Source organism: Molossus molossus, unplaced genomic scaffold (genome assembly GCF_014108415.1).
Source record: "Molossus molossus isolate mMolMol1 unplaced genomic scaffold, mMolMol1.p scaffold_m16_p_6, whole genome shotgun sequence".
Taxonomy (NCBI): Eukaryota; Metazoa; Chordata; class Mammalia; order Chiroptera; family Molossidae; genus Molossus; species Molossus molossus.
The window spans coordinates 70,404,025-70,548,203 of record NW_023425399.1 but is presented as its reverse complement, the minus strand read 5'-3'; the positions used below and the strand labels follow the sequence as shown (position 1 = coordinate 70,548,203).

Below are 144,179 nucleotides of genomic sequence, written 5' to 3'. Positions count from 1 at the left end.
TTAACAAGGAAACATGGTCTCTAAATGAAGCATAAGATCAGGTGGATTTAATGGATATCTACAGAGAAGTACACCCCAAAACTATAGAATTCACATTCTTCTCAAGTGCATATGGAACATTCTCAAAGACAGACCACATGTTACGGCACAAACTAAGTCTCTATAAGTCAAGAAGACTGAAATCATATCAAACATCTTCTCAGATCACAATGGCATGCAACTAGAATTCAATTGCAACAAGACATGCAAAGACATTTGAAAACTGAAGGATAAAGAGCATGTTATAAAACAATGAATGGATAACCCTGGAGATCAAGGAAAAATTTGAAAACTTCCTGGAAACCAATGAAAATAAACACACAACAACACAAATCCTATGGGATGCAGCAAAAGCAGTTCTGATAGGGAAGTTCATAGCATTACAGACCTACCTCAAGAAGAAAGAAAATTTTCTAATAGACTATCTAACCTCACAACGTAAAGAACTAGAAAGCAAACAAAAAGAAAACCCCAGAGCAAGTAGAAGGAAGGAAATAGTAAAGATCAGAGCAGAAATAAATGACATGGAGACCAAAAAAACAATTCAAAGGATCAATGAAACAAAGAGCTGGTTCTTTAAAAAGATAAACAAGATTGATGGACCCTTAGCTAGACTCACCAAGAAACAAAGAGAAAGAACCCAAATACACAAAATCAGAAATTAAAGAGGACAAATAATAACTGATGCCACAGAAATACAAAAGATCATTAACAACTACAATGAACAATTATATGGCAACAAATTCGACAATCTAAGCAAAATAAACAAATTTCTAGGAACACATAGTCTGCTGAAACTAGACCGGGAAGAGATAAAAAACATGAACATACCAATAAAAACAAAAGAAATTGAAGATGTAATTAAGACTCTCCCAGCAAACAAAAGCCCAGGCCTGAATGTCTTCATGGGGGAGTTTTACCGGATATTCAAAAAAGAACTAACACCTATTCTCCTCAAACTATTTTTAAAAATTCAAGAAGAAGGAAGACTTCCAAACTCGTTTTATGAAGCCAGCACAATTCTAATTCCAAAACCAGAAAAAGACATTACACAGGAAGAAAACTACAGACCAATATGCCTGATGAACATAGAGGCCAAAATATGGAAAAAAATACTAGCAAATCAGATCCAGCAATGCAAAAAATTATTCAACATGACCAAGTGGGATTCATTCCAGGGATGCAAGGCTGGTACAATACTCACAAATCAATAAATGTGATACACCATATAAGTAAAATGGAGAATAAAAACTACAAGATCATATTAATAGATGCCAAAAAAAGCCTTTGACAAAATCCAGCATCCATTTCTGATAAAAACACTCAGCATTGTGTTAATCAAGGGATCATATCTTGACATAATAAAGGCCATATATGAAAGACCTATAGCAAACATCATACTCAATGGGCAAAAACTAACAGCATTTTCCTTAAGAACAGGAACAAGGCAAGGATGCCCACTTTTGCCACTCTTATTTAGCATAGTACTGGAAGTCTAAGCCACAGCAATCAGACAGGAAAAAAAAAAATAACAGGGATCCAAATTGGAAAGGAGAAAGTGAAACTGTCATTATTTGCAGATGACATGATACTATACCTAGAAAACCCAAAGACTCCATCAAAAATCTACTAGACTTAATAAATGAATTTGGCAAAGTAGCAGGATACAAAATTAACGTCAAGAAATCAATGGAATAATTATACATCAATGATGAATTCACAGAAAGAGAAACTAAGAAAACAATCTTATTTACCATCGGGGCAAAAAAATTAAGATAACTATTAATAAACTTAACAAAGAAGTAAAGTAACTATTTGCAGATAACTACAGGTCATTGAAAAAAGAAATAGAGGAAGATATCAAAAAGTGGAAGCACATACCTTGTTCATGGATTGGAAGAATTAACATCATTAAAATGTCCCTACTACCCAGAGCAATCTATAGATTCAATGCAATCCCCATCAAAATACCGATGACATATTTCACAGAACTAGAACAAATACTTCAAAAGTCCATATGGAACCAAAAAGACCCTGAATAGCCACAGCAATCTCAAAAAAGAAGAACAAAGTAGGAGGGATCACATTATCAAATTTCAGGTTATAGTACGAAGCCACTGTAATCAAAACAGCCTGGTACTGGCACAAGAATAGGCATATAGACCAGTGGAACAGAACAGAGAACCCAGAAATGGACCCAAGGCAATATGCTCAATTAATATTTGACAAAGGTGGCAAGAGAATACAGAGGAGTAAAGACAGCCTCTTTAATAAATGGTGTTGGGAAAACTGGACAGCTACATGCAAAAAAATGAAACTAGACCATCAACTTACACCCTATACAAGAATAAACGCAAAATGGATAAAAGACTTCAATGCACTCATGAATCCATGAAAATCCTAGAAGAAACTGTACGCGATATAATTTCAGACATCATATGCAGCAGAATTTTCACTGATAAATCAACTAAGGCAACAAAAACAAAGGAGAAAATGAACACATGGGACTACATCAAGCTCAAAAGTTTCTGCACAGTAAAAGAAACAGCCGCCAAAATGGAAAGGCTACTCACTGTATGGGAGAGCATAATTGCCAATAATATGTCAGATAAAAGGGTTAATTTCCAATATATATAGAGTGCTCATACCACTCAACAAAAGGAAGACAAAAAAAACAATTAAAAAATGGGCAGAGGAACTAAATAGACACCTCTCCAAACAGGACATACAAATGGCCAAGACACATGTGAAGAAATGCTCAACATCACTAATCATCAGAGAGATGCAAATTAAAACAACAATGAGGTATCACCTCACACCTGTCAGAATGGCCGCCATCAACAAATCATCAAACAACAAGTCTTGGCGAGGGTGTGGAGAAAAGGGCACTCTAGTACACTGCTGGTGGAAATGCAGACTGGTGCAGCCACTATGGAAAACAATATGGTGTTACCTCAAAAAAATAAAAATTGAACTTCCATTTGACCCAGTGATCCCACTTCTAGGAATATATCCTAAGAAGCCTGAAACACCAATCAGAAAGAATATATGTACCCCCATGTTCATAGGAGTACCATTTACAATAGCTAAGATCTGGAAACAGCCCAAATGTCCATCAGTAGACGAATGGATACAAAAGCAGTGGTACACATGATCTCACTTATATACGGAATATAATGAACATAACAGTCTGAGGAATACAGTAGACCCAGACACATGGAAGTAGGGCACAGACTGACATCCCTCAGAAGAGGGGATGGGGGGTGGGGAGGGTGGGAAGAGATAAACCACAGAACTTATATGCATGTATGCATGACCAATGGACATGGACAACTAAGCCGGGGACAGGGTGGAGGGGGGGTGGGGTGGGGGTGCCAATGGGGTAAAAAGGTAAAATATCTGTAACAATAAAATAAATAAAAATTCATTATAAAAAAAAAAAAAAAAGCAGTGGTACTTATACACAATGGAGTAGTATGAAGCTGTAAGAAAGAAAGATCTCTTATCTTTGAGATGACATGGAGGGACCTGGAAAGTGTCATCCTAAGCGAAACAAGCCAAACAGAAAAAGACAAATATCATATGATGTCACTTATTTGTGGAATATAATGAACATAACAGTCAGAGGAATGGGGTAGTCCCAGAGACGTGGAAGTGGGGTACAGAATGACAATTATCTGAAGAGGGGGTGGTGGGGGAGAGATAAACCACAGAACTTATATGCATGTATGTATGAACAATGGACATGGACAACAAAGCTGAGGACAGGGTGGGGAGGGGAGGGGTGGAGGGTATCAGTGGGTGGGGGAGGAGAAACATCTGTAACAAAAATAAATTAATTACTTAAATAGAAAAATTTTATTAAATAAAAATAAAAACTAAAATCTCCAGTAATAAATATGAACATTTAGTAAAGGTAGTGGATCAACCTATTATAAAACTAGTATGAAGGTTAAAAGACAAAAGTAGTAAGAGCATGTAAAACTACAGCAATAAATTAAGGAATATACACAAAAATATATATAAAATACGATGTAAAAAAGCACAGAAAATATGTAGTTCTTTTAGAATGCATTTGAACTTAAGTGATCATCAACTTCAAATTGACTGCTATAAACATAGCTTACTATATATGAATATTATGGTAACCACAAACCAAAACCTATAGTAGATACCAAAAAAAAAATAGTAAAGAAAAGGGAACCCTGCCCAGCCAGTGTGACACAGTGGCTGAGCATAGACCCTTGCACCAAGAGGCTGCCAGTTCAATTCCCAGTCAGAGCACATACCCAGGTTGTGGACATGATCCCCATGGGCGGCATGCAGGAGGCGGCCAATCGATGTTCTATTAATGTTTCTATGTCTTTCTCCCTCTTCCTTCTCTCTCTAAAAGCAATAAAGAACAAAAATGTTTTTAAAAGAAAAGAAAAAGGAACCCAAACAAATCACTAAGAAAAGCCATCAGCCCTGACCAGTTTGGCTCAGTGGTTAGAGTGTCAGCCCATGAACCAATGACTTACACGTTCAATTTCGGTCAAGAGCATATACTTCAGTTGCAATTTGTCCCAGGCCCTGGTCAGGGTCATGCGGGACGCAACCAGTTGATATGTCCCTGTCATGTCTCTCTTTCTCTCTCTCTCTCTCTCTTCCCTCTCTTCCACTTTCCCACTCTATCTGAAGATAAATGGAAAAATATCCTCAGGTGAGGATTAAAAAGAAAAGCCATCAATGTACAAGAAAAGAGAGTAAGAAAAGAAGAAACTACAGAAACAACCAGAAAACAATAAAATGGCAATAAGTACATACCTATCCATAATTACTTTAAATGTAAATGGACCAAATGTTTCAATCAAAAGACATAGGATGACTGAATGAATAAAGAAAAATCAAGACCCATGAATGTACTGCTTATAAAAGATTCACTTCAGGTAGAAAGACACATACACACTGAAATTAGTAATAAAAAAAACTCCCAAGAAACAACAACCCAGGATCAAACAGCTTCATAGGTGAATCCTGCCAAACGTTCAAAGAATTAATACCTGTCCTTTTCAAACAGTTCCAAAAAATTGAAGAGGGAAAGCTTCCAATCTTTTTCTACAAGGTCAGCATTACCCTAACACCAAAATCAGATGAAAACATTACAAAAAAAAAAAGGAAAGTTATAAGTCTATATGCCTGATGAACAAAGATGCAAAACTCAACAAAATGTTAACAAACCGAGTTCAGCAATACATTAAAAATATCATACACTATGATCAAGTGAAATTTATTCCAGGGATACAAGGATGGTCCAATATATGCAAATTAATCAACATGGTATACCACATAAACTAAATAAAGAACTGTCATATGATCATCTTAGTAAATACAGATAAAAACATTTGACAAAAATTAACATCCATTTATGACAAAAACTCTCAACCAAGTGGGTATAGAAAGAACATGCTCAACATAATAAAGGCCATGTATGACAAACCCACAGCTAATATCATATTTAACAGTGAAGAACTAAAGCTTTTTTTCTAAGATCAGGGACAAGGACATCCATTCTCACACTCTTATTCAGCATAGTATTGAAAGTCCTCACCACAGCAGCCAGACAATAAATAGAACTAAAAGGAAGGAGTAAAAATGTCACTATTTGTCATTTTAAAAGCAGGAGAGAGTTTCTAGATGGCAGTACAAGAAGTCAGAGTCAAATGGCCAAATGGACTCATTGTGCTATTGTGACATTGAAGATGAAGGAAGGACAGGATGTGCAAGGACAGGAGAGCAGCTTCCAGAAGTCAAGAGTTGACTCTTAGCTGACCCTCAGCAAAGAAACAAAACTGAATTCTGCTATGGACCTGAATGATCTTGATTGAAAATGAACTCTTCCTATAAGCTGACGATCAAAATAGATCCAGAGACATGGAAGTAGGGAACAGGCTGACAAATCTCAGAGGGAAGGGGATAGGGGGAGTGGGAAGAGATAAACCAAAAAACTTCTATGCATATATGCATAACCAATGGACACAGACAGTAGTGTGGGGAATAAAGGAAGGGGGTAGAAATGGGGAGGAGGAGGTGGGGGGACCTCTTTAATACTTTCAACAACAAAGATTAAAATAATAATAATAAGTAAATGGACTCTTCCTTCCCTAGAGCCTCCAGAGCTCAGCAGCCCCAACATCTTATTTTTGGTCTTGTGAGATCATCCTAAGCAGTGAACCCAGCTGAGACTGCCCAGACTTCAGACCTACAGAACTTTAAACTAATAATGGATGTTGCTTTAAAGCTGTTATGATTGTGATAATTTGTTATGGCAGTAATAGAAAACTAATACATGAGTAGGTATGATGTGGTAGGTCTATAAAATTGAGCATTACTCAGCAATAAAAGAGATAATTGATACACACCAAAAAAATGAAAGACTTTCAAAATAATTATTCTGAGTGAAGGAAGCTAGACAAAAAATAATAATAATAATAAGAGTGCATGCTCTATGACTTCATCTATGTACAATTCTAGAAAATGCATAAGACTCTACAATACAAAAAGTAGACCAGTAATTGTCTAGAGATAGGATGAGGAGGGGTGATTAAGGAAAATATAAAAGCAATGAGAAAATCTTGGGAGATGATGATTGTTTATTATCTTGTTTGATGATAGAGTCACAGGTATACACATAAGTCAAGCTCATCAAACTGCACATTATAAATATGTGAAATTTATTTGCATCCATTACACTTTAATAGTGCAATAAAAATTAGCCTCCTAAATAACTGAAGAAAAGATGTCCAAATAACCTTTTCATTCAAAAAATGGAGAACACAGAGAAGCAGGTAAAAAGTTCTGTTAATTTATCTTCTAGTTCAATTAAATTGAAAAAAATAAATTGTGTGTACTGCATTATATATTTCTATAAAAAGTAATTTATAAAAGCTTAAAATCTAGAATAAACAAAATGCTTCTTTTGTAACACCTGAACTAGTACAATTTAACTGCCTACTGTCTAGTAACATCTTTACAAGCCACTACCTAGAGTTAGAAAATAAACCAATATTTAATCAGGACATGGTTCCTGCCCTCCAGTTGTCATATTGCTTAGTGATCTTTAAGTAATATGCTTCTCTAAACATCTGCATCACTTTCTGTTTCACAACTTAGTGTTTGATTGTATACTGTGGTTTATTATGATCTAATGGTTTCTTGCAAGAGTCTTGTCTACTCATTTAATTCAAAGATACTTGAAGGTCAAGAGTCAGGTCATTCACATTTATTCATTATTGATAGTTCCAGGTGTGAGGACATAAATAAAAATTTGTCCTACCTCCCATAATCTATGGAGAGAGAGAAAAACAGCCACCTATAGAATAAACCAGTGTTTGCTTACATGACAAATGTAAAGAAAAACATATCTGGATAATCTATTTATGTCTAAAGTGGCTCTAAAGGCAAGAATAAAAACTTTATTTTTTTTAAAAAAAATGGATCACAAAATAAGAAGTGCTGCCAGGAAAATGATAAATAAAGAGAAATGAGCATATAATATTAAATACCTTCTAGGTACCAGGCCCTAATGCTATGTACCTTCACGTGTATTATTTCACTTCATGCTCATAATCTATAAGGCCCTAAGATTAGTCTTCTTACTTCTCAGAAGACTAGATAATATCATTTAAGTAATTATTCAAAGTCACTAAAAAGCTAAATATCAAGATTGAAAATAGATTCAGCTGATCCAAAGCCTTGATTTTTCCTGACAAAGGAATGTCCATGAGCAAAAGCAGAGAATCCTAAATTCAGGTAGAGCAAAAGTTCAGTTTGACTAACATTCATAGTACATGTAATGTTGGGTGAAACTAAAAATCTAGCTGGGTATCACATGTTTTCCTTAAAGATATTGACCAAAAATAATTTTAATACTGCAAACAACCGCTCATTTGCCTTAGCTATCATCCAAAGATATCCCATATTAGTATCACAGTTATTTCATAATTAGGCCAAAGCCTAATCAGAAAAAGTGGATGAAAAAAGTTGTCCTCGTGCTCTCTACCCCTAGAGATCAATTTGTGTTTATATGGTCCCAAAGATTTGGACTGATACTGAAAAACTCCAAGAGGTTCCACTCAAATTTACGGAAGCTGCAGAAGATCTAGGAATATTTTCTCCCTAAGACTATTTAGGGAGAAAATGCTGGTTATGGTATTCTGACTCACTTTCAGGCTGGAGCAGACTGGTCGACAGAGTCATGAATTTCATTAAGACCCTCTACCCAGTTTTGAGTTCATCCATACATCCAAACACTAATAACACATCACCATGGTGCATAAAATAATTTGCACCTGTGCTTACTTTAATCTCTCCTCTCTAACCACTTAAACAGCCTCCTTTAAATCTAAATCTATATTTTGCAGAAGAGCTTCTCTAAAATACAAACTTAAAATGGCTAATCTAAATGAAAAAAATATAATGGCATGACTTATCTCAAAGGCTTAAGCAAACCATCTGATTCTGAGTGATCCTGAGTTGCAACAGGCTGCCAGCTCCAAATAATGTCACTAAAATCTCTAATAAAAAATATTGTGTTAATAACCCAAGACTGGTTATATTACGTATTGAGAAAGGTATGTTTGGATGATTATACATGAACCATTCTAAATTTCCTTCAGGCCACACAGTGGATCCTCTGATTAGTAGCTAATGAGTCTATTGTTAAGATCTCAGGTTTATTAGTAAACATGGTACAACAGAAAGTCCTTAATTTAAGAATCAGAATAGAATTCTAGTCTTGGTTATCACTTATTAGCCATGTCGGCTAGCCTCTATGAACCTGATCCTTCATTATAACTACAACTTCATAAAATTGCTTGAGGATAAAGTAATATAATTGAAGTAAAAGAACTCTGGTAATCAGAGAACTATGCCAACAATGCTATGGTGTTTCTGGGGTTTGGTGGGCCAGTAGTACATAATATGAGACAAAAGAGGTGAATTGCACAGCATCTCCAGGGAAGGGAAGGCCCTTTAAGGTGATAATCATCCTCTGAAAACCCAATGCTTCACTGAAGCTGAAAAGAGTAACAATTCACTAATGATATGTCTCTAGGGTACCAAGCCTGAAAGGTAATATTGGGGAACCTATGATTATTTGGTAAGACAAATATCATATGATTTCACATATATGTGAAATCTAATAAATAGAATGAACTAACAAGCAAAGTAGAAACAGAGACCAGACTGACAACTTTTAGAGAGGAGGAGGATCGGGATACTTGGGTGAAAAAGGTGAAAGGATTAAGAAAAAAAAACTCATAGGCACAGACCACAGTATGATGATTACCAGAAAGTAAGGGGGTGGGGGTAGGTAGAATAGGATAAAGGGAAAATAAATAGTGATGGAAGAAGACTTCACTTCAGGTGGTGAATACACAATACAATATAGATAATGTATTATAGAATTGTACACCTGAAAAATATAATTTCATTAAGCAATGTCACCCCAATAGATTCAATAAATATTATTTTAGAAAGTATAAGTTTGAGCCCAGCCAGTGTGGCTCAGTGGATGAGCATCAACCCATGCATCAAGAGGTCTCCAGTTTGATTCCCAATCAGGGCACATGCCCAGGTTGTGGGCCCAATCCCCAGTGGGGGGCATGCTGGAGGTGGCCAATCGATGTTCTCTTTCATCAATGTTTCTATCTGTCTCTCCCTCTCCCTTCCTTTCTCTCTAAAATCAATAAAGGAACAACCTGCACTCCACCGAGAGAAGCTGCCTGCTCAAGGAGCTGCACGGCTTTGAGTCCACCACCATCACCCAAGCATGCAGAGATCCCAAACGTGAGATTGTCATTGAGAAGCCAGCAAAGAAGTATTACACAGTATATGAAAAGGAATCAAAAATATTTTATAAGAGAATTCCAAAATGGCAGCAAAGTGAATGGAAGCTACACAGACCGTCACCCAGGACCAAACTGGAATTACAACTAAAACACAGACAAATCGACGGGAAAGAGCAACAGAAAAGCAGCTTGCGAGGACCATATAACCAGGGACACTGACTCCATCCTGGTAGGCTTGCAAAGGCGCGAGACGGGGGCTGGGAGGCCACAGTCAGCAGCTTGGCAGCGGCCTTAGCTGGGAGCAGCGCCCTCGGGTCACACTCCCAGGCGGCTCCACAGCGCAGAGCCAGGACAGAGGCTAAAACAGCCACAGCCACTCACCTTGGGCTCCGGCAGAGGGAGGGCAGACTGGACTGGAACTGTGTGGGGACACTCGGAATTTGAAGGAAACTCAGAGCTTTTGCTGAGTTGCAGCCATGCAGAACCGTGGCCATATTGCTCCTTCCCAGGGCTCTGGGGAGAGGCAGCAGCACTTCCCTCAGAGATTCAACCCCACACTGTAGGCCATTGAATGCAAATTGAGGCTTACTAACAACCAGCACCTGCCCCACCCTCCAAAATTCCCTTATGCTGAGCACCTGAGGGAGTTTTTCCATCAACACAAAACCCAAAACTCTTCAAGTAACCTGGACTGCTAGCCTCCAGGCAAAAAGCTAGAGGATAACAGTACCATTCCTGGGCTAGCAACTCTTACCAGGAAAGTAAGACTTGACAGTGGTGTTTAACATGGGCCCTCCCTCGCTCATCTAAACCCAGGAGAAGGAGCCACAAACAGCAGAACACCAATACCCACAGGGAAAACTTGGCCAGCTCCAAAGCCCACTGTGACAGGCAAAATGGTGAAACACAGAAACAAAAGCCAAATGAAAGAACAAGAGACCTCCACCGAAGATGATATCAGTGTGGAGCAGTTAGGCAAGTTAACAGAGCTAGAATTCAAAGCCATGATCTTCAGGAAGCTAAACAGCATGAGTAAGGACATAGAAATGCTAAAAATAAACCAATCGGAAATTAAAAACCACCAAGAAGAGATCAAGAGTGACATATCAGAAATAACACATTGGAAGGTCTAAACAGCAGGGTAAAGAAAGCTGAGGACCAGATCAGCAAATTAGAAGACAGGGTAGAAAAAAATCAACCAATCAAAAAAAACAAAAGGAAAAAATGAATAAAAAATGGGAAGACAGCTTAAGAGAACTGTGGGACAACTGGAAACGTAATAATATTCGCATCATAGAAATCCCCGAAGAAGAAGAAAATGAGCACGGGTTAGAGAATATATTCAAAGAAATAGTGAGAGAAAACTTCCCTAATTTGGTGAAGGAAGAAGGCATTCAAGTTCAAGAAGCACAGAAAGCCCCAAGTAAGAACAACCAAAACAGGCCCAAACCAAGACACATAGAAATTAAAATGCCAAAAATTAAAGACAAAGAGAGAATCCTAAAAGCAGCAAGAAATAAGCAACAGGTTACCTACAAAGGAAACCACATAAGGCTCTCAGCTGACTTCTCACAAAAAAACACTACATGCCAGAAGGGAATGGCATGAATTAATCAAGGTCATGAAAAACAAGGATCTGAATCCAAGACTACTCTACCCAGCAAGGATGTCATTCAAAATAGAAAGTCACATAAATAGCTTCCTAGACAAAAGAAAAGGCTAAGGGAATACATTAGCACCAAATCAGCACTACAAGAAATTTTAAAAAGACTACTGTAATTAGTAGAAGAAATACAAAAAATATATAACCAAACTAAACAAAAATGGCAATAAATAAGTAAATATCAATACTCACCTTAAATGTAAATGGACTGAATGCTCTGATAAAAAGACACAGAGTAGCTGATTGGATAAGAAAGCATGACTCATCTATATGTTGTTTACAAGAGACCCACCTCAGAACAAGACTCACATAGGTTGAAAGTGAAGGGATGGAAAAAATTTTTCCAAGCTAATGGAAAGTTAAAAAAAAAAAAATGGAGTAGCAATACTCAAATCTGATAAAATAGATTTGAAAATGAAGGCCATAACTAGAGACAAAGAAGGCCACTACATAATATTGAAAGGATCCATCCAACAGAAAGATATAATATTGCTAAACATATATGCATCCAATATAGGAACACCAAAATATATTACAAATTTTCTGGAGAACTTCAAAAAAGAAATTTATAGAAATACAATCATAGCAGGGGACTTCAACATCCCGTTGACATCACTGGATAGATCCTCTAGACAAAAAAATTAGCAAGGAAACAGAGACTCTAAATGAAGCACTAGACCAAATGGATTTAATAGATATGTACAGAGAATTACACCCCAAAACTACAGAATTCACATTCTTCCAAAGTGCACATGGGACATTCTCAAAGATAGACTACATGATATGACACAAACTAAATCTCTACAAGTTCAAGAAGATTGAAATCATATCAAGCATCTTCTCAGATCACAAGGGCATGAAACTAGAAATCAATGGCAACAAAAATATGCAAAGACATTTGAACACATGGATGCTAAAAAGCATGTTATTAAATAGTGAATGAGTACCAAGAAGATCAAGATAAAAATTAAAAACTTCCTAGAAACCAGTGAAAATGAACACACAACACCACAAAATCTATGGGATGCAACCAACGCAGTTCTGACAGGGAAGTTCATAACACTACAGGCCTACCTCAAGAACCAAAAAAAATTTCTAATTGACTGTCTAACCTCACAACTTAAAGTACTAAAAAGCAAACAAAAAGAAAACCCCAGAGCAAGTAGAATGAAGGAACTAGTAAAGATCATAGTAGAAATAAATGACATACAGACCAAAAAAAACAATTAAAAGGATCAATGAAACAAAGAGCTGGTTTTTTGAAAAGATAAACAAGACTGATGGACCCTTAGCTAGACTCACCAAGAAACAAAGAGAGAGAACCCCAATGCACAAAATCAGAAATGAAAGAGAAGTAACAACTGACACCACAGAAATACAAAAGTTCGTTAACGCCTACTATAAACAATTATATGGCAACAAATTCGACAATAGTAGCAAAATACACAAGTTTCTAGAAACACACAGTCTCCCAAAACTGGACCAGGAAGAGATAGAAAACTTGAACAGACCAATAAAAACAAAAGAAATTGAAGATATAATCTAGACTTTCCCAGCAAACAAAAGCTCAGGCCCATATGGCTTCACAGGGGAGATTTACCAAACATTCAAAAAAGAACTAACACCCATTCTCCTCAAACTATTTTTCAAAATTCAAGAAGAAGGAAGACTTCCAAACTCATTTTATGAGGCCAGCATAATTCTAATTCCAAAACCAGAAAAAGACACAACAAAGAAAGTAAACTACAGGCCAATATCCCTGATGAACATAGACGCCAAAATCCTGAACAAAATACTAGCAAATTGGATCCAGCAATACATCAAAAAAAGTATTCACCATGACCACGTGGGATTCATTCCAAGGATGCAAGGCTGGTACAATATTTGCAAATCAATAAATGTGATACACCACATAAACAAAATAAAGAATAAAAACGACATGATCATATTAATAGACGCTGAAAAAGCATTCGACAAAATCCAGCATCCACTTCCAATAAAAACTCTCAGCAATGTGGGAATAGAGGGATTATATCTCGACATAATAAAGGCCATATATGAAAGACCTACAGCCAACATCATACTCAATGGGCAAAAACTAAAAACATTTCCTTAAGAACAGGAATAAGACAGGGATGTCCACTTTTGCTACTCTTCTTTAACATTGTACTGAAAGTCTTAGCCACAGAAATCAGACAGGAAGAAAAAATAAAAGGGATCCAAGTTAGAAAGAAGTAAGTGAAACTGTCATTATTTGCAGATGACATGATATTATACATAGAAAACCCTAAGGACTTCATCAAAAATCTACTAGATTTAGTAAATGAATTTGGCAAAGTAGCAAGATACAAAATTAACATCAAGAAATCGACGACATTTTTATACACCAATGATGAACTCACAGAAAGAGAAACTGAAAAAACAATACCATTTACCATCGCGGCAAAAAATTAAGATACCTAGGAACAAACTTAACCAAAGAAGTAAAGAACCTATTTGCAGAAAACTACAGGACATTGAAAAAAGGAATAGAGGAAGATATAAAAAAAGTGGAAGCACATACCTTTCTCATGGATTGGAAGAATTAACATCATTAAAATATTCATACTACCCAAAGCAATCTATAGATTCGATGCAATTCCCATCAAAATACCAATGACATATTTCACAGAACTGGAACAAATACTTCAAAAGTTCATATGAAACCAAAAAAGACCCTGAATAGCCACAGCAATTTTGAAAAAGAACTACAAAGCAAGTGGGAATCACAATACCAGATATCAGGTTATACTACAAAGCGACTGTAATCAAAACAGCCTGGTACTGGCACAAGAACAGGCATGTAGACCAGTGGAACAGAACAGAGAACCCAGAAATGGACCCAAGGCAGTATGCTCAATTAATATTTGACAAAGGTGGCAATAGCCTACAGAAGAGTAAAGACAGCCTCTTTAATAAATGGTGTTCGGAATATTGGACAGCTACATGCAAAGAAAATGAAACTAGACCAGCGACTTACACCATACACAATAATAAACTCAAAATGTATAAAAGACTTAAATGTGACCCGTGAATCCATAAAAATTCTAGAAGAAAATATAGGCAACAAAATTTCGGACATCATATGCAGCAGAATTTTCACCAATACATCACCTAAGGCAACAGAAACAAAGGACAAAATGAACACATGGGACTACATCAAACTCAAAAGCTTCTGCACAGCAAAAGAAACAACTGCCAAAATGGAAAGGCATCCCACTGTGTGGGAGAGCATAATTGCCAATAATATATCAGATAAAAGCGTTAATTTCCAATATATATAGAGTGCTCATACAACTCAACAAAAAGAAGACAAAAAACCCAATTAAAAAATGGGCAGAGTAAATAGACACCTCTCCAAACAGGACATACAAATGGCCAAGAGACATGTGAAGAAATGCTCAACATCACTAATCATCAGAGAGATGCAAATTAAAACAACAATGAGGTATCACCTCACACCTGTCAGAATGGCCGCCATCAACAAATCATCAAACAATTATTGGCAAGGGTGTGGAGAAAAGGGGACTCTAGGGCACTGCTGGTGGGAATGCAGACTGGTACAGCCACTATGAAAAACAATATGGTGTTACCTCAAAAAATTAAAAATTGAACTTCCATTTGACCCTGTGATCCCACTTCTAGGAATATACCCTAAGAAGCCTGAAACACCAATCAGAAAGAATATATGTACCCCCATGTTCATAGCAGCTCTATTTACAATAGCTAAGATCTGGAAACAGCCCAAGTGTCCATCAGTAGACAAATGGATAAAAAAGCAGTGGTACATATACACAACGGAGTACTATGCAGCTGTAAGAAAGAAAGATCTCTTATCCTTTGAGATGATATGGAGGGACCTGGAAAGTATTATCCTAAGTGAAACAAGCCAAGCAGAAAAAGACAAATACCACATGACCTCACTTATATATGGAATATAATGAATATAACAGTCTGAGGAATAGGGTAGACCCAGAAACACTGAAGTAGGGTACAGACTGACAACCCTCTGAAGAGGGGGTGGTGGGGGGATTGGAAGAGATAAACCACAGAACTTATATGCATGTATGCATAACCAATGGACATGGACAACAAAGCCGGCGACGGGGCTGAGGGGATGGGGAGGAGAGTGTTAATGGGGTAAAAAAGGAGAAACATCTGTAATAAAAATTAAATTAAAAATAAAAATAAAATAAAGAAATGTCTGTTTTAAATAAATAAACAATAAAATCAATAAAAGGAAAAAAATATTTTTTTAAGTAGCAAGTAAGAGTTTGAAAGACAATTTGAAGGACCAGAACAGCACAAGGTAGATAGAGTCTACAACAAAGACTGAGCAAAGGCAGCAATTAAAGCTAGGCCTGGACCTGGGTCATAGATTAGCCTATCTGTCCTCTCCTCCAAGATCACCTGGTCATAGCAATGTTGGCCTCCCTCAAATGTTGACATCTAAGAGGAGAAACCTATTGTCCACCACTGCCTTTCAGACCATCTGAAGGTCTTATTATTTGGTCTGTACCTAATCAACTGGAAAATCCCTTGGGTGTCTGTCTAAATTAGTTCCAGGCTACTATAACAAATTACAGGTTAGTGGCTAAAACATTTGTTTCTCACAGTTCTGGAGGTTGGAAGTCCAAGATCAGAAATCCAACATGGTCAGGCTCTTGGTGAGAGTACCTATTTATGGTTATGTCCTCAGGTGGCCTTTTCTTGGTTCTTTTATGTAAAGAGCATGAGATCCCATGTTTCTTCCTTTTATAAAGGCATTAATCCCAAGGGCCCCACATTAATGACCTAATCCAATTCTGATTACCTCCCACATCCAAATACCATCCTTCACATTGGGGTTCAGTATATGCATTTCAGAGGGACACAAACATTTAGTCCATAGCTGTTGTACATACAGATCAAGTCTATTATATCTCCAAGCAAAGTGTAACATCTATTTTGAACCAAAATTAATGTGGCATGAGCCTAACATCTCTGAATACAATAATACACCCATAACAATGTTTCAGTCAGCAATGGACTGCATATGCAATGGTGATCCTATAGATTACAATGGAGCTGAGAAATTCTTTTCCACTAGTGATGCCATAGCCATCATGACATCATAGAATAATGCAGTACTCACTTGTTTGTGGTGATGTTTGTGTAAACAAAACTGAAGTGCCAGCAGTTGTATAAAAGTATAGCACATAAAATTATGTATAGTACATAATACTTAATAATCATAACAGCTGTTACTGGTTTATGTATTTAATATACTATATGTTTTATTGTCACTTTAGAATGCACTCTTTCTATTTATAAAAAATAGTTTGCTATAAAACAGTATGCTGTGTTATACCAATAGCAGCCTCATATAGTTCATGTTTTCTGCATCTCTTAATTGAATCATTTTCTCTTGTGCCTGATTTAATTTCATGTTGTTATTTTTTTCATCATGGCTCCTAAGCATATGAAATCCACTGGTAATGTTGCTAGTAAGAGACCACATAGAGTGACTGAGCAGAAGGAAAATTAAACATGATTAAGGACTACAAAAGTTGAAAATGAGTGATGGTTATAGCTCATCAGTCAGGCATGTCCCATTCCATGATAGCTACAATATATTTTAATTATTTTTATTTTATCTTTACTGTTGAGAGTATTACAGATGTTCCCATTTGTTTTCCCCCACACTGGCTCCTCTACTCAGTTCCCACCCCACCCCAGGCCTTCACCACCCTATTGTCTGTGCCTATGGACAATGCATATACGCATTTATTTCTTTGGTTAATCTCTTCCAACCTCCCCACTTCCCTCTGGGATTTATCAGTTTGTTCCATGTTTCCATGCTTCTGATTGTATTTTATTCATCAGTTTATTTTTTTCATTAGATTCCACATCTAAGTGAAATCATGTGATATTTGTCTTTCTCTGACTGGCTTATTTTGCTTAGCATAATAATCTTCAGATCCCTCAATGCTATATCAAAGGGTAAGATCTCCTTCTTTTTTAGAGCTGCATAGTATTCTATCATGTAAATGTACCACACTTTTTTTCTTTCTAAATTTTTTTGTTTTTAATTTTTTAATTTTTTTATATTTATTTTTGTTACAGATGTTTCTCCTTTTTTTTTTCCCACTAACACCCCCCTCCCCATCCACCCAGACTCTGTCCCCAGCTTTGTTGTCCATGTCCATCGGTTATACGTATATGCATATCAGTTGTGTGGTTTATTTCTTCCCTCCCCGACCCCACACCCTCTTCTGAGGGTTGTCAGTCTACTTCCACATCTCTGGGTCTACCCTGTTCCTCAGACTATTATGTTCATTATATTTCACAAATAAGTGAGATCATGTGATATTTGTCTTTCTCTGCTTCACTTGTTTCACTTAGGATAATACTCTCCAGGTCCCTCCAGGTCTTCTCAAAGGATAAGAGATCTTTCTTTCTTACAGTTGCATAGTACTCCATTGTGTATATGTACCACAGCTTTTTTATTCATTCGTCTACTGATGGACACTTGCGCTGTTTCCAGATCTTAGCAATTCTAAATAGTACTACTATGAACATAGCGGTACGTATATTTTTTCTAATTGGTATTTTAGGCTTCTTAGGGTATATTCCTAGAAGCGGGATCACTGAGTCAAATGGCAATTCAATTTTTAATTTTTTGAAGAAACACCATATTGTTTTCCATAGTGGCTGCACCAGTCTGCATTCCCACCAGCAGTGTACTAGAGCCCTTTTGTCTCCACACCCTCGCCAACACTTGTTGTTTGATGATTTGTTGATGGCGACCATTCTGACAGGTGTGAGGTGATACCTCATTGTTATTTTAATTTGCATCTCTCTAATTATTAGTGATGTTGAACATTTTTTCATATATCTCTTGGCCATTTGTATGTCCTATTTGGAAAGGTGTCTATTTACCTCCTCTGCTCATTTTTTTTTTTTTTAATCCTCACCTGAGGACATTTTTCCATTTTTTTGTTCAGATAGAGTGGGAGGGAGAGAGAGGAAGACAGAGAGAAACATCGATGTGAAAGGAACACATCGAGTGGCTGCCACCCTCACGACCAACCAGGGCCGGGGACAAACTGCAACCGAGGTACGCGCCCTTAGCAGGAACCGAACCCGGGTCTCTCTGGACCGCAGGCCGACACTCTAACCGCTGAGCCAAACCGGCCAGGGCCTCTGCCCATTTTTTAAATGGGTTCTTTTTCTTTCTTTTGTTGAATTGTGTGAGTACATTATATATTTTGGAAATTAACCCACTTATCTGATGTATTATTGGCAATGATGCTCTTCCATACAGTGGGTTCTCTTTCCATTTTGATGATTGTTTCTTTTGCTTTGCAGAAGTATATTAGTTTGGTTTAGTCCCATGTGTTCATTTTTTCCTTTGTTTCTGTTGCCTTTGGTGATGTATCAGTGAAAATTCTGCAGCGTATAATGTTTGAAATTTTGTTGCCTACATTGTCTTCTAGGATTTTTATGGATTCACGAGTCACATTTAAGTCTTTTATCCATTTTGAGTTTATTCTTGGGTATGGTGTAAGTTGCTGGTCTAGTTTCATTTTCTTTGCATGTAGCTATCCAATTTTTCCAAGACATTGAAGAGACCATTACTTAAAGAGGCTGTCTTGACTCCATTGTATGTTCTTGCCATCTTTGTCAAATATTAATTGAGCATAATGTCTTGGGTTCATTTCTGGGTTCTGTATTTTGATCCACTGGTCTATATGCCTGTTCTTGTGCCACTACCAGGTTGTTTTGATTACAGTAGCTTTGTAGTATAACCAGATATCTGGTGTTGTGATCCCACCTACTTTCTCCTTCTTTTTCAAGATTGCTGTGGCTATTCAGGGTCTTTCTTGTTTCCATATGAACTTCTGAAGTATTTGTTCTAGTTCTGTGAAATATGTCGATGGTATTTTGATGGGGATTGTATTGAATCTATAGATTGCTTTGGGTAATATGGACATTTTAATGTTAATTCTTCCAATCCATGAACAAGGTATGTGCTTCCACTTTTTGATATCTTCTTCTATTTTTTTTTCAATGACCTGTAGTTTTCTACAAAGAGGTCCTTTACTTCTTTGGTTAAGTTTATTCCTAGGTATTTTAAATTTTTTGCCCCGATGGTAAATGGGATTATTTTCTTAGTTTCTCTTTCTGTGAGTTCATCATTGGTGTATAAGAATGCTGTCGATTTCTTGACATTAATTTTGTATCCTGCTACTTTGCAAAATTCATTTAAGTCTAGTAAATTTTTGATGGAGTCTTTAGGGTTTTCTATGTATAATATCATGTCATCTGCGAATAATGACAGTTTTACTCCCTCCTTTCCAATTTGGATCCTTTTTATTTTTTCTTCATGTCTGATTGCTGTGGCTAAGACTTTCAACACTATGTTAAATAAGACTGGCAAAAGTGGGCATTTCTGCCTTGTCCCTGTTCTTAAGGGAAATACTTTTAGTTTATTCCCATTGAGTATGATGTTGGCTGTAGGTCTTTCATATATGGCCTTTATTATGTTTAATATGATCCCTCTATTCCCACATTGCTGAGCATTTTTATCAGAAATGGATGCTGGATTATGTCGAATGCTTTTTCAGCACCTATTGATATGATCATGTTTTGTTTTTGTTTTTTATTTTGTTTATGGTGTATCACATTTATCGATTTGTAAATATTGTACCAGCCTTGCATCCCTGGGATTAATCCCACTTTGTACCACATTTTTATCCACTCATCTACTGCTGGACACCTGGGCTGTTTCCGGGTCTTAGCTATTATAAATAGTGCTGCTATGAACACAGGGGTACATATATTCTTTCTGATTTTAAGGATTCTTAGGATGATACATTCCTAGCATTGGGATCACTGGCCTCTTGAATTTTTTGAGGAAACTTTATACTGTTTTCCACAGTGGCTGCACTATTATGCATTTTTACCAGTGGTATACTAGGGTTCCCTTTTCTCCATGTCCTCACCAGCACTTGCTGTTTGAGGATTTGTTGATGGCCACCATTCTGGCAGGTGTAAGGCGATACCTCATGGTTGTTTTAATCTGCATCACTCTGATGGTTAGTGATGCTGAGCATTTTTTCATATGTCTCTTAGGCATTTGTGTGTCCTCTTTGGAGAAGTGTCTATTCAGGTCCTCTGCTTATTTTTAATTGGATTCTTTGTCTTCCTTTTGTTGAGTTATCTGAATACTTTATATTTTGTGAATTAACCCCCTATTAAGATGTATCATTGGCAAATATACTCATATACTCTCCCATACAGTGGCTTTCCTTTTCATCTTGATACCTGTTGCTTTTGCTGTGCAGCTTTTTAGTTTGATGTAGTCCCATTTATTTATTTTTTTCCCTTTGTTTCTCTTGCAATAGGCAATGTATCAGTGAAAATTCTATTAAGTGAGATGCCTGAGATTTTGTTGTATATGTTTGCTTCTAGGTTTCTTAAGGTGTCACAACTTCCATTTAAATCTTTTTTCCATTCTGAGTTTATTCTTGTGTAAGGTATAAGTTGTGGTCTAGTTTCTTTCTTTTTTTTTTCTTTTTTTTTCTTGTCCCTGTCCAATTTTCTCAACACCATTTATTGAAGAGACTGTATTTACTGCATTGTATGCTCTTGCTCCTTTGTCAAATATTAATTGACCATAATGGCATGGGTCATTTCTGAAGTTTCTTGAGTGGTATCAGCCATTAACCATGTGGAGGTGAAATAGCTGAAAGGCTTTTTATGTGGATTGCCCAGGATGCCCAATATGATTGCATGGACTCTCGTTAATTCTTGGGCTGGAGGGAACAGGCTAGAATACAGTAATACACTTTAGAAATCCATAGTCTTTTGCTCAGTTTTCCATATTCTAATCTAGAATACAGAATGAGCTTCAGAGTCAAGGAGCTGTAAATTCTAATCCTAGTTTCAATACCTATTAAATGTTTTTGGAGAAAATAGTCTCCTTAGCCTCAGTTTTCTTGACTATTAAATGGAGCTAATACCTCTCAGGGCTGTGCAAGGATTAAATGCAATAAAATACGTAAAAAGTGTAGCAAAGAATAACATGTACTACTTAACAAAAGTTAGCTCTATCCCTTTACCTGGGTATTTCCAAGAGTCCCAAAAGCCTTAAGCCTGTAAAAAGAATATGATTGTAAAAAAATCCTCACAAGTTTTAAAATTAATATAAAATGCTGTGAGTGAAATATCTTATAATATTAAACAGAGTGAATAATAAATTCATTTGGTCAGGGTTGGCTAAAACTCAATGGTAAAGTCAAAGTTCAGTGCTCTGAGCCTTAACCTTTTTGTTCTCACAAGATGTGCTCTTATTTTATTTTTCAGAATCATCCTTTGTTTTAAAACAAAAAAAGAGCACAATTAAATAAGTGTTATAAACAAGGTCCAGAGGATGTACAATTTAGGAGCAGAGTTAAAAATGGAACTTCTCCCTCTTAAATACCATACTCAATTAATAAAATTCTTTTACTCTCTTAAGTATCTTATGATGCAAAAATAAAAATCTAAAAATATTGTGAGGATAAAATGTTTCCACAAACTATATACAATCAATCAATACTACAAGAAGCTAAAAAGAGTTTTAAATGAGGTTGTGAGAAGTTTGCTTCAAGTTTAATAGCTTTTACTTTTAAATAACAAGTTAGAATACCTTTACAAATACACAGTTAAGCCTCTGATACTATACTCACACACTTAAAGAATAAACAAACTTCAAAAATAACATTTTTCTTTGGAAAAATAAGAAAATAAATTGGCAATCTTGTTAGATAATTATTTTAATCCAACATTTTACTTAGTAGATAAATATTTGTAGAAAACCTGTAAATGGAATTGTGGACAAAAAGGGGTCATGTACTAAACCTGACAAGCTCAGGGAAGGCCTGCGTGGCCACCTTACAAACTCAGAGACCTAAAGTAACCACACATGATGGTCTAAAATGAACACTTTTTAACTAAAAGCAATTTATGGTGGTAGTCATGTCCTAGGCCAGAATCTTCCTTGACAAAGGTCAATTTTTACATTATGTAAGCCTATTGTCTCTGCATCTACTATAACATACCTTTGGAATGTCAAAGTAATTTTATTTTTCTGGATCCCTCAAAGCAAAGGTACAAAAACAAAGCAGAGACCACAAATCCCCTCATTTTTATTGAGTTAATTGTTGACTGTTAACTATCCTGCACCCACCTATGTAAAAGATGTATATGTCTATCATTTTACTTTTTATCCAATCCCAGAGGATTCCCTGCTTTGCCTTCTCCTGCCTCACTAATCTATCACCAGTGGATTTTATGTAATCCACTTACATCTTCTCTTTTGATTGTAATATATTAAAATAAGGTACAAAACTGCCATTCTCTGGAGCATAATCTCAATCTGTTGAGATTTTGCTTCCTGGTAATTGTTGACAATTTGGCTCAAATAAACTTACAAAAATGCTCTATAGGTTTGAATGTTTCTTATGTTTACAGTATATTTTTTCAAAATGCTAAGTGAAAAAAGCCAGACACAATAGATTATGCTGTCTATGATTCCATTTACATGAAATTCTTAAAAAAGCAAAAGTAATGATAGAAAACAAATCATTATTTGTTAAGGACCAGGGCTGGAAGAAGGGGGCTGACAGCAAAGAGTTGCATGAACTTTGAAGGAGAAGAAAACATTACATATCATAATTATTGTTAGGACTTACAGGGTAATATAATTCCTAATGGCCATTTGGCAAGCCTCCCTGCCACAGGAGAAAAAAGAACAAACTTCCCACCACAGGACAACTTGCCAGACAAGAAATGCCATGCGACACCAGGAACCAAAGCACCCAACCACACATTCCCCATTCCTGTAGACCCAAACTCCTGCCCAAACCCACCAATCAAAACCCCAAAACCCATTGACTGACAAAAGCTTTCCACCGGTGGACACATGTAAGGATGAAACTCCACTTTTGAGAGGCTGCTATCATCCACCAGGTGTTCCATGGCTCAGTGATATGTAGCCCTTCCCTTTGGATATCCCCAGCCACCAGCCCCTTTCTTTAAATAAACCCATTTTTTTTTATTCATTGTCTGAGATTGCTATTTAGCATGCTGTGCCTGCGAATTACCGACTTTAACCTTCTATTTATAGTGGTAAATAGACTGTACATACAAGGTGTCCCCAAAAAATGCATATAGGGTGTCTGTAGAGTCTATTACATTTTGAAAATAAAATGTATTTCAATGAAAATTGGCTTTATAATTATTCAAAGATGTTTATACGTTTTGGGGGGACACCCTATATGCTCTCAAAACTCACTGAACTTCTACACAGAAAATTGAAATATTTGAAAATTAAACCTCAAAGTTTTAAAAAAGTTTATACATAATAAATCAGCATCCTTTTCCAAGAATCATTTAAGTAAAAATATATCACTTAGTAAACAAATATTTATTTGTAGAAAATATGTAAAATACTATTTTCACAATAATAAGTAGTGTTTACTTTCTGACATTTTTATCTTTTTTATTTTTATTTAATTTACTGGGGTGACACTGGTTAATAAAATTATATAGGTTTCAAGTGTACAATTCTATAATATTTCATCAGGATACTGAATTGTGTGTCTACCACCCCAAATCACATCTTGTTCCATCACCATTCATCCCCCACTTACCTTCTTCTGCCTCCCCACACATCCCTTGCCCTTAGTAATCACCATACTGTTGTTTGTGTCTATGAGTTGTTTTTTCCCTTAATTCCTTCACCTTTTACACCCAGCCCCCCACCCCACTACTCCCTGACAGCTGTCAGTCGGCTCTCTGTAACTGAGTCCATCTCTATTTTGTTTGCCTGTTTATTTTGTTCATCAGATTCCACATATAAGTGAATTCATGTGGTATTCGTCTTTCTCTGATGGACTTACTTCACTTTACATAATACTCTCCAGGAAGATTCCAAAATGGCGGTGGAGTGAATGGAGGCTACACAGACTGTCTCCCAGGACCAAAATGAAATTACAACTAAAATAAAGACAAATCAACGGGAAAAAGCAACAGAAAAGCAGCTTGCAAGAATCATATAACCAGGGACACTGACTCGAACCTGGTAGGATTGCGGAGGCACGAGAGGGGCCTGGGTGCCCGCAGACACCAGTGGCCTTAGCGGTGAGCACTGCCCTTTGGTTAAACTCCCAAGCAGCTCCACAGCACATAGCCAAGACAGACGCTAAAATAGCCACAGCCAGTCAACTTGGGCACCAGCAGAGGGTGGGCAGACAAGACTGGAACTGTGTGGGGACACTCGGGATTTGAAGGGTGCTCAGAGATTTTGCTGAGTTGCAGCCACTCAGGAAGGTGGCCATATGACTCCTTCCCAGGGATCAGGGGAGTGGAGGTGGACCCTCTCTCGGAGAGTCAACCCCACCCAGGTGGGCCACTGAAATGCAAATTGAGGCTCACTAACAACCAACAACTGCCCCACCCTTGGGAAATCACCTTAGGCTGAGCACCTTAGAGAGTTTTTCATTCAACTGAGAACTCAAGGCCCTTCAAGTAACAGCGACTGATAGCCTCCAGGCAAAAAGCTAGAGGATAACTGTACCATTCCTGGGCTAGCAACTCTAAACAGGAAAGTAAGACTTGACAGTGGTGTTCAACATGGGTCCTCCCTCACGCATCCAAACCCAGGAAAGGGAGACACAAATAGCAGAACACCAACACCCACAGGGGAAATTTGGCAGGCTCCAAAGCCCACGGTGATAGCCAAAATAGTGAAACAAAGAAACAAAAGCCAAAAGAAAGAACAAGAGACCTCTACCAAACATGAGATAAATGTGGAGCAGTTAAGCAAGTTAACAGAGCTAGAATTCAAAGCCATGATCTTGAGGAAGCTCAACAGCATAAGTAAGGACATAGAAATGTTGAAAATCAACCAATTGGAAATTAAAAACCACCAAGAAAAAATCAAGAATGACATAGCAGATATAAAAAACATATTGGAAGTTCTAAACAGCAGAGTAGAGGAAGCTGAGGACCAGATCAGTGAATTAGAAGACAGGGTAAAAAACATCAACCAATCAGAAAACCAAAAGGAAAAAATAATTAAAAAACGGGAAGACAGCTTAAGAGAACTGTGGGACAACTGGAAACGTAATAATATTTGCATCATAGAAATCCCCAAAGAAGAAGAAAATGAGCACGGGTTAGAGAATATATTCAAAAAAATACTGACAGAAAACTTCCCTAATTTAGTGAAGGAAGAAGGCATTCAAGTTCAAGAAGCACAGAGAGCCCCAAGTAAGAAGAACGCAAACAGGCCCACAGCAAAACACATAGTAATTACAATGACAAAAATTAAAGACTAAGAGAGAATCCTAAAAGCAGCAAGAAATAAGCAACAGGTTACCTACAAAGGAACCCTCATAAGGCTCTCAGCTGACTTCTCAATAGAAACACTACAGGCCAGAAGGGAATGCTTCCTACCCATGAACACAATGTATGCCTTCACTTATTTGTATTTTCTTATAATTTTCAAGTAGAAATCTTTTACATTCTTGGTTAAATTTATTCACAGGTATTTTTTTTTTTTTTTATGCAGTTGTAAATAACATTGTTTTCTTAGTTTTCCTTTCTGGTAATTCATTATTGGTGTCTAAAAATACAGCCGATATCTGGATATTTCTTTTTGTATCCTGCTACTTTACAGAATTCATTTACCAGTTCTAGTTTTTTGGTGGAATCTTTAGAGTTCTCTATATACAATATCATACCATTTGCAAACAGTAACAGTTTTTCTTTTTCCTTTCCAATTTAGATGCCTTTTATTAATTCTTCTTGTCTGACTGTTGTGGCTAGGACTTCCAGTACTGAATAAGAGTGGTGACAGTAAACATCCTGTCTTGTTCTTGATCTTAAGGGGAGCACTTTTAGTTTTTGAGTATGATGTTGATGGTGGGTTTGTCATATATGGCCTTTATTACATTAATGTATGTTCCCTCTATTCCTACTTTGTTGATAGTTTTTATCATAAATGGGTTCTACCAAATGCTTTTGCTGCATCTATTGATATGATCGTGTGATTCTTATCCTTCATTTTATGTGGTGTATCGCATTTATTGATTTGCTGATACTGTACCAGCTTTGCATCCCTAGAACAAAACCCACTTGATCAAGGTGTATGATCTTTTTAATGTATTGTTAGATGTGGTTTGCTAATAATTTATTGAAGAGTTTAGCATCTATGTTCAACAGAAATATTGACTATAATTTTCTTTCTTTGTAATGGCTTTATCTGGTTTTGAAATTAGGATTATGCTGGCCTCATAAAATGAGCTTGGGAGTGTTCCTTCCTCTTTAATTTTCTTGAATAATTTAAGGATATGTGTTAGTTCCCTGAATGTTTGGTAATATTCATCTGTGAAGCCATACATTCCAGGACTTTTGTTTGTTGGGAAGTTTTGATTACAGATTCAATTTCATTAGTTGTAATGGGTTTATAGAGATTTTCTGATTCTTCCTGATTCAGTTGTGGAAAATTGTATGTTTCTAGAAATATATTCATTTAGTCCAGATTGTCCAATTTGTTGGCATATAGTTGTTCATAATATTTTCTCCCAAGCCTTCGTATTTTCTTCTCCTTCTCCTCCTCCTCCTCCTCCATCTTTTCCTCTTCCTGCTCCCCCTCCGCCTGCTCCTCCTCCTTCTCCATCTTCTTCAAGAAGACCCTTTAGCATTTCTTGTAGTACTAGATTGATGGTAATGTACTCCTTTAGTTTTTCTTGCCTGAGAAGTTCCTTACTTCTTTCATTTTTAATGATAGCCTTGCCAGGTAGTCTTGGTTGTAGGTTCTTGGTTTTCATCACTTTGAATATTTCACACCAATCATTTCTTTCCTGAAGTGGTTCTGTTTAGAAATCAGCTAAAAGTCTTATGAGAGCTCCTTTGTAGGGTTTTTGCCTTTCTCTTGCTGTTTTTAAGATTCTCTTTATCTTTAACCTTTGCATTTTAATTATGATGTGTCTTGTTGTGGGCTTCTTTGGATTCATCTTATTTGGGACTCTCTGCACTTTCTGGACTTGTGTGCCTTTTTCCTTTACCAGGTTAGAAATGTTCTCAGTCATTCTTCAATAAGTTCTAAATCCCTTGCTCTTGCTCTCTTCTCCTCCTGGTACCCTTATGATGCAAATGTTGTTACACTTCAATTGTTTCTAAGATTCCTTAAACTATCCTCATTTTTTAAAATTATTATTAGTAGTAGTAGCATTTTTTTTTTTTTTTTTGCTGCTCTGATTGGGTATTTCTGCTACCTTGTCTTACAAATCATTGATTGAATCCTCTGCTTTATCCAATCTACTGTTTATTTTGTGTAGTGTATTCTTCCTGTCAGATATTGTATTCATTTCTGACTGGATTTTTATAGTTTCTATGATTATGTTGTTGTTCTCACTAAGTTCCTTGAGCATCCTTATAACCATTTTTTTAACTCTATATCTAGTAAATTGCTTGCCTCCATTTCATTTAACTCTTTTTCTGAAGATTTTTTCCTGTTCTTCCTTTTGGAGCTTGTCTCTCCCCATTTTGGCTGCCTCTTTGTGTTTGTTTCTATCTGCTAAGTTTCTCAATCTTGGAAGGGTGGCCTTATCTCTGTGGGACCAGTGGCACATTTCTCTTTAGTCACCTCATCTTGGTGCTCCAAGAATGTCTCTTGTGTGCGTTATGTAAGCTCTTCTTTTGTACTTGAGTCTTGAATGCTATTGGCTCATTAGTGTGTGTGCTTGATGCTCAGGCTTTCTGACTATGAGGATCAACACAAGCCACAGGTATGAGCTGCTATGTAGGTGCTAACCACATGAAGCAGAATTTTCTTCATAAGATTCTGGTGCCTGCCAAGATCTCCCTTTGGATAAGCCCCCTGTGAAGCTAAATAGATCCTGCTCTGATATTATCTGAAGCTAGCCACTGGGTGTTTTGGTTCTGGAGCCTCTTGGGGATTCTGGTGCAAGTCAATGTCAGACACTGGGCAGCCTATTTGGAGCTACAAAGTATTCCACAGTTTGTGGTTGCTTCTGCTGAGCCTGGGTATGCATGGGAAGGACCAAGTTGCAAACCAAGGCCAGCTTCCTTCAAAACCAAGCCTGGAGGCAAGTCATAAAAGACCCTGATTCTGCCTCCATCTACCTCTGCCTGTGGGCTGCCTGGTTCAAACTTGGTGCCAGTGCTGTGTTAAGGCCACTCAGAAAATGTCCCAGGATATACCAAGTTTAGCTGCCACCTGCTGGGTGCTTCACACATCTGTGGTTGGGTGGGGTCTCAGGGAGTCGTCAGAGTGGGCCAACATAGGTTATCAGACCCAAACAGACCAAGATTTGGCTGCAAAAAGGGAGCACTCTGCACTGCTCAGCCATGTAAGGGAAAAATGGCTCCTGTCCTAGAGACATAGACACATAACTCAGTCTGTCCTAGATTCTCTTGAGGACCAGAGATAAGCAGTTTGGGGCCACCAGGAGTCAAGAGGGTAGAGCTGGTGAATCTTCCAAGATGGGACAGGCGCAGTCAGGCTTGGGGGAAGGAGGGGAAATGCCTCCCCCCCCCAATATCCACACAACTGTCTGTTCCAGATTCTGCCTAGACCTCCTGGGGAGCCCATGCTCCAGGGCAGGGCCATAAGGAGTTGGGAGGGTGGGACCACTGCAGTTCAGAGGGTGGGATTAGTGGCTCTCCTATGAAAGGTAAGTGCTGGTCAGGTTCACAGGAATGTGGGTGGAATGGCCCCCACCCTAAAGCCACACAACTCAGTCACCAACACCCCGAGTCTGCCTAGACCTCTACACTCCAGCCCAGGCAGCTGATTTCTCAGCAAAGTTTGAGCTCCACAGGGTGGGATAACAGAGTCCAGAGGGTGCAGCTATTGCATTCCCCAAAACTGATGCTGTAAGGAAATGCTCCACCCAAAACAGATGGTGTATGCAGTGTGGGGGAGGGACCCAGCACAAGGATCCTGATGGCTGTCCCTTTAGCTCTCCCCCAAGCCACAAACCCCAGTCTCTCTTCACATGACTCTAGTCTGTTCTGTCCTCACTCTGCCAGAGTTCAGAATGAGTGGCTGTGAAGGAGATTCTGTGCAATGGCCCTTTAAGAGCGCTCCTGTGTCTCTAGTAGATAATTGTCTCTCCTTGCTGGACAGAATCCCTTCTGATTTTCACAGCTAGATGTTATATGGGCACCTCTTCCTGGCTTTAGCACTCTGGGATGGGAAGTCTAGCATGAGACTGAGATCCTACGTTCCTCAAGGGGAACCTTTTCAACTAAGATATCCCTCTGGAATCTCAGCCACCTGTTGGACAGAGGCTATCCCTTTTCATATCTCTGCCATTCCTACCAGTCTCAATGTGGCTTCTTCTGTAAAATTTTGGTTATGAGACCTCTGTCCAGCTGGCCTTCAGTTGGTTATACAGGTTGATTGTTCTACATTTTAGTTGTAATTCCAGTATGGTCCTGGGAGAAATGAGTGTAGCTTCCACCTATTCCACCACCACCTTGGGCATTTTTATAAGAAATAGTTTTTTTTTTTTTTTTTCATAAAAATAAGCAAAGTAACACATAATTGAAAAGTAACCTTGAACAATTTAAAATCCTCCAAAAATGTTTCCTAAACTCAGTATAAACTTGGCAGGTTTCTGAATGCTTTTCCCAGAATGTAATAGTATAACAGAGGCTGTATATTTGGGTTGTACAGGGGCCACATAGACAACATGAGTGAGTGACATGGAGCAAGAGGTACTGTCATAAACTGGAGAGTACACAGCCCCTCCCAAAAAGCTGCTACCACTAAGTCCTACGAATTGACACTAAGAATGAACACATGCCACAGTGCAGCAAGAGCATCTGAAGTTTAAAGGGAAGTAGAAATTTGGAGTTTTTATGTAAAATTTCCCAATTTTTTTTAAGAATAATGTTTGGGCCAAATAAAACACATCCGTAGGCAGAATTATGACCTCCATAGTGAAAGCTTTGTGACGTTTTCAATAACAAAATCTTGCCATCTTTGTAAAAGTTTACATCTTTATTTGTAATAAGCCTAGAATAATATACAATACTAGCGCAACTGAAATAAAATTCATCTCAAAATTACATAAAGGCTAGTCACTTCTGGCCATTTTGATGAACAACCATGTCCTGTTTACATTTCTAAGCATACTGGTTGGTAATAAAAGAAAATATCAATTAAAGGGAAAGGGATGAGAATAAACTAAAGAAAATCACAATGTTAAAATCCGAGTCGGCTTCTAGACTCCAGAGCAATAAAATAATCCACGTGTTGAAATTTGAGAACTTCATTGCCCCAACTAGTCCAACCTGGCTGTAAATTTCGAGCAAACAATTCCAAACATTCCCCATCTGGCTTGATATAGTCTTTTAAAACCTCTGTCCAAAAAAGGGAAAAAAAACACACAAATTATTAAGAAAGAAATCATTATCCTTTTAGCAGTTAAGAATAGAAAAGCAAAAATATTTCCTTAAATAAAAAAGACAGCAAATTAATTTCAAGGATTTTGTCACAGGCTTTGCTATTTAAAGGTAGACATTTGAAATAAGTACTCTTGAGACTGGGGAAAACACCATGGGAACTTTCAATAGCCCTGATTTATTGGTTTTCATTTGTAGATGAGAAATGAGGATTTTAACACCCACACAGATGATTTTCAGTTTTCCAATACTGCTGACATATCTCCTGAGTACAGACTTATTTTTTAAGAAATGTAATCCATGCATGAAAAAAGTCTACAGTAACAATACAAAGACAACCCACTTAAAAAGCTAAGATAAAATAATAGTCTCTATAAACATACACTTTAGTGAAAGTATAGTAAATGAAGAGTTGGACACAGAAATATTCAGAACATATAACTAACAAATAACCGTATCCCCTTAGTTATAACTTGGTAGTACTAAGAACATTCTTTCACTTCCAAATTATAGATCCTATTTACCTAAAAATTTCACTATATTATTTCCATAATATAGTGAATAATATAAATTAAGTATTCCTTATTCATTGTATTAATATTGAAAATTATATTTTGTTAGAAAAAAAGTACCTCATATATATTGGCTAAATAGCTGTGATCAACACTAACAGAAAGAAAAGAATACCATAAAAGCTTTTTTCTTGTTTGTTTGTTAATCCTCACCCGAGAATATTTTAGATAGACTGGAAGGGAGGGAGGAAGAGAGAATGAGAGAAACATCAACGTGAGGTAGACATACCAATTGGCTGCCTCCCACACAACCTTGACTGGGGTGGGGGATCGAACCTGCAACCCAGGTATGAGCCCTTGACCAGGATTCAAACCCATGACCCTTCAGTCTAGGGACCAATGCTCTACCCACTGAACCAAACCGGCCAGGGAACCACTAAAGCTTTTTTAAAAGTACATGCTCATTTGGATGACACATATTTAAGTCAATTTAACCTTTTTTTAATCCTCACCCAAGAATATTTTTCCATTTATCTTCAGATAGAGTAGGAGGGAGGGAGGGAGAGAGAGACAGAAACAGCAATGTAAGAGAGAGAGAGACACATCAATTGGTTGCCTCCCGCATGACCCCAACCAAGGCCAGGGACTAATCCGCAACCGAGGTACATGACCTTGACTGAAATTGAACCCACAACTCTGTGGTCCACAGGCCAACTAACTGCTGAGCCAGACTGGCTAAGCAAGTCAATTTAACCTTAACTACATTGCTAAGTTAGCTATTAACCAGTTACAGAAACTGGGTATGAAAATAACAATTAGGGATGAAAAGTCACTAGACAGGTAAAATATCATCTTAATTGCAATACAAGATTGAGCTTAGAATAAAATCTATCAAATTCCCTGTAGTAATAAGAAGGATTCCTTAGGAATACTTGATGTAGGTAAGGTTTAAATAATAACATATGCGCCCTGGCTGATTTGACTCAGTGGTTAGACTGCTGGCCCATGGACCCAAGAGTCATAGGTTTGATTCCAGGTCAAGGGCATGTACCTGGGTTGCAAGTCTGATCCCCACTCCGGTCAGGGTTGTGCGGGAGACAACCAATCGATGCATCTCTCTCACATCGATGTTTCTCTTTCTCTCTCTCTCTCTCTCTCTCTCTCTCTCCCCCCCCCCCCATCTCCTTCCTTTCCACTCTGTCTAAAAATCAATAGAAAAATATCCCCAGGTGAGGATTAACAAAATACAAAATGACAATATATAAAAAATTCTGTTTTATAATATTCTTCAGTTGCTCTCACAGCAAAATATTTGTCGGAAAGTACTGGTCCTGTTTATCAAAAATCAAAGAATTAAAAGTATCTGTCTATAACTCAACTGAATTCAAATTTGGGTTTTGCTAGCTTCTAGGAGATGGTGACATGAAGACTTCTAGTCCTGTCATAAGTATATAATTAAACGTTACTGAACTTGAAAGAGAAACAGTTCCCCATAGTCTTAGAGGAAAATAACTCTGTATCACTTTTCCATTCTTTTCCTCCATGAATTCAATGTCTTACCAGCCTCAATTCACTTTTAATGTCGTCTAAGGTTATCATGAACAAAGGTTCTCTTTGTTTTTGCTTATTTATTCAGTTTTTCAGTACAAAGATGTTAGCAACTCTATTTTGGAACATTAAATTAGAGTCTAAAATGAAGTTAGACAGTTAAAAATATTTACTATACTGAGCACCCACTATAATCAGTGCTATGGAATTATCAAGAAAAACAGACATCCATGTTTTATAAGAGTTCACAATCTAAGAAAAAGATGACCAGATACTTAGAGTGGAAAAATACATACAACCTAAACCCATTTACCACCTCCTATTTTCTTAACACAGTATTCTTTTTTCTTTCTAGTTGACAAAAAATAGAAAATCAAGGAGTAATGTCTTATCATGTTAAATTTTTGTTTAATTTCAAAACAAGACGAATTAATAAAAAAATAAAATTCTTACTAATTTTAAATATCATTTTAAAAGGAATGCAATATCTTAAAAGTTTCATCGCAAGGGAAAAATGTATAACTGTGTATTAATGGATATTAACTAGACTTATTGTTGATAACCATTTTGTAACACAGATGCTCAACTTACGATGGTTATGTCCTGATAACCCATCATAAGTTGAAAATAGCATAGGTAAAAAAATGCATTTAATACATCTACCAAACATCACAGGCGGAGCCTAGCCTACCTTAAATGTGCTCAGAACACTTAACATTAGTCTACAGTTTGGTAAAATCATCTAACACAATTACTGTATGGTAGGTTTAAAGTGATTGTTTATGCTCGTGATTGGGTGGCTGCCTGGCAGCGGTGGTTCACTGCTGCTGCCCAGCATTATGAGAAAAGTATGGTACTGCACATCAGTAGCCCAGGAAAAGATCAAAATTCAAAGTATGGTTTCTACTGAATGCATATCGCTTTGGCACCATTGTAAAGTCAAAAAACTTTAAAGTAGAACAATTATAAGTTAGGGACGATCTGTATATTCTTATATTGAGTCATTATGTCATTATGTTGTACACCTGAAACTAATATGTCAATTATATCTCAATTGAAAAGTAAATACAAATATATAAATTTAAATGTGAGCATAACATATACATACTTAGATAATTATATAGTATCTGGCACTAGTGAACATACTTCTAACCAACAGTGAGGAAGTAATCCAGTCAATCATTCCCGTTTTGTTCTGGGAGCAAGAAGCAGAGCTGGAGAGAAGTTGCTCAAACAGTACATAGAATTTCATCAAACTATGTTTTACTCTTCAGATAGAAACTGTTACTGAGTAAAGTAGTAAAAAGGAGTGAAAATTAAAGGTAAACTATAGAAAATAAAGTTTAACTCAAATACTTTTATTTTATAATCTTCCTATTAAATCTTTAAACTTAAGAATATACATTTATAATGTTAGGTTGTAGGTCATCATATCTACTGATGGCTTATCTTTCAATCTAAGGAGGAAACTTCAAAATTAAAAATAGAATAAATGTATCATTTGAAATAAATATGCTGCCAATTCAGTCTTTTTTATCTTTTGCAGCAAAAATAACAAATTATAACTTTTTTTAAATCTTGATGTTTCTAGAAGCAAAAGAGAACATTTTCGTTTTATGAATTTAGAGTTTAAGAACATTTACATGGCCCAGCTGGTGTGGCTCAGTGGTTGAGCATCGATCCATGCACTAAGAGGTGGCCAGTTTGATTCCAGTCAGGGCACATGCCCAGGCTGTCGGCCCAATCCCCAGTGGGGGGCATGCAGGAGGCAGCCAATCGATGTTCCCTTTCATCGATGTTTCCTTCTCTCTCTCCCTTCCTCGCTCTCTAAAACTTAATAAAGAAAAAAAAATTTTCAAATAAAAAAGAACATTTACATGTAAAAGCTCTAAACATTATATATACAACATGTATCATGCCAAATCCTAGAGTTATGATCTCAGAGTAAAATATACTGCAGAAAGTTGGAAGTTGCTTTCTGGTAGCTTGAGTCTACACCTAAAATACATGCACAAGCTAAATAATAACATGAACTCAAAAATAAAGGATTACATTACTCACCCAAAGTATAAAGATCATATATATAAAGTAATGAGAACTTTTTTCCCAAAAAAGTCTAACTTTTGTTTTCAAATGGTTCTTAATCCTGAAAATGTGTTTATGCTGCTCTCTACTGGGAATATGGCAGAACTGCATTTCATAGACAGGCTGTAACACTCATTTCTATTAGTAGCAATAAAAGACACTGTTTTCACTATTTTAAGACTTTATCTCTTAAAACTAATCTTTGAACAAAATTTTATCCTATTTAAAAGTAATTGATAAATAGTTTAATTATCATTTAATAATGAAAGATTATGGGTCTTAGCTTTCAGATTTTTAAAAGTAAAAAAAAAAAAAAAAAGCCCTAAGGCAAACATTAATTAAGCTTTGGTACTCACTGATTGATAAAGAAAATATAAATGATAAGAATGCAAATTAGATTTCTTCAAGTATAACTGGTGCCAAACAATTTTTTTCTCAAAGAACAATACAATCTCACTTTTCATTTAAGTCACATATTTAATGCATTACAGAATCTATGACAGTCCAAAGTTTAAAGGTACTCACTCACTAAAAATCCTTCTAAGTCAAAGAATGAATCATCAGCCCAGGCCGATTTGGCTCAGCAGTTAGAGCATCAGCTTGTAGACCAAAGAGTAGCAGGTTCAATTCTAGTCAAGGGCATGTACCTCACTTGCAGTTTGATCCCCAGCTTTGGTTGGGGCTGTGAGGGAGGCAACCAATCATTGTCTCTCTCACATTGATGTTTCTCTCTCTCTCTCTCTCTCCCTCTCCCTCACCCTCTTTCCCTCCCTCCCAACTCCATCTGAAAATCACTGAAAAATGTCCTCAGGTGAGGATTTAAAAAAAAAAAGAAGAATTAATCATCAGGTAGACATCTGAATATTCCTCACATGAAATAACACTATATTTCATCTGAAAATCACTGAAAAATGTCCTCAGGTGAGGATTAAAAAAAAAAAAGAAGAAGAATTAATCATCAGGTAGACATCTGAATATTCCTCAAATGAAATAACACTGTATTTCTTCTACATAAACAATTTTTAAAATTTTTTTTCTTTATTGATTTTAGAGAGAGAGGACGGGAGGGGGAGAGAGAGAAACACTGATTGGCTGCCTCCCTGTATGCCCTCCCACTGGGGATTGAGCTCACAACCTTGTATGCCCTGACCAGGAATCAAACCGGCGACCTCTTGGTGCATGGGCTGACATTCAACCACTGAGCCACACCAGCTGAGCTGCATAAACAATTTAAGATAACAGAAAGCCTATGCGCTATCAATAAAAATTCTTTGGGGAATTTGTATTCACTTTCCTACATATCCTAGCTTATAAATTATACCATTTTCTACAACATAATATGATAAGATGGCAGCCTGTAGTTTTCCTGAGTGACAGCCTGAAAAGTTGGGGGGTTTTAAAGCAAGGATCACCAAATTAATAAAATATATATTCCTGAGTAAATTATTTGAATAGTAAACTTTGAATATCAAATTGCATCTCTCTCAAGGAATTACATCCTATTTTTTTAAACTCTCAGTTGAAAGATTTAGCATTCACGGAGCTTCTACTATATGCTATAGAATTTCAAATATATTATAACCAATTCTCACAAATCTGAAAGATTAAATATCATTATTCCCTCTTTAAATGACGTTTTTGAGGTGGAAAATGATTAGAGTAACTCACTCATGTAGCACAGCCCGGATTCAAACTCATGTTAGTCAATCTCCAAAGCCAAAACTTTCCACTATTCCTGCTGCTTAGTTTCACTGAATGATGAACACTATACTAAAGCATTAAGACTAGTAAGAATTGCAGAATGCAGCAATTATCTTTCCAATGGTTCAGAAAAGCAACACTACCCAACATAAAACCCTGAGAGTCTCTACCTAATATCAAGGGAATTCTAACTATCTCTGACTGCTATTCTGAGCTCCTGATTTTAGAACAAGCAAACAAACGAGCCCTAGTAGTAAAACAAAGCCCCTAGCTGAACTGCAGTCCTCAGAGGCCCCATCAGCACTTCATTCTGTCCAGGCCAGTGATGGGTAGCAACCAATAGCAAGGGGAACCTAAAAAACAGTAAAGGCTGAGGTAATAAAAAACTCATCTATGGAGCTCATTCAGTGGTCCACAGATCCATCTCTTGCTTCAACAGTGTTTGTACAGAACAGACATGGGAACTCCCCTTCTTCCAGCCCCCTGACCACTCTCCAACCTCCTTTCCAGTAGCAACCTCCAGGACCAGCAAACATTTTTTTATGGTTAGCTCCTATTGCCAACCAAACATAAGTTCTCAGATTTGTCAAAATTACTCCACTAAGGTAGAGGCCTCCATCAGCTGCTTAGTAACCTGCATCTGTGGGCCTCCTAACCTATCTCTCTGAACTTCTATTTCCACCGTAATAATCTGGTTCTGGAGGGCATGGGGCCACTTTGGGGTGGCAGAGCCCTCTTCCAGGAGAAGAACCTGACCTAGGCCCTTTTGGAATCTGCATGCTCTGGGTTCTACTGGCACAGACCCACTTCTCTGTGCCTTCCTGGAGAGCTACTTCCTAGATGAAGTAAAATAAAATAGGACCAAACTAACCTCTACAGGCTGGCTGGCACCCAAGCTGGGCTGGGCAAGTTATCTCCTCAAAAGGTTCACCCTCAAGCAGGACAAGGAACCTCCTGAGCCTGGTGGCTTTTAAGGTGCCCCTCTGCCTCACCCTGGTGTCGGGGCTTCTGCCTGAGCCTCCCCTACAGCCACTAGGCAGCTTTTTAACCACCTAGATAGAGCCTTCTCCCAAGCCATGGACCAAATTAAAACAATAAATCTTTCAACACGAAAAAAAAAAAAAAAAACCTATTTATATATTCTGCTATAAAATTTTAGAATATTAATTAAAACTACATATCTGATTTAATTTACAAATCTCTAGACCGTTCAAATACTAAATTCAATCCTTTTTTTCAATTTGACAGAAGTCATAACATTTCTATTTATAAAAACATACCAGCAAGAGGTGGTTTATGGGAGTGAAGAGTACAGGGTACACTGACAATTAACTTGTGATCTGGAATGGGGAGCATATTCCTAATTAAAACAGAACAACAAAATAAATTATATTTTACAGAACATTTTTTTATATATAAGCCACAGTTGCCTTAACTTTTTTTCACCTTTCAAATAATATCTGAATTTAAATTAATGTAATAGAAACAATAATGGAAATCAACAATTTAAGTATCAAGACATTTCTAATAATTTGCTTTTCAACAATAATGACAATTACACATTAAATAAAACAAAAAATATTATAAAATTTCATGTGCCAAATCGTTCACATTTTTTCTGGTGTGAGACATTTTCAGATTTTCAAAAATGTAAAAATAAAGGAAAATAGATCACTTTGTTAATAATTTTAAAAACCTAAAAATTAATACATTATATAATTTTGAAAAATCACCTTTCCTACCTTAATGGTAAAGCTGTTTTTCCTTGAAATCTTCCTAGTATAAGACCTTCATAAGGCTTTTTGTGTGGAGAATCTAATGGGAACACAAACTCTCCTGAATTGGTGATCTGATAGGAAGGAGTTAAAAAAAACATACATCTGTAAATATCCCAGAAAGGTTTGTGGGTTTTCTTTCTTACAGTTTCCAGCAAAGAAAAAGAAATTATTAAACCTCCCGGCTAGTGCTGTGTAATAAAAATACAATATGAGCCACAAATGCAAGCCACATATGTATTTTAAATTTTCTAGTAGCAACATTAAAAAAAAGTCTAAATAACAGTAAAATTGACTTTAAATATATCTTAAATTTAATCTAACATATCAAAAATATTACCATTATATATGTAATCAATTCAAAAAAAATGTATTAAGATATGTCATATTCTCTTTTTCATACTAAGCCTCTGAAATCCAATATTTTACACTTAATACCATATCTCAGTTTGGACTAGCCACTGAGTAACTATCATATTGAACAGAGAAGCTGTAAGTGACTAAAAAATATTTTAAATATCACTTTATCATTTTGTACACAAAAATCTCTGCTTTCATTAACATTTATTCCTAGAAACCATGCCATCATTAACTCATTTATTCATTCATTCAAATAATATTTAATGATTACTGGCATTGTGACTAAGTAGATTATAATAGTTTCCTTCATTTATAGGAAACAGTGTCATTAAATACTGTCAGAACTAAAATTAATAATGAAAGAAGCTCAGGGATTAATGAGATAGACAATAGTCCGATCCTCTGGCATTATAAATCCAGAAATCAATTTTATCATTTCACCCTGGAGTGATCAGACTCTCAAAGACTCAAACTAATCAAATTGAAAATAGAATTCATAATAACATTATCAAACATTAATGAACCATTTCATTATCAGAATATTCATATCTTTTACCTAAAAACAAAATCAGTAAAATCTTTTTATCACCTCTAGGGCCCATGAGAGACAGCACCTCTCTCACACAGTGCAAAAAAAGCAGTGAAAATTCTCATTCTTTGGATATTCTTTATACTCAATGCAAATTACTCCTCCTGTTATAACAATATGTGTAATTACCTAATAGTGTTTCATATAATACCTTGTATTTTCATCTTAAATTCTGGTCTTACCATACCGTCTCTCACAACTGATCACTACTACAAATAAATAGTCTTAGTTTTTATGTATTAACACTTTACTGGTCATGATTTCAGAAGGTAATCTTTTCCTGACTTTGGCCCCAGTCTCTGACTATTAAAAGAACTGCCATAATGGGCAGGGTGGATAAGGTTTTATATTAATGTCATGGTCCTAGTATACCAAACCAACCAAAGCTAAGCCCAAACTACATCATGAAAGCAAAGATACAACTGTAAATGTTCGTTTTCCAAGTCCCATAGGTGCAAATAAACAATGTGCATGGCTTTTATAAGATATTCCAGTAGACTACAAAGTACAAAGCACATAAAAATAGAACTCTCCTGTGTCTAACATAAATGTACCCCCTACATAAATATTAAACATTCAATTGATAATAATTTGGCTTACCTTTTTAAAATTTAGGAGCATTTTTGTGGAATTTATCTAAAAAGACAATGTATCTTTAGAAAAATGTCCAGTGAACTCTGAACTAACACTTTAATTTTTCTGTGTATTTTGGTATTCTTATAACAAGCACAGATACTACATAAAGATCATCCAACTAATTTGAAAATTGCAATCATTTCTTTCAAAACTAGGCACAGCAGCATATAAGGCACTGAAGGGCCTAGGCTAAGATTTAAAGTATGAAAAGTTCTTGGTTCTAGCACCTTCCCAGCTCTTTCACACTGGGTTACTTTGCTATTCTCCCTCCTATACCCCGCAATGTAAGAAAGAAAAAAGGAAAATCATAAAGGGTGAATGAAATTGTGGATATATAAAGAGGAAAAAGATGAAGGGTAAGACTATTTCTATATTTAGTGATGGACAGATTCCCCAAAGTTTTTGTTTGTTGTTTTATAAACTACTAACATCAGAGCTTTTTAAAATGTCATCCTAATATCTCTCTGAGTGACTTATTAAGGCCAGCAGTTTGGGATTCTGTTACAAAAAAGACAGAGAACATACAAAGCCTTACGAATAAAAAGATAAAAATATTTAGCAGCAAAGTAAAAGTTTTAATTAGACCATGTTGAAGGAGTAGAGCAGTGACATGTTAAGTATTAAAAAGTAGATGCTACTTTAATGTGACTAATATGTTACGCTATATTAACAAACAAGTTAACTTCTGAACTTACTTTTAACCAGTGCCATTCAGCAACTATCTCCACAGACCACAAAGGATAAAGTTCTTCTTTTACAAAACGTAGGTGCTTCTGTCTATTAGTCACCCAAATAATAACAAGACAGTTTGGAGCAGCCAATTTAGGGACAGGTATTTGTTTTATTTGCAGTGGTGATAAATAACTGTACCTAAAAATAAATTTAAAAAATATTAACAAAATTTACCGCAAAAGAAAGAAAAGGCAGGAAGAAGACCTATATTGACTCCACAAATAAAAAGCTCCCATAGGTATTTATTTGTATTACTAAATATGAACCTACAGTGACATCCAGTGGACACAGTATTACATGCAAGTCAGATATAACCATTTTTCATTTTTACTTGTTTAAAATTGTCAGGCTATATTTTTTTATCATTTCTAAATGTATCACATTTAGCAATTTTTTTTCTAATATTTATAATATGCTCTTTACCATTACTGTTTGGTTTTCATATCCTCAGTTTATCATCCTCCCTCTTCCTTCCTTCCCAATCAATTCCACTGGCCTCCCTAAATCCCTTATGCTTTAATTACAAAAATAAAATAAAATAAAATAATTAAAAATTCTAGCCTTGCACCTCCTGTCCACTAACAGTATAAAGTTTGATTTCTCTTGCTAGAACACTACTTGCTCTATAATATTCAATCAAATAAATGTGCCCCTTTCTCCAACACTCAATACATACAACAGGGAGAGCATTCTCCTAGCTCCTCTATTGCTGCTTCCAGGATATAACTCATCCGCCTTTGCATAAAATCCCCTTCTCTTTGAGAGGTATGCTATCCCCTGTGCTAGACTCTAATATTCCTTAGAATCTACTTCATCTTCCCTCTCCATGATCAATAAGGACTTAAACGCTGAGACCTTTCTACCACACCAACACAAATCTTAAAATTATCCCAGGCAATTTCAAAACACAATCTGTATAATATAGACATTTCAATTATTTTTCCCTTAAATAAATACAACTGCATTCCCCCCCACTTCAGTAATCCACTCCAGTTGCCATAACCTAGGCCTTGTCATCACTCATACTTGATCCATCTCTGAAACACTGATCTCTGGCCATAATCCCCTATCCTTCATCTATTCTTTGACCTTATCAAAGAACCCAGTCAATGCCGCATTCCTCCACTTTACTGAGTTTATCAGTTTCTTCCTTCCCTACAGAATACCAATCACTTCATTGCCTTCTCACTAGTACCCACAACTCCCATCTTGCCTTTACCCTTCACCCAACCGCTCCTGCAAACCTCCAATCTTAAATTCAATTCAATTTCTTTACATGGGGAAAACCAAGTGGAGAAAATTACAGAACTAAAGAATTGGTCAATTAAATCCATTTTCAAGCTCTCAAAACTGCTCAATTCTTTTATTTATCCTTAGTTAACTACTATAAACTCTCATCTCTTGCCCTGGCTGATTTGGCTCAGCGGTTAGGGCATCAGCCCTCAGACCAAAGAGTCATGGGTTTGATTCCGGTCTAGGGCACGTACCTTGCTTGCAGTTTAATCCCTGGCCCTGATTGGGCCCCTGTGAGAGGCAATCAATCAATTTGTCTCTCCCTTCCTTCCTCCCTTCCTTCTTGACACTTTATCTGAAAAAAAAATCAATCAAAAAATTTCCTCCGGTGAGAATTAAAAAGAAAAACTCTCATATCTTTTCAAGTCCCTTGCCCAAACTCACTCTTGGCAGAAAGTGAGACTCTTTCAACTATCTCCTTGTGCTCCTTCACTTACCTATTTCTACATATTTCTTCTTAAAGGAAATAGCATGGCTTTCACCTATTTAAATCTTATATCTGGACTCTAAATAAGGCACTACATCAAATGGATTTAATAGATATCTACAGAGAATTACACCCCAAAACTGCAGAATTCACATTCTTCTCAAGTGCACACGGGACACTCTCAAAAATAGACCACGTTAGGACACAAACTAACTCTTTACAAGTTCAAGAAGATTGAATTCATATCAAGCATCTTCTAATCACAATGACATGAAACTAGATATCAATTACAATAAAAACACTCAAAAATACTCAAACAAATGGAGGCTAAATAGCATGTTATTAAACAATGAAAGGTTACCAGGGAGATCAGGGAAGAAACAAAAAATTTCCTGGAAACCAATGAAAATGAACACACAACACAAACTCTATGGGACACAGCAAAAGCAGTCCTGAGAGGGAAGTACATAGTACTATAGGCATACCTCAAGAAACAAGAAAACCTTATAATTGACTTTCTAATCCTAAACCTTAAAGAACTAGAAAGTAAACAAAAAGAAAAACCCAGAGCAAGTAGAAGGAAAGAAAGAGTAAAGGTCAGAGCAGAAACAAGTGACAATGAGACAAAAACAAAAAAGGAATTCAAAAGACCAATGAAACAAAGAGCCGGTTCTTTGAAAACATAAACAAGATTGATGAACCCTTAACCAGAATCACCAAGAAACAAGAGGACCCAAATAAACAAAATCAAAAGCAAAAGAGAAGTAACAACTGACATCACAGAAATACAAAGGATTGTTAAAAAATACTGTGAACAATTATACGCCAAAAAATTGGACAATCTAGGAGAAATGGACAATTTTTAAAATCACACAGTCTCCCAAAACTAAACCAGGAAGAGACAGAAAACTTGAACAGACTAATAACAACTAAAGAAATTGAAGATGTAATCAAGAAACTCCCAGCAAACAAAACCCTGGGCTCAGATGGCTTCAAAGGGTGTTTTAGCAAACATTCAAAGAACTAACACCCATTCTCCTCAAACTATTCCAAAACAATGAAGAAGGAGGAAGACTTCCAAACTCTTTTTATGAGGCCAGCATACTTCTAATTCTAAAACCAGATAAAGATGCCCTGGCCGGTTTGGCTCAGCGGCTGGAACATTGACCTGCGAACCAGACAGTCCAGTGTTCGGTTCCAACTAGGGACACGTACAAATAAATAAATAAATAAATGTCCCTGTAAGAGGGAGGAGGTCAAAAGTTAGAAAAAGATGGGCTGGTGGAGGCAAAGGTTGGAATGATGCACTTGGAAGACAGAGGAACAGATTGAGTCAAGGAATGCAGGAGGCCTCAAAGAGCCAAAAAGGAAACATCCTTCTTGAAGCATTCAGAAGGAACAGAACCCCACCAACACCTTGATTTTAGCCTTGTAAGACTCACTGCAGACTTCTGACCTCCAGAACTGTAAAGGAATAAATGTGGGTTGTTATAAGCCACTTCATTTGTGGTAATTTGTTATGGAAGAATAATAAACCAATACAGTAGCTCTAAAAATATAAATAAATAGATATAGATCAAAAATGGCGGCGGAGTGAACTGAGCTACACAGACCGTCTCCCAGAACCAAACTGGAATTACAACTATAACACAGACAAATTGACGGGAAAAAGCAACAGAAAAGCAGCTTGGAGGACCACATAACGAGGGACATTGACTCCATCCCGGTAGGCTTGCGAAGGCGCGAGACAGGGGCTGGGAGCCCACGGCAGCTCAGCACCGGCCTCAGCTGGGAGCGGCGCCCTCGGGTCACACTCCCTGGCGGCTCCAGAGCACAGAGCCGGGACAGAGGCTAAAACAGCCACAGCCACTCACCTTGAGCTCCGGCAGAGGGAGGGCAGGCTGGACTGGAACTGTGTGGGGACACTCGAGATTTGTAGGGCACCCAGAGCGTTTGCGGAGTGCCAGCCACCCAAGACGGTGGCCACATTGCTCCTTCCCAGGGCTCTGAGAAGAGGCAGCAGCCCCTGGCTCGGATATCCAACCCCACCCTGTGGGCCACTGAAGTGCTAATTGAGGTTCATTAACAACCAGCATCTGCCCCACCCTCGTGAAAGCCCCTTGGCTGAGCACCTGAGGGAGTTTTTCAATCAACTGACAACGCAAAACTCTACAAGTAACCTGGACTGCTAGCCTCAGGGAAAAAGCTAGAGGATAACAGTACCTTTCCTGGGCTGGCAACTTTAACCAGGAAAGTAAGACTTGACAGTGGTGTTTAACGTGGGTCCTCCCTCGCTCATCTAAATATAGGAGAGGGAGCCACAAACCGCGAAAACCAACACCCACAGGGAAAACTTGACAGGCTCCAAAGCCCACAGTGATAGCCAAAATGGTGAAACACAGAAACAGAAGCCAAATGAAAGAGCAAGAGACCTCCATTGAAGATGAGATCAATGTGGAGCAATTAGGTATGTTAACAGAGCTAGATTTCACAGCCATGATCTTGAGGAAGCTGAACAGCATGAGTAAGGACAGAGACACTGAAAATAAGCCAACTGGAAATTAAAAACCATCAAGAAGAGATAAAAAATGACATATCAGAAATGAAAAACACATTGGAAGGTTTAAAAAGCAGAGTAGAGGAAGCTGAGGACCGGATCAGTGAATTAGAACGCAGGGTAGAAAAAATCAACCAATCAGAAAAACAAAAGGAAAAAACTATTAAAAAACAGGAAGACAGCTTAAGAGAACTGCGGGACAACAGGAAATGGAATAATATTCGCATCATAGGAGTCCCCGAAGAAGAAGAAAATGAGCAAGGGATAGAGAATATATTCAAAAAAAATACTGACAGAAAACTTCCCTAATTTGGTGAAGGAAGAAAGCATTCAAGTTAAAGAAGCACAGAGAGTCCCAAGGAAGAAGAACCCAAACAGGCCCACACCAAGACACATAGTAATTAAAATGTCACAAATTAAAGACAAAGAGAGAATCCTAAAAGCAGCAAGAGAAAAGCAACAGGTTACCTACAAAGGAAACCCCATAAGGCTCTCAGCTGACTTCTCACAAGAAACACTACAGGCCAGAAGGGAATGACATGAAATAATCAAAGTTATGAAAAACAAAAATCTGAATCCAAGACTACTCTACCCAGCTAAGCTATCATTCAAAATAGAAGGTCAAATAAAGCGCTTCCCGGACAAAAAAAGGCTAAGGGAATACATTAGCACCAAACCAGCACTGCAAGAAATGTTAAAAGGACTGCTGTAATTAGTAGTAGAAATGGGAAGAAAAATGGAACCACACAAAACAAAAATGGCAATAAATAAGTACATATCAATAATCACCTTAACTGTAAATGGATTGAACGCTCCCATAAAAAGACACAGAGTAGCTGATTGGATAAGAAAGCATGACTCATCTATATGTTGTTTACAAGAGGCCCACCTCACAACAAAAGACTCATATAGGTTGAAAGTGAAGGGATGGAAAAAAATTTTCCAAGCAAATGGAAAGGGAAAAAAAGCTGGGGTAGCTATTCTCATATATGATAAAATAGATTTCAAAACGAAGACCATAACTAGAGACAAAGAAGGCCACTACATAATATTGAAAGCATCTATCCAACAGGAAAATATAACCTTGATAAACATATATGCACCCAATATAGGAGCAAAAAAATATATTAAAAATCTTCTGGAGGACTTCCAAAGAGAAATCGACAACATTATCATAGCAGGGGACTTCAACACCCCATTGACAGCACTGGATAGATCCTCTAGGCAAAAAATTAGCAAAGAAACAGAGACTCTAAATGAAGGACTAGACCAAATGGATTTAATAGATATCTACAGAGAATTACACCCCAAAACTACAGAATACACATTCTTCTCAAGTGCACATGGGACATTCTCAAAGATAGACCACATGATAGGACACAAACTAAATCTCTACAAGTTCAAGAACAATGAAATCATAGCAAACATCTGCTCAGATCACAATGGCATGAAACTAGAAATCAATTGCAACAAGAACATGCAAAGACATTGGAACACATGGAGGCTAAACAGCATGTTATTAAACAATGAATGGGTCACCGAGGAGATCAAGGAAGAAATTAAAAACTTCCTGGAAACCAATGAAAATGAACACACAACAACACAAAATCTATGAGGTGCAGCGAAAGGAGTTCTGAGAGGGAAGTTCATAGCACTACAGGCCTACCTCAAAAAACAAGAAAAATCTCTAATTGACTGTCTAACCTCACAACTTAAAGAATTACAAAGCAAACAAAAAGAAAACCCCAGAGCAAGTAGAAGGAAGAAAATAGTAAAGATCAGAGCAGAAATAAATGACATAGAGACCAAAAAAACAATTCAAAATATCAATGAAACAAAGAGCTGGTTTTTCGAAAAGATAAACAAGATTGATGGACCCTTAGCTAGACTCACCAAGAAACAAAGAGAGAGAACCCAAATACACAATACCAGAAATGAAAGAGGAGAAGTAACAACCAACACCATGGAAATACAAAAGATCGTTAACAACTACTATGAACAACTATATGGCAACAAATTTGACAATCTAAGCGAAATGGACAAATTTCTAGAAACACACAGACTCCCAAAACTGGACCCGGAAGAGATAGAAAACTTGAACAGACCAATAACAAATAAGGAAATTGAAGAGGTAATTGAGACTCTCCCAGCAAACAAAAGCCCAGGCCCAGATGGATTCACGGGGGAGTTTTACCGAACATTCAAAAAAGAACTAACACCCATTCTCCTCAAACTATTTCAAAAAATTCAAGAAGAAGGATGACTTCCAAACACGTTCTATGAGGCCAGAATAATTCTAATTCCACAACCAGAAAAAGACACTACAAAGAAAGAAAACTACAGGCCAATATCCCTGATGAACATAGACGCCAAAATCCTGAACAAAATATTAGCAAATCGGATCCAGAAATACAACACTAAAATTATTCGCGATGACCAAGTGGGATTCATTCCAAGGATGCAAGGCTGGTACAATATTCACAAATCAATAAATGTGATACATCACATAAACAAAATGAAGAATAAAAACCACATGATAATATCAATAGATGCTGGAAAAGCATTCGACAAAATCCAGCATCCATTTCTGATAAAAACGCTCAGCAATGTGGGAATAGAGGGATCATATCTCAACATAATAAAGGCCATATATGAAAGAACTACAGCCAACATCATACTCAATGGACAGAAACTAAAAACATTTCCAATAAGAACAGGAACAAGACAGGGATGTCCACTTTCGCCACTCTTATTTAACATTGTACTGGAAGTCTTAGCAACAGCAATCAGACATGAAGAAAAAACAAAAGGGATCCAAATTGGAAAGGAGGAAGTGAAACAGTCATTATTTGCAGATGACATGATATTATACATAGAAAACCCTAAAGACTCCATCAAAAATCTACTAGACTTAATAAACGAATTTGGCAAAGTAGCAGGATACACAATTAACATCAAGAAATCGACAGCATTCTTGTACACCAATGATGAACTCACAGAAAGAGAAACTGAAAAAACAATCCCATTTACCATCGTGCCAAAAAAATTACGATACCTAGGAATAAACTTAACCAAGAAGTAAAGGACCTATTTGCAGAAAACTACAGGTCATTTAAAAAAGAAATAGAGGAAGATATAAAAAAGTGGAAGCACATACCCTGTTCATGGATTAGAAGAATTAACATCATTAAAATGTCCATATTACCCAAAGCAATCTATAGATTCAATGCAATCCCCATCAAAATACCAACGACATATTTCATAGAACTAGAACAAATACTTCAAAAGTTCATATGGAACCAAAAAAGACCCTGAATAGCCACAGCAATCTTGAAAAAGAAGAACAAAGTAGGTGGGATCACAATACTAGATATCAGGTTATACTACAAAGCGACTGTAATCAAAACAGCCTGGTACTGGCACAAGAGCAGGCATATAGACCAGTGGAACAGAACTGAAAACCCAGAAATGGACCCAATGCAATACGCTCACTTAATATTTGACAAAGGTGACAAGAGCATACAGTGGAGTAAAGACAGCCTCTTTAATAAATGGTGTTGGGAAAATTGGACAGCTACATGCAAAAAAAAAAAAAAAAAAAAATGAAACTAGACCATCAACTTACACCATACACAAAAATAAACTCGAAATGGATAAAAGACTTAAATGTGACCCGTGAATCCATAAAAATTCTAGAAGAAAATGTAGGCAACAAAATTTCGGACATCATACGGAGCAGAATTTTCACTGATACATCACCTAAGGCAACAGAAATAAAGGAGAAAATGAACACATGGGACTACATCAAACTAAAAAGCTTCTGCACAGCAAAAGAAACAATCATCAAAATGGAAAGGCAAGACTTCCGGTCAAGATGGCGGCGTAGGTAAACGCGGTATCGCGTCCTCCCACAACCACATCAAAGTTACAACTAAACAACAGAACAACCATCATTCAAAATCGCCTGGAATCAAGCTGAATGGAAGTTGTACAACTACGGAATTAAAGAAAAAAAAAAAAAAAGCAGCTACATCCAGACTGGTAGGACGGGCGGCGGCGGCGGGCAGCTGCGAGACAGGCTGGTCCCACACCCAAGCGTGGTGGATAAAAATCAGGAGGCTCCCGCGGCTGGGAAGGCCCTTCCTGAGGACTGAGGGGTCCCCGTCCCACACCAGGTGCCCCGCTCAGGGTTCCAGTGCCAGTAAGAGAAGTCCCCATAACTTCTGGCTGGAAAAACCAGCGGAAACTGAGGCTCAGGGAAGCTGACCTGGCTGGAGCTCCAGGCAGCTCCCTAAAGGGTCTGCGCATGGACTTATCGGATTCTCTCCCTCTAAGCTCGGAGGGGAGGCAGCTCGAGGGGCGCCAGAGACATACAGGGAAGATCTGAGCTGTTTGGCACTGGAGCGAGGACAGGAGAGGGGGCTTCCTCGGGGACAAATGTGCTGTAAGAGGCCTTTGTTCCTTTGGTGAGCCCTTCCCGGGGGCAGCAGACAGAAGCTATATCTGGGACTCCAGCAACCTGGCTCCCACTGGTAGCCCCGCCCTGCTGACTCCCGGAGGCCCTGCCCCGCCCCACCCAACTTTCAAGCCCACCCAAAATGTTGCCACTTGCTTAACCATAGGATTGGCTGGTCTTGGTCTTGGATCCTGCTTCAGGTTTTTCCTAAATTCTTTCAAACAAGCAGCATCGGGTCTCAGCGAGCCCCATACCTCTCATTAAGTAATACACAGAAACAAACACAGGGAGGCAGCCAAAATGAGGATACAAAGAAACAGGTCCCAAATGAAAGAACAGAACAAAACCCCAATAAAAGAACTAAGCGAAAAGGAGATAAGCAACCTAACAGATACTGAGTTCAAAATACTGCTTATAAGGATGCTCAATGAACTTAGTGAGAACCTCAGTGAACTTAGGGAGGGCCTCAAGAGCATAAAAAGGACCAGTTAGAAATCATGGATACACAGTTAGAATTAAAGGAGGCATTAACTGAAATAAAGAATAATTTACACAGCTTCAATAATAGAGTATGTAAATCCAAGGAGCAAACCATCGATTTGGAATATAAGGAAGCAAAAAATCCCCAATCAGAACAGCAAAAAGAAAAAAGAATCCAAAAAAAATGAGGATAGGGTAAGGAGCCTCTGGAACAACTTCAAGCGTGCCAACATTCACATCTTGGGGGTGCCCGAAGGAGAAGAGAGAGAAGAAGAAATCGAAAACCTGTTTGAAACAATAATGGCAGAAAACTTTCCTAACTTGGTGAAGGAAACGGACATACAAGTCCAGGAAGCACAGAGAGTCCCAAACAAGATGAACCCCAAGAGGCCCACACCAAGACACATCATCATCAAAATGCAAAAGGTTCAAGACAAAGAGAGAATCTTAAAAGCAGCAAGAGAAAGGCAGCTAGTTACCTACAAGGGAGTACCCATTAGGCTGTCAGCTGATTTCTCAAAAGAAACTTTGCAGGCCAGAAGGGAGTGGCAAGAAATATTCAGAGTGATGAAAACCAAGAACCTACAACCAAAATTACTCTATCCTGCAAAGCTGTCATTTAGAATTGATGGACATATAAAAACTTTCCCAGACAAGAAAAAGTTAAAGGAGTTCATCACTACCAAACCGTTACTATATGAAATGATGAAGGGTCTTTTTGAAGAAAAAGATAAAATGTATGAACAAACAAAATGGCAATGAATACATATCTATCAACAATGGAATCTACAAACCAAATGAACAGGAAGAACAGAAACATTCTCATAGATACAGAGAACATTTTGTTGGTTGCCAGTTGGGAAGGGGGTTGGGGGAATGGGTGAAAAAGGTGAAGGGATTAAGAAGAACAAATTCATTGCTAGACTGACAAACCTCAAAGGGAAAGGAGTTGGGGGGGTGGGAAGAAAGAAACCAAAGAACTTATATGCATAACCAATGGACACAGACAATAGTGTGGGAAAAGGTGGGAGGGGGGCAGGAGTGGGGAAGAGGGGGTCAATGGGGGAAAAATGTGGAACATCTGTAATACATTTTACATCCAACAATAAAGATTTGAAAAAAAAAAAAAAATGGAAAGGCAACCCACTGTATGGGAGAACATCATTGCCAATGATGTATCAGATAAGGGGTTAATTTCCAATATATACAGAGTGCTCATACAACTCAACAAAAGGAAGACAAAGAACCCAATTAAAAAATGGGCAGATTAGCTGAATAGACACCTCTCCAAAAAGGACATACAAATGGCCAAGACACATGTGAAGAAATACTCAACATCACTAATCATCAGAGAGATGCAAATTAAAACAACAATGAGGTATCACCTCACACCTGTCAGAATGGCCGCCATCAACAAATCATCAAACAACAAGTGTTGGCGAGGGTGTGGAGAAAAGGGGACTCTAATACACTGCTGGTGGGAATGCAGACTGGTGCAGCCGCTGTGGAAAACAATATGGTGTTACCTCAAAAAATTAAAAATTGAACTTCCATTTGACCCAGTGATCCCACTTCTAGGAATATACCCTAAGAAACCTGAAACACCAATCAGGAAGAATATATGTACCCCCATGTTCATAGCAGCACTATATACAATAGCTAAGATCTGGAAACAGCCCAAGTGTCCATCAGTAGATGAATGGATAAAAAGGTTGTGGTACATATACACAATGGAGTACTATGCAGCAGTAAGAAAGAAAGATCTCTTATCCTTTGAGACGACATGGAGGGACCTGGAAAGTATTATCCTAAGTGAAATAAGCCAAGCAGAAAAAGACAAATACCACATGATCTCACTTATAAACGGAATATAATGAACATAACAGTCTGAGGAATACAGTAGACCCAGAAACATGGAAGTAGGGCACAGACTGACATCCCTCAGAAGAGGGGGTGGGGGGATGGGAAGAGATAAACCACAGAACTTATATGCATGTATGCATGATCAATGGACTTAGACAACTAAGCCGGGGATGGGGTGGGGGTGGGGGGGTGAGGGGGCCAATGGGGTAAAAAAAGGTAAAATATCTGTAACAAAAAAATAAATAAAAAATAAATAAATAAATAAAAACAAAAAAATAAAAATATAAATAAATAAATAAATGAAACCAGATAAAGACACTACAAAGAAACAAAGAAAAAAAACTACAGGCCAATATCCCCAATGAACATAGATGCCAAAATCCTTAACACAATATTAGCAAATTGGATCGAGCAATACATTACAATAATTATTCACCATGACCAAGTGGAATTCATCCCAGGGATGCAAGGATGGTACAATATTCATGAATCAATAAGTGTCATACACCACATAAACAAAATGAAAGATAAAAAGTATATGATCATATCAATAGACACTGAAAAAGCATATGACAAAATCTGGCACCCATTTCTGATAAAAACGCTCAGCAATGTGGGAATAGAGGGATCATGGATCATATCTTGACATAATAAAGGCCATATGTGAAAAACCTAAAGCCAACACATACTCAATGGGCAAAAACTGAAAGCATTTCCCTTAAGAACAGAAACAAGACAGGGATGCCCACTTTCACCACTTTTTATTTAACATAGTACTGGAAGTCTTAGCCACAGCAATTAGACAAGAAGAAACAATAAAAAGGATCCAAATCGGAAAGGAGGAAGTGAAACTGTCACTATTTGCTGATGACATGATATTATACATAGAAAACCCTAAAGACTCCATCAAAAATCTACTAGATTTAATAAATGAATTTGGCAAAGTAGCAGGATACAACATTAACATCCAGAAACCGATGGCATACTGATATACCATTAATGAACACTCAGAAAGGGAAACAACAACAAAAATTCCATTTACCATTGCAACAACAAAAAATATCTAGGAATAAACCTAACCAAGGAAGTTAAAAGGCTGGTTCTTAGAAAACTACAGGACATTGAAAAAACAAATAGAAGAAGATACACACACACACACACACACACATATACATACACACACACACACACACACGTTCATGGCTCAGAAAAACCAACATCATTAAAATGTCCATACTACCTGAAGCAATCTGCAGATTCAATACAATCCCTGTTAAGGTACCAACAGCATATTTCACAGACCTAGAACAACCACTCCAAAAGTTTATATGAAACCATAAAAGACCATGAATAGCCATAGCAATTTTGAAAAAGAAGAACAAAGTGGAAGGGATCACAGTAACAGATATCAAGTTATACTACCAAGCCATCGTGATCAAAACAGCCTGGTACTGGTACAAGAACAGACATATAGATCAATGGAACAGAACAGAGAACCCAGATATCAACCTAAGACAGTATGCACAATTAATATTCAACAAAGGAGGCAAGAGCATACAATGGAGAAAAGACAGTCTCTTCAATAAATGATACTGGGAAAATTGGACAACTATATGAAAAAAAAAAAAATGAAACTAGACCACCAACTTACACCATACACAAGAATAAACTCCAAATGGACAAAAGACTTAAATGTAACCCTTGAAACCACAAAAATCCTAAAGGAAAATGTAGGCAAAATAATCTCAGACATCATATGTAGTGGAATTTTCACTACAATGGCAAAAGAAACAAAGGAAAAAAATTAATAAATGGGACTACATCAAACTTAAAAGTTTCTGCATGGCAAAAGAAACTAGCATCAAAAAAAAGGAAAATCCACTCTCTGGGAGAACATATTTGCCAACAATACATCGGATAAGGAATTAATAGCCAAAATATATACAGTACTCACACAACTCAACAAAAGGAAGACAAACAATCCAATCAAAAAATAGGTGGAGGACCAGAATAGACACTTCTCCAAACAGGACATACAAAAGGCCAGGAGACAGCCCTGGTCGGTTTGGCTCAGCGTTTACAGCATCGGCCTGCGGTCCTGAGAGACCCGGGTTCGGTTCCCACTAAGGGCGCGTACCTCGGATGCAGTTTGTCCCTGGCCCTGGTTGGTTGTGCGGGTGGCAGCCACTCGATGTGTTCCTTTCACATCGATGTTTCTCTCTCTCTCTCTGTTCCTCTCTCTCCCTCCCACTCTACCTGAACAAAAAATGGAAAAATGTCCTCGAGTGAGGATAAAAAAAAAAAAAAAGGCCAGGAATGTTCATAATCTCCAATCATGGGAGAGATGCAAATTAAAATAACTATGAGGTATCACCTCACACCTGCCAGAATGGCCACCATCAACAAATCCTCAAACAACAAATGCTGGCAAGGATGTGGAGAAAAGGGTACCCTAGCACACTGCCGGTGGGAATGCAGACTGGTGCAGCCACTGTGGAAAACAATATGGTGTTTCCTCAAAAAATTGAAAATGAAACTGCCATTTTACCCAGTGATCCCACTTCTTGGAATATATCCTAAGAAGCCTGAAACACCAATCAGGAAGAATATGTGCACCCCTATGTTCATAGCAGTACTATTTACAATAGCTAAGATCTGAAAACAGCCCAAGTGCCCATTATTAGACGAGTGGATAAAAAAAACTGGTATATTTATACAATAGAATACTATGCAGATTTAGAAGAGATCTCTTACCCTTTTAGACAACATGGAGGGACCAAGAGTATTATGCTAAGCGAAATAAGACCATCAGAGAAAGACAAGTACCACATGATCTCACTTATGTGTGGAACATAATGAACAAAATGAGCTGTCGACCATGATCCAGAATCATGGAAGTAGGGAACAGAGTGACAAACCTCAGGGGGATGGGGGGGTGGTAGGGGTGGGAAGAGATACACCAAAGAACTTATATGCACAACCAATTATCACAGACACTAGGCTAGGGAAGGCAGGAGGGGGGGTGGGACCAGGAAGGAGGGGGGCAATGGGGAAAAAAGGGGGATATCTGTAATACTTTCAACAACAAAAAAGAGCTTATATCTCCAGGTATGTTCTCTTATTCCCAGCTTCTAGTATCTTGTAATACTAATTACTCCCTCCTTCTGTACTTTTAACCTCTCCAGTAGTTCCTTGTCACCAGCCTATAAAGATGCTTATACTTTTCAATTGTAAAGAAAGAAAGAGGAGAAGGGGGAGAAGAGAAACAAAAAGAAGAATTTCCCCCAATTTGGTCTCCTTCTGTCTACGGTTAAATTAAGGACTGGCATGCCTTTAGTCTTTCTGCTGTCCCTCCTTTATTCCTCAATTTACTACAATGAGACTTCTACTATTATACCTGCTCTGGAAAATGTAAATAATACCCAAATGGCCAAGTGCAATAAACACTGGAACCCAGCTCTAACGTAAGACAACTGTATAATATCAGGAAGTGATCGATAAATATTTCTTAAATAAACAAATAAGTAAAACAGTTCTGATCTCAAGCACCCAAGTTTCCTGCCATCTAGACCAGTGCTCTTCCAGTAGAGTAGCATTTTTTTACAATCAAAGTAATACTTTTAACAGACTAAGTTTGCTACAGTATGAAGAACAGGTAAAAAGTATGAAGGCTGGTGGTCCCAATAACTGCATATTTCTTGACTGCCTTAATTTTATTTAATTGGGTTGATTTTGAAGAGGAAGGATGAAACAGTCATACTTCATTTTCTTGTTCTATCTAGAAATCATTGAGCAATTCCATCTTTGTGTTGCAATGGAAAGTATGTAACAGTGACTATATAGTATTCTTCCCAAAAAGGATTAGCCTGAATCTAGTCATGAAGAAATAATCAGAAAATTCCAAATTGTGGGATATCTACAAAATTCCAAACTGTGCCATAGACACTTAAAAAGAGTCAATGTATGAAGTCTTACAATTTGCAACAGCATGAATGTACCTAGAGGATATTATGCTCAGTGAAATAAGTCAGTCAGAGAAAGACAAATACCATACAATTTCACTTATATGTGGAATCTAAAGAACAATATAAATGAACAAACAGAAATAGACTTATAGATACAGAGAACAGACTGATGGTTGCCAGAGGGGAGGAGGTTTGGGAGACTAGATGAAATAGGTGAAAGGATTGGAAAAAACAAATTGATAGCTACAAAACAGTCATAGGGATGTAAAGTGCAGCATAGAAAATATAGTCAATAATATTGTAGTAAGTTTGTATGGTGCCAGTTGGGTAATATCAGGCAGAACACTTTGTAGGGTATGTGATTGTCTGGCCACTATGCTGTATACCTGAAACTGATATAAAACAATATTGACTATAAACTGTAATTGGAAAACTGTAATTGGAAAACTTTTTAAAAATTGATTTGTAGATGGGTGTAAGGTAGAGTTCATGATTTATTATTTTCTCCTTATAGATATTACCTTGAACAAGCATTATTTATTTAAGGGACAAGTATTTCATCACTGCACAACAATGTCACTTTTGCCATATAAGGTAATCATGTATGTGAGAATTTGTTTCTGAATTCTATTATATTTCATTGTTTATCTTGCAATAAGAATGCAATCTTAATTGTTATAGCTTTTTTAACTGGTCTTGAAACTTGGTAGTATTAGTCTTTCAACTTTGACATATGCCTTCAAAATTTCATTGGCTAACAAAAATAAACTCAAAATAGGTTAAAGACTTAAATGTGAGGCCTGAAACCATAAAAGTCCTAAAAGATAATACAGAAAGTAAACTATCTGACATCAGTGTGAGTAATATCTTTTTGGATACATCCCCCTGAGCAAGGGAAATAAAAACAAACAAATGGGACTTCATCAAACTAAAAAGCTTCTGCACAGTGAAAGAAAACTTCAACAAAGCTGGTGTGGCTCAGTGGCTGAGCGTCAACCCATGCACCAAGAGGTCGCTGGTTCAATTCCCGGTCTGGGCACATGCCCAGGTTGTGGGCCCGATCCCCAGTGGAGGACATGTAGGAGACGGCCAATCGATGTTCTCGCTCACCGATGTTTCCATCTCCCTCTCACTTTCTCTCTCTCTAAAATCAATAAAGGGAAAAAAAATTTTTTTAAGTCAACAAATAAGTGTTGGTAAGGATATAAAGGAAAGGGAACTTTGTGCACTATTGGTGGGACTGCAACTGGTACAGCTCCTATGGAAAACAGTAAAAAGATTCCTTTAAAAAACTAAAAATTATGGCCCTGCCGGTGTGGCTCAGTGGTTGAGCATCGACCCTTGCACCAAGAGTTCACCAATTTGATTCCTGGTCAGGGCACATGCCCAGGTTGTGGGCCCAGTCCCCAGTGGGAGGCATACAAGAAGCAGCCAACCAACGTTCTCTCATCAATGTTTCTCTCTCTCCCTCTCCCTTCCTCTCACTCTAAAAATCAATAAAGAAAAAAAAAATTTTTTTTTAAACTAAAAATTATGTACCCCTATGTTCATAGCAGTGCTATTTACAATTGCTAAGATCTGGAAACAGCCCAAGCGTCCATGAATAGATGAGTGGATAAAAAAGCTGTGGTACATATATACAATGGAACACTATGCAGCTGTAAGAAAGAAAGATCTCTTATCCTTTGAGACAACATGGAGTGACCTGGATAGTATTATACTAGGTGAAATAAGCCAATCAGAGAAAGACAAATACCATATGAGCTCACTTATTTGTGGAATATAATGAACAAAATAAGCTGATGAACAAAATAGAACCAGAGACATAAAAAGAAGTACAGTTCAGACTGACAAACCTTAGAGGAGGGGGGTGGGAGGAGGATGAGATAAACCAAAGAACTTATATGTATGTATGCATAACCAATGGACAGAGACAACAAGGCTTGGGTGGCGGGGGCGGAATCAGAGGGGAGGGAGGAGAAATATCTGTAACAAAAATAATTAATTAAAAAAAAAATAGCCCTGGCCAGTTTGGCTCAGCGGTTAGAGCGTCAGCCTATGGTCCAGAGAGACCTGGGTTCGGTTCCCACTAAGGGCGCATACCTTGGTTGCAGTTTGTACCCGGCCCTGGATGGGTTGTGTGGGTAGCAACCACTCATTGTGTCCCTTTCACGTCGATGTTTCTCTCTCTCTTTCTTCCTCTCTCTCCCTTCCACTCTATATGAACAAAAAATGGAAAAATATCCTTGGGTGAGGATAAAAAAAAAAAAGGAAAAAATACTAAAAATTGATATACCTTATAACCCAGCAATTCCACTTTGGGGTATTTATCCAAAGAAAATGAGAACACTAATTCAAACAAATATATCCACCCCTAGGTTCACTGCAGCATTATTTACAATAGTTAAGACATGGAAACAACCTAGGTGTCCACCAATAGATGAATGGATTAAGATGTACAATACACACGCACACACAATGAAATATTATACAGCAATAAAAAGAATTAAATTTTGCCACTTGCAACAACATAGATAGATCTAGAGGGTATTTTGCTAAGTGAAATGTCAGACAGAGAAGACAAATATCATAAGGTTTCACTTACAGTGGAATCTAAAAAAAACAAAACAAACAAACAAGACAAAACACAGACTCATAGAAACAGAGACCAAAGGGATAGTTACCAGAAGGAGGGGGGTGGAAGGACAAGTGAAAAAGGGAAAGGAAATATAGTCAATAATATTGTTATATGTTTACATGGTGACAGATTACTGGAATTACTGGGGTGCTCACACTGTAAGGTAAAAAATGTATAATCACTCTATTAAATATCCAAAACTAATATAAACAATATAAGATTGTATACCAACTATACTTAAATTAATTTTTGTAATTACACTGGCTATTTTTGGCCCTTTCCATTTCCATGTAAATTATAGAATCACCTTATCAATTTTCACCAGAAATAAAATCTCTTCTGAGATTATGTTTGAGATTGTACAAAACCTAGACAATTCAGGGAGAATAGACACTATTTATATAATTCAGTCTTCCAGTGTCTACATGTGATATCTTATTTTATTAAGATTCTCTTTGCTTAGGAAATATATTCAATAATATTGTAGTAAGTAGGTGTGATGCCAGATGGGTACCAAACTTATCAGGGTGATCACTTCACAGGGTATATCAATGTCTAGTCATTATGTTCTACACCTGAAAGTACTATGATATTATATGTCAACTATAATTGAAAATAAATTTTTAAACAAAATTTTCTTTAATTTTTCTCAAAAACTATTTTATAATTTTCAGTGTAGAGGTCACATATCTCTGGTCAGATTATGTCTAAGCTATAATAAACAAATCACAATTAAAAAAAAAAAAAAGAGTCAATGTCCTGAAGATAAAAAGTGACTGGGAGACTGTTCTCCATTAAATGAACTAAAAACAAAAAACATGAAAAAATAAATGCAATGAGTGATCCTTGGTTATATCTTCTATCTAAACAGCAAAAATATATATAGCCATAAAAAATAGTTTAAGAATAATTAGAGAAATCTGAATATGTAATGACTATTAACTTTCTTTGGGTGATAACGGTATTACAGTTATGTAGAAGAATGTCCTTGTTTTTAGGAGATGCATGCTAAAGAATTTGTGTGTGAAATTATGATGTCTGCAATATCAGATAAAAATGCAGAGAGATGGAAAGAGAAAATGCACACAAATGTGGTAAAATATAATAACTGGTAAATCTAGGGAAAAGGTAATTTGATATTCATGTACTATTCTGTCAACTTTTTTCAGTTTGGAATGTTTTTAAACCAAAAGGTTGATGGAAATGCCTGGTTGGTGTGGCTCAGGGGTTGAGCATGGACCTATGCACCAGGAGGTCTCCAGTTCAATTCCTGATCAGGGTACATACCCAAGTTGTAGGCTCAGTCACCAGAACAGGGCATGCAGGAGGCAGCCAATGGATGTTTCCCTCATCATCAATGTTTCTATCTCTCTTTCCCTCTCCCTTCCTCTCTCTGAAATCAATAAAAACTTTTTTTTTTAAGTTGATGGAAAGAAGCAATGCAGTAAATTGTTACAATGAGGAGATCATGGCCCTGGGCAGTTTTTCTCAGTGGTTAGAGCATCTGCCTGCAGTTCAGAGAGACCTGAGTTCGGTTCCCACTAAGGGCGCGTACCTCGGTTGTAGTTTGTCCCCGGCCCTCATTGGTCCTGCGGGTGGCAGCCACTCAATGTGTCCCTTTCATGTCGATGTTTCTCTCTCTCTCTGTTCCTCTCTCTCCCTCCCACTCTACCTGAATAAAAAATGGAAAAGTGTCCCCAGGTGAGGATAAAAAAAAAAAAAAAATGAGATCATGTGCAGGAGTGGGTGGAAGTGGGCAAAGGTGGGAAGGGATACCTGCAATAATGTCAAAATTAAAATTTTTGAAAAAATAAATAAATAAATAAAATATATCACATGAGGAAAAAATGTGGTGTATAAAACTATCATAAAATACTTAAAGGAGCCTATTATTCAGAATTATAAAAACCTGTCCCCCCCAAAATGCTACTAACAAGCTCAAACAATTGCTCACTTTTTAAAAACTTCCATAGAGTATTCAAGAATAACATCTAAAAAACTATCAATTTTAATTAAAATTTAAAAGAGCAAATAAAATTTAAGCTACATATTTTCTTAAATAATTCTTTGAGCCCTGGCCAATTTGGCTCAGTGGTTAGAGTGTTGGCCTACAGACCTGAGGGTCACAGGTTCACTCCCCCCAGTCCTGGTCAGGGTACATGTGAGAGACAGCCAATGTCTCTCTCACATCAATATCCCCGCTACGGCAACTCTCTATTTAAAAAATATATAGATATATATATCCTCAGGTGAGGATTAACAAAAAAAAAAAAAAAATTCTTAGAGAACACTGGAACATATTACCAAAGAATATTACAAAATTGGCCTCTCTGATTCTTTTTAATTTGACACTTAACTATAATAATGAGAAACAAAAGAGAAAAAAAAGTCTTTTCAACAAATGATACCCATTCCCACCCAACCTGACACATATACTACATAAGGACAATTCTACTAAGTATAGCATAGATTACCTCCAGATAATTAAGGAAAACTATATTATGGCATATATTCCTAAACTTTAGCATTTGATATCAAAGGAGGCAAAAATGTTGCCCTTTGCTGTTACAGAAACATCCCTGAACTGGTTCAGTCAGTAACCTCAGTAATTCATAAACATGTTACCTTTAACATCTTTATACCTATATATAGCTCTAGTTTAAGAGAATGATCTACTTAAAGTAATTACAAATTTTAAACTAACATGTTTTAGTAGTGCCCTGGCCGGTCTTGCTCAGTGGTTAGAGCATTGGCCCATGGACCAATGAGTCATGGGTTCAATTCCAGATAAGGGCACGTACCTCAGTTGTGGTTCATCCCCGGCCCTGGTCAGGTCATGCAAGAGGCAACCAGATGATGTGGCTCTATCACATTGATGTTTCTCTCTGTCTCTCTCTCTCTCCCTCCCTCCTACTCTATCTGGAAATAAGTAGAAAAATGTCCTCAGGTAAGGAATAAAAATAAATAAATAAGTGTTTTAGTAGTTTGAGACAACCAATATCGAAAACTAATGTTTTTAGTATATGTAACTAGAATATACAAAGGACAATAGCTTTTAGAAAACATATCTAATAGAAAATTTATTTATACCTACCTGTTACTTCTTTTAACTGATTTGTTCTGCCATGGTGGATCCATCACAATTACATCATATGTTTTCTTACCTAAGAACAAAGACACAATTTCTGAAACTACCTTCAGTACGTGATCACCTTAAAAGCTAAACATGTCCTTCAAAACTGAAGTGTATTCACTACGTAACGAATACAATACAATGTAACAAAGGATTTGTGGCATTTATTCAAACAGAATAACTTATCTAAAAATATTAAGAGATCCCTCCTGTAATTTAGTACCACTGGGATTTTTTTTTTTTATCCTACCCGAGGACATTTTTCCACCTTTTGTTCAGATAGAGTGGGAGGGAGAGAGAGAGAAACATCGACATGAAAGGGACACATCGAGTGGTCGCCACCCGCACGACCCAACCAGGGCCGGGGACAAACTGCAACTGAGATATGTGCCCTCAACGGGAACTGAACCCGGGTCTCTCTGGACCGCAGGCCAACGCTCCAACCGCTGAGCCAAACTGGCCAGGGCACCACTGGGATTTTAACATGATTTCACCTATCACTATTTTTACAGAGACTGTCTGAAAATAACTATAACTCACTTAACTGGACACCAATGATTTTAAATACCCTGTAAGTCTTCACAACAATATTATTGTGGTCTTTTTAAACCTCAGGGATTTTTGCTTTATTTTGTAAACTTTTTATATGAAATGAATTTTCAGTCTTAAAACTGATATATTGGCCATAATAAAATGTCCCCAATTGTCTACTAATGACCTTTTTTCTGGTCCTAGATCCAAATCACACATCGATTTTAGTTGCCATGTCTCCTAAATCTCCTCCAATCTGGGAAACTCCCTCAATCTCTTTGTCTTTTATGATCTTTTGTATGCTACTGGCCAGTGATTTTGTAGAATGTCCCTCAGTGTGGGTTTTGTATTTCCTCACGATTACATTTAGTTTATTTTTTGGCAAGAGTACCATGGAAGTAATGCTATGTCCTTATCAGAACAACCTATCAGGAAATATAGATGTGAAAATGTCTCATTATTGGTGATACTACTTTTGATCACTTGGTTAAAGTAGTCTACCAGATTTCTCTAGTATTCCCTTTCTGATTAACAAGTATCTTGTGGGTGAGATACTTTAAGACTGTGCAAATATCTGGTATCTGTCTCATCTTTTCACCCATTACTTTTACATCCAACTACTATGGTATCTGCCAAATGCAAATTTTCCAGTTCCATCATTCCACCCACATTTATTAATTGGAATTTCACTGTAAGGAAGAACTGTCCCTTCTCCTTTTATAAACAAACATGTATTTTTGTACCTGTACAATCTCATAAGTAATCAAAAGAATGCAAATTAAAATAAGGAAGTAATAGTTTTTAAACTATTCGAGTAATAGCCCTGGTCAGTTTGGCTCAGAAGTTGGAGCATCGGCCTGCGGACCAGAGAGTCCCGGGTTCGGTTCCCGATAGGGGCATGTACCAAAAAAATAAATAAATAAATAAAATAAACTATTAGAGTATCAAAGATAAAAAAGAATGGAAAAAATGTTCAAACATAGTACAATTTTCTCATTAATTTGTTATCCGATCATTTACCCTGAGGAATTTATGATATTATGACATGAATAGTCACTCATGTGTAAGGTGGCTCAATAGCAATTAAAAGAAGCTTTTCATTAATAAGCTATGCTATTTTAACTTTAAATTTTGATACAAAATGTCCAAATAATAATAAATAGCAAATAAAATTCAACTTCATCAATACCTACCTTTTACCTACTTCATTCCTTAGAAGATTGAGTTTTAACTTATTAAAAACATAAATCACAGAGCTAAGCTCCTCATGCAGATTATTTCATTTAGTCCTCAAAATTACCCTGAGAAGTAGGCATTATTATAACCATTTTATAGATTAGGGAACTCAGGCTCAGTTTTGTGAAGTACTCAAAAACTCACAGTTAGTTCAGTGTCAGAACCCAAATTCAAATTCTGACCTAGACTTCAATATTTAAGGTTTCAACTTTATACAGAAAAATATTTCAAAAAATTTTGTACAATAAACCTGAACATTAGCTTAAAACATAACCTTAAAGGCTAAGAATTAATATTCATATCTGAAGTGTTTCTACTTTGCTATGAAAAAAAGTTTAAATTATTTGGTCAACCCAACTGTATCCTGAATTTCTAAGTACAAAGCAGTAACACTATTTGATCTCTTAGGGTCTAGGTAGTTTTTGACCCTTTGTTCACAATAAGAATTTAAATTTTTTTTAAAAGCAAAAGTCAGCATTTTAAAATTGAATTTAAAAGCAAAATTACACTAAGAAAATTCATTGTTTACCCTATCCTCACAAAATGTTTACCCTCATTCAACATTCAGGCTAGCTCTTGATTTATGAGGCCACAGAAAAACTATCTTTTTCTAATAATAAACACAATAAATAATTACTTACAATTCAGAAGGGGATGCATACAAGAAATGTCAGACAAAAGAAAACTGCTTTTTGGTGGCACCAGGTATTTTTGTCCCATTAAAGTAATCATTTTTGTAAAATTAGAGTTGTTTTCAACAATCCGTGAAAATAAATCCTGCTCTGTAACAGACATATCATTTTCCACCAATTGTAATGTCAGAAGTTCAATTTCATTCAAAGAAGGCAAATGTTTTGCCATTTCACATAATTCTGACAAACTGCAGGTATCAAGTGGTAAAGCAATGGACTCATTACACTTGTCCCGTTTTTCAGAAAGTGGATGAAGAAAGCCACTTTTTAAACCTTCTTGGATTATCTGTGAAGATCCATCCAAAATCAGTCCCCTGATCTGTAAGAGAATTTTTAAGTACATTAAAAGGTCACTGACACTAAAACAATTTTCTAAATAATGAAATTCCTACTATGCTTTGAATATGTAAACTTTTATGGATTAAAGTCAACGTTCCTAATGCTTTCAAGAAAATAATTTTATACTACAATGAAAAGATAAAAATATGTCAGTATACGTTTGAACTGCAGTTTCCTAATTGGGGAATGATACAAACCTCATAAATTCACTGAAAGTTAAATAACAAAACGGTATATATCAGAAAATATATCTTTAAAAGAAGTTATAAAATCAATTTGATATATTTTTAGAAGAAAGTGTAATCTCTAATCTATAAAGAGAATTAAGTTTCATCACAAGATTTAATCTTAAATTTCTAGTGACTTAATTTTAAAATAAACCTACCTTTGATTTTACAAAATATAGCTTGAATCGTTAAAAAAAAATAATAAAATGAACATATAAACAAAGTTTTGCAATAGAGCAACTACACTAATCATAAAAAATAAAAGCCGCCCTGGCTAGTTTTGCTCAGCAGTTAGAGCATCGGCCCCGCGGACCAGAGAGTCTCAGGTTCGGTTCCCGCTTAAGGGCATGTACCTCAGTTGCAGTTTGTCCCCAGCTCCAGTTGGGGTCATGTGGGTGGCGACCAGTCAATGTGTCTCTCTCATGTCAATGTTTCTTTCTCTCTCTTCCCCCCTCTCCCTCCTGCTCTATCTGAAGATAAATGCAAAAATGTCTTCGGGTGAAAATAAAAAAATAAAAGCCAAGCTCTGCATCTGGACAAGATAGAGTACATTTCAAATTCTAAAAATGTTGTTCTTGTTAATCTTCACCCAGGGATATTTTTTCCATTGATATTTAGAGGAAGTAGAAGGGAAGAAAAGAGGGGAGGGAGAGGGAGAGGAAGAAGGAGAGAGGGCGAGAGATACATCGATGTGAGAGAGACACACATCTGTTGGTTGCCTCCTGCAAGGACCCTGACAGGGATCAAACCTGCTACCAGGTAACATAACCTTGACCGGGAATCAAACCCTAGATCATTTGGTACACAGGCTGACACTCTAACCATAGAGAACAATGGCCAGGGCTAAAAATTATTTTTTTAAAAAGGCCTTCAGATGATGAATGGATGCCAAGAAGTACAGACCAGTGGTTTCTAAGAAAGTTTCCAGGCAGCAGCATGGGGAAGGATGCCCATTCAGAGTCCAACAGTCTCTCTGGGTTGAAGAGATAGAGCTAGGAGTATGAAAGGGCCAAGCGGGTAGAGTATGCCCAGTAGGATACCGCAGAGGAGAGAGCTGCATACAGAGAGAGGTCTTGGAAGCTGCAAAGGGTCAAGTCTCCAGTTCAGTACTGAGTAGCACATACATGTGATGAAACTACCCAATGTCAAGGAAAGAACTAGAAATGATCAAAGGTAACAATCCTCAGAGTTCATACAGGGATGAGAAGAAACAGTGCTCCCATTAGCCAAAATAAAAAATCTCATAATTCACAAATATTGCCTCAGTAATGGTAAAAAAAAAAAACCTACTAAAGTGTGCTCTGGTACTAACTAAGAAAGCTTAAAGAAAGTCTCAAGAGGATCAACCAGTTTCAAAGTAACTTTGTCCAAGAATAAAGCTCAAGAATATTTATAGGAATATGAAAATATCAGTACCTAACATGCTAAAATTGAAATGTCTTACAAAAAAAAAAACCCTACCAGAAACATAAAGAAGCAGGAAAATACAATATATTATAAGAGGAAAAAATCACTACTCAATGGAAACACACAGGAATGACACAGATGATACAATTATAGGAAAAGTTGGGTAGGTTTATTTGCAGCCCATTTAAAAAAGTTTAGAGCCCTGGCCGGTTTGGCTCAGAGGTTAGAGCATCAGTCTGTGGACTGGAGAGTCCCAGGTTGGGTTCCCGCTAAGGGCACATACCTCGGTTGCAGTTTGTCCCTGGCCCGGTTGGGGTCGTGTGGATGTCAGCCAGTCAATGTGTCTCTCTCACATCAATGTTTCTCTCTCTCTTTTCCTTCCTCTCTCCCTCTCACTCTATCTGAAGATGAATGCAAAAATGTCCTCAGGTGAGGATTATAAATAAATAAACAAATAAATAAAAAGGAAAAAGGAGAAAAGAATATCAAGGCACTTATAACCATATTCATATGTCCAAAATGTAAAGAAAAAAATGAGCATGTTAAGGAACATGAAATCTATTTTAAAAAGATCAAATTGAATGTCTAGAGGAAAAAACTATAACGCAGAAATGAAAAATATACTAGATTAATAGCAGATGAGACACTGAAGCAGAAATTGATGTACTTAGAAACAACACAATAAACTGTCCAAAATAAGGGGAGAGAAAAGGTATTTGAGGAAGTAATAGCCACGAATTTCTGAATTTGCTGAAGACTTGAATTCACAGATCCAGAAGCTCAACAAAGGAAGAAGGAGCACAAAGAGGAGGCAAAGGAGGAGGAGAAAAAGGAGGAGGAAGAGGAAGAGGAAGAAGCGGAGGAGGAGAAGGAGACTACACAAAGGAATATTATAATCAAACTGCTGAAAATCAATGATAAAGAGAAAATGTTTAAATCAGCCATCCACACAGAGATGTCCACCTCCAGCCAAGAATAACAGTGACAGCAGTTTTCAAGACACTAAGGCAACAAAGGTCAGTGAAAAGAAACCATAGGTAAACCCTATGACTGCCCCCACCAAATGCCTGGAGAGTTTCCAGGCCACAGGAAGGAGGAATCTGGGCAGAGCCTAGAAGAAATCCAGAGGAGAGGAGGCAGAGCTGAGAATCTGGAGCAGCCAAGACCAATAAAATTCACAGGACAGTATATAGATGAAAGAACTTCACAGAGAGAAAACTCCATAGAACTGCAGGTAGTCTAACTAGAGAAATTCCTCTAAGTACTGATCAGTGAAAATGTGCAAGGGAACTATCTGAGACTAGGAAAAAGACCACCCAAAAAGACAGAGAAGAAACAGTGCCTGGAGCTCCCACAGGGCCAAGAATTGTGCCTGATTCCACCACTCAGACTGGAAAACCTCATGATTCACTGGGCATTTGGGAGACAATTCACCATAAGTCTCCCCAAGTGAGCAGAGGCAATGACATCTTTTGTTCCAGAATAAATTTTCAAGGATATTTGTATACCATGGAAGATGGAGATTATGTCTCCTTCCAAAGCAGAGGGCAGATCTACTTGCTGTCCAGGTTAATAAAGCCTCCCTCTGAGGCAAAGGGTTGAACAAATCTGCTTACAACCCATTTAAAAGATTGAGCTTCCCTAAGCTTGGATTCCTTAGCTAAGAATCAAGTCTACTGTACACACAGCATCCACCAAGGCTACTCAGCACTGCCGCAATGGGACTTGGAGTACAAAGAAAATCTGTGAACATAAAGCAAATGGTTTCTGCTATGCATGGAACAATAAAATCCTCATTTTAATTAAATCTTAGGTCTAAACTGCTATCTTGTTAGCTTCCAAATAGGGTAAAAGCTCAGACCTGTGAGTAGTTCTTGACAGGATATTGGGTAGATCCCAGATCATGCATCAGTGAAAGAGTACATTAGCCTTAGGCTAAATACAATTCTAAACTTACCTTTTTTAAAAAAACTGCCACCAATTGATAAACCGATTAAACTAAATATCTCTAAAGACACACTATCAACCAACTTGACCTGACAGTCACAGAACACTGCATCCAATAACTATAGGTTACATATTCAAAAGGAGTATACAAGGCAATGAACCTGAACAGACACTTCTCCAAAGAGGACCTACAGATGGCCAATAGACATATGAAAAGATGCTCAACATCATTAAGCATCAGAGAAATGCAAAGTAAAACCACAATATCACTTCACACCTATCAGAATGGCCACCATCAATAAATCAACAAACAAGTATTGACAAAGATGTAAAGAAAAGGGAACCCTTGTGCACTGTTGGTGGGAATGCAGATTGGTGCAGACACTGTGGAAAGCAGTATAGAGCTACCTCAAAAAATTAAAAATGGAACAGCTTTATAAACTAGCAATTCTACTTCTGAGAATATATCCAAAGACCCAAAACATTAACTGAAAAATATATGCATCCCTATGTTCACTGCAGAGTTATTTACAATAGCCAAGATTTGGAAGAAGCCTAAGTGCCTATCAGTAGATGAATGAATTAAAAAACCATGGTACATTACACAACGGAATACTACTCAGCCGTAAAAAAGAAAAGTTTACCCTTGTGACAGCATGGATGGACCTGGAGAGTATTATGCTAAGTGAAATAAGCCAGTCAGAGAAAGACAAGTACCATATGATTTCAATTACATGTGGACTCTAATGAACAAAATTAACAAATAAAATAGGAACAGAAACAGACTCACAGATACAAAGAACACAATGACAGCTGTCAGAGAGGAAGGGAGTTGGGGACTGGTGAAAAAGGTGAAGCAAAGAAATAAAAAGCTCATAGTGCTGGCCAGTGTGGCTCACTCGGTTGGACATTGTTCCATGCACCAAGAGGTCACCAGCAATTCAATTCTTCCCCAGGTATGAGCAGGATCCCCAGTGGGGGGAAAGCAGAAGGCAATCAAACAATGTTTCTCTCTCACAATGATGCTTCTCTCTCTCTCACTCTCTCTAAAATCACTAAAAACATTTAAAAAAACTCACAGACACAGACAACAGTATGGTAATTACAAGAGGAAACGAGGGTAGGGGAGGTAAAATAAGGTAAAGGGGGGGATAAATGGTGATGAAAGGAGACTTGACTTGGGGTGGTGAACACACAATACAATATACAGAAGATGTATTATAGAATTGTATACCAAAAACCTATATAATTTTATTAACGAGTATCACCCCCAATAAATTTCATAAATAAATAAATAAAGGAGAGCACCTAGTGGGTACCAGAGCCTTGCTGAAGTAAGTCTTGCTCTGTGTGGGGGGCCTGGCACAGCTAATCCTCCAAGGTAATCAGAAGTCAGGGGATAGTGAGCACAGCCAGTCATTGCAGCTAATCAGCCTGAGTAAATTCCTCCCATTGATGTGCCAACAGCAATCAACACTCAATTACAACAGAAGGGTAGACAGTCCACATGATGGGTGTATCTCGAGGGCCCAGCTGGGATGACCAGAGAGACTGTGCCACTGGACCCTGTAGGACACCTACTAAAATAGGCCACCCTAGGAAGCCTAAGAGACATAGCAACTCTACCTAATACATAGAAACAAACAGAGAGAGTTAGCCAAAACGAGAAGACAAAGAAACATGTCCCAAAAGAAAGAACAGAACAAAACTACAGGAAAAGAACTAAATGAAACGGAGATGAGCAGTCTAACAGATGCAGAGTTCAAAACACCAGTTATAAGGATGCTCAAGGAAATTAGTAAGAATTTCAAGGAACTTACTGAAGACCTCAAGAGCATAAAAAAAGACCAGTCAGAATTGAAAGATACACTAACTGAAATAAAGAATAATTTACAGGATATCAATAGCACAGTAGGTAAAGCCAAGAAGCAAACCATCAATTTGGAATATAAGGAAGCAAAAAACACCCAATCAGAACAAAGAATCCAAAACAATTGAGGATAGTGTAAGGAGCCTCTGGGACAACTTTAAGCATACTAACATTCGCATCATGGGGGTGCTAGAAGGAGGAGAGAGAAAGCAAGAAATTGAAAACCTATTTGAAAAACAATGACAGAAAACTTCTCTAATTTTATGAAGGAAACAGACATACAAGTCCAGGAAGCACAGACAGTACCAAACCAGATGAATCCCAAGAGGCCCACACCAAGACACATCATCATCAAAATGCAAAAGGTTAAAGACAAAGAGAGAATCTTAAAAGCAGCAAGAGAAAAGCAGTGAGTTACCTACAAAGGAAATCCCATAAAACTGTTAGCTGATTTCTCAAAAGAAACTTTGCAGGCCAGAAGGGAGTGGGAAGAGATATTCAAAGTGATGAAAAGCAAGGACCTATAACCAAGATTACTCTATCCTGCAAAGCTATCATTTAGAATCGATAGACAGATAAAGAGTTTCCCAGACAAGAAAAAGCTAAAGGAGTTCATCACCACCAAACCGTTATTATATGAAATGTTGAAGGGTCTTCTTGAAGAAGAACAAAAACATGAACAATAAAATGGCAATACATATCTATCAACAACTGAATCTACAAACAAAATGAGCAAGCAGAACAGAAACAGACTCACAGATACAGAGAACTTTTTGTGGGTTGCCAGAAGGGAAGGAGTTGGGGGGATGAGCGAAAAAGGTGAAGGGATTAAGGAGTATAAATTGGTTGTTAGACTAAGGAACCTCAAAGAGAAGGGGGAAGGGGAGACGGGAAGAGATAAACCAAAGAACTTATATGTATATATGCATAACCAATGGACACAGACAATAGTGTGGGGAAGGCAGGAAGATGGGGTGGAAGTGGGGAGGAGGGGGTCAATGGAGTAAAAAAAGAGGAACATCTGTAATACATTAAAGATAAGTTTGAAAAGAAAAAAGAATTCAAGCAAGGTTTAGATAAGCAAATTTCATGACTGTAGTTGAACCTAATGAAGATGAATCTGGAAGCTGTATTTAGGCCAAATGTACAGTGGCAAAAATATGTAACTTGGGTTTTAATTTCCAATGATGAATGCAATAATATTCTAAAATGTGTCAAGTGTAACTCAATCCTTACTGTTAAAAATTCAAAAGAATTTTATCTGAGAGAACTTGGTGGCTGGGTAGCTCAATTGGTTGGAGCATTATCCTGCACACCAAAAAGATTGTGGGTTGGATTCCTGGTCAGGGCACATACCTAGATCTTAGGTTCAATTCCTGATTGGGGTGTACAGGAGGCAACCAATCGATGTTTCTCTATCTCTGTCTCCCTTCCTCTCTCTCTCTAAAATCAATAAAAACATATCCTCAGGTGAAGGCTAAAAAAAAAGGAAAAGATATCATGTGTCTGATAAGAAACTGATACACAAAAGTATATTCATAAACTCCTAAAACTCAACCAAAAACACAAACCCAGCCCGGCCGGTGTGGCTCAGTGGTTGAGCATCAACCCATGCACCAAGAAGTCGCCAGTTTGATTCCTGGTCAGGGCATATGCCCAGGTTGTGGGCCCAATCCCCAGTGGGGGGGCATGCAGGAGGCAGCCAATCAATGTTCTCTCTCATCAAAGTTTCTCTCTCTCTCTCCCTCTCACTTCCTCTCTCTCTAAAATCAACAAAGGAAAAATAAATTAATTAATTAATTAAAAATTTTAAAAAGAAACACAGATCCGAAAAATGGCGGCGGAGTGAACGGAGCTACACAGACCGTCTCCCAGAACCAAACTGGAATTACAACTATAACACAGACAAATCGACAGGAAAAAGCAACAGAAAAGCAGCTTGCAAGGACCATACAACGAGGGACACTGACTCCATCCCGGTAGGCTTGCGAAGGCGCGAGACGGGGCTGGGAGCGCACGGTCGGCAGCTCGGCAGCGGCCTTAGCTGTAAGCGGCGCCCGCAGGTTACACTCCCAGGCGGCCCCGCAGCGCAGCCGGGACAGAGGCTGAAACAGCCACAGCCACTCACCTTGGGCTCCGGCGGAGTGAGGGCGGACTGGACTGGAACTGTGTCGGGACACTCGGGGTTTGGAGGGCGCTCAGAACTTTGGCTGAGTGCAGCCACTCAGGACGGTGGCCACATTGCTCCTTCCCAAGGCTCTGGGGAGAGGCAGCAGCCCCTCCCTCGGAGATCCAACCCCACCCTGTGGGCCATTGAAGTGCTAATTGAGGCTCACTAACAACCAGCATCTGCCCCACCCTCCTGAAAGCCCCTTGGCTGAGCACCAGAGGGAGTTTTTCAATCAACTGACAACCCAAAACTGATCAATTAACCAGGACTGCTAGCCTCCAGGCAAAAAGCTAGAGGATAACAGTACGTTTCCTGGGCTGGCAACTTTAACCAGGAAAGTAAGACTTGACAGTGGTGTTCAACGCGGGTCCTCCCTCGCTCATCTAAACACAGGAGAGGGAGCCACAAACAGCAGAACACCAACACCCACAGGGAGAACTTGACAGGCTCCAAAGCCCACAGTGATAGCTAAAATGGTGAAACACAGAAACAGAAGCCAAATGAAAGAGCAAGACACCTCCACCGAAGATGAGATCAATGTGGAGCAATTAGGCATGTTAACAGAGCTAGAATTCAGAGCCATGATCTTGAGGAAGCTGAACAGCATGAGTAAGGACATAGAGACACTGAAAATAAGCCAAATGGAAATTAAAAACCAACAAGAAGAGATAAAAAATGACATATCCGAAATGAAAAACACATTGGAAGGTTTAAAAAGCAGAGTAGGGGAAGCTGAGGACCGGATCAGTGAATTAGAAGACAGGGTAGAAAAAATCAACCAATCAGAAAAACAAAAGGAAAAAACTATTAAAAAACAGGAAGACAGCTTAAGAGAACTATGGGACAACTGGAAACGTAATAATATTCGCATCATAGGAGTCCCCGAAGAAGAAGAAAATGAGCAAGGGATAGAGAATATATTCAAAAAAATAGTGACAGAAAACTTCCCTAATTTGGTGAAGGAAGAAGGCATTCAAGTTCAAGAAGCACAGAGAGTCCCAAGTAAGAAGAACCCAAACAGGCCCACACCAAGACACATAGTAATTAAAATGCCACAAATTAAAGACAAAGAGAGAATCCTAAAAGCAGCAAGAGATAAGCAACAGGTTACCTATAAAGGGAACCCCATAAGGCTCTCAGCTGACTTCTCACAAGAAACACTACAGGCCAGAAAAGAATGGCATGAAGTAATCAAAGTCATGAAAAACAAGAATCTGAATCCAAGACTACTCTACCCAGCAAGGCTATCGTTCAAAATAGAAGATCAAATAAAGAGCTTCCCAGACAAAAAAAAGCTAAGGGAATACATTAGCACCAAACCAGCACTGCAAGAAATGTTAAAAGGACTGCTGTAATTAGCAGTAGAAATGGGAAGAAAAATAGAACCACACTAAACAAAAATGGCAATAAATAAGTACATATCAATAATCACCTTAAACGTAAATGGATTGAATGCTCCCATAAAGAGACACAGAGTAGCTGATTGGATAAGAAAGCATGACTCATCTATATGTTGTTTACAAGAGACCCACCTCTCAACAAAAGACTCACATCGGTTGAAAGTGAAGGGATGGAAAAAAATTTTCCAAGCAAATGGAAAGCAAAAAAAAAGCTGGGGTAGCAATTCTCATATCTGATAAAATAGATTTCAAAATGAAGACCATAACTAGAGACAAAGACGGCCACTACATAATATTGAAAGGATCTATCCAACAGGAAGATATAACCTTGATAAACATATATGCACCCAATATAGGAGCACCAAAATATATTAAAAATCTTCTGGAGGACTTCCAAGGAGAAATCGACAACAATACAATCATAGCAGGGGACTTCAACACCCCGTTGACAGCACTGGATAGATCCTCTAGGCAAAAAATTAGCAAGGAAACAGAGACTCTAAATGAAGCACTAGACCAAATGGATTTAATAGATATCTACAGAGAATTACACCCCAAAACTACAGAATACACATTCTTCTCAAGTGCACATGGAACATTCTCAAAGATAGACCACATGATAGGACACAAACTAAATCTCTACAAGTTCAAGAAGATTGAAATCATATCAAGCATCTTCTCAGATCACAATGGCATGAAACTAGAAATCAATTGCAACAAGAACATGCAAAGACATTTCAACACATGGAGGCTAAATAGCATGTTATTAAACAATGAATGGGTCACCGAGGAGATCAAGGAAGAAATTAAAAATTTCCTGGAAACCAATGAAAATGAACACACAACAACACAAAATCTATGGGATGCAGCGAAAGCAGTTCTGAGAGGGAAGTTCATAGCACTACAGGCCTACCTCAAAAAACAAGAAAAATTTCTAATTGACTGTCTAACCTCACAGCTTAAAGAATTAGAAAGCAAACAAGAAGAAAACCCCAGAGCAAGTAGAAGGAAGGAAATAGTAAAGATCAGAGCAGAAATAAATGACATAGAGACCAAAAAAACAATTCAAAGGATCAATGAAACAAAGAGCTGGTTTTTCGAAAAGATAAACAAGATAGATGGACCCTTAGCTAGACTCACCAAGAAACAAAGAGAGAGAACCCAAATACACAAAATCAGAAATGAAAGAGGAGAAGTAACAACCAACACCACGGAAATACAAAAGATCGTTAACAACTACTATGAACAACTATATGGCAACAAATTCGACAATCTCAGCGAAATGGACAAATTTCTAGAAACACACAGTCTCCCAAAACTATTCCCGGAAGAGATAGAAAACTTGAACAGACCAATAACAACTAAGAAAATTGAAGAGGTAATCAAGACTCTCCCAGCAAACAAAAGCCCAGGCCCAGATGGTTTCACAGGGGAGTTTTACCGAACATTCAGAAAAGAACTAACACCCATTCTCCTCAAACTATTTCAAAAAATTCAAGAAGAAGGAAGACTTCCAACCACATTCTATGAGGCCAGCATAATTCTAATTCCAAAACCAGAAAAAGACACTACGAAGAAAGAAAACTACAGGCCAATATCCCTGATGAACATAGACGCCAAAATCCTGAACAAAATACTAGCAAATCGGATCCAGAAATACATCAAAAAAATTATTCACCACGACCAAGTGGGATTCATTCCAGGGATGCAAGGCTGGTACAATATTCGTAAATCAATAAACGTGATACACCACATAAACAAAATGAAGAATAAAAACCACATGATCATATCAATAGATGCTGAAAAAGCATTCGACAAAATCCAGCATCCATTTCTGATAAAACGCTCAGCAATGTAGGAATAGAGGGATCATATCTCAACATAATAAAGGCCATATATGAAAGACCTACAGCCAACATCATACTCAATGGACAGAAACTAAAAACATTTCCATTAAGAACAGGAACAAGACAGGGATGTCCACTTTCGCCACTCTTATTTAACATTGTACTGGAAGTCTTAGCCACAGCAATCAGACATGAAGAAAAAATAAAAGGGATCCAAATTGGAAAGGAGGAAGTGAAACTGTCATTATTTGCAGATGACATGATATTGTACATAGAAAACCCTAAAGACTCCATCAAAAATCTATTAGACTTAATAAATGAATTTGGCAAAGTAGCAGGATACAAAATTAACGTCAAGAAATCGACGGCATTCTTGTACATCAATGATGAACTCACAGAAAGAGAAACTGAAAAAACAATCCCATTTACCATCGCTCCAAAAAAATTACGATACCTAGGAATAAACTTAACCAAAGAAGTAAAGGACCTATTTGCAGAAAACTACAGGTCATTTAAAAAAGAAATAGAGGAAGATATAAAGAAGTGGAAGCACATACCCTGTTCATGGATTGGAAGAATTAACATCATTAAAATGTCCATACTACCCAAAGCAATCTATAGATTCCATGCAATCCCCATCAAAATACCAACGACATATTTCATAGAACTAGAACAAATACTTCAAAAGTTCATATGGAACCAAAAAAGACCCCGAACAGCCACAGCAATCTTGAAAAAGAAGAACAAAGTTGGAGGGATCACAATACCAGATATCAGGTTATACTACAAAGCGACTGTAACCAAAACAGCCTGGTACTGGCACAAGAACAGGCATATAGACCAGTGGAACAGAACTGAAAACCCAGAAATGGACCCAAGGCAATACGCTCAATTAATATTTGACAAAGGTGGCAAGAGCATACAGTGGAGTAAAGACAGCCTCTTTAATAAATGGTGTTGGGAAAATTGGACAGCTACATGCAAAAAAATGAAACTAGACCATCAACTTACACCATACACAAAAATAAACTCAAAATGGATAAAAGACTTAAATGTGACCCGTGAATCCATAAAAATTCTAGAAGAAAATGTAGGCAACAAAATTTCGGACATCATACGGAGCAGAATTTTCACTGATACATCACCTAAGGCAACAGAAATAAAGGAGAAAATGAACACATGGGACTACATCAAACTAAAAAGCTTCTGCACAGCAAAAGAAACAATCATCAAAATGGAAAGGCAACCCACTGTATGGGAGAACATCATTGCCAATGATGTATCAGATAAGGGGTTAATTTCCAATATATACAGAGTGCTCATACAACTCCACAAAAGGAAGACAAAGAACCCAATTAAAAAATGGGCAGAGGAGCTGAATAGACACCTCTCCAAACAGGACATACAAATGGCCAAGAGACATATGAAGAAATGCTCAACATCACTAATCATCAGAGAGATGCAAATTAAAACAACAATGAGGTATCACCTCACACCTGTCAGAATGGCCGCCATCAACAAATCATCAAACAACAAGTGTTGGCGAGGGTGTGGAGAAAAGGGGACTCACTCTAGTACACTGCTGGTGGGAATGCAGACTGGTGCAGCCGCTATGGAAAACAATATGGTGCTACCTCAAAAAATTAAAAATTGAACTTCCATTTGACCCAGTGATCCCACTGCTGGGAATATACCCTAGGAAGCCTGAAACACCAATCAGGAAGAATATATGTACCCCCATGTTCATAGCAGCACTATTTACAATAGCTAAGATCTGGAAACAGCCCAAGTGTCCACCAGTAGACGAATGGATCAAAAAGCTGTGGTACATATACACAATGGAATACTATGCAGCGGTAAGAAAGAAAGATCTCTTATCCTTTGAGACGACATGGAGGGACCTGGAAAGTATTATCCTAAGTGAAAGAAGCCAAGCAGAGAAGGACAAATACCACATGATCTCACTTATATACGGAATATAATGAACATAACAGTCTGAGGAATACAGTAGACCCAGACACATGGAAGTGGGGCACAGACTGACATCCCTCAGAAGAGGGGATGGGGGGTGGGGGGGGTGGGAAGAGATAAACCACAGAACTTATATGCATGTATGCATGACCAATGGACATGGACAACTAAGCCGGGGACAGGGTGGGGGGGGGTGGGGGTGGGGGGGTGCCAATGGGGTAAAAAGGTAAAATATCTGTAACAAAAAAATAAATAAATAAATAAAAATTTAAAAAAAAAAAACAAAAAAAAAATAAAAAAATAAAAAGAAACACAAACACAATTTTAAAATGAGCAAAGGACATAAACACGCATTTCTCCAAAGATATACAAATGATCAAAAGCTCATCAAAAGATGCTCAATGTCACAAATCGTTAGGGAAATGCAAATGAAAACCACAATAAGATAGTATTCACACCCATTAGGACAGTTATTCAAAAAACAAACAAAAAAACCATAAAATAATAAGTGTTGACTAGGATGTGGAGAAATTGGAACCCTTGTGCATTGCTGGTGGAAATGTGAAATGGTACATATAAAATAACAGAAAATATATATATATATATATTTGTCTCTGCCCCAGGTTCCTGGCACAGAATTTGTAAAATCCTTTAATTCCCTAAGTGATAAGAACACTAGGAATATCTTTTATTCTCATTATTTGTCTTTGACCCTGCCCCTGACAGTGTTCCTAAAAACTGCGTGTAAATTCCTAAGTGATAAGAGCACTAGGAACATCTTTTTTCTAATAGGGTGACCCTAAGTGGGCTCCTGGATGACTCCTGGATTGACACTGGTCACCAGAAAGAACAAGCCATGATTTAAAGGTTGGAATTTACAGCACCCCACCCCAACTTGTCCGGAGGTGAAAAAGGGGCTGGAAATGGAGTTTATAATTGATCATGCCTACATGAGGAAGCATCCAGAAAATCCCAATAGTACACAGTTCAGGGAGCTTTCAGGTTGGTGAACATACCCATACAGGGAGGATGACACACCATAACTCCACGAAGTCAGAAGCTCCTGTGCCAGGATCCTCCCATGCCTTGCCCTTTGTCTTTTCATCTGGCTGTTCATCCTTTATCATATCCTTTAATAAACTGACAAGTCTTTCCCTGAGTTCTGTTACCTGCTCTAGAAAACTAATCAAACCTAAGGAGGGGGTCATAGGAACCTATGATCTATAGAAAATTGATCAGACACACAGATGACAACCTGGGCTTGCAACTGGCATCTTTAGGGCTTGTGGGACTGAGCCCTAAACCTGTGGAATCTGATGCTATCTCTGGATAGACAGTGTCAGAATTGAACTGAATTCTTGAACACCCAGCTGGTGCCAAGGAGAATTACTTAGTGAAGAGAAAAACCTCCATACATTTGGTGACCAGAAGTGTTAGAAGCAAAGTGTTCCATGTGAGTAGTAAAGAAGACTCACAGGGAAGGAAAATACAGCAAGAAAAGAACTGGGTTTTCACCTATATAGAAAGGAAAAAGCTGAGTTATTTTCCTTTCCAGTATATCCACCATGGAAGACAATATGGCAGTTCCTAAAGTTAGAAATAGAATTATCATATGATCCAGTAATTCCACTTCTGGATATATATCCAAAAGAACTGAAAACAGGGACTCAAATACATATTTGTGTACCAATACTCTAATTGTATTATTCACAATAACTAAAAGGTAGAAACAAAACAAATGAATAAACAAAATGTGGTATATACATACAATAAAATATTACTGAACCTTAAAAAGGAATGAAATTCTGATACATGTTGCAACATGGATAAACTTTGTTGACATTATGCTAAGTGAAATAAATCATATAGATACAAAAATAAATATTGGATGGTTCCACTATATGAAACACCTAAAATAGGCAAATTCATAAAGAGAGAGAGTAGAATAGAGGTTACCAGGGGTTAGGGGAAGTGGAGAATGGGAAGTTATTATTTGATGGGTGCAGATTCCACTTGGAATGATGAAAAAGTTCTGGAAATGGGCAATGGTGATACAATAGTGTGAATGCACTTAATGCTGAATTATACACCTAAAAAAAGGTTAAAATGGTAGATTTTATATATATTTTACCACAAAAAAGATAGGGAAAAAATCTGTCATTCCATCACATGAATTCAACATGTGCAAAACTGTTAACTATCATGCCCCCAAAGCCAAATTCCAACCCCGTTTCCTGTTTCAATAGAAGGCGTTTCTTTTTTTTTTTTTTATCCTCACCCAAGGACATTTTTCCATTTTTTGCAGATAGAGTGGGAGGGAGAGAGAGGAAGAGAGAGGGAAACATCGATGTGAAAGGGACACATTGAGTGGCTGCCACCTGCACAACCAACCAGGGCCGGGAACAAACTGCAACCCAGGTACATGCCCTTAGCGGGAACCAAACCTGTGTCTCTCTGGACCGCAGGTGGATGCTCTAACCGCTGAGCCAAACCGGCCAGGGCTAGAAGGTGTTTCTTAAAGTTAAGTTTATAATATTTGTGTATCCCATTTTCTCTCATTTCTTTAACTCCCAGATCTATCTCAATTATCTCTAAGTTCAAGAAATACATCCTTCACACTATTCATGCTTTTTTCTGCCACTATCTTAATAAGTTATTTTAGCTATGGATGATAGGATTTTATAACATAAAATTTTTAAACTTAACCAATATAGCAAAAGTTTACTTATGTTAAATATGTAAAATAGGAGTATATGAAATTTTAATAAAAACTAGTTTAAATAGTTCATTACCATAAAAGTAACAATAAACCAATCCACTACGAAATTCTAACCTTGATCACATGATTGCTTGATTGTTGAGAACATCCTTATTTATATTGTCTGTTTATTTATACTACTTCACATTAATCTTATAACGTTATCAATGAACATTTCACACCTTACCTTCTCATGGTATTCCATAGCATCCAATTCACCTTGATTGAAAACAGCACACCTTTTACGCTTCTAAAGAATAAATTACAGGAAGAAAGTGATATTGCCATCTATCACAATATTAATATTTTGAATTTTTTCTTTATCACATTTTCCATATTGTGCATCTCAGTCTTTAAGACATAATAATTGACTATAAAGGTCAAAATCAGTGCAGATAAAAGATACAAAAGCTTTCCCAAACAATTGTTATTTTTATGACAAATTTAATAGATGATAAAAGGTCACGTCAGCCTTATCTGCTACTAGTAAGAAATAGTACCAAATGATAAAATGTAGCAATAACATCCATGGAACACAAGAAAACTGTGACATTCTATAAAAAGTCACCAGTGTCATCTATCAGCTGATATATATGGTATGATTATTCTGAACTTAATTCATTTCTGAAGAGAAGAACTATCATCTATGTACTATTACCTAAAAAACTTTCTAATATACTCTTCATAGATGTTTATAATTGATCTGGGGGGGGGGAGGTAGATACAAATCAGACATATTAACACTGTTCTATAACTAACAACTTCCATAGCAAAAAATACGTAAAACAGTGCAATACAGAGCAGGGTCTATGTACTTTTTATTGCTGAAACCTCAGTGTTTACATGGCGGCAAACTCCTAGCAGGTTAACAATAAATGTTTGTTGGCTGAATAAATAAATGGACTTAAGGTTAAGCTAACTGCACAATTTGTCATAGCATATCAAAAATAAGGTAAGTTTTACCCAGCCAGCATGGCTGTTGATTGAGCTTCATCCCATGGACTGAGAGGTCCCTGTTCAATTCCCAGTCAGGGTACATGCCCAGGTTGTGGGCTCGATCCCCAGTAGGAGGCACGCAGGAGGCAGCCAATCAATGTTTCTCTTTCACATCAATGTTTCTATGTCTCTCTCCCTTCCTCTGTCTCTAAAAAAAAATCAATAAAAATATTTTTTTAAAAGGGTAAGTTTTGTCAAGATAACATTCATTACATAGGCTCATCTATATTTTTTCTATATTAAAATGAGAAATGTGCCCAATATAGGATATCTAAACAGTAAAAGACAATATCCATACTAGGAAAACTATAAAGTACTTTACATCTGCTTACTATAATTTGCCTGAATTAGTAATAGTAATCATAAATTACCTACATACTATATTACTGAAGGTTCAGAAATAGTTTCTGTGCCTGACACATAGCAGATGACCAATAAATATTTGTTGAAAGAGAAAAAATATATGTACAAGAAGAAAATCACAAGAATATTAAAATTTTTACTTGAGGTACCTATAACAATGTAATACATTATCTCTATTACTTTCCTTATTCTAATTCTCAATATGCCTCTTATTTAATATCTTTCTTCTCTTTACAATTATAAGATCCATAAAGGCAGGGATTGTAGAGCAAAGATTGTTTGCAAATACTTAAAAATTACTCTGGATACACTAAAGCCTTCTTATGCTTTACTCTTTATATTTAGTAAGTCACAAAATATTTGAGATATGGAATAAATTTCTTTAGTTTTCTGTAGAAATATAAAAATGTCTTAAAACTTTCTACCTTCCCAAGAGTAGAAATGGAGATTTCTTTTTTAACACCGTTCATTAGATCTTCATTTTCATTATTTTGTTGGCACTCCTTGTGAACAGCTGAAGTTATATAAGGTTTAGTGATATCAAACAGTTCAGATCGAAAAATATATTGTTGTATGAACACTTCACAACTTCCTCCATCATCATTCTCTGGCTTAGTGGTAGAATCAGAAGCAATAAATTTAGCTGAGGATCCAAAAGAGGACATAGAATCAAGGTGGAGAGAAGTAGAGGGCTCACTTCTACTGCAACAAGGCTCATGATGCTGGTGAACTTGATAGTTTATATTGTTAATGAAAGAAAGATGATCCAGTAACCATCCTGGTGACAGCTGGTGCACCACAGACATTCTCTTCTGTGAAGAAGTAAAACCCAACTTTCCAGGTGAAGTTCTTAAATGTCCTGTACTTCAAAAATATACTTGATACACAAAGGTAGATTTGATGTACAAGTAAATAAATTTGACATGTACACAGAAGAAAATTTAACATTCATGATATACAGCAGGTTTAAGCAAAATTATAATGTTTTAATATAAACTTTTAATATCAGGGCTGACAATCCAAAGTGTTCAGCCAACTTGGCCAAAGATGATCTTATTTCTAGAATCCCAGTTTGATCCTCCTATCTTCCTGGGCCCTGCTTGGTTAAGTCCACATCTTCCAAATCAGAAAGTCACTGAATCCTTAACAGATGAAAAGTGTCCTATCAAAGCAAAGAATACTGTATTACCTATGTGCAATCCACCCTTTAAAATGAGATAAACCTAAAGAAGGTCACAATATCTGGTGGAGTTGTTGGCAAAGCAACTCTTGCTTTTTTAAACTATATTTGCCATAGGAAGTCAGCCCATTCTCTAGTATCATTGCCCTACTTAACCACTTGTACCAATGAAGTGCAAAAAGGGTAAAAGCAAGGCAAAATGCAATTTTAACAGCACAACAGAAGCCCTAAACCATAGTAAAACTGCAAGGTTACAGAGTCCAGATCTGTATCTGGAGCAGCCCTCCTGCAGCAATTACATTTTTCAGAACTTCCTAATCTTTTCTCAAGATGGTTTTCAGTTCTGAATATTGCTTACTCAATCTAGTGTAGTGGAGCACCGAAGAGGGGGAACAAAATAAGAACTATATAAGTGACTAATAGCATGGTTAATACTAGTAACATTTAGATTCAAACTTTTAACTCCGTGTATTAACTTTGGGACCACGACAGCTAAGCTATTCCATCTCACTGAGCCACAACTGCACCATTTTTATATGACACGTCGGAGGGCAGTTTAGAGAATTTAATGTGATAACTCACATGAAGTGCTGTGCAGAGCCTAACACAAAGATAGTGCGCAAATAAATGCTATTGGTGCCTTGGCCGGTGTAATCAGTGGTTAGAGCATCGACCATCCTCCAAAGGGGTCGCCGGTCCGATTCCCAGTCACTGGCAGTACCTGGGTTGCAAGTTCATCCCTGGTCTCCCATGAGGATTAACAAAATAAAAATGCTGTTGGTAAATTTAGTACTGATCCTCCCTTCAGAGTCTCCACTTGTGGTGAGGAGGTCCTGTAATGGCTAGTGAGGGCTAGAAATTTAGATAGGAAGACTGAAACTCAGGAGGGATGGCATGGCCAAAATTACAGCTCTATAGTTAGTGGCACAACTGCTGCAGGACCCGGGTATCCTGACTTTGGCTCTGAGCTCTTCATCCATCCCCACCATTCTCTAGTTATTAGGCAGTGTTTGTCTCTGAGTTCAAACTCAGAAAAGCGGGAGTGTCCTATTTATTTTAGCAATCAATCCACGCTCACTGCACCTCCAACTCTCCCCTACTTCTCTGCTTCATACCAGCCTCACCCCTAACCACTTGAATTCCTCCTAGCTTCTCACAGGACACCACCAGACCAGAGGGTCATAAAATCCTAGCAAGCCAATTCTGAACCCGAACCTTGGGAGGCCACACCGGCGCGATCTTGGGAACCGACTGCGACCAAACTCAGTAGTTACTATCTCCTACTTCACCGCTTCCCTTGTTAGAAAAGTGCACGCCGCCTTCCCAGACTTGCATCACGAAAAGACCACCCATCTAAACAGTGATCATGAAAGACACCCCTTTCGTCCAAAAGGGGAAATGGATCCTTCTTCTCTAAGAGTCAACAGGCGCGGCCATGTTGCTGTACGGACAAAGCATTTCCAGGGCAATTCAGCGTGCTCTGCCCGCTACTCAGCAACTTAGAGCACTCAGGTCTTCAGAGCTAAACTTAGGGGTTGGACTAGCCTTCGTAGGGGACGCTTACAGTGCCCGAGAGACGCCAGCGTGCCCGGCGAGACGGCGGGGAGCGACACACCTGCACGACACATATTGCCCGCGACGAGTCGCTCTGCGTGAGGTGCGCACGCGCGGGCGCGTGATGACGTAAGATCAGCGGAGATTTTAAAATTCTAACGGCGCGGGTGGGTGGACCGAGGGCCTGGTGTTTTGGCGGTTATCGTTCTGTGTAGCCGGTAATTGCACGGTTTATAGAAATTTGGTGTCTGGAACCCGTCAGAAAGCTGGAAGAAAGGTAAGTAATTACTTTGGGTTAATTCTGTGGCAGCAGAACTGGTCTGGAGGGAAAAGGCGATAGCGCTCACAACTTAGAGGCCCTGCGGAGCAATACTTTAATGTCTGCTGTTGCGGGAAGCCTCCCGCCGAACCTGCGAGGCGCTCGTTTTCTGGAGTCCAGTCAATTTCTACTGGCAGAGATTTCCCAGGGTAAAAAGGGATGGCGTAGGGGGACGCTGATGGGGAGAGGCTGGAGACCGGAAAGGGGGAAGAATTGATGGGAGCAGGGAAAGGAACTGTGTGGTGTGTTTGAGATGCTAGTGTAACATCCTGCGGACCGTGTAAGTACGGCTGGAAGCCCATTTTATATCTTAAGAGTACATTTCAAGTACTGATTGGGAGTGGGCATATGGGTTAGAGTAGAAAAGTTAATTAATGCAGAAGCGTGTATTAAAGAAGAAATACATGTTCAAACCAAGAGTTGACAAGAAAAAAAAAATTATGAGATGTTCTAAATTAAATCACAGCAGCCAGAGAGTGAGCGAAACAGGACAGTTAGCCTGTTGATAGGTGTGGACCAACTAAAAAAGACTGCTCAGATTCATCTATGTTTGTGGGAATTCAGGATTAACTCCCTGAGAAAAGAGTATTTTGAAGAAACAATGGAACTTGACTGCATTTCTGAGGAAAAATAGAATAGTTGGTGCTTAATAGTGCCACCTGGAAATATTTTTTTAATACTGAATTCATGAATGCAGGTCATAAGCATGAAGCGCAGTTCAGTTTCTACCGGTGGTGCTGGCCGCCTCTCTATGCAGGAGTTAAGATCCCAAGACTTCAATAAACAAGGTCTCTATACCCCTCAAACGTAAGTATCTCATGCCTTAACATCTTGGACAAAGAAATCTGTAAAGGTGGTTAATACAAACTGTAGTATAAGTGACGTGGTCATGAATCTTGTCTGCTCCCAGTGGCACCTAATTTTGGGTCAGCAAAAGCTAAAAGTGGGCATATTACTAACATGGTGTGTTTTATCTTCATTTGTTACTTAAACCTCAAAGCCATGTTTTTTGCCAAGGCAATTGCTAAAATTAATTCCCTTCAGCATTCGTTGTTTTTTCCCTCTTTGTTCTAGAGCTGCTTGTTTGAGCAGGCTCTGTGCAATAACTTTCAAGTTACTGAGGTGTATTCAACTAGCAAAGTTTATTTGCTCTGACAATAAGCTGCAGTTTAGTAGCAGCCTACAGAACATCACTTCTCCAAACTATTTTCTCAAGATTCACTGGAAAAGGGTGTCCAAAAGAACTTGTTATCACAAACTTGTTTTTCCCTAAGAATGGTTTTCTTCCAATTAAAAGAGGGCTATTAGTAAGCCACTTTTAGAGCTGCATCAATCCTTCCCGAATACCAAGTGACAAAAAAAAAAATTGTCTTTTCATCTAGCCATGCTGCTAGTGGTTAAGACTTTATGTCCCTGGACCTGGTCTTTTTTGCTAGCGATGGCCTAATCCTTTATTTTCAAAAAAGACTTTCAGCTATGAAATTAACATTTTTTGTTTAATACAAGGTACAACTGTTCTTAAGTTGTTTAGGTTAACATAGTATGAGCCTTGCTACTTTTAAAAATTTGAAATTTTTTTTTCTTCTTAAGTCAGAAAAATTTTTTGTACTGTTGCACGTTACTTAGGTCAAAAGATTTATCTTGAACTGTATTAGAAACAAAAAGGCTACTACTGTCAATGTTTTGGGTCTGTAATTTAGATAATGTTTGCTAACTGTGTTCTGATATAGACTAGGTCTCCACAAAATTTTTAATGTGGCTATCATCCTTTGATTGAAAATATCTGCTTTTAAGTTTTTTTCTTTTCCTTTAAAGTTGTCATCCATAAATGTCTACATTTTAAGATTACTGAAATAATATAGATAATGGTTTCTTTTCAGCTTGTTAAGATTTTAGCATTATAACTTAAACTATATTAGCCTATTCCATTTATTACAGTTATGATTGCTGCTAAAAGTTTTCATAATTTTGAATTATTTTTATAGGTAATAGGGAAGAGGTTTGGTTCTGACATATTTCCAAAAGTTTCTTGAACTAATATTTTTTATATTTATCTTAAAGAGTTTGTTTTTCTCCTTTTCTTAAAGCAAAGAGAAACCACCCTTTGGAAAGTTGAATATAAGCAAACCTACATCTGAAAGAAAAGTCTCTGTATTTGGTAAAAGGTAATGATCTTTTTTATTAGTTCTAATGAAGGGATTCTTAAAACCACGCATTGGGCTAAATGCTCTTTGAGTACAAAAAATTAGATAGCATGGTCTCTTTCAAGAGAAAGTTTTAATCTAGTTTTCCTCTATTTTAAATGGTGATATCTGCTTTAGATGATGCTAAAAGATATATCAGCATAGTCAGACTACTATTTCATTGTTACAAGTGAATGAATAGTGAATTAAAAATTCTATACCTGGCTTTCAGATACTATGGAATCATAACAGTTAAAATTAGGAGGAACCATCATCTAGTTCAACATTTTTTATACACTTAAATATTAAGGACGCCAAAGACCTTTTATTTTGAGGACTACATCTGTTTATATTAATCATATTAAAAATCAAAACTGAGAAAACTTTAAAATATGTATTAATTCAACTTAGAATAACAACTTATTACATGTTAACATAAATAACATGCTCTTAAATTTCTAAAATAAAATTTTTTTAGCCTCATTTGAGGACATTTTTCCAGTTTTTGTTCAGATAGAGTGGGAGGGAGAGAGGGGAAGAGACAGAGAGAGAGAGAAGCATCGACATGAAAGGGACACATCGATTGGCTGCCTCCCACACGACCCAACCAGGGCTGGGGACAAACTGCAACCGAGGTTCGTGCCCTTAGCAGAAACCAAACCCAGATATTGTTGTTGGCTCTATTTTATAGAGAAGGAAATTAAAGCACAGAGAATTTACCCAAAGTCATACAACTAGTAATAGAGACGGAATTTAAAACAACAGACTATGGTTCTAGATGCTATGCTCTTAAACTATAAGTTGAATGATACAGTATTTTGATTGGGAAATTCTCTTATGGTTAGAAAAGATTTTAGTGTAGTTTTGTATAGAATAAGAGCTGAGTCTATACAGGTATTCCTTTTGTGGTAATATGTATTAAAGGTTAATCAATAGCAGTATGAAGAAAAGTGGTTCTCAAAATAGCAAATTCTGAAGGGAAAAATTAGCTGATTAATCAGGGCAATGGAGTGAGAATGCCCAAACTAAAGAACTCTAGAGCCTTGGCAACAGAGAACTTGAAAGCAGCAAACAAACTTGCAGGGAGAAATAAAGTTTTGATTGACAAAGTTCAGATATTATAGAAAAGTTCATTGTACAGTAATCCCTAAGTATCCTCAAGAGATTAGTTCCAGGACCCCCTGCAGATACCAAAATCTGCATATGTTCAAGTCCCATCCTCTCATCTACTCTAGATAATCTGTAGATTACTTATAACATCTAATACAATGTAAATTCTGTGTAGATAGTTGTTATATGATATTTAGGGAACAGTGATGAGGAATATTTCTGTACATGTTCAGTACAGACACAACCATCATGGACCTAACTACACAGTACATGTCATCAACAAAACACTTTTTGTTATTAATATTTTCTGTCCATGGTTGATTGAAATGTGGATGTGGAACCCACAGATATGGAAGACCATTTGTAACTCGGTTTTATGCATCTGTCTAATAAAGAAAATTATTTCAAGGATATTTAGTAAAACTGCAGTTGTGAGGTAAATTGGGCCACATAGGCAAAAGGAACCATTATAAAGATTTAAATAAGGTTTTTCTTTGGGACAGGGCCTTGGAATGGAACATATATGCGGTAGCCATTAATGATTAAAAAATAGCAACATAGCCCTGGATGGTTTGTCTCAGCAGTTAAGAGTGTCGGCCTGCAGACCAAAGAGTCCTGGGTTTGATTCTGGCCAAGGGCATGTACCTTGGTTGTGGTTCATCCCCAGCCCTGGTTGGGGTCATGCAGGTGGCAACCAATCAATGTGTTTCTCTCATATCGATGTTTCTCCCTCTCTCTCTCTCCCTCCCACTCTGTTTGAAGATAAATGTAAAAATATCCTCGGGTGAGGATTTAAAAAAAATAAAAATAGCAACATGTATATTTATGATAAATTAGCAATCAGACACATAATATTGTATGACATAAAAATGTTCATGAACAACCTATTTAACATCTCAAAGGCAGTTTTTCCATAAGAAATAATGGCAAATAAAGGGTTTGGGAGCAAAGGAGCAATCATGGAGGGCTAAATACGATAGCTAAAGGACTTGGATTATTGAATAGACTTGAAGAACTGTTGGTGCAGAAGATCTAGTGGGCTCAAAATGCACATCCTTAGAGTATGGATCTAGTGCAAAGCACCAGAAGTATATTTTTCTCTTTATACTTTACTCTTTGTTATTTGCTCTTTTGTTCTGCTTTGAAGAGAGTTCTCTTTAATTAAATAAAAATTAGAGAATTGTTGAACTTGAATGTCTGATGCTGATGTTAAAATATAAAATCACTTTGAAATAATTTGATCACAGAAGGACATAGTTTTGACAGATTTTTAAAAATTTCTTCAGAACTAGTGGACCTGGATCCCGGAATAGTCAATTTGGTATATTTTCCTGTTCTGAAAAAATCAAGGACCCAAGACCACTTAATGACAAAGCATTCATTCAGCAGTGTATTCGACTACTCTGTGAGGTATTTTATAATTTTAAATAGCCTAAATTGTGAGTGTTTTCTTAAGTATTTTCCAATAATTTTTCTATTATAAAATGTTTGCCATTTCATAAAAATTATTATAGTTTCTTACAGAAAATGGTTATGCACATAATGTATCCATGAAATCTCTACAAGCTCCTTCTGTTAAAGACTTCCTGAAGATCTTCACTTTTCTTTATGGTTTCCTGTGCCCTTCATATGAATTTCCTGACACAAAGTTTGAAGAAGAGGTTCCAAGAATCTTTAAAGGGCTTGGGTTTGTATGTTATATTTCTTATTAACCTAGACAGAATGTTGGAACATAGAGAAGAATCAAACTCAAAAAATTTGTAAAGATTTTGAGTTAAGAGAAATAATATATTTTAAGATGGTCACTGTGGGTAACATATGTAGGATGACTTGAATGACTATTTGAAGGTTATTACCTAACTACAGATGGTAGATCATAAGGCCCTAAACTACTGAAGTGACAGGGAATCAATAGGATGAGCTAGATACCACAGAATTTTTAGAAGCAGAAAAGACAGAATTGAAGGCCCTGTGAAAATGGGATGAGATGAAGTTAAAAAGCTGTGTAGAGGAAGTGGGGAGGAATGGATTTGAGAATGAGGAGTTGCATACATGCGGTTTATTTGAGATGCATTTAAGTTGAGGGGACAGACAGTCTTTTAGGAGAGAAGTTCAGCATGTTGGATGTAAATCAAGTTCTGCAGCTTAGGGGATAAATGTGCATAGTAATCTGCAGAGAAGAAAATAAAAAATGTACATAATCATTTGAGAGTAAGATGACTAAGGACAGAATCTAAATAAGCCAAGACTGTTGGTGTATATGTGCAAGTTTTTTAATATAACTTCTTGTTTAATTTAGACATTTTTACAAAATTAGCTTATTAAGTTAGCTTTTTTTTTTTTTTTTTCCCATAGGTATCCTTTTGCATTATCCAAAAGCTCCATGTATACAGTGGGGGCCCCTCATACGTGGCCTCACATTGTGGCAGCCTTGGTTTGGCTAATAGACTGCATTAAGGTATTTGATTTTTCATTTTAAAATGTAAAAGATTTTTTTTCCCTTGAGGTATTTTTTTTCTCTCTCCTAATCTTGCTTTTGCCAGTTATCTTAAAGTCTGCATCAGTTTTCATTTTTCAAAGCACATTTGATTTTAAATTCTTCAAACTATTAATACATAATTTCAAGGTGATTCTTTGTTTTTATGAGATTTTATAGCTCAAAAAAAGGAAGTCAGTAGGAAATTACTTCCCCCATAATATTTCTTTCCTTTTTAAAATTAAAATCCATATTTATTGCAAAACATTTGGAAGATACAGAAAAGCATACACAGAAAGTGATATACCCATATCCCACAACTCAGAGACAACATAAACATTTCATTGAGATACAGTTTTCAAGGTACATTTTTGCTGTGAAAATTATGCATATTTTAAAACTTTTGATGCATAGTGAGAAATTTCCATTCAGAAAACTTGCACCAGTTAAAAGCTTCTCAACATTGCATAAGCACACCAATTTTCCCTTACCATAAGCATTATTGCTTTAAAATCTGTACCCATTTAGAAAGTGAAAAATGGGCCTGTTTTTTTGTTGAGTTTTTTTTATTTATTTTTGTTATTTTCCCTCCACTGATTCCTCCCTCCCCGCCCTGTCCCCAGCTTTGTTGTCCATGTCCATTGTTCATGCACACATGCATATAAGTTCTGTGGTTTATCTCTCCCCCACCACCCCCTCTTCTGGGGATTGTCAGTCTGTACCCCATTCCTCAGACTGTTATGTTCATTATATTCCACAAATAAGTGAGATCACATGATACTTGTCTTTCTCTGTTTGGCTTGTTTTGCTTAGGATGATACTTTTCAGGTCCCTCCATGTCATCTCAAAGGATAAGAGATCTTTCTTTCTTACAGCTGCATAGTACTCCATTGTGTATATGTACCACAGCTTTTTTATCCATTCGTCTACTGATGGACATTTGGGCTGTTTCTGGATCTTAGAGATATTGTAAATAGTGCTGCTACAAACATGGGGGTACATAAATTCTTTCTGATTGGTGTTTCAGGCTTCTTAGGGTATATTCCTAGTAGCGGGATCACTGGGTCAAATGGAAGTTCAATTTTTAATTTTTTGAGGTAACACCATATTGTTTTCCATGGTGGCTGCACCAGTCTGCATTCCCACCAGCATTGTACTAGAGTGAGTCCCCTTTTCTCCACACCCTCGCCAACACTTGTTTGATGATTTGTTGATGGCGGCCAAAAATGGGCCTGTTTTAATATATATATATATTATTAAAACGATTATGTTTTCATATGGTTTGTCATAACTTGTTTGTTTATATATTTAGTCTATTTTATATATCATTATTTGCTCCTGCTATGAATTTGAACCTTTATATATTGAATTTATGTATTAAGCTTATCAATGTTTTTAATAATTGACAGCATGATAATTTTTATATTTGCATTTTTTTTCAAACTTGAACATTTTTCACATTATTGCTGCCTATTCATGTCTTTTGATTTTTTCTAATTTGTAAACACCATTTTGTATATCAAAAATAGTCAAATTGGCTCTTATATATAGGATGCAATTTTTTTTCCGTATTTACTCCTGGTCTACATACTATATTTTGCTGTTGAGAGGTGTAAATTTTTATTTAGTCTAATGCAGTTTCTTTTTATAGTTTCTGAGTTTCCTGCTGTACTTAGTGCTAGAATACTTAAAACCAATATTGTCCCCCCAGCATTCTCTTGCCCATCAGCTAGCTCTTAACTAACTGCAGTCAGGCACTGGGTTGATGGATTTTGACCCAGCAGACATTCTGGTACATTCAACGCCCCAAATGTTAAATAAGAGTGGAAATTCATTACCATAGACCATTAATGCAACTCAAGTTTTACTGAATTTTATATATAGCATTTATGTATTCCATTTCTTTCTCCTTAGTGATACCCATGGACATTGGGTAACCACCTCTCTACTCCCACTATCAAATGCCTCTGTTGTCAATAGAACACTACCCTTTTTTGCCTAAGCAGCTTATGTTATAATGTGGTTGGGAAACAGCATTTCCACAGTGACTACAGGGAGTCATGGGATATCTATTGCAGCTTCTATCTGCAAGTGAGCTCTTGAGATGCCTCCAAGTTTATTGTATAAATTAAAGTCTTCTTCCTATCTTGATTTGATTAAGGTGGTGAGACTCTCTACTCAGATCCTGTATTGAGGCCTAGGATAAGAAAATTTAATGAAATCTTTTCAGTAAAAACCACGTTTTTCTTTTACACTCCTAATGCATAGTCCTTTTCTTAGAAACTTAATGTTCATTATACTAGACATACATTTATATCTTTACATTTTATTTTCTTTGTTTTTCATTTTGAAGGGGTATATTTTTAAAACAAGTTATAAATACAATATTTCAAAAAGAATTTCTATGCCTTAAAAACCTGTAGTTATTTTTTGCTTAGCTTATAAATTATAAACATCTGAATGTTTTTGCTGTAAATTATTATCTGTAATCACTTTCAAGCTTAAACAATTGTACTTTCGAAGATTTTATATTGTAAAATTCAACCTAAATTTCATATGTATACATACTGAAGGAGTCAGTAGATAACATTTAAGCACCAAAATTGAGTACACATACAAGAGAGATCGTTATTGGTTCACCTTTTATATTTTGGATTCTCAGAATTGAATTAAAATGGATGTATATGCTCTCAGTGGGTTAATAATGTAAAGATCAGCATATTTTTCTCTGTAGAATAGAACTAAATATGGAACTCACTCTTTTAATCCTAAGTGATTTAGCTACTAAAATATCTACAGGATTATATATTAAGGCTCAATAAAATAATCTCTGAAGAGACTTTAAAGCATGAGCAATGTAAATGCATCTAAAAAGGAGTAAAAACAACTGACAAAACATGAGAGCTCTGTGTTATTCTCATAAACTTAATATGTTGCTTGTGTACTAATTAGTTACATACTGCCATGAAAGAAAGCTCACCTATATTTGATGATGGCCAGCCTTGGGGAGAAGAAACTGAAGATGGAATTATGTATAATAAGGTAACTCTTATTACCATAAACATTAGAGTTATCTTGATATTATTAACTAAATGTGTAACTATTAAAAGTAATATGTTCTTTTGTAGAGCTTGTCTTTTACTTCCTGAAAAACTTCTAAAATTGATTTTTTTAAATAGTAGTCAATGGATTTACTCTTGGAGTCATATTGTAAATTACTGAAATTAACTAGGCACAGAAATTTGAAAATGTTAACTAAGTAAAAAAACACAAGACAATTGGAGTTAAATTATGACATATTATTGTTAATGTATACATATAACATTTCCACTTCTATCTCTTAATTTTTTGTCAATCAAGGCATAATAGATTGGGTATATTGCATGTGGGTTATTTTTGTTTCTTTTGTCTTGGCTTTTTTAGTTAGGCATATTGCCATTTAGATCAGAGTTGCCACTTCCAAAAATAAAGTCTAATTGGTTCCCAAAGTACACTTTATTGGAGCCCAAAATATATAATTAGCCCTACCCTATTTCCTAAAACACATGAATTCATATATCCCAATGGAACAAACCACTTCAAGGAATAAATTTATAATGTTGAGATTAAACGTTAATGTCCCTTTCCATATCTAAAACACTTTTGACCATGCAGGTCCCTAAGAAGAGAAACTCATTATCTGCTATAATTCTTATGTTCACTCTTAGGAGCATTTATCATTAAAAATAAAGTGGAAATAACTTCAGACCCACCTTTTATTACTACTACCTGTGAAATAGTTGAAAGATGTATCACCTGACTGACATGATATCATTGCTTTTGCTGGAGATGCAGATAGAAAGAAAATTCTCCTCTCAAGTTGCAGTATGTGTACTGGACTAGATTTATTTGTACCTCAGATTTCACCCAAATATAAATACAACACCTATTACATATTAAATTTTTTGACATTTATTTTAAAGGTTAAACCAGTAACCTGAGGATATATGGAAAAATATCCTCAGGTGAGGATTAAAAAAAAAAAAAAACAGTAAAGTTATTCTTGCTTATTTTAGCAATTATTTTGGATGATAATATACAGAGAAGCACTTTGGTAACTATGAAGTGTTGTTTTAATTGGAGAGTTACGAAAATATGTAACTTCACCAGATTCTGAGCCTCAGCTTTGTGGGTCCAGAGACTTTTTTTTTTTTTTATCTGAAAAATCAAAATTGACCAAACTTAAGGAACTGATTCATTCTCATTGAATTCACAGAGACTTATCTGAAGTAAAATGAAAATGTATTAATTTACCATCAGTGATAACACCTTTCTTAGTTACAGGAATACTCATACTGTCTATTCAGAATACCCCTTTCATATCAACCAAGTCAGAAAGTTGCATAGTAAGCACAGAATCAGTGCAAAGGGAATTGGTTTGTCTTGAGGGATATTTACTTCATCTAGGCTATGGAAAATTCTAATCAGCCATCCTTACCTCCTAACAAAGTGTGCATCCTCCATGTCCAAAATAACTCATAACTGAAAAATATAGTGTTACTTTCTCCTGGGTAAATAGTAAGAATGATAGTATTCTATTTAGATTTCTACTAATCATGCCTTTTTTAAGCCTACAATGAAATTATAGTCTTTATTCATAAAGTTCTGGTTTTTGCAACAAACCTTGTCAGTTTAATTGGATTTATATGATTAGTGAATCATTTAAATGTTTCATAAAGTAAATTATCCCTGAATGTATATAAGTTTGTGCATTTTATGGTGAATTCTAATTATTAATAAGTTTCCTTGTTTGACCTCAGATTTTGAAGGTATGGCTTTTTTACTGTTTAATAAATATCACTTTTATCCAAATTTAAGTGTATTTTTTATCCTCAGTATTAGAAGTACATAGCAGACTAAGTCTGTGCAGCATAAGTAATAACAACCTAGGTTTATGTATCATTTATTAGGAGTTCATATAGGACTTAGTATTTCTGAGTTTTTATTTTAATTCAAGTTTAAACTTCCACTTAAAAAAATGAAAAATTAATAGAGAATCATGGCTTTGTTTTAAATCTCTTTAACCCAATCAGTTGTTTTTGGACTACACTGTAAAATGCTATGAGAGTTTCATGACTGGTGCTGACAGCTTTGAAGAGATGAATGCAGAGTTGCAGTCAAAGCTGAGTAAGTGTTCTCATTCCTAGTGTGCTTGCTTTTGGACCTTTATTTAACTCTGCCCGTGGAGTTATAGCTTAGCTTACCATACCCAGTGTTTATATAAACTACTCACTGTAAATTCATTTGGATATCTATTGATTTTTATCTTGTTTGATGAGAAGTAATAGTTGAGCAAAAAGAATATTGGTCGTGGAGTAAGACTTTAGTCATTGTGCCTTACTGGCTACTTGTTAACAAAGTTTTGCAAGATTAGGTGGCCATGTACATAAAGTATCAATCAAACACATTACCAGGAGCACAGAAAATAATCAGTAAAGTGTTATTCCTCTTGGAGGATAATATTTCTGTGGTATCTTTGCTTTACTATTTGAGAAATTAAAGCACCAATTAGTCAAAAGACCTAAGGTTGCTTAAAAAAATTGTGATAGAGTTAATGGTCCATCATATTTCCAAAGAAAAATTTTTCCACTGACATTCAATACTTACTGCTTAACTCTAAAATGTTCCAGAGGTACTGTTTTACATTTTTCTTCCTTTTATTGAGATAGCCTTGTATATAAAATGCCAGAGTAGTAGGTAAAATAGATAAATTTGTGTAAAGCTGTTCTTCCAAAGACAATAAAGTCAATCAAAACAGCAGACTATCGCTTTGTCATTATTAACACAAAAGGTGAAATCAATCCCTAATGTTCCCATGGAATGTACCTACCTGAGTAGACAGGATAATTCAGCTTCTCCACATGAGAGATGGAGCAAGGTAAATGATGTTTTAAAAGAGGAAAATTTATTGTGATCTATTAGAGAAAGCATCTGTTGAGGTCTTTGATATTTGTTTATAATTAATCAATCATAAATTGTATTCATTCATTCAACAAATTTTTATTCTGTACTCACTATGTGCCAGCCACCATTTAGAGAATACAGTAGTGAAGAAGTGACAAAAGTTCTACCGTTATGAGCTTACATTCTTTTAGACAGAGATGATAATCAAATGAAAACTAAGTCAGTGGTGCTAGGTGTTACACAGAAAAATAAAGCAAGATAAGGAGGTTGAGAATGTAGTGGAGAAAGAGCAGTTTGCTATTTTACAGAGGGTAGATGTCCTTCACTGACAGTGTTTTGCAAGAGAGCAGTGGTAAAAACCTGGGGAACAATGTTCCAGGAAGATTTGAGATCTTATGAAGTTTTGGGGTTTTGTCTCCAGAGGATTTATTTAATGTAGATGCTTTCAAGCTGGAATCATTAGCAGCAAAAAACAAAGCACTGAATGAACAGATTGCAAGATTGGAACAAGAAAGAGAAAAAGAACCGGTTAGTAAACATCTTTATTTTCAGTAAGCTTATACACTTTAGCTCTTTTGGACTCTTGCCTCTCCTTGTTGAATACCAGCTATTTATGAAAATTTTTAAAAATAGATTAACAAAATAAGCTTCTTAAAAGTTCAAATTTTTTTATAGAACAGAACACCTGATGAAAACATGTTTGGTATCTCTGGAGCTTTGTTTTCCCTTGTGATCTATCAGTCTTGGACTAATGATGTTCAGAATATGATGAAAGAGTCTTACCTATTTACATAAGACCAAAAAGATATTTGAACCAAATTCCCATATTATGCATCTCTAGGGAACCACTATTTATGAGAGCCCTGATTTTTGTAGTTAGTGGAAAACAAATGGTAATAAAACTGTTTATATAATATATTGTATTCTAGGGACTTTCTAAAAGCTAAATGATAATATTCAGATATCTAATTTTATTTTGTGTATTATATTTCTGGAACATCTAGACTGTTCCATAAAATATCAGATTTTAAATGTTTGGCTCTTTCATTCTTGCTCTTGACTTTTTCTATCCCAAACTAACTTCTTTTAAAGTACATCTTAATTATGTAATAACTGTAAAGTCCTATGAATCCCTCTAAAAATGAAAGGAAAACTCTATTTACCTTTCTTTTACATGAATTAAAGTAATACTGCTTTACTTTCAAGTAAAGTATGGAGATATTATTAATGAGAATAACTAATATAATGTTCTTTTTTTTAAAGAATCGTTTAGAGACATTGAGAAAACTGAAAGCTTCCTTACAAGCAGATGTTCAAAAATATCAAGCATACATGAGCAATTTGGAGTCTCATTCAGCCATTCTTGATCAGAAATTGAATGGTCTCGATGAAGATGTTTCTAGAATAGGTAAGCACAGCTAATGCTAAAAGGCTTCATTCAAACTGGGATGGGGATCTGTGTGGGATTTATCACATATAGCTAAAGCAGACCACCAAGTTTCCAGTGCTTTCTATGTTAGTTTTCTGAGGCTGTTGTAACAAATTTGGTGGCTAGAAACAACAGAAATTTATTCACTCAAAAGTTCTAAAGGCTAGAAGTTTGAAATTCAGCAGAGCCAACTTGTTCCAAAGACAATGGAGAAGAATCCATTCCTTGCCTCTTCCAGCTTAAGTCTGTGTTAGTTTCTCTTTGCCTCTTAAGGACATTTTTGATAGCATTTAGGGCCCACCTAGATAACAGAGTAATCTCTTCTCAAAATACTAAATCACTTCTGTGAAATTCCCTTTTCCAAATAAGGTAATGTTTACAAACTCCAGGGATTAAGACTTTATTTCTTTGAGTGGGCATTATTTAACCTACTATACCTTCTAACATGTTTTTAGGCACCTGGCTTTTTGAAGCCAAGAGGGGCCTAACCTAACCATATGCCACCTGCATATAAATCTATATTCTGTATATTTCACCTTGTAATTAATAAGCCAGATTCTTAAATCACTGCTAGCCTCAGTGTGCTATAATTATTTTATCCTCCATCACTACCTCCTAAACTACTCAGCAGCTTAAGCTGACTGAAAATACAAAGAAAAGAGTCAATTACTATAATTCTTATAAAGCAGAAGCCCAACTAAAGAAAGCTTGTTTATAGCCTGTGTTCCAAACCTTGTTTTCATAAACACATTGATCTTAATCATAAAACACTGAAAATACTATTATACATGATTTATCGATACTTCTGTAGTGCCTGAGGAGAGCAAAGGAACTTATCTACAAATCACAGGGCCATTGGACGGCAGTTAGAAGTTAAATAACTAAATATACCTAGCATACTATTTTCTCAGGTATTTGCCTGCTTTGATTTTATTCCTTTTGGTTTATACAGGCTGTGTCTGCCCCACATAGGAGTTGTGTAGATTGTACTTAGGATATTTGATTTAACTCTTACCCTGAGGAATATTGGTCATCTGTTAAGAATGATAGTTATCAGCTTGGCTGGTGTAGCTCAGTGGTTGAATGTCGACCCATGCACCACATGGTCGCCGTTTCGATTCCCAGTCATGGCACATGCCCAGGTTGTGGGCCCAATCCCCAGTGGGGGCATGCAGCAGGCAGCCTATCCAATGTTCTCTCTCACTGATGTTTCTCTCTCTCTCTACCTCTCCCTTCCTCTCTCTCTAAAAAGCAATAAAGAAAAAAAAAGATTAAAAAAAAAAAGAATGATAATAATCAGGGGTATTGGCCAAATCAGTGTGTGTTTCCAAATAACTCAGATTGTATATATTAGATTTGCTCTAAACCAGCTCTTTGAATAGTTTACACTTGGCCCCTAATGTTTGTTCTTTATTTTGACAAGAACCTCTAGACTAATTTTTCCACCACTATTTATCCCCCATATCCTCTTCTACCTACACCCACCCCAACTCCTTCGCCCAGTCACCAATGTTGTTTGTGTCCATGAGTTCTTTCTCTGTCTTCTTTTATTTTTTAACTTATCTGTATTATTGAATGTATTTCAAATGTTCCTCCTTTTTCCTCTATTTACTCCCTCCTCCCCATCCCCGCCCCCCTTCTGCCTTTCCCCACACTGTTGTCTGTGTCCATTCGTTATGCATATATACATATAAGTTCTTTGGTTTATTTCTTCCCACCCCCACCCTTCTTCCCTTTGAGGTTTGTTAGTCTAACAACCAATTTGTACTTCTTAATCCCCTCACCTGTTTCACCCATTCCCTCCATCCTCCTTTTATCTGGCAACCAACAAAATCTTCTCTGTATCTATGAGAATGTTTCTGTTCTGCTTGTTCATTTTGTTTGTAGATTCAATTGTCGATAGATATATATTCATTGACATTTTGTTTGTTCATATTTTTTATCTTTCTTCAAGAAGACCCTTCAACATTTCACATAATAATGGTTTGGCTGTGATGAACTCCTTTAGATTTTTCTTGTCTGGGGAAACTCTATATGGCCATTGATTCTAAATGACAACTTTACAGGATAGAGTAATCTTGGTTGTAGGTTCTTGCTTTTCATCACTCTGATTATTTCTTGCCACTCCCTCCTGGCCTGCAAAGTTTCTTTTGAGAAATCAGCTGACAGTCTTATGGGAACTCCCTTGTAGATAACTAACTGCTTTTCTCTTGCTGCTTTTAAGATTCTCTTTGTCTTGAACCTTTTACATTTCGATGATGATGTATCTTTGTGTGGGCCTTTTGGGATTCATCTTGTTTGGGACTCTGTGCTTCCTGGATTAGTATGTCTGTTTCCTTCACCAAGTTAGGGACGTTTTCTGCCATTATTGTTTCAAATAGGTTTTCAGTTTCTTGTTCTCGCTCTCCTCCTTCTGGCACCCCCAAGATGTGAATGTTGGCACACTTGAAGTTGTCCCAGATGTTCCTTACACTATCCTCATTTTTTTTTCTTTTTTCTTTTTGCTGTTCTGATTGGGTGTGTTTTGCTTCCTTATATTCCAGATCGATGGTTTGCTTCTTGGCTTTACCTACTCTACTATTGCATCTGGGTAAATTATTCTTTATTTCAGGTAGTGCCTCCTTCATTTCTGACTGGTCCTTCTTTATGCTCTTGAGGCCCTCACTAAGTTCACTGAGGTTCTCACTAAGTCCATTGAGCATCCTTATAAGCAGTGTTTTGAACTCAGCGTCTGTTAGGTTGCTTATCTCCATTTTGCTTAGTTCTTTTCCTGGAGTTTTGTTCTCTTCTTTCATTTGAGACCTGTTTCTTTGTCTCCTCATTTTGGCTGCCTCCCTGTGTTTGTTTCTATGTATTACTTAATGAGAGGTGTGGGGCTAGCTGAGACCAGATGATGCTTGTTTGAAAGAATTTAGGAAAACCTGAAGCAGTATCCAAGTCAGGCCAATCCGATGGTAAAGCAACTGGCAACAGCTTGGTTGGGCCTGAAAGTTGTGTGGGGCAGGACTCACCAGGGCAGGGCAAACAGTGCTAGCCAAGTTGCTAGAGTCCCAGATATGGCTGCAGTGTGCCATCCCAGGGAAGGGTTCACCAAAGCAACAAAGGCCTCTGACAGCGTGTCTGTTCAGGAGAAAGCTGCCTCTCCAGCTCTTGCTCCAATGCCAAACAACTCAGTTCTTCCCCATATGTCTCTGGTGCCTTTCAAGCTACCTCTCCCACAGTGGAGCTTGGAGAGTATAAGTCCAAGTAAGTCTGTGCGCAGGCCCTTTAAGAGGAGCTGCCTGGGGCTTCAACCACCTCAGCCTCCCTCAGCCTCAGTTCTCTCTGGTTTTTACAGCCAGAAATAATGGGACTTCTCTTCCTGGTCCTGGAACCCTGAGCTGGGGGCCTGGTGTGGGACGGGGACCCCTCAGTTTTCAGGGGGACCTTCCCAGCCGAGGTATCCTAATTTTTATCTGCCACAGCTGGGTGTAGGACCAGCTGGGTGTAGGACCAGCCGGTCCGCACCTCCACTCCTCCTACCAGTCTTGATGCAGTTGCTGCTTTAATTTCATAGTTGTAGGACTTCCATTCAGCTTGATTTCAGGCGGTTCTGAATGATGGTTGTTCTGTAGTTTAGTTGTAACTTTGATGTTGTTGTGGGAGGACGCGATACTGCATTTACCTACCCCGCCATCTCTTTCTCTCTTTTTCCTTTTAGATCAATCTCTCCACCCCATTAATTTCTTATTATAGAAATGTTTGTCATGTAATTAAATCGATACTTTATAATATTAATACTCTTCTTTATTGGCATTTAATCAGGAGAATTTTCATACTTCCTACTCTTTTTGTGAGAATTTTCTTCCAATACTTGCATAGTGAAAGAGATGTATTTCAGCAATCATTTACCATTTCAGAGTAATTTAGCTTGATACAATAATTTGATAACTTTTAACCTAAGATGTTTTTATTCTGAGTATCTTAACTTTCTTGATTATTTAAAGCCATTCATGGTCAAAAGTGAATGAGACATATTTAAACTCAACAGATACTGTATGTTATGGAATTTTTTGTGCAGACTCCTGAATAAAATTTTACCTAAGCTAATTATTAATTTATTATGAGCTCAGGTGCAGAGCTTTCCAGCAACAGTGCTACAAATAGATTATAACAAAGCCAAGATCTTTATCCCCTCAGCCTTCAGGATGATTTCTCTTGGCCCTTTTGGTCATGAGCGTCCTCATCCATTTATCTCAGCCTGCTTAAAAATGCTTTCCTATTCTTCATAAGCTATGAGTCACAGAAGGTTAGGAAACACTGTTCTATATAACCCCAAGTATTTTAAATTTTATAACCTCTTCCTCTTTGCATAAACATTTGCTGATTGTATATCCCACATTCTCTTGGTATAATATAGTTACTCTGGATTACAAATTTTGGTAAATAGACAAAGCAAGAACCTAACCACTGTGGTTACTTACTATCAAATAAAACCCCCAAAACGTCAATGAAATAAGAACAACTGATATATTTTAATACAAACATTTTTATTTTTGTGAAAAATTTGTGGGTTTTCCAGCTTATTTCAGAGACTCATCCAGGAATATTCAAAGTATTTGAATTGAACATTGACTATCCCTCTTAACTGTAACAGTTCTTAGTTGTAATCATTATGTGTGAGGTCGTATTTTTTTTCATGTAGTACTTTCTGAAAACCATATTATGGCAATAGGGAAATAAGGTTCACATAAAACTTTGTGTCGTCTTTTAAGAATGTTATTAACAAAGTGGGATCAAACAGAATTATCCAAAAGAGAAAATTATACATGTACATAACTTGAAAATTTAGACACCTTAATCAGCTCTTCTAAATAACGGCATAATTTCTACATAGGAATTGAAGGAATTTAACAAATTTGATTTGGGTTTTTTGGGTTTTTTTAACGCAGAACTAGAATGTGAAACAATGAAACAGGAGAATACTCGACTACAGAATATTGTTGATAACCAGAAGTACTCAGTTGCGGATATTGAGAGAATAAATCATGAAAGAAATGAATTGCAGCAGACCATTAATAAATTAACCAAGGACCTGGAGGATGAACAGCAACAGTTGTGGAATGAGGAGCTAAAATATGCCAGAGGCAAAGAGGCGGTATGTCAGCTCAGCATTTCCAGAGTGGCAGCTCACCAGAGCAGACCTTTGTAAAAGTCTGTCCTAATTAAGAACTGTGTGTGTAGAATAAGTTGGCTATAGAGGTAATATTTTTTAGCATTGACATTTTACTAAAACACAATCATCCCTTTATATCAGTTTGGTAACACACCAATTTTTTTCAGTCAAATTTAAGGTAGCCTTTATTTTCAAACAGTGAATCAAAATATAAGCAAAAAAGTCTCTCAGACCATGAAAATAATTTTCATAAATCCCATGTCTTTCATTCTAGAAGAGGATATGAGTCACCTCTTAATTTACCTATTCACTAAAATATTGATTTAACCTCTGCTGAGTACCACTCATGCTGGGCACAGAGGAAAAAAAGATAAAAGACATGGGTCCTCCCCTCAAAAAACTTCTAATGTAGTTGGTATTTTTCAACCATGAGATCAGACCTTTAATAGATATTTACATAAGGTACTGAGGAAGCATATAGTATTCTTAACCCAGATTTAGTGTGATAGTGTGGGGAGATGGATAAGGTGGTTTTTAGAAAGGCTTCCTGGAAGAGATAGCACCTGAACTGAATTGGGAAGTGAAAGGAAGAGTTAGCATGGCAAGGGTAGTGGAGAGTCAGTCAGCCAACAAAAGAGTTTATGGGAACAGTCAGAGGGAAAAATAGCCTGATACACTCTGGTATCTTAAGTGTTTCATAGGACTGGTGCTTAATAGCAAGGGACAGGGACACAGCAACAGATGACAAGACTCAAGAGTAAGTATGGACCAGACAGTAAAGATCCTTTTCATGTTTACAAGTTGTTTAGACCTTATCCTGAAAACTCTAAAAAGCCCTTAAAATTTTTAAACAGATGTGATCATATTTTTTAAAAAATCGCAGTTTGGGTAATGTGAAAAATCAATTGGAAAGTAGCAAAGCAGATAGGGATCTGTGGCAGTAATGTGGTGAGAAATTACAAGCTGAATTTGGATATTGCTAGTGAAGATTCAAAGCAGTGGTTAGATTCTGACTACTTAGGAGATAATGAAAGAAAGGGAAGTAGTCATGGTGTCTGGATTGGGTGATTTACCACTCACCCAGGAGTAAAAGAGAAGTCACCGGTCAGGAATGGGGATGGTCTGCTGGACCTGTTGTGTTCATTGGGCATCCAAGTGAAAATATCTAATGGGCTGTTTTTGTATGGGTCTGGACAATCTGGCTTTGTAATGTAGATTTGGTAAAAATCAGTATACAGTAATATTGTGATTGTAGCCACAGGGGTAGATTAATTCAACAAGGAAGAATACATAGGAAGATAGAACTCTTGGAACACCATCTTGGAGTGGATAAAGGTTCTTTAAGAGAGGTCTAAAAGGAAACTAAAGACTATCCAGAGAGATAAAGAGACTAGAAGCTGAGAGGAAAGATTCAGAAAGGACCTAGCATTGCAGATGTAATAAGATTCAAAAGTTTGTCAGATTCACTAATAGTGATCACTAGTGATCTTCATCAAAACTAGATTATTTGGCCCTGACTGGTGTTTCTAACTGGTTAGAGCATCAGTCCATACACCCAAGGGTTGAGCCTTTGATTCCCAGTCAAGGGCACATACCTGGGTTGCAGGTTTGATCCCTTGCCCCGGTCCAGGCGCATGCAGTAGGCAAGCATTCTATGTGTCTCTCTCACATCTATGTTTCTCTATCTCTCCCTCTCTCCCTTCCACTCTCTATAAAAATAAAAATAAATAATATAAAGCAAATTATTTGACTTCATTTTAATTTTATAGGTAATACATTATCATTTTAGCCAATATTGTTGAGAGAATGGGCTTACTGACCATTTGAATTTCTAGACAAAATTTATCCTTATTACTGTTAGCAATCTTTTATAAATGTTCTATACTTCTGCCTTACTTGGCTATGTGCTACTTACTTTTTTACATGTAGCTTTCAGTATACATAAACTTTTAATGATTTAGCATTATTATGGACATGACACCGATGTATTCTAAAATAATGTAAGTTAACAGGTTATCTAGGGACATTTTCCTATCAATTCTACACAATCTTGTCTGCTATATACACTATTTGCATTCCTAAGAAAACTTATTTTTAAGGAAAAGAATAGCATGTCTTTAAATAGGTTCTTTTTTTAAGAGTTTCAGACTTTTGTTCTGTTTTGAAGTTTTTTACACTAGTATTTTCAGTTATAATGTTTGGTATGTATAGTTCTAAAATTTAAATATCACTAGTAAAAAATTAGTCTGTATCTCTTGGTCCAAAAGTAATGGCGCTGTTTTATCCTAGTACTTCCAGCACTTTCCTTAGTACAATATTTCTTATATATTTATCACCATTGTTAATATGAAAGTACATAGTTCAAATGCAGCTATGTTTGCTTAAGGGGGCAATACTGCTTATTCATCCTGGTCACATTATAAAGTACATTATAGATATAATACAAACAGTTTTTTAATCAGTTTCTTAACAGGTACACTATTTAAAATCTGTATTTTAACTCCTATATATGTAATTCTTAATCTGGAATAGACAGTTTATTATGAGAAATAAGCATTACCTCCGTTTTTGACCCTGTTTGACCATATTTTTGCTTTGCCTTAACCATCTGTATTCCCTCATCCTCCTAACCTTCTAGGTTATCTCTGTCTTTGTGTATTAAGGAGGAAAATATGCATTTACAAGAAATAGCCTGTGGTGGAAAACCCTAAAATTTTTAAAGCTGGAATTTGGTAAACCTGTGTTTTAGCCATGGATTTGCTACCTCATGCCTGTGTCACTTCAGTGTGTCATCTAACCTGTCAGTTTCCTCATTTATAAAATGAAGTGTAGTTAGATTAGCTTGGTGAATCTGAAATGAGTTACTTTAACAGTTATTAATGAATACATTTTCCCTCTTAAGCACTGTGTGGGAAGGGGGAAGTTAGGAATGTCTCTGGACTAGGTAAACTCGGAGTTTAACTAGCTAAAACTATCTCTACTATACAGAATGCTACTTTTGATTTGGAGGACTAGGCTAAAAGAAGAAAATTATCTGGGAAGTAGGTAAGCAGTGGCCTAATGAGGAGTCAAAGTAGGGCCATGGGCAACTGGGAACAAAGCCCTTGGTTACTGGGTAAGAGAGATAGTATAGAATAGTTGCAGAATGCAAACATTCATTATAAATATTTTCTTTTTTTTTTTTTCCTGGACTAATTTTTATTCTCCATGCCACCTCTGACTGTTGGTAGCCTTCTGGAGCTCTTTGTTGACATAGACATTGAGAGTGCATCTGGACTAATCAGGAAACAGTTGATTGGTTTTCACTGTCTGAATTGGTTGTGGGAAGAAGAAAGTAGAGACACATGTACCACATATTGCTCTCCCTGAAGTTTGGCGTGATGAAGTACATGGGCTTGTGAAAGCTGTTTTCATTAAATAAAATGCTAGTGAACAACAGAAGAAACTACCCCTAGTAACATTTAGTATAAGGACAAATAGACCTACATACCTTAGTGGTCCCTAGAAAGCTACTATATAACAAATTATAGTAGTTAAGATGATTTCCTGATTCATTAAGAAGAAATCTTTAATTTAATAAATAAGTAGAGCTAGTAAATTTTTGGAAATGGTAGATTATTTAAGCAAGTTCCAATGAGTGCTTTTGCCATTTCATTCTTTCACTTAAAGTATTCATTTTTATAGATGGGTAACAGCAATGAGAAACTAAGTGTGTATTAAATGGAGGGAGAAGTATGGAAATAAATTGCTTTAACTCTGCAGATTCATTTCTTTAATCAAACATTAAGTGACTACTATATGCCAAGTACTATTCTAGGTGCTGGGGATTCAGCTGCTTTCATGGAGCTTATTATATTCAAGTAGTGGTGATGAACAAATATATGTCACAGAAATGAAAATCCATAACAAAATATTGGCAAGATATTATCTTTTGGTAATTTTACTATGATATATGTACCTAAGTTTAATCTGCATCATATTTTTTTCATCATGTTTGCTCTACTTATTGGTTTTGGAAAGGAGGGGCGGTGAATTAGCATTAATACCTCAATGTGGACTCTTATCCCAAACTATTTGTCAGATAAATGGAAGAACAGTAGTATATTGCTTACTAATAATAGTCTTATAGTTACCATACAAATTTAGTGTGAATAAATATTTTTATTTTTTGTATTTTAAAACAACCAGCCTTACTAATAAAAACAGTAAATCATTAAACTACTAAAAACATAGACAATATAATTTTGTGTGAAACTACAGAAATTCTGATTGAAACCATTTGGAATAGAGCTGTTTGACTTTTTTTTTAACATTTCTTTTTGTGTTCTTGTCTTATAGATTGAAACACAATTAGCAGAGTATCACAAGTTGGCTAGAAAATTAAAACTTATCCCTAAGGGTGCTGAGAATTCCAAAGGTTATGACTTTGAAATTAAGTTTAATCCTGAAGCTGGTGCCAACTGCCTTGTCAAATACAGAGCTCAAGTTTATGTAAGTAACATGAGTACTTCAGCGATTTTCAGATTATATGATTACTGGCTGGTTCGTATGTCTATAAGTAAAAGTTTAAACTTCAGCATGTCTGCCCTGGCCAGTTTGGCTCACCGGTTAGAGCATCGGCCCGTGGACCAGTGAATCGCGGTTTCAATTCTGATCAAGGGCACATACCTGGCTGCAGGTTTGACCCCATTCCCAGTCAGGGTGGCAACCAACCAAAGTCTCTCTCCCTCTTTCCCTCCCTTCCAATTTCTCTAAAAAATCAATGGAAAAATATCTCAGGTGAGGGTTAACAAAATAAAATTATCTATTCTGGACACTCAGCTTGCTTTATTCAAGAACAACCTACCCCAATGATCTCTCTACAATAGTATGTTGAGATGTTCCTTGTTTCTTTGGCAGCCTCAATCTTCCATCTTGTGGTTTATTCAATCAGTCCCCACTCTAGTCTTTGCTACTACAATAGAGTTACAATGAGTAACAAAAAAAGAGAAGAAATGAAATACAAGCAGATAACTGTAAGACTAAACAGTTAAAAAGAATTAAGAGAAAATGATACATCTGGAGAATATAGCATAAAACATACAAATTGTTTCCAAGATTGCATTAAACAAAGTTTATAACAGTGGATTTCCAGAATAGATAAGTAAATCTAGAGTTTTGCATGTATTCGAAACCAAAAGCAAGTAATATTTTATAGCTATAGAAATTACATTAAAAATTAATTTTAGCCCTGGCTGAGCAGTGGTTAGAGCATGAGCCTGAAGACCCATCTTGAATTCGATTCTGGTCAAGGGCATGTACCTCGGTTGCAGTTAGTTCCCGGCCTTGGTCTGGGTCATGCAGGATGCAGCCAGTCGATGCATCCCTCTCACATCGATGTGTGGCTCTCTCTCTCCATCTCTCTTCCTCTCTCTCCCTCTCTCTCCCTCCCTCCTCCCACTCTATCTCAAGATAAGTAGAAAAATATCCTCAGGTGAGGATTTTTTTTTAATTAAATATTCTTATTGATGGTGTGTTTAGATTCAAAATATCACAGATTTGCCCTGGCCAGTTTGGTTCAGCAGTTACAGCATCAGCCCGCAAACCAGACAGTCCCAGGTTTGGTTCCTGCTAAGGGCACATGTTTCGGTTGCAATTTGTCCCCAGCCCCGGTTGAGGTCGTATGGGTGGCAGCCAGTCGATGTGTCTCTCTCACATCAATGTTTCTCTCTCTCTCTTCTTCTTCTCTCTCTCCCTCCTGCTCTATCTGAAGATACATGCAAAAAAAAAATGTCCTGGGGTGAGGATTAAAAATATATATATCGCCCTGGCCGGTTTGGCAGTTAGAGCGTCGGCCTGCGGACCCGAGAGTCCCAGGTTCGATTCCCGCTCAGGGCACATACCTCCATTGCAGTTTGTTCCCCGGCCCCGGTTGGAGTCATATGGCTGGCATCCTCTTGATGTTTCTCCCCCCCTCCCCCCTCTCTGTCTGAAGATAAATGCAAAAAAATGTCCTCAGGTGAGGATAAAAAATAAATTACAGATTTACTATTTTTCAAAAGTAGTTCCTCCTATCACATTGTGTAGATGCCTCATGAGAGAAACTCTGTAATTACATATGCCATATATAACCCACATTCCTGTGTATTTTATAGGTACCACTCAAGGAACTCTTGAACCAAACTGAAGAAGAAAGTAATAAAGCTCTAAATAAAAAAATGGGGTTAGATGATACTTTAGAACAGGTAAGTAACAAAACATAGTCATTAAAAGCAAAAACAATATATTTTTTTTTTTTCCAAATCTTTATTGTTGGATGTAAAATGTATTACAGATGTTCCACATTTTTCCCCCATTGACCCCCTCCTCCCCACTCCCGCCCCCCTCCCACCTTTTCCCACACTATTGTCTGTGTCCATTGGTTATGCATATAAGTTCTTTGGTTTATTTCTTCCCACCCACCCCACCCTCAAACCCTTTTCCCTTTGAGGTTTGTCAGACTAGCAATGAGTTTGTGCTTCTTAATCCCTTCACCTTTTTCACCCATTCCCCCAATCCCCCTCCCATCTGGCAACCAACAAAATGTTCTCTGTATCTATGAGAATGTTTCTGTTCTGCCTGTTCATTTTGTTTGTAGATTCCATTGTTGATAGATATGTATTCATTGCCATTTTGTTTGTTCATACATTTTATCTTTTTCTTCAAAAAGACCCTTCATCATTTCATATAATAACGGTTTGGTGGTGATGAACTCCTTTAACTTTTTCTTGTCTGGGAACGTTTTTGTATGTCCATCGATTCTAAATGACAGCTTTGCAGGATAGAGTAATTTTGGTTGTAGGTTCTTGGTTTTCATCACTCTGAATATTTCTTGCCACTCCCTTCTGGCCTGCAAAGTTTCCTTTGAGAAATCAGCTGACAGCCTTATGGGAACTCCCTTGTAGGTAACTAGCTGCCTTTCTCTTGCTGCTTTTAATATTCTCTCTTTGTCTTGAACCTTTTCATTTTGATGATGATGTGTCTTGGTGTGGGCCTCTTGGGGTTCATCTTGTTTGGGACTCTCTGTGCTTCCTGGACTTGTATGTCTGTTTCCTTCACCAAGTTAGGAAAGTTTTCTGCCATTATTGTTTCAAACAGGTTTTCAATTTCTTGTTCTCTCTCTTCTCCTTCGGGCACCCCCAAGATGCGAATGTTGGCACGCTTGAAGTTATCCCAGAGGCTCCTTACTCTATCCTCATTTTTTTGGATTCTTTTTTCTTTTTGCTCTTCTGATTGGGGATTTTTTGCTTCCTTATATTCCAAATCGATGGTTTGCTCCTTGGATCTACATACTCTATTATTGAAGCTGTGTAAATTATTCTTTATTTCAGTTAATGCCTCCTTTATTTCTAACTGTGTATCCATGATTTCTAACTGGTCCTTTTTTATGCTCTTGATGCCCTCCCTAAGTTCACTGAGGTTCTCACTAAGTTCATTGAGCATCCTTATAAGCAGTATTTTGAACTCAGTATCTGTTAGGTTGCTTATCTCCCTTTCGCTTAGTTCTTTTATTGGGGTTTTGTTCTGTTCTTTCATTTGGGACCTGTTTCTTTGTATCCTCATTTTGGCTGCCTCCCTGTGTTTGTTTCTGTGTATTACTTAATGAGAGGTATGGGGCTCACTGAGACCCGGTGCTGCTCGTTTGAAAGAATTTAGGAAAAACCTGAAGCAGGATCCAAGACCGGCCAATCCTATGGTTAAGCAAGTGGCAACAGCTTGTTGAAGTTGTGTGGGGCGGGGCGGGGCCTCAGGGAGTCAGCAGGGCGGGGCTACGAGTGTGAGCCAGGTTGCTGGAGTCCCAGATATGGCTTCTGTCTGCCGCCCCCGGGAAGGGCTCACCAAAGGAACAAAGGCCTCTGACAGCACGTTTGTCCCCAAGGAAGCCCCCTCTCCAGCTCTCGCTCCAGTGCCAAACAGCTCAGTTCTTCCCTGTGTGTCTCTGGTGCCCCTCGAGCTGCCTCCCCTCCGAGCTTAGAGGGAGAGAGTCCGATAAGTCCGTGCGCCGGCCCTTTAGGGAGCTGCCTGGGGCTCCAGCTGCTTCAGCTTCCCTGAGCCTCAGTTCCCGCTGGTTTTTCCAGCCAGAAGTTATGGGGACTTCTCTTCCTGGCACTGGAACCCTGAGCGGGGCACCTGGTGTGGGACAGGGACCCCTCAGTCCTCAGGAAGGACCTTCCCAGCCGCGGGATCCTCCTGATTTTTATCCACCACGCTTGGGTGTGGGACCAGCCTGTCTCCCCGCTGCGCGCTCCCCGCTGCGCCGCCGCCCCCCCTCGCGCCGCCGCCCCTCCTACCGGTCTGGATGTAGCTGCTTTTTTTTTTTTTCCTTAGTTCCGTAGTTGTACGACTTCCATTCAGCTTGATTTCAGGCGGTTTTGAATGATGGTTGTTCTGTAGTTTAGTTGTAACTTTGATGTGGTTGTGGGAGGACGCGATACCGCGTTTACCTACGCCACCATCTTGACTGGAAGTCGTCCAAAAACAATATTTTTTAACTTAAAATTACATGTGATATGTGGTTTCTAATTGCTAAGGAATTAATTTTTAATAAAATATGAAAAATGAGAGTTGGGAATACCCATGACTTAGAAACATTTGAAGTAATTTTTTTTTTAAGTAACTTAAACATCCTAGACTTCACATATCATTGATAAGGAAGGGATATACGTAACCGAGTAGATTTCCTTTTGTTGTGTTTTTTTTTTCATTTTTATTAATTTATTTTTGTTACAGATGTTTCTCCTTTCTCCCCACTACATACTCCCCTTCTCAAGTATTGTTGTCTATGTCCATTGGTTATGCATACATACATATAAGTTCTTTGGTTTATCCATTCCACCTCCCACTCTCCACCTCTGAGTTTTGTCATCAGAACTATACTCCTTTCTATGACTCTGGGTCTATTTTGTTCATCAGCTTATTTTGATCATTATATTCCACAAATAAGTGAGATCATGTGGTATTTGTCTTTCTCTAATTGACTTATTTCGCTTAGCATAATGCTCTCCAGGTGCCTCCATGTCATCTCAAAGGAAAAAAGATCTCTCTTACTTACAGCTGTATAGTGTTCCATTGTGTATATGTGCCACAGCTTTTTTATCTACTCATCTACTGATTGATGGACACTTGGGCTGTTTCCAGATCTTAGCAATTGTAAATAGCACTGCTATGAACATAGGAGTACGTATATTCTTTCTGATTGGTGTTTCAGGCTTCTTAGGATATATTTCCAGAAGTGGGATCACTGGGTCAAATGCAATTCAATTTTTAATTTTTTGAGGAAACACCATATTGTTTTCCATAGAGTCTGCATTCCCACCAGCAGTGTACTAGAGTCCCCTTTTCTTCCCATCTTTACCAGCACTTGTTTGATAATTTGTTGATGGCAATCATTTTGGCAGGTGTGAGGTGCTACCTCATAGTCGTTTTAATTTGCATGTCTCTGATGATTAGTGAAATTGAGCATTTTTTTTATGTCTCTTGGCTATTTGTATGTCCTTTTTGGAGAGGTGTCTATTTAAGTCCTCTGCCCATTTTTTAATTGGGTTATTTGTCTTCCTTTTGTTGAGTTGTATGAGCACTCTGTATATTTTAGAAATTAACCCCTTATCTGATGTATCATTGGCAATTAATGCTCTCCCATATAGTGAATTCCCTTTCCATTTTGATGCTTGTTTCTTTTGCTGTGCACAAACTTTTTAGTTTGATATAGTCCCATTTATTAATTTTTTCCTTTGTTTCTCTTGCCTTAGGCATTGTATCAGTGAAAATTCTGCTGTGTATGATGTCTGAAATTTTGTTGCCTACATTTTGTTTAGGATTTTTATGGATTCACAAGTCACTAAGTCTTTTACCCATTTTGAGTTTATTCTTGTGTATGGTATAAGTTGGTGGTCTAGCTTCATTGTTTGCATGTAGCTGTCCAATTTTCCCAGCACCATGTATTAAAGAGGCTGTCCTTACTCCATAGTATGCTCTTGCCACCTTTGTCAAATATTAATTGAGCATAATGTCTTGGGTCAATTTCCGGGTTCTCTGTTCTGTTCCATTGATCTATATGCCTGTTCTCATGCCAGTACCAGGCTGTTTTGATTACAATGGCTATGCAGTATAACCTGATATCTAGCATTGTGAACCCTCCTACTTTGTCCTTTTTCAAGATTGCTGTGGCTTTTTGGGTTTCTTTTTTGGTTTCATATAGATTTCCCTTTGTTTTTAATGGAGAATTGCTTTCTTTAATTTAATAATATTCATCTTTATCCTAAAATGGATTTGAGGTGGTTACCTTAAAAGTAGGCATGTATTGCCCTGGCCAGTTTGGCTCAGTGGTTAAAGCATTGGCCCGCAGACCAGAGAGTTCCGGGTTCAGTTCCCACTAAGGGCACGTACCTCGGTTACAATTTGTCCCCGACCCTGTTGGGGTCGTGTGGGTGGCAACCAGTCAATGTGTCTCACTCACATTGATGTTTCTTACTCCCCCCCCCCCCCCCACTATGTCTGAAGATAAATGAAAAAATGTCCTCTGGTGAGGATAAAAAAAAAAAGGTAGGTATGTATCATTTGGGGTTAAAAGCCAGCTAGCTCTGATAGGTTAAGAACTTTCTTTTTACCAAATTTTTTATTGTGGATGAAGAGATTCAGGCAAACTCAAATTTAAATGTCTATGAGTTTCAAAAAGTAGTTTTCAGAAGTTCCTGCTTCTGAGATATACCAGTATCCCTGAGAGAGAACTGTTATATTTAATAACCTTTAGAATGAGCATTCTTATAGTTGATAAAGAAAAGTTAAGATGCTACTCAAATGTAAACAAAAGGTATTGTTAATATGACACTAAACAATTAAAGGGCCCTGGTCACTTTGGCTCAGCACTGAGTGTGTCAGCCCTCGGACCAAAGAATCTTGGGTTTGATTCTGGTCAACGGCAGGTACCTCGGTTGCAGTTCAGTCCCCTGGTCGGGGTCTTGCAGGAGGCAGCCAATTGATGTGTCTCTCTCACATTGATGTCTCTCTCTTGCTCTTCCTCTCCCTCGCTCCCTCCCACTCTATCTGAAGATAAATGGAAAAATATCCTTAGGTGAGGGTTAAAAAAAAAAAAAAAAAGTTAAAGGAAAACCCTAGTTAATTCAGCTCTGTAAGAACTGTTGTTTTCTGGCTAACAGATTTCAAGATACATTTGTCCCCACTCCTGTCCACAGTTTCACTCTCTACAGTTTTAGTAACCCATGGTCAAATGCAGTCCAGAAATATTAAATTGAAAATTCCAGAAATAAACCAATTTATAAATTTTAAATTACACTCTGTTCTGAGGTGCATGATGAAATTTCCAGACATCTTGCTCCATTCCACCCAGGATGTTAAATATAACAGTTCTCTCTCAGGGATACTGGTATATCTCAGAAGCAGGAACTTCTGAAAACTACTTTTTGAAACTCATAGACATTTAAATTTGAGTTTGCCTATCCACACTTGATAAAGTACTCATCTATTTAGTCATTTAGTAGCCATCTCAGATATCAAATCAACTGTTGTAGCATTGCAGTGATTGTATTCAAGTAAATATATGGAGGGTTCATTACCACTTGTGGTTTCAGCGATCCACGGGGGATCATAGAGCTTATCCCACATATATAAGGGGGAACTACTTATAAAAGAAATCCTATCTTTTTTCTCAGAATAGAAACTTGTTTATTTTTATCATCTGGAAATAAAACCTGTGGTGTTTCACAGATGCAAGCAAGCCACTTTTTTTAAGGTTAACAAATTTTATCAAGGTGTACTTTGTATTGGAAAGAATTTTTCCACTAAAAAAAAACAAAACAGAAAAATGTATAACATGTAAGTGAGGAGTTTTGTGATACTATTGTTATAAGTTGGGGTTTCTGTAACATTCCAGTATGTAAAAAAGATGAGGAAATAGGACTGCTTTAACAGATGTTTCATAGGGTGATGGTTGTTTAAGATGAAGTCTTCTTGCCCTGGCTGATTTGGCTCAGCAGTTAGAGTGTCAGCCCACAGACCAAAGAGTCAAGGATTTGATTCCAGTCAAGAGCACGTACCTTGGTTGGGGTTCTGTCCCGGCCCTGGTTGGGGTCATGCAGGAGGCAACCAATCAATGTGTCTTTCTCACATCGATGTTTCTCTCTCTGTCTTCCTATCCCCCCTTTCTCTCCCTCTCTCCTCCCCCCCCTCCCTCCTTCGTTCCTTCTCCACCCCCACCCCCCACGATCTCCCTCTCTCCTTTTCTCCTTCCCACTCTGTCTGAAGATAAATGGAAAAGTATCCTCAGGAGAGGATTAAAAAAAAAGGTGAAATCTTTTGTAGCCTGCTTTAGTTTGATTTCTCTCTTTTGTTGGGGTGGGCACCAAACCTAGAGATTTTTGAAAAGGTGTGAAGTCCAAGCAGTAGGAAACTCATGATTGAAACATCTTTCAAATTTACATGAAACTTTTAAAAGGCTATAGGCAGGAAAACAGGTAGGTCGGGATTGGATTATAAGATGCTTTCTATAGGCTAATGTTCCAAAGAAAGAGAATTGAAGTTAAAATGAAATATAAATTCCTATTTAGAGAAAAAGACTGATGTGCAGTTATGCTAATCATATTTGTATTTTTGCAAACTCATTTGGGCATAGAAAAAAGTGAATTAGAGGGGAAGCAACTAAAATTGTTAAGAGTTTAACGTATTGTAGTAGAAATAGAAGGAAGGGGACAGGTTTAGGAAATGTTAAGAAGGTAGAACCCAGCCATTTTATGGCTATGTAAACCCTAGGAGAGAGAGAAATATCAGCATTGACTTTCATTTTTCTAGTATGGGCAACCTAGAGGAAGAAAAATGAGTGCAACGTTGGCCCAGATAGTGCTAGAGATGTTGAGCTTTCGGTCTATGGAATGTGGGCATCCAAAAGGAAGTTGAAGCAGTAGATTCAGAATATAAGAGAAAGACTGGGTCCAAAAATACAGATTTCAGAATCTTTGATATATATGTGTTGAATATGGGAGTGGTATTTCTTAGAGAGCCTTTGTACAGGAAAGTGGCAGAGGATTGAATCTTGAGAAAGAACAACACTTAAGGGATTGGAAAAAGAAGATTCTGAGAAAAACACATAGAGGAAGTGGATAAAATAGTTGGAGAGCAATCAGAAAAAAAGAATGTGCTGTAAAAACCAAACTAGGAAAGACTTTTCAAGAAAGAAGTGATCCTAACTAAACTTACTGTGCTGATTAATCATTTCACAATATATACATATATCAAATCATTGTGTTGTACACCCTAAACCTATACAAGGTTGTATGTTAATTATATCTCAATAAAACTGGAGAAAAAAAGAAAAGTGATATACTTCAGAGACTAAAGACCAAAACTTTTTTTCAATTTGACAGTCTATTTAACCGATTTAAGAGGGCATAAGGTAAAAGAGCAATTTGAAATAGTACAGTTTAAACTGAAAGTATTAAATTAGAATAGCAACATAAATCAATCTGAAAAGTACTTTAAAATAATTGCCAAATAATTTACGGGGAAAAAAAAAAAAAACACAGGAAAATACAAATGAGAAAAGGCTATGCTATAAAAATAGAGGGAATTATTTGAATTATGAAGTAATACAATGTAAACAAAAATCTTTATAAAATGTTATTTCTAATACTAATAAAACCCTCATATCACAACCTGATGAAGACATCACAAAAGAAGAAAATTAAACCGATTATGCCTGGTCCGTGTGGCTCAGTGGATTGAGCATTGGCCCATGGACTGAGGTCCAGTTCAATTCCTGGTCAGGGCACATGCCTGGGTTGCGGGCTCAGTCCCAAGTAGGGGCCATGCAGGAGGCAGCCAATCGATGTATCTCTCTCACATGGATGTTTCTATCTCTCCATTTTTCTTTCCCACCCATCCCTTCCACTCTCTCTAAAAATCAAAGGGAAAATGCCCTTGGGTGAGGATTAACAAAAAAAATTAATTTTTTAAAAACAGATAGGAAGGCAGACTTTATTCAGTGGGTGGTAGGCAAGCTATTGCAATGTGATTTTGTAGCAGGCAAGAGAGATTGAATTCAACTTTAAATACAACAAAGGGGTGAATTTATAGCCAAGGAGCAGAGTGAGATAGAAAATTACTGAGAGCAAACTCAGGGTTAAGGGGAATTCTGGCTAAACCAACCTAACAATTCTTACTGAAGGTAGTAAGAACATCACAGGGGAAGGGGAATGTGGGACATGGAGTATGAGGGACCTGATCAGATATTGAGGAGAGAGATATATATATAGGGATCCTGGTTAAAATTCTTGCTAAAATTGGACAGTACAGAGACAAACATGAAGCCCCAAAATCAGTTAAGAGAGTTCAGAAGAGCACAGTCTTGTCAAGGAAAGAATCTTTGTCAGTGGTGATGTTCTAGAACCTTGAAAAGAATAGAAGGGTAAGGAAGAGAAAATTTCAGGCTGAGATATGCTGAGTTTCAGGTATCCGAGACACTAAAGTGAAGAATGTCCAATAGACAGTTGGAGTTTGGACATATATAGATATAGATAGATATTTCTTACTATGCAGCTAAATAAAGCAAGAGCTCCCAGTTATGAGAATGAGATGTCACTCTTCCAAGTGAGGAAAATCAGAATATAACCGAGATCAGAATCCTGGGAGAACATCTACATCAAAGTACAATTAGGAAAAAGAAACTTGTGTCCGGCGGGTGTGGCTCAGTGGTTGAGCATCGACCCATGCACCAAGAGGTCGCAGGTTCAATTCCCAGTTAGGACACATGCCCAGGTGGTGGGCCCAATCCCCAGTGGAGGTCATGCAGGAGGCGGCCAATCAATGTTCTCTCTCATTGATGTTTCTATCTCTTTCTCCCTCTCCTTTCCACTCTGTAAAAAAAAATTTAAAAAAAAAAGGAAAGAGAAACTTGTGAGGAAGAACTAGAAGGACCTCCCAAAACTTAGAGAGGAAACCAGGAGTTTACATGGTCTTAAAAACCAAGCAAGGGGATTTCAGAAGGAATTATTCAGCTGTTACTCAGATGTCAAATAAGATTAAGTCTGAAAGTTGCTCTGTGGCTTTAGCAATTAAGATAGTTACTAGTGATATTTGCAAAAGCAGACCATCCAGAAAACATATTACTATGGCTTGAAGTTTAAGTAGTAGAAGATGAAAGATACTCTAGTATGAATAGGCTAGTCCTTGTAGACTACTGCAAATTAGACTGTTATAAATGTTTGTGTCTAAGGAAAGGAGATGAAACAGTAGTTAGAAAGTGGTACATGGGAAAGGTTTTGTCTTTTGTGGTTTTATGTTGTGGTAATTTATGGGGGAGAGGGTTTGGTTTTAAAGATGAGAAGGAATTCAAGGGTAAAATTTTTAAAAATTAAGAGCAAAAGGGATTGATGGATATGAATGTAGTCCATGAAGAAATATGAAATCATAGAATCCAGGGAAAAGTTGGAATCTTACTTCTCTTCATGAGGAAAATGAGGGTCCTGTATTCTGAAGCTGACTGGAAAGAAAGGAAGGTCTTATATAGTGTCTTGGTTGTTTAGAGGCAAGAAGTGATGGAATTCCAGTCTCCTAGTAGCTTCCAGTCTATCTTAGAAGCAACTTTAGAGCTCTTTATTGAATGAAAGACTAGAGGAAGTATGCCAAATATTCGTAGTGGTTCATTTTAGTTGCAAAATTATTGTTGCTGATTGTTATTTTCTTTGATTTTTCCTGTTTACCACAATGGAAATGTGTATTTTGGTAATTTTGTGGGGAAATGTTTAATTAATTGATGAAACTTTAGTAAAGCTGACATGAAAAATAGAAACTCCTCAGAGATAAATAAACATGATTTTGATCACCCATGAGAGCCCGGTGGAAGTTATGGTGAGTGTCCATCGGTTTTATTGCAGGTGAGTTTTATGAAACAACTAGATTAACTTAGTAATTACTTCAGAAATAAAATATCTTTAGGTTGGAAGCAAAGTTCATAGCTTCAGTAACTCTAGTCTTTAAAATAATTGAAAAGGCAGGTGGTACAGAAAAATTCCTCGTAGTTAGAACATCCAGGTTTGAGTTCTGAGCGTATGCTCGTTGAATGATCTTGAGTAAATAGCATTCTTTCCAGCCTACTCTTCTCACTTGTAAAATAGGAAAGATGTCTTTTATGGGAGACATTTGATTATTGAATGAGAAGTATGTACAAGTTTCTTTAACAGGTGTAGTCATTTTATCATCCTATCTTTTGCTAAATAACAGTAGCTCGCAAAATTTTTCCCAAAACATGTACATATATATGTAAATATAATTTTTTAAATTTTATGTATATGTAGAATTATCCTTTTTAAAAAAGATGTCAGTTTATGCATTTTACTATTTATGTTTACTGCAGGAAATACTTTCCTCTAATCTACCTGAAAAACATTCTGTATTCATTATCTATATCAACTGATATCAACACTTACCAATAGGAAATGAGCCTTAGAAACACCTTCTTTTGGGTTTTAGTTTCAACAGATCTTAAACCACAAGATTAAATTTGATTATTACTCTTTAGAAGAATGCATTGACTGTAACCAATTCGCAAATCTTATCCAATAAAATCAATATGAATAATTTTTTTTAATATCTCAGAAAGTGGACACAAATGGAAAGCTAGGTAACTAAAGTAGATAAAGTCTAAAGAAAACTAGAGAGCAAAAACAATTTTTATTTACTATTAATAACTAATATAAAAACAGTATATAATATTTATCTAACATATATGAGAGCTTAAAAGCATTTTCAGCTACTAGTGGGAAAACAGATAATGGAATCCTATTTTACTGAAAAGCCACATTTTTTATTTCTTATTAATGCCCTACTATACCACTACATTTAAACATTAATTACAAGTTTCCTTGAAATTAACTGTTCTTTGGAAAATAATAAATTCCTTTTGGTTTTGTATTTATTGGGTGACATTGGTTAATAAAGTTATACAGATTTCAGGTATACAATTCTACAATAAATAATAAATTCTTAAGACAAATAATAGGTAAGTGCCTAAAAGGACTAGAAGAAATAACATGGTTTAGTTAGTTCATTGTTAATATAAAAGTTATGTAACATATTATTAAAAATTGTTTTATGTATAGTTATCATTTCTCACCCTAAGTTTTATTCCCCAAGTTAAGTACAATGATAACAGAAAGCAGGAGAAGTGTGAGGACTCTGAAAGAAGAAATTCAAAAGCTAGATGATCTTTACCAACAAAAAGTTAAGGTAAGAACTTTGCCACAGTTTATATAGATTAGCCAATGCTTTGTCATGATTAATTGACTGAGCACCTGTTCTGACATCAAACTGAAATATTTAATCTATATTTTTTTTAATATCTCAGAAAGTGAACACAAATGGAAAGCTAGGTAACTAAAGTAGATTAAAGAAAACGAGAGAGCAAAAACAATTTATATTTACTATTAATAACTAATATAAAAACAGTATATAATATTTATCTAACATATATGAGAGCTTAAAAGTATTGTAGTTATGTCTTCGCTTCCAGAGTTTATTGTAAGGAGTTATTTATTTTATTCTTTTAAATGACTGTTTCTAGACTTGGGTTATTTCACCACAGAATATGTTTACTCTTTCACTCATTGTTTTATACTTGCATATGTGATTTAGTATCCTTGAAAGACTAAAACATATTTAAACATAATGTCTTCTACCTTTTTATGGAGATTTAGTGTTAAGTATTCCTACAGCTTAAACTTCAATAAGGCCTTTTGTATATATGATTCCATGTAAAGTGTCATTATAAACTGACTATCCTGGCCAAATTTCATAGGTCATTTACATGAAATCTAGAATGTAGGTAAAATAATAAGATTCATTCCCCACCACCTCTAACCCACCTTCCGGCCAGCATTTTACTTAGGGAAGTATTTATATGACTCTGTTCATTACCACCTATACAATTTATGTGAACATTTTAACCACACCAATATTTTTTACTTAGTTACACCAACAGAGTGTTAGGAATTGAAAACGTTTCTTTTGACCTGTGGTATATTTAGGGTTTGTACATTTTTTTAAGCAGTGTGACAATTTTAGAAACTACACTACAGTAATGTTACCTGTGTGTGAAATATGAGGCATTTGGTAATCATTTTTGTTTTTTCATATGTCCTCTATGATGACACTTGAGTTCTTTCTTTAAAGCACTTAAGTGAAAGACTTATATTTTATCTTGCGAAACCTAAGAATTAATTAATGTAGGCTACTTTGCCTGTACATAATTAATAAATGTGTGGCCTTGGCTGGTTTGCTCAGCGGTGAGAGCATCGGCCTGCGGTCCAGAGAGACCCAGGCTCAGTTCCCGCTAAGGGCACGTACCTTGGTTGCAGTTTGTCCCCGGCCCTGATTGGGTGGTGCGGGAGTCAGCCTCTCGATGTGTCCCTTTCACGTCGATGTTTCTCTCTTCCTCTCTTTCCCTCCCACTCTATCTGAGCAAAAAAATGGCAAAAAATGGAAAAATGTCCTCAGGTGAGGATAAAAATAATTAATTAATTAATTAATTAAATGTGTGAAATAATGGTAGCATGAAAATTATCTACATTTTTACTTGTAATAAAGCATCTTTGATGTTCATGGGAAAAATTTAAATTAGAGTATTATAAAATTTCCTATAGTACAGATTTGAAAATACTGCTGAATGACTTTTATACAGAGCTGTTGAGGTCACATTTTTGTTTATAGTATAAGATTCCCAAAGGAGCATTTTAATATCTCGTATATGTAAAGCAGTAAGCATCCTGAAAATAGAAATGATGCAGCCTGATTTTTTAAAATGTTTTCCATAAATTTTTAAAAATCCACCTGGAGTAAGTATATAGAATGTGAGTATCAAAATATGTACATACTCATGATTTTATCCTAATAGGAAGCTGAGGAAGAGGACAACAAATGTGCCAGTGAGCTAGAGTCCTTGGAGAAACACAAGCACATGTTGGAGAGTGCTGTTAACGAGGGCCTCAGTGAAGCCATGAATGAATTAGATTCTATTCAGAGGGAGTAAGTTCGTCTCACCAAGATTTATAATGTTTATTTTCAATTTAATTATGTAACATTTCTGTAGAACAAGATCTATGTTTATTTGCTTTAATCTGTATTATAGAGCTATTTAGGGGTTGAGGGAGTGGTGAATAGAACTTAAGAATAGCTTGTAATATGAGGATACTTTCCCCAGACAGATGCATTCTGCTGCTACTATAGCTATGGTCTCCTTCATTTTTAGATCTAATTAATAAATGGCTTTTAATCCCTCAAAACAACATAATATTTTAAATCAATTCAAAAAACTTTGGCTATTTGTTAGTACATTTTAATAAAATTTCACTGAGCTTTAATAAACCAATAAGTTCATATTTTTAAGATATAGTTTCTGGAAATTAGGTATATATAAACTACGATTATACTATATAAAGTCTGCTGTACCACATGTGCCTTTATAATATTCACTACACTATGCAAAATCTGCAGTAAAAATCACAAGACTTACAGGAAAATTGTGATCTGGGCCCAATACTCAAAAACTCTGTTGGTAACACAAACAAAAGACCTAATGAAAATGTTCACACAATTGTAAACATGTTGAATATGTAAGAAATACATAAATACTATGATAAATATTATACTCTGTCTTAAAAATACCTGAAGTTTGTGTGGGGAAATGGGTATTCAAAGGGTTGCAGCTTGTGAATTATTGAGAAGTAGGAGGGTTATCTGAAATTAAATGAAAAGGTGTAATACCAGATGTGGATGCATGTGGCTTATCACACATGTATTGAACTGAAGGAGCGCTCCTGTGAGGTGCATGCTTATGTGTTTTGTGTTTTATGTATTCCTTTGCATCGAATCTGAGTTCCGTTGTCTGCATTCACCTAATGTTTCTCAGGGAGGAAATTGGCATAAGCAAATGTAAAATTTGCATTATGATCAAATTGCTACCTAATTTATCCCGTTGAAACAAATACATGTTTCCAAACAAGCATTATAGCAGAACTGACTGGACACTATGCTATATTTCTTAGAAGTTAATTTTCAAATTATACATCATCAAGCTTTCCCCATTGGTTTTTCTTATTTAAAACTTACATAGGAAAATGTTAGGCACACTATGTAATTGTAGTTAAAAATAGTGACATTCCTTCCTTATAGAATATTCTGCCTTTGTAGCTATAATTTTGTCATGCAACCTCTATAAAATCAATATACAAAGTATTTCATTCACAGGTTCTCTATGTCTTAAATGGCCTTCAAATAACTTTAAGGTTGGAAGTACAGCCCTTAAGAAAATCACAGTTCTTTCATTTCCTTGTTTGTAGCCTAGAGAAAGGAAACTCAGTTGAAGGATTTTTTTTGGTTTGCAGTTTTTGTTTCCAGTTTGAATTTTAATGCCTAAAAATAAGACTCCTCCTCTCTCATCCAAGTGTATATAATGTCTTGCCTCTGAAATCATATGTAAAGAGGAGTTTTTACTATAAATGCTATTATGCATGATCAAGAATTAAGTTTATAATCCTTTTGGAGACTCAGGTAAGACCATTTGCTCCCAAGCTTTGTATGTTCAAGAATGAGGTTTTGTTGCTTACAAAGGATCTTTGAAAATGTTTTTATTTCTGCTTTAATGGTTTAAAACTGGATCTCTATGAATTATACATATAACACGCAGCATGTATCCCAGTCACAGCCTGGTTTTATTAAATATGAAAAGAAGAAGTAAACTAACTAGAACTGATATATTAAGTTTTTTCCCTAGACAACTCAAACAGGAGTTTTTATTTTACAGATACCAACTAGTTGTACAGACTACAACTGAAGAAAGACGAAAAGTGGGAAATAATTTGCAGTGTCTTTTAGAGATGGTTGCTACACATGTCGGGTCTGTGGAGGTACGTGTGTGAATGTCTTTTCTACATTCTGAGAAAGCTTTGTAAAACTTCGATATATTTCTGTTTTGTTTCTACAAAAATTAATTAATAAATTTAATTTCTATGAAAAATATGGTCTAGTATAGATTTATCAGAAGAATCCTGTCTAGCGGTGTGGTAAAGGGACACTTGTGCATCTTATAAAGTAATCTGATTACATAAACAACAAACAATGATATTACATCAACAGTATAGAATGTGGTGCCATACCTGGTTCTACATAATAAAAACATTTAGTACATTTAAGATTTCATTTAGATGAAAGACCATATTATGACAAATATCTTTCCTATCTGTTAATTTCATATAAACACAATAAATGTTTCAGGAACATGAAGTTTACCTTATGCTCACCTTTCATATAACTTGAAAGTTTAATAATAAAACTATTCCTCCAATCTGCTGTACAGAATTCAAAAACTAAGATAAATTGCTAGACTCCAAAATTCCTGGGTAATTTATTAAGCGATACATTTCCAGTTGTGAATGGTTTAAGGAAAGAAGACTCTGTATATCACATTAGTAAGCTTCCATATATTGAAAGCAGACCATATGTTATCCTACTTCCCCTCATCTCTCCTGCTTTCTTTCTTGCCAGTCCTCATCACTGCTTACTAGTAAAAACTAAGAAAACCTGGGATCTACCCCCTTTTCCTAATTCAGCCATTTAGTGGCTCTATAATCTTTAATGAATCCTTTTTCAACTACAGACCAGAAAATGATTTGAGTGACTACTTTCCCATTCTCCCAAGGATGGTGTATAATTGTTTTATTCTAGGTTCATAAGAGAACTACTCCTTCATAATATACAATTGTTGGCTTAGATTGAGAAAGTCTGCTTGTTTATATTATTTACTTCTTTTGTTCTTTACTTTCTTCATCTGTAAAATGAGAGGGTTAGACTACTTGCAAACATCCTTTGTGCCTCTATCTATTATAGATAACTTTTCATCTGATGTTAGTGTTGTTAATCTAGCAGTAATGTATCACTAAAGATTTATGTGAAAACTAACCAAAACTATAAACGTTTAATCAGTTAATATAAAATTAGATTTGAAACTATAATAATAGATTGCTATTACCTTTTTTTTTTTTAATTTTGGTTACAGATGTTTCTTATTTTTTACCCCATTGACACCCTTCTCCCCATCCCCTCCGCCCCATCCCAGGCTTTGTTGTCCATGTCCATTGGTTATGCATACATGCATATAAGTTCTGTGGTTTATCTCTTCCCTCCCCCCACCACCCTCTCTTCTGAGGGTTGTCAGTCTGTACCCTACTTCTATGTTTCTTGGTCTACCCTATTCCTCAGACTGTTGTGTTTATTGTATTCCATAAATAAGTGAGATCATGTGGCATTTGTCTTTTTCTGCTTGGCTTGTTTCACTTAGGATAATACTTTCCAGGTCTTATCTCAAAGGATAAGAGATCTTTCTTTCTTACAGCTGCATAGTATTCCATTGTGTATATGTACCACAGCTTTTTTATCCATTCGTCTACTGATGGACACTTGGGCTGTTTCCAAATCTCAGCGGTTTTAAATAGTGCTGCTACAAACATGGGGGTACATATATTATTTCTGATTGGAGTTTCAGGCTTCGTAGGGTATATTCCTAGAGTGGGATCACTGGGTCAAATGGAAGTTCAATTTTTAATTTTTTGAGGTAACACTATATTGTTTTTCATAGGGGCTGCACCAGTCTGCATTCCCACCAGCAGTGTACTAGAGTGAGTCCCCTTTTCTCCACACCCTCGCCAACACTTGTTTGATGATTTGTTGATGGCGGCCATTCTGACAGGTGTGAGGTGATACCTCATTGTTGTTTTAATTTGCATCTCTCTGATGATTAGTAATGTTGAGCATTTCTTTAGCCCCCCTCTCGCGCCTCCGCAATCCTACCAGGATCCAGTCAGTGTCCCTGTTTATATGATCCTTGCAAGTTGCTTTTCTGTTGCTTTTTCCCGTCGATTTGTCTGTGTTTTAGTTGTAATTCCAGTTTGGTCCTGGGAGACGGTCTGTGTAGCTTCCATTCACTCTATTGCCATTTTGGAATCCCTTGCTATTACCTTTTAATTACTTTATGTATAGTTTAATGTTGTTCAAGAATATCAGACCAAATTCAACAAACATTTGCTGAGCACTTATTTTGCACTATGCGAAATTTACAATTAGCAAATATAGAAGGATCATAGAACGTTAACCAATTGTCCTGGCCAGTTTGGCTCAGGGGTTAGAGCATCAGCCTGTGGACCAAAGAGTTGCAGGTTTGATTCCGGTCAGGGGAACGTACCTCCATTGTGGTTCGTCCCCAGCCCTGATCAGGATCATGTGGGAGGCAACCAATCAGTGTGTCTCTCTCACATTGATGTACCTCTCTCTCTCCTTCTTCTTCTTCCTCCCTACTCTCCTCCCTACCCCTTCCTCCCTCCCTCCCTTTCTCATACTCTTTCTGAAGATAAATGGAAAAATATTCAGGTGAAAATTGAAAAAAAAAAAAGAAAGTTAACCAATTATCATTAAAACCTGATGTGGAGAAATTTTATGAGTAATGAAATTGTACTAGAGAAAACAAGAATTTGGATCTGAAGAAAGTTTTATTGGAACGCAGCCACTTCATTCACTTCTGTACTATCTATGGCTGCTTTTGTACTACAACCCCAGGGCTCAGCAGGTCCAACAAAGACCATCTGGTATATTTTAGGCCTGCAAAGCCTAAAATATTTATTACATGGCCCTTGACAGGAAAAGATTGCTAACTCCTGTTCTGGACTCCTACACCTCCCTGAGAGGCACAAAATCTTTTTTTTCTCTTTTGTCTGTTTAGATGTTCCAAAAATTATTATAAAGCTATAATAACCAACACATTGTAGTATTGATACATACAAACCAATCTCTCTGGTTAAGAAACCAGAAACAGATTCATGAGGATACACAGGAAATTTATGTATGAGGGAGGTAATATTGTAGAATAGTGGGGAAAAAAATAAATTACTCAATTAAATTCAGCTTTTTTAAAATTAAGATCTCTACATCAAAAGACAAAGAGGACTTCCGGTCAAGATAGCAGCATAGGTGAACGTGGTATCACATCCTCCCACAACCACATCAAAGTTACAACTAAACTACAGAACAACCATCATTCAGAACCGCCTGAAATCGAGCTGAAAGGAAGTCCTACAACTACGAAATTAAAGAAGAAGCCACATCGAGAATGGTAGGAGAGGGGAGAGGCGCACCAGGCTGGTCCCACACTACGTGTGGCGGATAAAAATTAGAAGGATACCTCGGCTGGGAAGGTCCTCCCTGAGAACTAAGAGGTCCCTGTCCCACACCAGGCGCCCAGTTCAGGGTTCCGGTGCCAGGAAGAGAAGTCCCCATTACTTCTGGCTATAAAAACCAGAGAGAACTGAGGCTGAGGTGGCTGGAGTCCCAGGCCTCTCCTCTTAAAGGGCCCACGCATGGACTTACTCAGACTTGCACCCTCAGCCTCCAGCGTCGCGGAGGCAGCTTGAAAGGCACCAGAGTCATATGGGGAAGAACTGAGTTGTTTGGCATTGGAGCAAGAGCTGGAGAGGCAGCTTTCTCCTGGACAGACACGCTGTCAGAGGCCTTTGTTCCTTTGGTGAACCACCTTCCCTGGGACGGCAGACTGCAGCCATATCTGGGACTCCAGCAACTTGGCTAGCACTGTTTGCCCTGCCCTGGTGAGTCCTGCCCCACACAACTTTCAGGCCCAACCAAGCTGTTGCCAGTTGCTTTACCATTGGATTGGCCTGACTTGGATACTGCTTCAGGTTTTCCTAAATTCTTTCAAACAAGCATCATCTGGTCTCAGCTAGCCCCACACTTCTCATTAAGTAATACATAGAAACAAGCACAGGGAGGCAGCCAAAATGAGAAGACAAAGAAACAGGTCTCAAATGAAAGAGAACAAAACTCCAGGAAAAGAACTAAGCAAAATGGAGATAAGCAACCTAACAGATGCTGAGTTCAAAACACTGCTTATAAGGATGCTCAATGGACTTAGTGAGAACCTCAGTGAACTTAGTGAGGGCCTCAAGAGCATAAAGAAGGACCAGTCAGAAATGAAGGAGGCACTACCTGAAATAAAGAATAATTTACACAGATGCAATAGTAGAGTAGGTAAAGCCAAGAAGCAAACCATCGATCTGGAATATAAGGAGGCAAAGCGCACCCAATCAGAACAGCAAAAAGAAAAAAGAAAAAAATGAGGATAGTGTAAGGAACATCTGGGACAACTTCAAGTGTGCCAACATTCCCACCTTGGGGGTGCCAGAAGGAGAAGACCGAGAAAAAGAAATCGAAAACCTATTTGAAACAATAATGTCAGAAAACGTCCCTAACTTGGTGAAGGAAACAGACATACTAGTCCAGGAAGCACAGAGCGTCGCAAACAAGATGAATCCCAAGAGGCCCACACCAAGGCACATCATCATCAAAATGCAAAAGGTTCAAGACAAAGAGAGAATATTAAAAGCAGCAAGAGAAAGGCAGCTAGTTACCTACAAGGGAGTACCCATTAGGCTGTCAGCTGATTTCTCAAAAGAAACTGCAGGCCAGAAGGGAATGACAAGAAATATTCAGAGTGATGAAAAGCAAGAACCTACAACCAAGATTACTTTATCCTGCAAAGCTGTCATTTAGAATCGATGACCATATAAAGAGTTTCCCAAACAAGGAAAATCTAAAGGAGTTCATCACAGCCAAACCATTATTATGTGAAATATTGAAGGGTCTTTTTGAAGAAAAAGATAAAAAATGTGAACAAACAAAATGGCAATGAATACATGTGTCGACAATTGAATCTACAAACAAAGTGAACAAGCAGAACAGAAACATTTTCATAGATACGGAGAAATTTTGTTGGTTTCCAGATGGGAGGGGGCTTGGGGGAATGGGTGAGACAGGTGAGGGGATTAAGAAGTACAAATTGGTTGTTAGACTGACAAACCTTAAAGGGAAGGGGCATTGCGGGCTAGGAAGAAATAAACCAAAGAACTTATATGTATATATGCATAACCAATGGACACAGACAACAGTGTGGGGAAAGGCAGAAGGGGGGCGGGGATGGGGAGGAGGGAGTCAATGGGGGGAAAATGAGGAACATCTGTAGTACATTCAACAATAAAGATAAGTTTAAAAAAAAAAAGTACACAAGCCACAAAATGATAGAAGATATTTTTTAAAACAACTGGTGAAGAATTAACATCCAGACATATTTTAAAATCTCTGAAAAATAAATAAGAAAAGTGGGCAAAAGACATGAATGGGGATTTTACAGACCTAATGTGGCCCATATACTTATGAAAGATACAGTCGTCCCTTGTATTTCACGGTTAATTCGTTCCAGACTCTAGCGGTTGCACCTGGCATTGAAGGATTCCTGGGGTGCTTGAATACATAGGCCTACAGTCCATACATACAGTAATTTTAATTTTCATTATAATACAGGGGTGTATAATTGACTCAGACAACCGAGTGCACACTGTATCATTTTCACTGTCTCGATCATGTCTCTCTTAATGAATATATTTGAAAAAAACATGATAGAGTGAAGCCACGAAAGTCAAAGCACGAAGTGACGAGGGACAACTGTATACCATTTCACACCCTCAAGAAATTGGCAAAAAATTAAAATTTAATAATACTAAATGCAGGCAAGAATTGGAGAAATGGGAATTCTCATTTGTATTGCTGGGGTTGTAAATTAATATTAAAGTTTTAGAGAACAGCCTAGCCAGTGTGGCTCAGTGGATTGAGCATCCTCCTGTGGACTGAGAGGTCCCGGTATGATTCCCAGTCAGGGCACATGCCTAGAATGTAGGCTTGATCCCCAGCAGGGCACATGTAGGAGTCTGCTGATTGATGTTTCTCTCTCACATTGTTGTTTCTATCTCACTCTCTAAAAAAAATTCAATAAAAACATATTTTAAAAGTTTTAGAGAACAGTTTTGTAATCCCTAATAAAACTGCAATTTCTCTCTAGGTATTTCATTAAATTTTTACACTGCTAGAGCACTGTACTGGATTAAATAGTGTATACCCCAATAATACATGTCTATCTGAAATCTCATAATGTGACCTTATTTGTAAATATAATTTGTGGATATAATTAGGTAAGATGCAGTCATACTGATTTCAGGTAGGCCTGAAATCCAGTGACTGGTATTTTATAAAGTATCTATGTGGAAATGGAGACAAATATAGTGACATAGCTACAAACTAAGGAGTTTATAAGGATAATTGGTTGTAGCTGAGAAGAGGTTAAGGACTACCAGGAACTGCCAGAAGCTGGGAAGATTCAAGGAAGGATTTTTCTCTAGACCTTTCAGAGAGATCATAGCCCTGCCAACACCTTAATTTCAAACTTCTAGCCTCCAGAACTATGAGAGAATACATTTCTGTTGTTGTAAGTCACCTAATTTGTTAGAATGTAGTATGGTATTTATTATATTTGAAATAGTAAAAAATAAATAAATAACCTGGGGTATTAGTTTTCTATTGGTGCCATAACATATTGTCATCAATTTAAAGACTTAAAGCAGATCGGTTGGTGTGGCTCAGTGGTTGAGCATCGATCCATGCACCATGAAGTCGCCGGTTTGATTCCTGGTCAGGGCACATACCCAGGTTGTGGGCCAGATCCCCCAGTGGGAGGCATGCAGGAGGCTGCCAATTGATGTTCTCTCTCATCAATGTTTCTTTTTTTTTTTTTAACCTCACCCGAGGACATTTTTCCATTTTTTGTTCAGATAGAGTGGGAGGGAGAGAGAGAAACATCGACCTGAAGGGGACACATCGAGTAGCTGCCACCCGCACAACCCTACCAGGGATAAGGACAAACTGCAACCAAGGTACATGCCCTTAGCAGGAACCGAATCTGAGTCTCTCTGGACTGCAGGCCGACGCTCTAACCACTGAGCAAAACCAGCTAGGGCTCTCATTAATGTTTCTATCTCTTCCTCTCTCTTCCTCTCTGAAATCAATAAAAAGAAAATAAAAATTGTTTTAAATACTTAAAGCAACACAAGTTTATTTTCTTACACTTCTAGTGGTCAGAAGTCTAAAATGGGCCTCTGGTCTACAGTTTTTCTAGAGGCCACCTATAGTCCTTGGCTTGTGGACCCTTCCCTATCTTCAATGCCAATAGTATAGCACTTTCTATCCTCTCTGACTTATCTTTTGTTTTTAGGTCTCTGTCACACTGCTCATTCCCTTTTACAAGGACCTTTGTAACTGTGTTGGATCTAGCAGGATAATGCAGAATAATCTTTTCTCAAGATCCTTAACTTACACCTGCAAAGTTTCTTTTGCCATGTAAGATAACATATTCACAGGTTCTGGGGGTTGGGACATGGACATCTTTAGAGAAGCTGCTATTCAGCGTGCTCTGCCTGGGTACAAACAAAAATTTATTAATAGTAAAATAGGTAAATAATAAATTTATTCAATAGAACACTGTATAATAGTACATGAACAAACTATAGCTGTATGCATTAACATGAATGAATCTTAAAATACAGGATGAGCCCAGCCAGTGTGGCTCAGTGGTTGAGCATTGACCCATGTACCAAGAGTTCACCAGTTTGATTCCCAGTCAGGGCACATGCCTAAGTTACAGACTCAATCCCCAGTACGGGGCATGCAGAATGTAGCCAATCAATGGTTCTCTCTCACATCAATGTTTCTATCTCTTTCTTCTTCTTCCTTCCTCTCTCTCTAAAAATAATAAACACATTTTTTTAAAATACAGGATGAAAAAATAAGTCATAGAATGTTACATTTACTATCATTCAATAAATATGAAAATTGAAACAAGGAGCCACTACCTATATTGTTTAGAGATACGTGCGCACACACACATGTGCAGTAAAAGTATAAAGAAAAGAAAAGCTTTCAGGAGAGTGGTTATCTCTCGGGAGAAAAAGAAGGGGATATGATTAGGAAAGGGCACAATCAGGCCTGCATAGTGGATTACTAGAGTGTTCCTTCTCTTACAGTGATATACTCTTGTCTGTAAATTTGACAATTAAACACTTTAAAAGAATTAATGTTTTTACATTAACAATTGCTAATTTTTTCCACTAGAAACACCTTGAGGAGCAGATTGCTAAAGTTGATAGAGAGTATGAAGAACATGTGTCTGAAGATCTCTTGGGAAATATTAGAGAGATTGGAGAGAAGTATAAGAAGAAAGCTGCTCTAATTAAGTCTTCTGATGAATGAAGATAAACTGTTGATTATCTAAGCAAGAATTTAACAGTGTAAATTTTGAGATGTCCTTTGTAGGTTTGAAAAATCTCTAAAATATTCTATACCCATTCTTATAATGAAGTCTCATGATCACATCTTCCCATGCCTGTGAAATATTTTATAGCTTTTACAAATCTAGTTCATTAACTTAAAGTATGTGTAACCTGAAATTTTGAAAACTTGTTGGTTGTTGTCTTTAGATGTGCGGACAAGTTATATTATGCACCGAAGTTAATAAAATGTTGTTATTGAAGTGCAGGGGTTTTCCTGATTTCTCTGCCTATCTTCAGATAGTTTGAAAGGTATTTGATCTAAACCAAGAGGCAACAAACTGTGAGCTAAATCCAGTCACATCTATTCATTGACATATCATTTATGACTGCTTTCATACTACAATAGCAGAGTTTAGTATGTGCAACATAGACCACCCTATGGCCTGCAAAGTCGAAAATACTGTTCTGGCCTTTTACGAAAAAGTTTGCCAATCCCTGGTATAAACTATACAAGGTTGGTACTGTTCAACTAAAAATCTTTCTAGCTTCTTGCCATCATTACTCCAAAATAAGCAGAATATGGAATGTGAGAATCAGAAGAAATAATAAAATCTAGTTCAACCTCCTCATTTTAGAGATGAGTATTCATTCCTGGAGAAATTCTGATTTACCTCAGGTCACAGCTCTTAGTGGTAGAAGCCACAGTGGAACTTACTTGAATCAGTACACATGAAAGTTGTGTTAAAATAGGAGATTTTTAGACAGATCTAAATTGTTGGAGAGCTTCTCCTTAAATTGAAATTTCTATTTGTCTCTTCCAGTTGGACTTTCTATTCTTTAAACTTTATTACAACTCTAATGTAACTCAGAATAAAGAACAAGATGAAATGTAAGCAATATACTATAAAATCCCAACTGGAATTCTAACAAAGCTTTACTAACGGAGGGCAACCAGCCTGAAAGTGACAATGGGTCATAGTTGGGAGATATCTAGCAGATAGGACAAGATTAATAATTACCAATGTATTCAAGAATCTTGACTACTGACATCCAAAAGAACTTCTTCCAGTGATAGATTTTATCTGCACTATTCAATATGGTACCAGCCATATGTATTTACTGTACTCAAGTGATATCTATATGTCAAAATAAAAGCTTTGCCACTCAAAATGAATGGAGCCCTGGCTGGTTTCACTCAGAGGTAGAGTATTAGCTTGTGGACCGAAGAGTTGCAGGTTCAATACCTGGACAGGAGCACATACCTAGATTGCCGATTCAATCACCAGCCCCGGTAAGGGTTGTGGGGGAGGCAGCCAATCAATGTGTCTCACATCGATGTTTCTCTCCCTCCTTCCACTGTATCTAAAAATCAATGGAAAAAATATCCTCGGGTGAAGATAAACCCAAACAAATGTGGTATGGAAGCAGCATCAGCATCAATTGGTTGCTCAACAGCACAGACTTTGCCCCACCCCAACTCTACTGAATCAGAATCTATTTTAATAGTGTATTGATTTAAACTGTACATATTTGATTTTGAGGGGGAACATGGTGGCAAACAGGACCGAACAGTATGAGTGAGCACATGTGTGGGGGTGAGTGTGTGTAAGTGTGTGAGTGTCTATGCAGGGACCCCGGGTAGGGGTTTTAGCTGTTGGGGGAGCCTCTGCCACCACGTGTGCTTCTTGGCCTGGTGCTTCCCACTGCTTGGATTTCGAATATGTGCCATTTTGGAGGATTTACAAAATCCTCTTTGGAGGAGGCAGCAGACAGTAGCCGTAAACCACCATCACTGCTGACACCCAGCCTCGCTGGTCCTCATGCCACCCCTGCTGCCACTCTCCATGCCACCGCCACCATCCTGCACACTGCTGTGCTGCGCAGTCCTTCCAGCAGAAGTCAGAGTCAGGAACTACGATGTTTGCCGAGGAGGGAGCTGTAGCCTCCTCTAACCCTAGGTGTCACTAGAACCAAGGGCCAGATAGAGTGAAAAAGCTGCATATCTGTGAGTGAGCCAGGAGTGCTGGGTGTGAAAAGAAGAGCCCGGGGGTGGAGGGTGGGGGGTGGAGGAACACTGGCTGCAAAGGCCTCTATGAGCTCAGTAGGGGAGACTGAGGCTGAAAGTTAATGGAGGGAGCAACATGAGCATCCCGCCTTGGTCACATCTGGGAAGTTCCCTTGATCTGAGTCTGCAGAGGGACCACAAGTAGAGCTCAGGGCCAGCAGAGAGGTCTGACAGATACCAGCATTGAATCTGAAGGACCTTTTATTTCCTGGAGGAACTATTGGCAGAGAGCAAGATGGTGACTGGACTCGGGGGCCCTGGAAGAAGGATCGGTCCTGCCCACCTGGAGAGCAGGGTAGGTGCCCTTTCCCCAACGTGCAGAACTGCTGCTTCTACCCCACCTTACAGCAACCTGAGGCAAGGAGCAATGGTGCAGGGCTGGAAATCTGCACACCTGCAGCTGGGTCTGGCAGTTCCAGGGATGTGGACATTGGGCCTTGTTGGACCCTGGGCAGAGGCCCAGCCAGTGGAGGCCAGAAGCACTGAAAGTTTGGAGTGCTAAGCAGGGGTAATTTTTGTAATCCCCTCTTACTTGAGATGACAGTATGGGGGTGCCAGCAAACCAGGTAGAACCGAGACATTAGGAGGAGAGGAAATGCCCACCCCCACCCCCCTACGACAAGGCATGAACACCACCCCAGTGCCAGTCTATTCAAAGCGTCCTGGCCAGGCCCTGGCTGGTGTGGCTCAATGGTAGAGCATCATCCGCAGACCAAGGAGTCCAGGGTTTGATTCTGGCCAAGGGCACGTTCCTCAATTGTGGTTCATCCCCAGCCCCGGTTAGGGTTGTGCAGGTGGCACCCAATCAATGTGTCTCTCTCACATCAATGTTTCTAGCTCTTCCTCCCTCTCTCCCTCCAGCTCTATCTGAAGATTAATGTAAAAATATCCTCAGGTGAGGATTAAAACAACAACAAAGCATCCTGGCCAGGACCCAGATACCCCCACAGAGCCTAGGTCTGTAGGGGAAGGGAGAGCAGCTCAGAAAAGGACATTCAAAGTGTGAGACCCAAGGCAGACCCAGCTCCTGGGCTATGGAGACCTTGCCTGCCAGACTACATTGAGCTCTGCCCTGCCAGGCTTCAGACAGCTTGCCTAGGGACAGTGATTCACATTGGCCTTCACCAGAGAACCTCCCTGGAGGCCCAGGACTGACACACCAAAGGGCCAGATTCAACTCAGAGTAAAATCCAGCAAGCTCCACAAATAGCAGATCCAAAAGTAGTTTTTTGTGTGTGTTTTTTTTCCTTTTAGCTTTTTTCTTGCATATCTCTTATTTCTCTCTTTTTCGATTACTCTATTCTTTTTTTCTTTCTTTCTCTTTTCTTCCTTTTATTGTTTTTTTCCTTATTTTATTTTATTAATTACATCGTTTTCTTTTCCTATCCTATAGTTTAACATTCATTTTTACTACTTTTTAAAAATTATTTCACTTATTTTTTGTTTCCTTTTCTCCTTTTCTGTTTTGTTCTTTTCTTTGCTTTCATATACTCTTTTTTGGTTCTTCTTGTATTCTTTTTTTCTTTTCTTTTTCCTTTTTAGTCTTTCTTGATATTGTTAATTTGTTTTGTTTTTCGTTTTGTTATCAGTTTGGTCTTGTTTTGTCTTGTTCTGTTCTGTCAGCACTTGTACAACAGCAGACACAATGTGGTCAGTGTTGAGATTTATAGTCAGTAAACCTGAGGGGAGACCCCACCTATGAATGGAACATCAACAATCAAGACCTAACCAAAACAGGAGGGCTCAAACAACCCACAAAAGACACATTCCTAAAGAGTCTAGCTCAGTATATTAAAGGGGCTGCACTACTGGGTCCCACAAGTCACTTTCTACATAAGGTCACCCAACAAAGACTGGGATAGCATAGTAGTTCTATCTAATACATACAAACAAACATAAAGTGAAAGCTAAAATGGAGAGGCAAAGAAACAACCCCTAAATGAAATAAAAAGGTGGTATAACCTGAAAAAGAACTAAATGAAATAGAGGTAAGCAATCAATCAGATATAGAATTCAGAGTAATGGTTATAAGTATGCTCAAGGAATTTAAAATTACAAGGAACTTGGTGGGAAGTACAACAGCATAAAAAAGGAAATAGAAACCATAAACAAGAGCAGTCGAAAATGAAGATACTATATCTGACATCAAGAATACTCTGGAAGGCCCTGGCCGGTTTGGCTCAGCGGTTAGAGCGTCGGCCTGCGGTCCGGAGAGACCCAGGTTCGGTTCCCGCTAAGGGCATGTACTTCGGTTGCAGTTTGTCCCCGGCTCTGGTTGGTCGTGTGGGTGGCAGCCACTCGATGTGTCCCTTTCACGTCGATGTTTCTCTCTCTCTCTCTCTTCCTCTCTCTCCCTCCCACTCTATCTGTACAAAAAATGGAAAAATGTCCTCAGGTGAGGATAAAAAAAAAAAAAAGAATACTCTGAAAGGAATTAAAAGTAGATTGTATGAAGCAGAGGATCAAAGCAATGACTTAGAAGGCAAGGTAGAAAAAAACATCAATCAGAGCAGAAAAAAAAAAAAGAATTAAAAAACAGAAGGATAGTTTAAGGGAACTTTGGAAAAATATGAAACATAGTAACATCCACATCATCAGAGTACCAGAAGGAAAAGAATGTGAACAAGGAATAGAGAATTTGTTTGAAGAATTAATAACAGAAAACTTCTCTAACCTGGTAAAGGAAAAAGTCACACAAGTTCAGGAAGCACAAAGAGTCCCAATTAAGATGAACACAAAGAGAGCCATACCTAAACACATCATAATTAAAATGGCAAACATTAAAGACAAAGAAAGAAGTGTAAAGACAGCAAGGGAAGGACAGAAAGTTACCTAAAAGAGAGTTCCCATTAGACTGTCAGCTAATTTCTCAATGAAGTATTCTAAGAATTGAAAAGCAAGGGACTGAACCCAAGACTATTGTATCAAGCAGGTCTATCATTTATAATTGAAGGCAAAGGATTTCCAAAATGGTGGCGGAGTGAATGGAAGCTACACAGACTGTCTCCCAGGACCAAACTGGAATTACAACTAAAACACAGACAAATCGACGGGAAAGAGCAACAGAAAAGCAGCTTGCAATACAAGGGACACTGACTCGATCCTGGTAGGATTACGAAGGCACGAGACAGGGGCTGGGAGCCCACGGTCATCAGCTCAGCAGCGGCCTTAGCTGTGAGCAGCACCCTGGGGTTAAACTCCCAAGCAACTCAAGAGCGCAGAGCCAGGATAGAGGCTAAAATAGCCACAGCCACTCACCTTGGGCTCCGGCAGAGGGGGGACAGACTGAACTGGAACCGTGTGGGGACACGCAGGATTTGGAGGGCGCTCAGAGCGTTGCAGCCACACAGGACAGTGGCCATATTGCTCCTTCCCAGGGCTCTGGGGAGAGGCAGCAGCCCCACCCTTGGAAATTCAACTCCACACCCTGTGGGCCATTGAAATGCAAATTGAGGCTTACTAACACCAGCATCTGCCCCACCCTGGGAAAATCTTCTTATGCTGAGCACCAGAGGGAGTTTTTCAATCAACTGACAACCCAATACTCTTCAAATAACCTGGACTGCTAGCCTCCAGGCAAAAAGCTAGAGGATAACAGTACCATTCCTGGGCTAGCAACTCTAACCAGAAAAGTAAGACTTGATAGTGGTGTTTAAATTGGGTCCTCCCTCACTCATCTAAACCCAGGAGAGGGAGCCACAAACAGCAGAACACCAATATCCACAGAGAAAACTGGGCCGGCTCCAAGGCCCACTGTGATAGCCAAAATGGTGAAACACAAAAACAAAACCCAAATGAAAAAACAAGAGACCTCCACAAAAGATAATATCAATGTGGAGCAGCAAGGCATGTAAACAGAGCTAGAATTCAGAGCCATGATTTTGAGGAAGCTCAACAGCATGAGTAAGGACATAGAGATGCTGAAAATAAACCAATTGGAAATTAAAAACCACCAAGAGAGCAAGAGTGACATATCAGAAATAAAGAATACATTGGAAGGTCTAAACAGCAGAGTAGAGGAAGCTGAGGACCGGATCAACAAATTAGAAGACAGGGTAGAAAAAATCAAACAATCAGAAAACCAAAAGGAAAAAAAGATTAAAAAATGGGAAGACAGCTTAAGAGAACTGTGGTATGACTGGAAACGTAATAATATTTGCATCATAGGAGTCCCAGAAGAAGAAAATGAGCAAGGGTAAGAGAATATATTCAAAGAAATAGTGACAGAAAACTTCCCTAATTTGGTGAAGGAAGAAGGCATTCAAGTTCAAGAAGCACAGAGAACCCCAAGTAAGAAGAACCCAAACAGGCCCACACCAAGACACATAGTAATTAAAATGCCAAAAATTAAAGACAAAGAGAATCCTAAAAGCAGCAAGAGATAACCAACAGGTTACTTACAAAGGAAACTTCATAAGGCTCTCAGCTGACTTCTCAAAAAAAACACACTACAGTCCAGAAGGGAATGACATAAAGTAATCAAGGTCATGAAAAACAAGGATCTGAATCCAAGACTACTCTACCCAGCAAGGCTATCATTCAAAATAGAAGGTCAAATAGAGAGCTTCCCAGACCAAAAAAAAAAAAAAAAAAAAGCTAAGGGAATACATTAGCACCAAACCAGCACTACAAGAAATGTTAAAAGGACTGCTGTAATTAGTAGAAGAAATAGGCGGAAAAACACAACAAAACCAAACAAAGATGGCAATAAATAAGTATATATCAATAATCACCTTAAATGTAAATGGACTGAATGCTCCGATAAAAAGACAGAGAGTAGCTGATTGGATAAGAAAGCATGACTCATCTATATGTTGTTTACAAGAGACACACCTCACAACAAAAGACTCACATAGGTTGAAAGTCAAGGGATGGTAAAAATTTTCCAAGGAAACGGAAAGCAAAGAAAGCTGGGGTAGCAATACTCATATCTGATTAAATAAATTTCAAAATGAAGACCACAACTAGAGACAAAGAAAGCCACTACATAATATTGAAAGGATCTATCCAACAGAAAGATACAACCCTGATGAACATATATGCACCCAATATAGGAGCACCAAAACATATTAAAAATCTTCTGGAGGACTTCAAAGGAGAAATAGACAGCAAGACAATTGTAGCACACGACTTAAACACCCCACTGACACCACTGAATAGATAAAAAATTACCAAGGAAGCAGAGACTCTAAATGAAGCACTAGACCAAATGAATTTAATAGATATCTACAGAGAAATACACCCCAAAACTACAGAATTCACATTCTTCTCAAGTGCACATGGGACATTCTCAAAAATAGACCACACGATAGGACACAAACTAAATCTCTACAATTTCAAGAAGATTGAAATTATATCAAGCATCTTCTCAGATCACAATGGCATGAAACTAGAAATCAATTGCAACAAGAACATGCAAAGACATTTGAAAACATGGAAGCTAAATAGCATATTATTAAACAGTGAATGGGTTACCGAGGAAATCAAGGAAGAAATTAAAAACTTCCTGGAAACCAATGAAAATGAACACACAACAACACAAAATCTATGGGATGCAGCAAAAGCAGTTCTGAATGGGAAGTTCATAGCACTACAGGCGTACCTCAAGAAACAAGAAAAATTTCTAATTCACAGTCTAACCTCACAACTTAAAGAATTAGAAAGCAAACAAAAAGAAAACCCTAGAGCAAGTAGAAGAAAGGAAATAGTGAAGAACAGAGAGAAATAAATGACATAGAGACCAAAAAAAAGCAATTCAAACGATCAATGAAACAGAGAGCTGGTTTTTCGAAAAGATAAACAAGATTGATGGACACTTAGTTAGACTCACCAAGAAACAAAGAGAGAGAACCCCAATGCACAAAATCAGAAATGAAAGAGCAGAACTAACAACTGACACCACAGAAATACAAAAGATCGTTAACAGCTACTATGAACAATTATATGGCTACAAATTCGACAATCTAAGCGAAATGGACAAATTTCTAGAAACACACAGTCTCCCAAAACTGGACCAGGAAGAGATAGAAAACTTGAACAGACCAATAACAACTAAGGAAATTGAAGAGATAATCTCCCAGCAAACAAAAGCCCAGGCCCCGATGGCTTCATGAGGGAGTTTTACCGAACATTCAAAAAAGACCTAACACCCATTATCTCAAAAAATTCGAGAAGAAGGAAGTCTACAGGCCAATATCCCTGATGAACATAGACGGAAAAAATACTGAAAAAAATACTAGCAAATCAGATCCAGCAATACATCAAAATAATTATTCACCATGACCAAGTGGGATTCATCCCAGGGATGCAAGGCTGGTACAATATTCGCAAATCAATAAATGTGATACACCACATAAACAAAATAAAGAATAAAAACCACATGATCATATCAATAGATGCTGGAAAACCATTCCACAAAATCCAGCATTCATTTCTGATAAAAACGCTCAGGAATGTGGGAATAGAGGGATCATATCTTGACATAATAAAGGCCATATATGAAAGACCTACAGCCAACACCATACTCAATGGGCAGAAACTAAAAACATTTCCCTTAAGAACAGGAACAAGACAGGGATGCCCACTTTTGCCACTCTATTTAATCTAGTACTGGAAGTCTTAGCCACAGCAATCAGACGGGAAGAGAAAATAAAAGGGATCCAAATTGGAAAGGAGGAAGTGAAACTGTCATTATTTGCAGATGACATAATATTATACATAGAAAACCCTAAAGACTCCATCAAAAATCTACTAGACTTAATAAATTAATTTGGCAAAGTAGCAGGATACAAAATTACCGTCAAGAAATTGATTGCATTCTTATACACCAATGATGAACTCACAGAAAGAGAAACTGAAAAAGCAATCCCGTTTACCATCGCAGCAAAAAAAATTAAGATTCAAATAGAGGGAGATACAAACACATGGCTGCACCAGTCTGCATTCCCTCCACCAGTGTACTAGAGTCCCCTTTTGTCCACACCCTCGCCAACACTTGTTTGATGATTTGTTGATGGCGGCCATTCTGACAGGTGTGAAGTGATACCTCATTGTTGTTTTAATTTGCATTTCTCTGATGATTAGTGATATTGAGCATTTTTTCATATGTCTCTAGGCCATTTGTATGTCCTGTTTGGAGAGGTGTCTATTCAGCTCCTCTGCCCATATTTTAATTGGGCTCTTTGTCTTTCTTTGTTGAGTTGTATGAGTACTCTATATATTTTGGAAATTAACCTCTTATCTGATGTATCATTGGCAATGATGTTCTCCTATACAGTGGGTTGCCTTTCCATTTTGATGGTTGTTTCTTTTGCTGTGCAGAATCTTTTAAGTTTGATATAGTCCCATGTGTTCATTTTCTCCTTTGTTTCCGTTGCCTAAGGTGATGTATCTGAAAATTCTGCTGTGTATGATGTCCAAAATTTTGTTGCCTACATTTTCTTCTAGAATTTTTATGGATTCATGGGTTACATTTAAGTCTTTTATCCATTTTGAGTTTATTTTTGTGTATGGTGTAAGTTGATGGTCTAGTTTCATTGTTTTGCATATAGCTGTCCAAATTTCCCAACACCATTTATTAAAGAGGCTGTCTTTACTCCACTGTATGCTCTTGCCACCGATGTCAACTATTAATTGAGCTTTTTGCGCTGGGTCTATTTTTGGGTTCTGTGTTCTGTTCCACTGGTCTATATGCCTGTTCTTGTGCCAGTACCGGGCTGTTTTGATTACAGTCACTATGTAATGATATCTGGTATTGTGATCCCACCTACTTTGTCCTTCTTTTTTTAAATTGCTGTGGCTATTCGAGGTCTTTTTTGGATCCATATGAACTTTTGAAGTATTTGTTCTAGTTCTGTGAAATACGTCGTTGGTATTTTGATGGGGATTACATTGAATCTATAGATTGCTTTGGGTAATATGGACATTTTAATGATGTTAATTCTTCCAAACCATGAACAAGGTATGTGCTTCCACTTTTTTACAGCTTCTTCTATTTCTTTTTTCAATGTCCTGTAGCTTTCTGCAAATAGGTCCTTTACTTCTTTGGTTTAGTTTATTCCTAGGAATCTTAATTTTTTTGCTGCGATGGTAAACGGGATTGCTTTTTCAGTTTCTCTTTCTGTGAGTTCATCATTGGTGTATAAGAATGCCATCAATTTCTTGACGGTAATTTTGTATCCTGCTACTTTGCCAAATTAATTTATTAAGTCTAGTAGATTTTTGATGGAGTCTTTAGGGTTTTCTATGTATAATATTATGTCATCTGCAAATAATGACAGTTTCACTTCCTCCTTTCCAATTTGGATCCCTTTTATTTTCTCTTCCCGTCTGATTGCTGTGGCTAAGACTTCCAGTACTAGATTAAATAGAGTGGCAAAAGTGGGCATCCCTGTCTTGTTCCTGTTCTTAAGGGAAATGTTTTTAGTTTCTGCCCATTGAGTATGGTGTTGGCTGTAGGTCTTTCATATATGGCCTTTATTATGTCAAGATATGATCCCTCTATTCCCACATTCCTGAGCGTTTTTATCAGAAATGAATGCTGGATTTTGTGGAATGGTTTTCCAGCATCTATTGATATGATCATGTGGTTTTTATTCTTTATTTTGTTTATGTGGTGTATCACATTTATTGATTTGCGAATATTGTACCAGCCTTGCATCCCTGGGATGAATCCCACTTGGTCATGGTGAATAATTATTTTGATGTATTGCTGGATCTGATTTGCTAGTATTTTTTTCAGTATTTTTTCCGTCTATGTTCATCAGGGATATTGGCCTGTAGTTTTCTTTCTTTGTACTGTCTTTTTCTGGTTTTCGAATTAGAATTATGCTGACCTCATAAAATGAGTTTGGAAGTCTTCCTTCTTGATTTTTTTTTAAAATAATTTGAGGAGAATGGGTATCAGTTCTTCTTTGAATGTTTGGTAAAATTCCCCCATGAAGCCATCTAGGTCTGGCCTTTTGATTGCTTAAAGAGTCTTGATTACATCTTCAATTTCTTTTGTTGTTATTGGTCTGTTCAAGTTTTCTATCTCTTCCCGGTTCAGTTTTGGGAGACTGTGTTTCTAGAAATGTGTCCATTTGGCTTAGATTGTTGAATTTATTGCCATATAATTTTTCATAATATTTGTTAACTATCCTTTGTATTTCTGTGGTGTCAGTTATTATGTCTCCTCTTTCATTTCTGATTTTGTGTATTTGGGTTCTCTCTCTTTGTTTCTTGGTGAGTCTAGCTAAGGGTTCATCAATATTGTGTATCTTTTCAAAGAACCGGCTCTTTGTTTCATTGATCTTTGAATTGTTTATTTGCTTTCTAGTTCTTTAAGTTGTGAGGTTAGATAGTCTATTAGAAATTTTTCTTGCTTCTTGAGGTAGGCCTGTAGTGCTATGAACTTCCCACTCAGAACTGCTTTCGCTGCATCCCATAGATTTTGTGTTGTTGTGTCTTCATTTTCATTGGTTTCCAGGAAGTTTTTAAATTCTTCCTTGATCGCCATGGTAACCCATTCATTGTTCAAAAACATGCTATTTAGCTTCCATGTTTTCAAATGTCTTTGCATGTTCTTGTTGCAATTGATTTCTAGTTTCATGCCATTGTGATCTGAGAAGATGCTTGATATGATTTCAATCTTCTTGAACTTGTAGAGACTTAGTTTGTGTCCTAACATGTGGTCTGTCTTTGAGAATGTTTCATGTGCACTTGAGAAGAATGTGAATTTTGCAGTTTTGGGGTGTAATTCTCTGAAGATATCTATTAAATCCATTTGGTCTAGCGTTTCATTTAGAGTTTGTGTTTCCTTGTTAATTTTTTGTCTATAAGATCTATCCAATGATGTCAGCGGTATTGAAGTCCCTTGCTATGATTATATTGCTGTTGATTTCTTCTTTGAAGTCCTCCAAAAGATTTCTAACATATTTTGGTGCTCCTATATTGGGTGCATATATGTTTATCAAGGTTATATCTTCCTGTTGGATAAATCCTTTCAA

General features: G+C 37.3%; 2 protein-coding genes across 4 annotated transcripts; one reads left to right on the top strand and one right to left on the bottom strand.

Moving 5' to 3' along the window:
- Nucleotides 1-38,146: 38,146 nt before the first annotated feature.
- On the bottom strand, nucleotides 38,147-82,707 carry METTL4 (methyltransferase like 4). Of its 2 annotated transcripts, XM_036245851.1 has the most exons (8): nucleotides 81,971-82,707; nucleotides 80,374-80,436; nucleotides 64,200-64,569; nucleotides 61,753-61,822; nucleotides 40,943-41,117; nucleotides 40,212-40,247; nucleotides 38,630-38,736; nucleotides 38,147-38,247 (listed from the first exon to the last, which is right to left on the bottom strand). In XM_036245851.1, exons 1-8 carry the CDS (start codon nucleotides 82,349-82,351, stop codon nucleotides 38,154-38,156), a joined length of 1,296 nt encoding a protein of 431 aa, XP_036101744.1. In that variant the 5' UTR covers nucleotides 82,352-82,707; the 3' UTR covers nucleotides 38,147-38,153. The 2 variants fall into 2 exon arrangements, with proteins under 2 accessions (XP_036101744.1, XP_036101745.1); XM_036245852.1 differs by lacking the exon at nucleotides 40,212-40,247.
- Nucleotides 82,708-84,489: 1,782 nt separating this feature from the next.
- Nucleotides 84,490-132,374, top strand: NDC80 (NDC80 kinetochore complex component). 2 transcript variants are annotated; one of them, XM_036245737.1, is made up of 17 exons: nucleotides 84,490-84,556; nucleotides 85,296-85,405; nucleotides 86,686-86,763; nucleotides 89,178-89,301; nucleotides 89,406-89,578; nucleotides 90,247-90,349; nucleotides 93,320-93,409; nucleotides 95,440-95,533; nucleotides 96,732-96,838; nucleotides 97,574-97,718; nucleotides 102,671-102,876; nucleotides 107,233-107,385; nucleotides 109,029-109,118; nucleotides 120,055-120,147; nucleotides 121,811-121,941; nucleotides 123,719-123,821; nucleotides 131,971-132,374. In XM_036245737.1, the coding sequence occupies exons 2-17, from the start codon at nucleotides 85,305-85,307 to the stop codon at nucleotides 132,106-132,108; spliced, it is 1,929 nt and encodes a 642-aa protein (XP_036101630.1). In that variant the 5' UTR covers nucleotides 84,490-84,556; nucleotides 85,296-85,304; the 3' UTR covers nucleotides 132,109-132,374. The 2 variants fall into 2 exon arrangements, with proteins under 2 accessions (XP_036101630.1, XP_036101632.1); XM_036245739.1 differs by lacking the exon at nucleotides 84,490-84,556 and adding an exon at nucleotides 84,624-84,747.
- Nucleotides 132,375-144,179: the final 11,805 nt, after the last annotated feature.

Coding starts and splice junctions, on each gene's coding strand:
- NDC80 (XM_036245737.1), top strand. CDS start 85,305: ATGAAGCGCAGTTCAGTTTCTACCGGTGGTGCTGGCCGCCTCTCTATG. Junction 85,406..86,685: donor GGTCTCTATACCCCTCAAAC/GTAAGTATCTCA, acceptor CTTTTCTTAAAG/CAAAGAGAAACCACCCTTTG. Junction 90,350..93,319: donor GGCTAATAGACTGCATTAAG/GTATTTGATTTT, acceptor TGTACTAATTAG/TTACATACTGCCATGAAAGA.
- METTL4 (XM_036245851.1), bottom strand. CDS start 82,351: ATGTCTGTGGTGCACCAGCTGTCACCAGGATGGTTACTGGATCATCTT. Junction 64,570..80,373: donor CTATGGAATACCATGAGAAG/GTAAGGTGTGAA, acceptor ATTCTCTTACAG/ATCAGGGGACTGATTTTGGA. Junction 38,737..40,211: donor TGCTCCTAAATTTTAAAAAG/GTAAGCCAAATT, acceptor CCTTCCTATCAG/ATCACCAATTCAGGAGAGTT.